The 122,389-nt window shown below is 37.0% G+C and overlaps 3 protein-coding genes, 1 long non-coding RNA gene and 3 pseudogenes across 5 annotated transcripts; 4 read left to right on the forward strand and 3 right to left on the reverse strand.

Annotated features, from left to right (window-relative positions):
• Window positions 1-5,086: 5,086 nt before the first annotated feature.
• LOC148792253 (uncharacterized) lies at window positions 5,087-9,816 on the forward strand. Its single transcript, XM_088904347.1, has 2 exons — window positions 5,087-7,835; window positions 9,371-9,816. The coding sequence occupies exons 1-2, from the start codon at window positions 5,234-5,236 to the stop codon at window positions 9,670-9,672; spliced, it is 2,904 nt and encodes a 967-aa protein (XP_088760473.1). The 5' UTR covers window positions 5,087-5,233; the 3' UTR covers window positions 9,673-9,816.
• A 15,095-nt stretch (window positions 9,817-24,911) lies between these two features.
• On the reverse strand, window positions 24,912-31,416 carry LOC104589411 (putative helicase MAGATAMA 3; annotated as a pseudogene).
• A 24,263-nt stretch (window positions 31,417-55,679) lies between these two features.
• LOC104589407 (P-loop containing nucleoside triphosphate hydrolases superfamily protein) lies at window positions 55,680-86,236 on the forward strand. 2 transcript variants are annotated; one of them, XM_010247725.3, is made up of 13 exons: window positions 55,680-55,821; window positions 57,625-57,746; window positions 66,239-66,326; window positions 70,459-71,013; window positions 74,769-76,082; window positions 76,166-76,487; window positions 76,734-76,989; window positions 77,068-77,284; window positions 79,958-80,322; window positions 80,978-81,124; window positions 81,381-81,470; window positions 81,846-81,995; window positions 85,792-86,236. In XM_010247725.3, exons 2-13 carry the CDS (start codon window positions 57,721-57,723, stop codon window positions 85,895-85,897), a joined length of 3,636 nt encoding a protein of 1,211 aa, XP_010246027.1. In that variant the 5' UTR covers window positions 55,680-55,821; window positions 57,625-57,720; the 3' UTR covers window positions 85,898-86,236. The 2 variants fall into 2 exon arrangements, with proteins under 2 accessions (XP_010246027.1, XP_010246028.1); XM_010247726.3 differs by having other exon boundaries at window positions 74,769-76,070.
• A 2,041-nt stretch (window positions 86,237-88,277) lies between these two features.
• On the reverse strand, window positions 88,278-88,987 carry LOC148792254 (lysM domain-containing GPI-anchored protein 1 pseudogene; annotated as a pseudogene).
• A 9,100-nt stretch (window positions 88,988-98,087) lies between these two features.
• Window positions 98,088-112,061, forward strand: LOC104589410 (helicase sen1-like). The gene is made up of 4 exons (XM_088902758.1): window positions 98,088-98,332; window positions 103,914-104,001; window positions 106,760-107,314; window positions 110,252-112,061. Exons 1-4 carry the CDS (start codon window positions 98,313-98,315, stop codon window positions 111,059-111,061), a joined length of 1,473 nt encoding a protein of 490 aa, XP_088758884.1. The 5' UTR covers window positions 98,088-98,312; the 3' UTR covers window positions 111,062-112,061.
• LOC148792255 (uncharacterized) lies at window positions 107,310-117,869 on the reverse strand. The gene is made up of 3 exons (XR_016085285.1): window positions 117,712-117,869; window positions 117,364-117,551; window positions 107,310-108,666 (listed from the first exon to the last, which is right to left on the reverse strand). It is a non-coding gene; the product is annotated as an uncharacterized LOC148792255 (long non-coding RNA).
• Window positions 113,756-117,365, forward strand: LOC148792256 (lysM domain-containing GPI-anchored protein LYP6 pseudogene; annotated as a pseudogene).
• Window positions 117,870-122,389: the final 4,520 nt, after the last annotated feature.

Raw genomic sequence — 122,389 nt, forward strand, 5'->3', positions numbered from 1 at the left:
TCTGACGGTGACTTGCCTCAGTGGACCATGGGTTTATCGCGATTATTGTTGTGATACGTATTGCGAGTTCATCGCAAGAATGCTGGTGTGCTACGGGTTCATTGCAATGTAGGTTTGATTGTGAGTTGTTTGTGTGTGCTTTTGTGGTGTTAATCTTGATGTTTCGTGTTTCCTAAGGGTCTGAGTGAATGTCACATACCTACATTAGCCCCCCTGTTTATCGGTAAGTGGGAGCTTATCGATAAGCATTTTGCTCTCCCGTCTACGGATTACAGCGTTGAGTCTAGGGTTTTCCTTGTTGTGTAGCTTGTATAGGTCATACGTGCCTTGTGTTTGTAGTGGTGGTTTCTTACAATCTGTGGTTTAGCCCCCTTGTCTTTTGGCAATTTGCCTCCTATTGATGGTCAATGCTAGGCTATATTTGTGTGTTTCAGCCCCCAGACCATTGACAAGAAGGAAATTGGTGAAAGACACTGTAAATTACTTTGGTAGGTGTTGCTTCCTAGCAATATAAGTGTTTGTGTTTATTGCATGGTGCTTGTTGATGACGGATGAATTGTTTGTTGTCATCATTTGTTATTAATCGGCATTTGAATAAGCATTGGATGATGACCATGCTACGGTTATGATCATTATTTTTCTCATTTGTCATAGTGTAATGAATGTCGCGTGAATCATTTGGATGTTTGGTGTCTAGATGGTTGTAATGAATGTGGTGTTATATCGAAATTAATGTGCCGCTATGTCCTATTTTTTGTAAGGTGTGTTTGCAAATTGTTTTCGCTTATTATTGCACAGTTTTTTGTAGTATGCGTCATTGGTTTCCGCCTTACCCACTTACTCTTTTTTGCTCACTGCACGAGCTCTCCTCTGTTCTTGTATAAGTGGGGCCAGTACAAGCTCATTCTTGTATACGTTTGTTGATCTCTCATTTGTTCTTGTTTTCAATAATAGCCTTCGATCAGCAGAGGGCACAAGAGGGAGTTGGGGTCCTCGATGTCCCCCGTATGATGGATGTCACTGAGGCTGTTGGGTCCACAACATCGTCTCGAGTGGAATTGTCACTTAAAAGGTTGTCCAATAATTCGGAGCTCGCCTTGGTCCGTCAGTTGCTCGCGAAGTATTGTGATGAAAATGATGTAGCCCCTTTGGGGTATGAGGCCGTGGACTACATTCTCATCTAGGGCATTCACTCGAATGACAGATTTATGGTGATGAAGTTTGTGGAAAAATTTGCGACGACGATTATTCGAGGTGGCTGGTTGCCTCCCTTTGAACATCCTTCCATCATCATCGGTCCATTGTTAAATACTCTTGTGATGATGATGTGCAATATTATGAATCTTCCTTTCGATCAGCTATCGTGGTCTATCTTTGTGTAGTGGTTGAAGATTTGTGAATGATTTTCTGCTGTTGGTTTTCGTGTGGGGCATATTAAAGAGTGCGTCATCTTGCTGGTGCATGTATTCTAGAAGGCTGGCCCTAGGGAATCATCGTTGGTTTTTGTATGGTCTCTAATGGACGTACACTGTCATATCAAGGTATCCAAAGCGAAGATGGGAGAGTTTAAGGCGTTTGAGGCTCAAAGGCCTTTGCTTGAAAATATAGTGTTAATGAGGGAGCACTGTCGTATCTGCTCTCCCCTCTAGAGGCCATTATGCTTGAGATAACTGCTATGACTCCAGTTGGAGGAGCTCGGCTTGGGGGCCTAGGACATGACTCCACCTTGGGGGGGTTGTCCGCTTTGATTTCGATGAAGCCTGCCAAGTAGCCACACCTGATTAGGTCCTCGAGATGGTGCTTAAGGTTGAGACAGTTGTCAGTCTCATTGTTGTAGTCCCGATGAAAATTACAATACTTGTCTTGGTTTCTTTCATTTCCCTGGGTTTTCATCTTTTCGGGCCATTGGCCATATTTGCAATCTTGGATCTACATCAATATTTCAGATCACAGTGCAATCAATGGCATGAAATTCCTGAAGGTCGGAGGTGGTGTGCACGGCCTCCACTCTGATTGGTGGTCCTATCGTTTGCTTTCTCAGCCTGCCCTCTCTGTCTTCCGCTCCTTAGTATCTCTTCTCCTTTTGTCGGGTCATTCCTCGTCATCTCCTTGTGCCTGGGCTTCCTCCGCATTGATGTATTTCTAGGTGTGGCTTATCAGTGCAGCTATAGTCTAATGAGGGTTCTTGGATATCGAGAAGTTGAAAGGTGAAGGGCATAGTCCGTGCTGTATGACTATGACGGTCACTAACTGGTTCAAGTGCCAAACTTGTAGTGCTTTGGTATTGAACTTTGCTAAATAGTCTCTGAGAGACTCTCCCTTCCACTGCTGCACTTGCACGAGACTAACTAAAGTTTTCTATTGCTTTTGGCTTGTGTAAATTGCACCAAAAACTGGTTCTCCAGTTGTTCCCAAGAGGAAATAGAGCAAGGGGAGAGAAGAATACCACATCAGGTCTACTCCTTTTAGGGTTGCCACAAAAGCTTTGCACATTAGGACGTTGGATGAGTTGTGCAACATCATTTAGGCTTTGAAGGCCGCTACATGGTCACCAGAACCTGCACTTCTGTCATACATTTCGAAGGATGGTGCCAACCATCTGATTGGAGGGAGTTCATCAACTATTTCTTGCATGAAATGAGGCTTGGTGGCAGGCTGAGTTGTCGGTGCTACGGACTGCATCATAGGAGGGGCCACGCTTTCTAGGCTTGGTTGTGCTCCAGCTCGGTCAGACGCTACCGAAGTTCCTAGATCTCAACATCCCTGTCGTCTGGAGTTGCAGTGTGCATGGGCCTCTCCTTCTTGGGTAGTATTGGGCAGTCTTTCACCGAACTAGACTTGGAAATGGAGACCGGTTGATGCAGCATCCTCTTACCAAGCCTTTCTTTGGCTAGGATTCGAGCAGTCTGGTGAGCCCTACTTTGGTTATCGCACTCTTGGTACCGAGCAATGAGCTCAATCTTTTTGAAATGTCTTGTTTGTCCTGTTCAGACTGCGCCCTATCTCTGCCTAACCAATGTGTTTTGGGGTCCTCAAGGGGAGGATTAACCTTTGTATGCATCGAGGCAAGAGGGGGGATAGTATGAGTGGGCAGCACTATGGATCCCAGCGACTGCATCATCGCCAGGATTTGGTCAACCTTTTCTTGCATTGCTTAAAATTGTGTAGTGTTGATTGTTGCTGGTTGTTGGGGTGTCTGGCTTTCCTAACTCGGCGGGCTACGACAAGAACAAGATTCCTGAGGTGGAGATAGAGTTGTCGATCTTTCAAAGTTGTTTCTTGGCATCTTGGTTGATTCTTGATGGCACGATAAGCAATGAGCTCAATCTTTTTGAAATGTCTTGTTTGTCCTGTTCAGACTGCGCCCTATCTCTGCCTAACCAATGTGTTTTGGGGTCCTCAAGGGGAGGATTAACCTTTGTATGCATCGAGGCAAGAGGGGGGATAGTATGAGTGGGCAGCACTATGGATCCCAGCGACTGCATCATCGCCAGGATTTGGTCAACCTTTTCTTGCATTGCTTAAAATTGTGTAGTGTTGATTGTTGCTGGTTGTTGGGGTGTCTGGCTTTCCTAACTCGGCGGGCTACGACAAGAACAAGATTCCCGAGGTGGAGATAGAGTTGTCGATCTTTCAAAGTTGTTTCTCGGCATCTTGGTTGATTCTTGATGGCACGATAAGAAAGAAATAGGGAAGGCTTTTTGTGTGTATCCCACACACGATGCCAATTTGATGCTGCTCAATCCTAGGTAGTGCAAGAACTGAGGTCATAGTCAAGTAGTCCTTGCTAGTTGAGCGGAGCCAAGGTGGAAGGATGGAGCCACACACCAAGATCTACAAACATGAAATCAGTCAAAGGCCTAAGGAATTATCCCCAGGTAGATACTCTGATGATAAAGTCAATAGAAGGATGTGGGCGCACGGGCCGCACAAGGAGTCGTGTGCTCATCGAATGAGGCTTCTGGGGTTGCTGGGATGAGGTTACCTGCTAAGGTCTTCGGGATAAGACCTAATACTGAGTAGAGTTGTTCCAAACGGCTCTCCTGTCTTGGTCGAGCTTATCCCTATGACATGGAATCATCATTGTTGAAGAGGTCGAGTGGGACCATGGAGATGATGCGATGCTGATGTGGCCGAGGAGAAAAGGTGGGTCGTAGACATGACGTGGTGCTGACGTAGCCAAGGAGATAAGGTGACCATGTAGGCGCAACGTGGCATCCAAAGTCAGCTCAGCCATAAACCGAACAACAACAACAACAACAACAACAATAATAATAATAATTGTTGATATTTAAATATATATATATATATAAATAGTTTACAATATTCAATAACGTATGTAGGAAATTATTAAAGTTTATAAATAAATTATTTTTACAATGAAATTATTCAAATTAAAAAACAGTAAATTTAATAAAATTAATTTATAAATTAATAAGTAATATAATAAAATTAATTTCTTACTAAACTTTGTTCCATAAATGGGTATGAATTAAATTACTCCATTTAAGTATGATAAAAAATTAATAATAGTATTAAAAGTTAATACCAACTTATCTAATAATGTAAAAACAAAATATTAATTTTATTTTTTAAATTCCAATTAAAAGTGCAAAAATTAACACAAATTTATTAAAACAAAAATTAATAGAAAATGTTAATTTATACTTTATTTATAATAATTTAAATCCATTCAAAATTCCATATACCCAACAAAGCTATGTTTGATGAAAAATCTGGAGAGACAAAATCGGCTGTCAGGTAATTTCCCTCCATGAACTTTGGAGAGACAAAATTCCATCACTGCTGTCAAAGGGGCCCAGACTAAGAGATTGTATGTCTATGCATGGGCTGCAATTCTGTCTCTATCATGTATCGTCCTACTATTTCAAAGATGCAAAGATGGATTCCAACGTTGACGCATAAAATTAAGTATTATCAAAATAAGATGATATATTTTATTAAGGCAGATCCATTCACCCAACCAACTAAATTAGTTCTTCCCAAACAATACGACATTGAATTGTTCAAAGTATCTTACAAACTAGAAAACTTGAATGCTTTTTTATTTTTTATTTTTTTATCTTTTTGGTAGAAACGAAGAAGGCAGCTTCATTCACCTAACCAGAATTCTTCCCAAACAATACGGCAATGAAGTTTGAACAATTAAACCTTATAAATTACAAAGAAGCAGTTCACAACATACTGAAGTGGGAAAAATAAAAGTTAAGTGATGTGTGAGTTGAATAAACACCCAGCTCATCCTCTGGTTGTTTTACTTTTTTGGGTTCTTTTGGTTCCTTCCAGCAATTCTGAAGCAAGATCACCATCAGAAGCTGAGATTCTCCTCAAGTGGAAAGCTGATCTCCAAAGCCAAGCCATACTCGGGTCATGGTCGATGCCTCCCAACTCATCAACTGGTTCTACTCCAAACCCATGCAACTGGACCGGCATAACTTGCAACTCGGACGGAAGTGTAACCCAATTAAACCTGCCTGAGGCCGGTTTAAGTGGTAAGCTCGACAACTTGGACTTCTCTATGTTGCCCAACCTTGGCCGACTCAATCTGAGTGGCAATAAACTTGAAGGTTCAATCCCCCAACACATAAGCACACTTTCAAAACTCACCCACCTTGATCTCTCTGTGAATCGTCTCTCTGGTTCTCTACCTTTATCCATGTCTAACCTCACTATGCTATACTTGCTCAACATTTCTGATAATCTGATAACTGGTGAACTAGATCCTCATTTGTTAACAAATTGGACAAGACTGACCTACCTCCGACTCATAAACAATAGCCTCACTGGAAGAATCCCTCCCGAGATCGGATTGCTTACAAGTCTCAAAGAGCTAGCCTTGTTAGAAAATCAGTTCAGTGGTTCAATTCCGTCTGAAATTGGAAATTTAAACAAGTTGGAAGCGTTAGGCTTAAGCCATAACCATCTTACCGGAATCATCCCTCCATCTTTGGGTAATCTGAGTGAACTAGAACATTTAATCCTGGGTGACAACCAACTTTCAGGAATCATTCCTCCAAGAATTGCTAATCTGAGAAAATTGATCACTCTTTATCTTTATGGAAACCAACTATCAGGTCCAATACCTCAAGAAATAGGAAATCTCTCGTCCTTGCTGTTTGCACTCCGTCTGAGTGACAACAACCTGTCTGGCCACTTACCCGAGCATGTCTGCCAAGGTAGATCTCTTTTCTATTTCACTGCATCTAGAAACCACTTAACTGGCCGCATCCCAGAAAGCCTGAGAAACTGCACAAACTTGTTTAGAGTTGAATTAGATAATAATCAGCTGACAGGAAGTATAGACCAAGCCCTTGGGATCTATCCAATTCTCGACTATATTGACCTTAGCTACAATAGATTAGAAGGGGAGCTCTCACCCAATTGGGGTGAATGTCGGAATCTGACAGTGCTGAAAATCTCCAGCAATAAGATCTCAGGGAGGATACCACCAGAGTTTGGCAAGTTAACCCATTTGGGGGTGCTTGATCTCTCTTCAAATCAACTTGTCGGAGAGATCCCAAAGCAACTCGGAGGACTACCTTCTCTACTCAACCTACGTTTAGGAGATAACCAACTTTCTGGTCAGATACCACTTGAAATTGGAGGACTTTCCAATCTGGAATTGCTAGACCTCTCGTTCAACAAGTTTACTGGACCAATCCCAAAGCCAATAGGGGACTGCACCAGACTGCGGTCTTTGAGCTTGAACCACAATTATTTGAATGGAACCATCCCTGATGAGATCGGAAATCTGGGTGTCCTCCAACAGCTACTAGATCTTAGTCAAAATTCACTCACCGGAGAGATTTCACCAGAGCTTGGAAAGCTGAATATGCTGGAGAGCTTAAATCTCTCTCACAATGAGCTCAGAGGTTCCATTCCCACTTCACTAAGCAATATGGTTGCACTGACACAAATCGATTTTTCCTACAATGAATTGGAGGGTCGTGTTCCTAATACAAGTATCTTTCGGAGAGCTGCATCACCTGAGGCTTTCAGTAACAACAAAGGTTTATGTGGTGAGGTCGAAGGTTTGCCACCCTGCAATAATCCACATCAATATCCACAAAAGAAAAAAGGCCACAAATTTGGGATTACTATTGTCGCTTCTTTGTTAGCCACGTTTGTCTTAGTGTCCATACTTGTTGGACTCTTTTCCCTTTACTACCGGAAAAGATGGGTGAAATTAGGGAGAGGAAATAGTTCTTCAAGCGGTGATGATGAATATTTTTCAGTACTAAAATTTGATGGGAAGATTGTGTACGACGACATCATCTCAGCCACAAATGAATTTGACAGAAAATACTGCATCGGCAAAGGAGCAACTTCAAGTGTTTACAGAGCAGAGCTACCCAGTGGGGTTGTATTAGCAGTGAAGAAACTTCGTTCCCTTGAAGGAGAAGAAGTAGAGATAATGAAAAGCTTCAGGAATGAGATACAAGTGTTGACAGAAATCCGGCATCGGAACATAGTAAAGTTTCATGGTTTCTGTTGTCACCAGCAGCACAGTTTTCTTGTTTATGAATACCTGGAGAGGGGAAGCTTAGCAAATATGTTGAGTAGCGAGGAAGGAGCAAAAGAATTGGATTGGGGGAAGAGGGTGAAGGTGATTAAAGGCATAGCCCATGCTTTGTCTTACATGCATCATGATTGCAGGCCAACCATAATCCATCGAGACATATCCAGCAAAAACATTTTACTGGATTCAGAGCTTGAGGCTAAAGTAGCTGACTTTGGCACCGCAAGATTTTTAAAGCCTGCTAATTCGTCTTGCTGGACCACACTTGCTGGGACATACGGATATATGGCTCCAGGTAAGTAAATTAATTAAAGTTGAGCTTCTGAAAAGTAGTAATCATGGTGAGAAAGAGATTAAGTAGTCTAGGTTTAGGTGCCGTTTGGCATGGCAAGTATTTTTAAGACAATTTTCCCACAGCCTAGCTAGATGCATCGCGAAAAGATCTAATGATGTCTTTAAAAGATCTAGACCAAATGGTAAGTATTCATTTTAGATATAGAAAGACAGCAGGAAGCTTCAATTCCAGTCTCCCCATTTTGAGTTTTCAAATAGAGAAAGACCAAATTTTGGTGTTCCAAGCTTTGAAAATGCTTCCTTAATTTTTTGGAGGCTAGAGTAATTTTCAAGTTCTTGCATGCCTATACTTTTTGAAACTGGATGAAACTTACTTTGTTTTCCTTAGTCTTGGATATGGGCCTAAACATCCCCTGTCACATACATTTGCCTTGTATGGACGTCAGGTCTTTGAACATGCAGGAAAAAATATTAAAAAATATAAAAAGTTAGTTACTTAAAAAAAACCACTAAAGTGTCAAAACCTACCTAGGTAAGTTTTTCTTGGGAAATACTTACCTAGGTATGTGTATTTATGCATGTTTTTTTATTTTCCAAGTAAAAAAGAAAATGATCATTTCGTTCATAAAAATCTATTATTAAATGGGGTATTTTTTGTCCTATTCAAGTGTTGGAATCTTTTCTCCCATGTGGAAAAGTTATTTACCCGCCTAAGAGATGGGTATACCCGGGAAAATAAACTTTCCCTGATCTCTACATTAATCTGAAAAAAGAACATGGGATTTTTGGTCAATGGGATTTGGTTCCCATTGACCAACTTTCTCCCCTCTCAAAATCCCAAAATAGAACACCCCCTAAGAACTTAAAATGCTTTGCTCAGTATGGAAAGAGTACAAATGCAAATATATATATATATATATATATATATATATATAGTACGTGCAAATAGTAAACATTTGTATTTGTTTTTATATTCTTCCCAAACTGAGCTTTGGAAGCAACTTTATTGATGCAAGCCCCACAACTAAAAAAGCACTAAAGTAATTCTTTATACCCCATACATAAATCATATATGCTATTATTTATTATTTCCTTAATTGTACAAGGAACTATTAAATATTTCAATATTGCATTCTCATTTTGAGTGCAACTATAATTAATTGCAACAAAACCAGTAGATGAAAAAGAAGAGAAGGAACAAAAATGGTTGCTTATAGCCTTATACAATGACGATGGCATCTAGTAAAATGTTCTCTCTCTCTCATACAAATGCATGCATGCATGTAACTAAAAGCTTAAATGGTCCTTTAGCGTAGGTTGAAAGACCAAAATATTTCTCAAGAAATTCACTTTTTAATTACTTGGGTTTAGCAAGGAAAGAGTTCAAATACAAATACGTATGGTGCAAAACCATGAATTTTGTATTACTAAACCTGTATTTGCATTGTACTTATATTTGTATTTGTATTCTTTTAAAATACAAATTCACTTCTTCTTCTTCACCAATTTATGACTTATTTGTATCTTTTATTGCAGAGCTCGCTTACACAATGCATGCGACTGAAAAATGTGATGTTTACAGCTTTGGTGTTTTGGCATTAGAAATAATAATGGGAAGACATCCAGGGGATATCATATCTACCTTGTCCTCATCAATTGATCATGGCTTGCTGCTGCTAAAGAATGCAATGGATCCACGTCTCTCATTTCCCATAACTAAACTAGTTGTAGACCACCTACATTCCATTTTGAATTTATCAATTGCATGCTTACATGCCAATCCACAATTTCGACCAACAATGCAGTATGTCTCCCAGCAGATAATATTGTCCCCTTAATATTTTCTCAGATTTAATTACTTTCTTAGTTAAATATTATTCCTTAGGCTGTGTTTGGTTGCAATTCAAATAAATTTGCACTGATGCAAAATTATTGCAGTACAAATGATTTGAATGTAAATTCTGATCTATTGTTGTTTCAAATTTTAATTTATTTTGTTCGATTACAGTACAAATGAAATAAATCAAGACATGAAGCAAAAAAAAGTAAAACCCAAAATAAAATTAAACGAGAATTTGCATTTTTTTCATTGGCACTCCCATGCCTTTGTACTAGTGCAAATAAAATTGCACTTCAACCAAACACAGCCCTAATGGCAAAACCAAGTCCGTCCTTGAGATCTTTTAGAAATCTTTCACTTGAGACTAATAAGTTAACGAATGGCAGTAGTATGACAGTTAAAGAAATCACTCTCTTATGATACTAGTACGGCAGTAGCATGACGGTTAAAGAAATCACTTTCCGACAATCACGAACTCGTTGCCTATGGGTTGTTCTTTACTATGAGCAACATCCTCATTGGATTCTAATCCTAAAATTTGAAAAAGAGGAGACTTGAGTAACACCACTCTTGTTGTATTCTAATCTAAAAATTGAAATGGAGAGGATTGCAAGGGAGCAAACACTTACCCTTAACTCCTATGTGTTTAATGAAATGTTTAAATGGTCACATTATGCATTTTGTTTGCTTTTTTCTTGTATATTATAGATTAACATGCTAATTCTTTTTATTTTTTGGGGGGTAAAAGTAGAACGACTAACACATTATAGATTTCCAAACTTGCTGATGAGAGGAGAATTTATCATATTTTTATCCCCAATTACTCTGTCTTTTATACTGAATTAGTACCTAATTGGACTCGTATTTCTGTTTAGGGCATGAAAGAAAGCATCGAGAGTAAAGAAAGACAAATCAAATGATTTTTCACAGTTTCGATATCGTTCAGTGATCTGGGCCTAACTCGCGTCTTCGAACTCCGAATGGGCTGATTCAAGACCCACTGAAATGATAAGAGAAAAAGCCACAACTTTCGTATTTTGGGCTTTCGCTGATTTGGCCTGCATCAAAGTCAAATCTGGGTCTGAAGTCGGGGCAAATTCATAGGAAGGCTCAATCCGTAGCTGAAGCCCAACTCGCAGAAAAGCCTGGCTGAAGCCCAATTCGCAGAGGAGGTCTGTTATGAATCCAAGAACAAGAAACTAAGAAGAATCCTTCTAGATTTAAATTCTTGATGTAATCTTAGAGTGATAAAAGGATTAAGTTCAAGAGATAAAGAGATAGAATTAGAATTAGGATAGGACTTTCTATTTCCTATAAAAATCAACTTCAAGAGAAAGTAGGAGACCACCCCCTCCCCTTTAATCTATATAAAGGAGGGGGCAGACCAGGTTGAGGTATCACTGGATCACTGAATCATTTAATCATTCAACTTCTGATTTGAATCAATGAGCAAGGAGAAATCAGTCAAGAATGGTTCAAGAAAGGTTCAAGAATTCAAGAAATTTCAAGAAGAGGAGATCTCAGCACCATGGGCGAATTCAAGAGTTCTTTCTTCCCCTTTGTTTGTTTTAATTATTCCATTATGAACTGATTTGTTTCTTGCTAGGGCTGTGGAAAGCCTAACCATGTTAATGAATATATTTTTATCTTCTTGATTTATCCAAGATTGTGATTTTCATATAGTCTATGAATTATTGTGCTTAATGCAATTAAGAGCTTGGCCACCTCTTAATTGATTTGGTTTATGTGAATGAATTGAGAGAGGAATTCACATAATTGACAGAATAATCCATAGTGTGAATTGAATGGTATATAGAGATATATATACATGATTCATCTGAATTTAATGGTTTTCTTGGACTTAATGCACTTCCATCTTGAGAGCTCTACTCGAGAGATCGAAGGGTTACCTGATGGGCGTAGGTTTAGTATATCTCGAGAGAGAATATTAAATAAATTTATGAAAATCTCAGCTTATGGGAATAACAATTATTCTTGGATAATTGGACCCATCAATATTCATTGCATTGGTTAGGTGGACCAAAAGTCCTAGCGATTCCATCATTTGCATATTCGATTAGTGATTACCCTTGTTTTTATTTTCTTTGTTCCAGTTTTTATTTTCAGTAATTCTTGTTTTTTTAAATCTAAATTTCGGCTGTCCAAATAATTAGGGAAGACTGTGATTCTAATACTTATTTTGTTAAATCCCCGTGGGAACGATATTATTATACTACTTGATAACTAGTGCACTTGCTAGAGTTATATATTTTTAGCTATCACTTGCTAGTTATAGATTTCCATCATCCCAACAATTTGGCCAAATAAACATCACCACTTTGTTTAGAGACCCAAAAAAACCCCTAAGATGTCAAATTTTATGACCTAATTTGCCTATTTGACAGTCAAACTAGGACGATGCCATTTAGACGCACCAGATCGAATCACCACATTATGTGTCCCAACCTACAACATCAAAAGGGTGATGATTGATGTCAAACCCATTCTTGACATGATCAAACACTTGAATCAATTAAATTGAGCCTAATATGCTTAAAAATCTCAAAATGCCAAAGATACCCCCACTTGAAACTAAAAAAAGAGAAAACCTCTTTTAAAAATTCATCAAATTTACATTTTCTACCACTGAGGCTGCCATGACAAGTACACCCCAAGCTCCTATTATTCATACAAAACCCATAAAAACCACCTCCAAATTAAAGACAATTATTCACCAAAGAGGAAAGCTTGACCATCTATCATTTTCTTTATAAAATCTTTATCCATTTTTGAGAAAAAGCTATTTTCATGTCCAAGCCCTCTAATTGAATGAATTTCAAAACTCCTTCCCTTTTTTTTCTCTATAAGTACGGATCCAACTCAAGCTACGGATGGGAGAAGGGGGCTTTCAAAAGGACTTTTGGTGCTAATTGTCGGCACCGATTTTTGCTTGGTCCACCGCTAGAACCTCCAATCTCCCCAAAACACCAAAAAACTCGACTTTTACCTTGAGAACCCTCAAATTCACCATTAAATTAAACATGCTTGATACTTTTCCAATGGCCCTGATCAACCCCTGTCTACAATTTAACCCTCGGATCAGACACAATCATTAAACTCCAAACACATCAAAACACTTACCCATAAAGTTTTAACCCCAAATTCCCTCATTTACCCTTCCATTAAACCAAGATTATGTTCTAGAACATCTCGTTGACTCAAATTCCTATGATGTTGATCCCCCAAGACTAATCAAACATCACTATCAGATCTTGGATACTCTAAATTACCCACTTGTAAAATTGTAACCCAAAATACCTTTGTTTGCCTTTTTATTGCACCAAGATTCTATTTCAAGGTCCTAGATTGACCAAATTCCAAATCTGCCCAATCTGGGCCTACTTGGCTCAATCTAACCATACCAATCACCTCATACTACCCAAAAATCCTACCCTATCAAATTTCACCCAAAATTGCCCTTGTTTGTCCCTTAATCACGTAAAGATTCCATTTTAAGGTTTTAAATTAACCAGATTCCAAGTATGCCTGATCTGGGTCTAGTTGAACCAGTCCAACCCTATCAATCAGCTCAAAATGTCCAAAAACCTTACCCTATGAAATTCCAGTCAAAAATACCCTCATTTATCCTTTCATCTAAAAAGATTCCATTTCGGTTAATCTCACTAGTCTACACATGCACGTCCCCATTCCATGATCAAATCCATCTCAGCCCTCCATTTTTTGGCCCAAAAATCCCCACCATTGATCTAGAAATCTGATTTAACCTCCTTAGATCTGGTTTGACCCAATTTTTTAAAATTACCAAAATACCCCCTTAAAACTTCTAAAATTACAAAATACCCCTAATTCTCAATGTAAATTTAACCAAAACTATGATTCAACCTAATGGGAAGAATCTGAAGAATACACTATTCACTCTTCCTGACATCTCGACACAATGGTCGATCGGCAATGAAATCTTTTCCCCATTCTCCCCCCTCTTATTTTTCTTTATTTCCCTCTTTCTTGGCCACTCCCACGGCTCCCTTTTCTCGTCCTTGAACCAGACCCTAAAGGAATGATTCCTCTTCTTCTCCCATTCGAACCCAGAAGCAAAGAAAGAGGGATTTTCAGACTGTTCATCATTGTTTTTGCTGACCCGAAAATCAAGAGTGATGGCAACCAAACACTGGCTTCACCCCTCACTCTTCTTCTCCTAATCTCATGAAGCAGAGAAAGGAGGGGGTTCTTACTATTCATCATCATTTTCACCCAGACTGTTGGAGGCGTTGACAATTTCATTCCTCTTTGCATCGGACTTCTTCAGCTTTCCATCATCTCTTTTCTTTTTTTTTTCTCTCCTCATTTCCCTTCTTCACTTTCTTCTTCTTTGTTTAGGTTTCTTTATGTGCCTTGTCTATATGCTTTTAGATACTTTGTAAGGGTCTTAACACTGATAGAAAGTTATCCACTATAACACTAGATAATTGTTCTATTAATGATGCAATGGTGAATATTTTATTAGAAAAGCTTTATAGTGATTCATTGTGGTTGGATGGGAATTTATTGCATATGCAGTGTTGTGCTCACATTTTAAATTTAATTGTGAAAGATGGTTTGGAGGTGATTGATGAGGGTATTGAAAGGATATGTGATAGTGTTGCTTTTTGGTTAACAACACCAAAAAGAAAAGAAAAATTTGACAAGACAGGTTATCAATTGAAAATCACACTCACAAAGAAATTAATTCTTGATTATAAGACTTGGTGGATTCCACCTATTTGATGCTTCATGTTGCTATAGGCTATAAGAATGTTTTTTCTCATTTAAAGAAATGATAGCCATTATACAAATGTGTGCAAGTTGTGAGGGATTGGGAAATGGCAAAAGAAATTTGTGAATGGTTGAAGTTGTTTTATAATGTACCGGAGATGTTCTCTAGAACCAAGTATAGTGGCTTAGTTGTGGGCATGATGTCGTAGAAATAATGGCACAAAAAATGATTACTAAGTTAGACAAGTATTGGTGTGAGATTCAGGGTATTATGGTTGTAGCTATTGTCTTAGATCCTAGATACAAGTTGACATTGTTAGAGTATTAATATAAACTTATCTATGGACAAGATGCATATTTGGGCAAATTTAGAAAGGTCTCAGAAATTCATGTTGACTTAGTTTCTCAATATTAATGAAAGTGTACTAATAGTAGCTATGAGTTTGAATTTTCAAAGGCTACAAAATTTTTAATCGCGTATTGCTGGTCTTGATAAGTTGGATCACATGTGTCATTATGACTTGTGCGTAGCTTCGAAGAGTAATGTTGCATATATTAAGTCCGAATTAGATTATTATTTAGAGGAACCTGTTATACCTAGAACAGTTGATTTTAGCATATTGGAGTGGTGGAAGATAACAAAGATTAGGTATCCTACTTTGCAATTGATTGTTAGAGAAGTCTCGGGTGTTCCTATATCCACTATGGTTTCAAAATCTGCTTTAGTAATAGTGGAAGATTTGTTAGCCCACATCGTAATTGATTTCATCCAAATGCATTGGAGGCATGTGCACAAGATTGGTTATGGGTTGAAATACAAGGTATTGAAGTATTTTAATATAATTATTTAGGAAATTACAAAGACCCCCTTGTACTATAGGCTCAGTGACAAAGACCCCCTATACTTTAATTTGTGACAAAGACGCCCCTGAACTTTTATATTGTGATAAATACCCCCTTAGCCATTAAGTCAAATAACGAAAGGTATTAAATTACCAAAATACCCCACTAAACTTTCTCTATCTTCTTTTTCTGACCATTTTCTCTTAAAACCTAAATGGCCTAAAAATACCTTTAATCATCGCAAAAAACCCAAAAAAAAAAAAAAACTTTAATCATCACGGAAAAGGAAACAGTCTATGGCAAATTTATTGGTGACCTAGAAATACTTAAATCAGTAGAAAAAGACATTCTTAAGTTTATGGATGTAAGCATTGTTACAAAAGGCAGAAATTACATAAAATAAGTCCTTTGCAGTGAAAAAGATCACAAGTTTACAGGACTAACTCTGACCCCCAACAAAACCAAAGGTTTGACTGTTAAACTTCTAGCAACACAACATAGCATTGTTATTACCTAATCCACCATTAAGTTGTTTGGATAGTTACGGAAAGGTTTAGAAGTAGTTGATTCATATTATATTCTTGGAGAATATGATTGTAATATTTTTCCTTTGATGCATTTGCTTTCTCTGCATTCAGCCTTATACATAATTTTTTGTCGGCAATGTTTAAATAGAAAATATCAGTAGCTCTCCCTCTCTCTCTTTCTCTCTCTCTCTCTAATAAATGCATACTAATAGGGGAAAACATTCAACATCTAATGGTTCTATAAGGTGAGATTAGATCAAGCTCTAAAAATTTGGAAATATGCTAAATTTCTTCTCTAAAATATAACAAAGAAGATGAGTAGAAGAGCAAAATAAGTAGAGTGTGCAAATGAGCGCATTCAAGAGGAGCAATCTAAAAGTACCAATGAGCATATAGAACTACAACACATTTATATTTACATACATAGTAAAAAGCAAAAACAACTGATAATTGGCACGTAGTGTTTATCTCCTCTGGCTTACAAGACTCAAATGTGAAGCAAGTGCAGCTCTAACCCTTTCTCCACTATCATTTCCCTTCCCATCAAACAGAGGAAACATCTATTCCATCAAATAATCCTCAGTTTCATTTGGTAGCAACTTGCTCTGCTTGGCAAAAAAAGTATGTAGTAGATAACCCTAACAAATAACAAAGGGGAAGAACTCATTGCATTTTTCTTTCCAATTCATAGAAAGAAGTTGTCGATGTTCCCTCACCCTCGCAAGTGCCTTACTAACCAATTCCATTCTGTGATTATGAGCAGAATTAAATGCCACTTTCATAGAATTTGAACCATCATATTGAGGAACCAAATTGCCCTCACTCAACTTAGAGGGTAACAAAAAACAAACTGCCCAACAGAAAATAAAACCGACTTGCTGAAGAAAACTTCATGTATTGACATATGGAAGGAAATGGATATATATAGTGTTAAGGAAAATTCCAGATGTCAAGAAGAATGTCCATGTTGATAAATTGATTCGAACAATCTGGAATTTAGAGACTATAAGTTACTATTACATATTCTTCTAATACTCCCCTCAAGTTGGAGCAAGGGTATGTTGGATACCCAACTTGCTTACTAGTGTAGAAAATGGAAGAGGCCCCAGAGGTTTGGTGAGGAGGTCTACTGGCTGAACTTTGTTGGAAATGTGATGAGTAGCAATTGCATTGTTTGCAATGTGTTGGCGAATGAAGTGACAGTTGATTTCGATGTGCTTGGTTTGTTCATGATATACAAGATTGTTGGCGATGTGTAGAGCCACTCGACTGTCACAATAGAGATGCATCGGACATTTAATGATGATTCCAAGATCATGGAGGAGTATACACTCACCCCAAAAAGTAATTGGAAGATTAGCTTGAAATCTAAAAGCACAGGTTACCTCCAACAAGTGTCGGTGTTTGCATTCCGCAATGCCATTTTGTTGGGGCATGTAAATATAGGATTCAGACCCATTATCTAATATAATATACTTTACAGTAGCATTATGTTATGTCTTAACCATGTGACAAAATGAGACCAAGAAGAACAGAGTATTTGCCTTATGCTTCATCAGGTAAATCCATGTGTTGCGAATACAATCATCCAATACAATAAGAAAGTAATGGACCCCACTATGGGAGGGTGTTTTTTATCCACCCCAAATATCACAATGTAACAATTCAAAAGGTACTGTAGACTGGGTAATATTGATTGGAAATGGAAGTTCAGTAAGTTTTGCCTTATAGCAAATTTCACAGTTCTAGTCTGCATCATTAGGAGAATGACCAGAAATAGTGGTGACTCGTGGAGAAGATACATGTCGTAAGTGTTAACGCCATAGCATGTATGTCGATGGTGGGGTAAAAGCAATGGAGTTATGAGTTGAGGTGGATGGTGGGTGAAGGTAGTATATTCCATTCCACATCTTACCCCTCCCAATCTCTTTCCTCGAGACTAGGTCCTATAAAATACAAAAATCAAGGAAGAAAGTAATGGCGCAATTCAATTGAGAGGTTAATTTGCTGATAAAAAGTAAATGGCAATAAATCAAGAACACAGAACATGATCTATAGGAAGCTGAGGTGTGATCTTGTAGGAACCTTGTCTATAGTTATATATCCAAATCTATAACTACAGATTTTTACAAAACCATAACTATAATTCTTCTATTTATAGTTATGGTTTGTTACATAACCGTAGCTAAATGTACTAACCTATAACCATGGTTTTTTGTTAAAACTAAAGTTAAATACTCAAACCTACAGCTACGGTTATTTGAAAAATCGTGGCTAAAAATGCAATATATGCCCAAAACATAGCTAATTGTTTCAATATATGGAAAAGCCACAGCTATATTCCAAATGAAATAGTAAAATTATGGCAATTAGGAATGCCACCTTAAAGCAAAACCTATTTTATTCAATTATTCATACATCACATGAAAATTATATAATAACTTCTAGCAAATACTTATTTTATTGTAATAATTCAATACATGCCACATAATTTGAATACATCCATTGCTCTACCAGAAAAACACATCCATTGTTTAAAATGTGTACTACAAATGTCAAATTTCCCTCAATACATATTAAAGTCTACATGACTTGTAAAAAAATAGTGACATTTTAAATATAAAAGAATTATCCATTGTTTTCAACTATGCTTTAAGAGTCACTCCTTGCATCTTTAACCTACAAAGAAAAAAAAAATTAGAACATTGATTACTTTGATGATCTAATTAAATATGCAATATACAATGAAAAAATGTGAAGATAGGTAACAAAATCCACTAGTATTCTGTTTAATGCAAGATAAATTTTGAAATTCTAATCAACAAGTAAAAAATGTCTTACAAGTGCCAATTTGTCTTACTACGTATAATAAACCATAATAAAAATGAAAAATATTGATCTCAATCACTTCATCCATGTATGTTGTTGCATATAGAACCACAATAGTCGATCTTTTTATTAATTTTATTAGAGGGCCTAGAGGTAGCTACACAAGAGATGGGATTCCTTCTCACAAGAAAGGGTCCTCACATTGAATTAGACCAGTCCAAATTAGTCCAAAACATTCATTGGATTGGATTGGACCTGGTCCATTTATAATGAACTCACATTGGATTGGATCAGATTGGACCAAATGCAATACAATTGACACCCCTAGTTGCATCCACCATTACAAGATCATCCAATTGCTCTTAATTAGTTAAAGGCAATACCTTGTTTATGTTAAAAATATGGTGAAAGTGAATATTAAATAAAATAGAAAGATGTTAGATTTTCAAGTAGTTTATCGAATTGTGTGTTAGGTCAAGTACGGTTAAATATTTTCAAAATCTCAGTACTACACTTAATTTCAATGAACAAAGACATTACCTGATCAATGATTCTGATTACCATTCTTTGAATATGGCATAATAGGTGTTTGTACACTTGTAGTACTGCAAATAGAAGAGACAATGGGAAATGATGGAGGAGCATTTAACCCTCCAATGACGGCAAAACTACCATATCCAAAGCAGCCAGGGAGGCTGAAGCTCACAAACAGAGCATGTCAACTCCAATATTCTTCGCCATTCATTTCCACACCCACATCCAAGAGGGCAACAAGAAACAAGTTTGCCCACGGGTAAACATCAAAGACCTAATACAAATACAAATTCCCTACAACACCTAATACAAATTCCCTACAACAAGTAGTGATGTAGCACAATCCAGTCACTCCTACCTGGCGCTCGCGTGGCTCCTGAGATGTACCTGAAATGAGAGGAAGGAGGAAGAACTCCCGGGGGGTTTCCTGGTGGGAACGCACTGATGCTTAAGTTAGTACTGTGTGCAAGAAGCTGAAAGAGAATGAACACTAAGAGTGCAGGTTGCGCTAGTCATTCAAGATACCTTGTTCCTTGAGGATAAGTTCCTTATAGCTGAATTCCGTTGCTCCCGGCCCTCTGACTTCTGACAGGGCAGGTATAACCGCCATTGTCAATCTACCACAGCCGTTACAGGCAGGGCTGAGGTGGCACGCGTGGGGCCGTCGTGCCGAGTACGTGTCTGTCAGGTGTGGGACGCCTTTCTAAAGGTGGCAGGCGCGGCGAGGGGACATGCCTGCAATTCGCAGGTTTGTCGGGTACGGCGATCGGGCAGGAAGCCCTCCTATGGTATACCGAGCTGTTCTCCTGCGAATTGCTCTGAGCTGGGTCGTCCCTTGAGTGACGAGCTGCCTGCAGCCGGTTATGCTGAGCTAGCCGACCCGAGGTCTTTGTGCCTCGGGGCGTCCGAAGAAGAATCGGTGCGTTCTTGCTTGGGAGTGGCCCGAGGTCCAATGGGAGGAGCTCGAGCCTCAAAAGGGGTCAGGGTGCCCCGAACTCGGGACCCCCCGGAGTGCCTTAACCCTGGGGAGGAGGTGTGGGCGAGGCGGCTTTTGGCGAGTAGTTTACTTGCCGAGTTGTTGTGTTGAACTCGATGAGACTTCCCCACCGAGTTGTGCTCACGTCCGTTGTGCTGTCATGCTGAGTCACTATTTGAGCTAGGTCACGCCTACGTATACCTGAGCTACGAGGTCGGGCCAAATCACCCTCCATCAATTGCCCCCCACTCCCTGCATTGGCGGCGGTGACCCAGCGCAGGGAGGTCATGATGCGTTGGGTGGATTGGGTGTCGGTGTTTGTGCTGTGTTGTCACGCGTTCAGTCCAGCTGTACCGGTCTAGCGCCTGGCTCGACCAAAAAGAGATTTGAGTCGCGTCCGGGTTACGCGCAGACTTCACGCAACTTGGACTTCGCGGACGTCAAAAACGTACTAAATCGTTTTTGCCTCGAAGAACCTGCGGTTGCGGCTATAAATAGGGGGTCCCTTGGCCATTTTCTTCGCCACAAAGCTTTCATCATTAGCGTTTGAGCTCGCACCAGGGGTTTCTTAGCTCAGGTCCTCCAGTTCGTTCTGTTCTTCCAGTCCAGTTGCATTTCTTTGGTGAGTCCTCCCGAGCTTCCTTTTCCCTTCTAGTTCGCTTCTTTCTGTTAGTCCGGTATGTCGTCTAGTGTAGACAGTCTCATCGATGAGCCCGAGGTAGGTACCTTGGCTCGGGATGTCCCCTCTGCTACCCAGCCATCCGAAGTACGAGTGGCTTCGGGTCATCTGGCATCTACCTCCCACCGAGGTCGGGAACCAAATCAGTTCGAACCTTCCATAATGACCTCGGAGAGGCTTCAGGACCTCATACAGAGGTTCCGCCTCCTTAGCGAGTACTCATATAGTCTTCCCACCGGCAACTTCCCATGGGAGCACGGTCCCAGCGAGATCCTGATCTTTAGGGAGCAACTGATAGGCGGGCTCAGACTTCCACTTCACCCTTTAATTGTTGAGGTGTTGGTACACTTTAACATTACCCTGGACCAACTCCACCCGAACTCCATACAGAATGTGGTGGAGTCCATTTCTCTTTGTTTTGACCATTCCCTTTCCATAGATCTAGATGTTCTTAGTACGATCTTGGCTATAAAGAAGAGCGTTTCGGGCGCTCTCCCATGGCAAAGGCGGTCTTACTACCTGTCCCCCTGCCCGGTTTTTAAACTCATGCACAAGCTCCCGAGCAAAGTCCCAGCTTGGAAGCGGGACTACTTCGTAGTCCGGAGCAGCACGGGGTGGCCCTTCCCCACCGATTGGAGGATAGCCGTTCAAGACCCTGGTGTCATCCTGGACGAGAAGACCAAGAAGGAGCTCCAGTCACTGGCTAAGCTCGGGTTGTAATATAAAGACTTCACTTCTGAGGAGAAGCTCGTCCGAGCGGGCTTGAGTCCGGGTAGGTTTTTCCCACTTCGGCTTTTCCAATCATATATTTGCTTCGGGTTACTGATGTCGTATTTCATCGCAGGTCCCATGGAGGCGGAAAAGATAGACAACCAGAAGCTCTTCCACTAGATGAAGAGGAAGAAGCACGTGGCAAAGAAGGCGTGCGTTGGGTCCCCACAAGCTTCAACCGAACCTCGACTTCCGCAGACTTCTGCTTCGGGGCCCGAGGTGGCAGCCGTGCCCGTCATTGACTTGGAAGAGGGGGCTGTGCCTAAGGGGCCCGAGGTGATGGCGGAACCTGTCGTTAAGCCCATCGAGCCCGTTGTCAAACCCACCCGACTTGCCAGAGAAAGCGTTGCCGAGGCTAACACCGCTGCTGTCGGGGCTCATCCTGTCGACGCTGCCGCCGAGACCTCCGAGAGTTCCACTCACGATGTGGAGATGACGGCTTCTAGCTCGGAGGGTCAGGGGAGCCAAACCGTCCTGAACCCCCAATGCAGCCTGAAGAAGAGTGAGCTGGCTGCATACTCGGGGGAGGTCTGCGAGTGGGTAGAACTCACTCCTGGCCAGCTCGGCGCCCGAGCTGCCACTCATACTATAGTGGTGAGTCCCCCTTATTTCTCTTACCCGGTTCTCCTTTTTGCAGGTGAACTCCGCCATTCGCGCCTTGACCCTCCAATCAGAGCGACATTTGAGGCGGGCTCTGAAGGCTAAGGAATCATCTCACGCAGCCCATACTGAGTTGAGGGCAGCTCGTTGTCTGGTTCACCGCTTGGAGAGCGACGCCTCAGCTCAAAAGAGTTTCATCGAGGTGTTAATGTTAGAGAAGGAAGAGCTGGCTCAAGATAAAGGTAAGTTGAGGGCCGAAGTTAACGGTCTCAAGGTCGGTCAGGAGGCCTTAGGGCTCGAGGTGAGCAGCCTCAAGGCTGAGCGGGATGCTCTAAGGCTCGAGGTACAAGGCCTCAAGGAAGCGAAGGGGAAACTGGAGCACGAAGTGGGGTACCTCCAGGAGGATATAAGGGAGAAGATTTCAATCTTCGAAGGTGCTCTTGAGGAGGCCAAGACCCAGGCCGTCATTGACTATGTCAACTCTTCAAGATTCGACGATGTGATGATGGAGGCCTATCGTAAGGGCTTCAAGCTCAGTCGGTGGCTGATCAGGCACCTCTACCCCGAGCTGGACACGAGTGCCATTACTACTTCGCGGATTACTGACAACATCGTGCGTCAGTCAAAAGATGACCCCGATTCCGAGGATGAAGGTCCCGAAGATGGAGCAGAGGATGCTGGTCCAGACACTGTCTCCGAGGGGGTCCCTGATAAAGGCAGTGAGCCCCCAAAGTAGTTTGCCCTTTATATTTGTAACTTAATCTTTTCCCTTTCTGAACTGTGAATGTACTATCCTGAGCCTTTAAGCTCGGGTAAAAACTCTTGAACTTGAACTCTCTTTTTAATGAAATATAGTTTCTTTCGAGTATCTCTGAGTGCAAAAATACTTCTAAGTGTGAGTGGACTCCAAGCTGGTCAATTTAATGTATAGGTTACCCGAGCTGTCAAGCCACCGAGCTGGCGTTAAGGGTAACTGAGTGAAGTTGTGTTACTTCAGGTCGCGCGGGTTACCCCGGACTATCGGGTTACCGAGCTGAGTAAGAACAGCAAGGGTATAGGCACTGTAGGGTTTATACCCGAGCTGTCTCTCCCTTAAGGGTTAGAGATAACCAGGTTTTTGTCAGTTTGCCATGCCGAAGTGGCAACTGGGGCTTTCTTGTGACCCTTAGGCTTAAGAAGGGACTCGTAGTCTACTCTTGGATTTCACCCAGGCCAAAGTGGCGACTAGGGTCTTCTTGTGGCCCTTAGGCTCTGGGAGTGACTCGTAGTCCACTCTTCTTACCCTTACTTTCGCCCGTACCGAAGAGATGGCTGGGTCTTATGTGCCGAGGTCATGTTAGCTCGGTATTCTGGCCCTTAGGCTTAGGGAGTGGCTCGTGGCCTACTCGATTCTTACAGATAATATTGTCTTAGGTTGACAATATTCCATGCCCAAGGTATTTGTATACCTTCGAGGGTCTCGAGCTTGTATGTTCCTTCCCCGAGCACTCGTTTCACTCGGTAAGGACCTTCCCAGTTGGACCCGAGCTTGCCAGCGCCGGGCTCAGACACCATAACTTTACGAAGGGCCTGGTCGCCAACGCGGAGGTTTCGCCTCTTGACCCTGGCGTTATAGTACCGATCTACTCTCTGCTGGTAGGCTGCGGTCCTAATGTACGCGAGGTCCCTTACTTTGTCGAGTAGGTCGAGGTTGGTACGTAGCTCATCTACGTTTGTTTGATCACTATATGTTTCTAGGCACAACGTAGGTACTTTGATCTCTGCGGGGATCACTGCTTTGGTGCCATAGGTGAGATTGAAGGGTGTTTCTCTAGTGGCGGTCTTCTCCGTGGTCCGGTAGGCCCATAGGACACTGGGTAGTTCATCTGCCCAAAATCCTTTAGCTCGGTCCAGCCATGCCTTTTGTCCGCGGAGGATGGCTCTGTTCGTGACTTCTGCCTGACCGTTTGCTTGAGGGTGTGCGACTGAAGTAAAATTCTATTGGATCCCCATGTCTTCGCACCAGTCTTGAAATTTGATGTCCTCGAACTGCTTGCCGTTGTCGGAGATCAACACCCGAGGTAATCCGAAGTGGCACACGATGTTCTTCCAAAAGAAGTTTTGGACATTTCGGGTTGTGATTGTCACGAGGGGCTCGGCTTCTATCCACTTGGTAAAATAGTCCACTGCCACTACTAAGAACTTTCTTCCACCTGTTGCTGGCGGGAAAGGCCCGAGTAGATCGATGCCCCACTATGCAAAGGGCCACGAGCTGGTGAGATACTTGAGGTTGGCAGCAGGTTGGTGGTGAATATTGGCATGTCTTTGGCATTTGTCACATTTTCTGACGAGCTCAATAGCGTCTGCCTTCATTGTTGGCCAATAATACCCTTGTCGGAGTGCCTTTTGGGCGAGGGCCCTGCCCCCCAAGTGCCCACCGCATAAAGCCTCATGGGTGTCGCGGAGTACGAGCTTGGCTTCGGTAGGTCACAAGCAACGTAAGTAGGGGAGTGTGTAAGATCTCCGGTATAATTGTTCGTCTATCTTGACATGACAGAATATTATTTAAAACTTTTTAATATATCATTAAAATCATCATAATTTTAAAAAGTGTTTTTCCTAAAAGAACCAGCAATTAATTATTGATTGGATAATTGGCTTACTACTTTGATATGACTCAATTACTAACTCACTATAATTCAAAAGATAAAGAAAAACGCTTATAACTACAAAAGAGTATTCTCAATCTAAAAAAAAACATATAGTTAAGAGATTGACATATATAAGGAAGAGAAGATGGTTAAAGACCAAATGCGATACAAAGAGAAACTTACCTATTACAATCACATAATTTTTCCTAGTTGATTTATACAGTTTTTTGTGTGATGGTTTTTGAGCCTTGAATGTGCAATTATATTTGTTCTAATGATCCCTGGAAGGTGTAATTATTAACTAATTTAATGTTTGTAGAAAACCTTCTTAATATCTTTAGGAGTTTTTAGGAATGAAGAAGGAAACATCATTGCACTTTTCTCAGGCCCAGTTGGTGAAGGGGATTCCTTTAGAGCTGAAACTATGGCTGTTATGGAAGGGATCTAGAAGGCTAAAGAGCTGAATATTAGGAAGCTGGGAATAGAAGGCAATTCGAAGCTTGTAATTAGTTGGCTCCAAAAACAGGAGGAAGAGGGATGGTGGTGCAACATTTATGAGAAGAGGAAAGCTGCTAAATTGCAGAAAGGAGTAGAGGTGTCATGTAAATGGGTTAAAAGAGAAGCAAATTCTGCAGACGATACACTTGCTAAACAAGTGATGGGAAGGAATGATTTGTTTTGGGCTATACAGAAATATTTCTCTAGGGTAGTGTTTATCCCTCCCCCTTTCTTGTACTATAATTTTCTTATTTTAATAAAATTGGTTCTGTTATTGATAAAATAAAATACTTCTGGTATTTTAGATTTTCCACATATCTTAGCAAAATTAGCAAAATATCCCTACAATTTCTCCAACTCTCTACATGGCGAACTGTTCGTCTATATCAATATTACAAACCATGGTTTAAGGTCATTGTAGTTGCAATTTAAATAATTGATCATGCATGGTTTAGTGAACAGGTGGGAACACCTACCTTGTTTTACAACATCAACTTCTGTCCTATATAATTAAAAATAATGATGGGATTTTGGGAAGCCAACAGGCAAAAGAAACATACCTTCCACCTTGCATTCCTAAAAAGTAGAGAATCCATATTGAATAAATTTTCAAGCCGACCACACTCAATCAGAACAGATATTATTGCTTCAGCCAGGATCTTGTCCTGGTCAGCATTAAAGAAACACCCACGATTCTTTGCATCAAGTACTACACTTTTCCAAATGGTTCTGCTGTTGATTAATGTTTCTCCATTCCCTAAAATCCAAAGACAGTACCTACAATGGAAATGAAAACCAATTTCTAAATCCAAGACACTTGAGCATGATTGTAATAAGGTAAATCCTTATAACATTCTACCTTGCCCGTGTCAAAGCCACATTGGTTCGTTGAAAATTAGCAAGAAAACCTACTGATCCATTTCCATTAGACCTGACTGTAGATATTATTATAACATCCTCTTCACCACCTTGAAACCCATCTACAGACCGAACACTCACAGAAAAGTCACTCTGTGTTTCATATGTGCTTCCAAGTTTCTCTTGGATTGCAAAAACTTGAGCCTTGTATGGGGATATAACACCAACACTAATCCTCTGTCTTGTGGCAACTGAAGCTGTAAGTATTCAAAAAGTAAAAGTAAGCAAGTAATGAGTCAAAACTTTGATGTTAGTCTTGGGGCTCATGTGATTCATAATCCAATTCCATTTCGATATCATAAAACAATTTTCAGTTCAAACACCGGTACTCTTCTAAAGAAACAACAAATCATACCTTTATACAGATTTTTCACTATCTCAGACACCACAGCAGCCTCTACCATATTTTTCTGGCTGCATTTATGAAATGCCTCCTTACCATAAGAAACATTTATAAATGAATAAGGGCCATACATTTTATCATTAAGAATTGCCTTTCATAGCATCTTTCTTTTACATTCGGAGCATCTGAGATATGTTTTTTGTAGAATTCCAAATTTGGGAATAAGCTTATGGATGGATGCATTCTGTACTGGACATTTAAAAGGTGCGTCTCATGCCCCAAAGCCACCAACCTCTCAAACAAACTCCTTCCAAATTCAGCCTTCTCAGAGATCTGATAAACATAGAAAGTTTTAAAAAATAATGAAATAACTTTACATAAGCAGAAAGGATAAAAATTTGAAAAAACTATCCAACCTTGCTTTTTACCATTGCAGGCAATTGATGTTGATCACCTATAAGAATAGCATGTCGAACACCAGGAAGTTGTAGGGGAATGGTTGATTCACATTCTTTAAGTTGGGCAGCTTCATCAATAACTACAATTTCCATTGGTGTCATCAATTCTTCCTGCAGCTTAGATGAGCTTGAAGCAGTGCAGAAAATCAAATGAGCACTCCTAAAACAGAACTTTCTAATTGAATCTTCATCAGAAAATTCAGGAATAGAGAATGTTTCACAAAGGGATCTGAGATTCTCAAGGCACGTTTTTTTAGTCTTATAAACCAAATATGCTGCAGATCCACTATCATTGTTATTTACATTTTTAGAATGAGGAAAGATTTCCTCCAACTCTTCATTTGTAAGAGAAACATTTTGTAAGAGTGTCCCTAGAGATTGAAGCAGATCAAGAGCTCTTACCATTTTCTGTACAACTCCTTCTGAAATAAAAGATGTAGGAAGGTGGGTACAAAAAATTTTAATAAAAAGCTCTAGGCATTTCTCAATGGAACCAAACCTTGCTCTTATAAACTGTCCAAGTGTCTGAAACTCATTCTTTTTTGGTTTGAATTTTTTCTTGGACTTTATCAAATGCTTCTCAATTCTAATTTTTATAGTATTTCTAAGATTTATACAGTTTTTCCTTAGGACCCATTTATTTCTAGAATTCTGGACCCGGGGGAGGAAAGTCCATCAACGGGATTGTGGTTTCCATTGACCACTTTTTCATGCTCATTTTTTGGATTCATGTGGGACCTGTTGCTTTGTTGGGTAAATGGTACTCATCTCCTAGGTGGGTAAGTAACTTTCCTACCTAGGGGAAAATTGATAAAAAAATGTGTTGGGACAATTTTGGCCATACAATGACTTTTTGTGGATAAAAGAGTCATTGTCTAATTTATTTTGGAATCAAAAGAACATAAGTAAGTGTTTCCTAGGTAATACTCACCCTAGTAAGTTCACCTATTTGATGGTTACCTCTCACAACCTCCTTCCAAATACCCTTCATGATTTTTCCACAATCTTTAATGGGTAGACCAAATATTCTCAATCTAAAATGCCTTTTAATTATTCCTCTAACTAGCTCAAACACCATTCGCTAAATAATCAAAACTACCTTTGATGAATCATGTTATCATCCTTAAAATAAAATCTCCACCAACTGTTACATAGATCCAAATCAAGCCTTTCCTTGACATTGCCCAAGCCATTCCTTCTATTACTACTCTAACAAGGACCATAGCAAGTCACTTCTTCCAAACTAAAAACATTGATCATATCTTTATTTCTAATAAAATCCAACTTACTTGGCCACTTCCACACCCCTTATCCTCCTTGTATGGGATAAAATATTCATGTCCCCAAAGCACTTACCCGTTTACCATTCTGCACCTGGTTTTGCACTTCCAAGTTCCAATGAGAGGCTACCCTGTTTCTATACTTTCTATGGATTGATTAGACATGCATGAAAACCGAGCCATGCGTGCAAAGAGAAGCATAAATATAATGGTTCCAGAGTATTAAGGAAATGCAAGTTACCAATGGAGGTTCTCACCCAAGTTTAGAATTTACCAATGGTGGTTCTCACTCAAGTTTAGAAGTTACCAATGGAGGCTCTCACCCATGTTTAGAAACAACTAAATAGGAAGAAAACCATTTAAGAAATATTATACATAGGTAATTGCCTATTCTCTTCTTGCTTTCCATTATTATTTTATTCTTTTGTGTATATATATATATATATATATATTGTACCCTAAACCCCTTGGTTGATATATACAAGGAATACAAATTTTTACATTGTTTAGAATTGCTCTTGTCCCTTCTTTAACTTGGTATTAGAGCCAAGACTTGAAGGTCCACTATGGCTGCAAACAGTGCTGATTCGTTTGAAGTTGTGAGCTCTAATTTGTTTGACCTTCAGAACATGACCACTATGGTGGCCATGAACTCTATTCCCAATATGTCTCCTTATCTCACCATCAAGTTGAATGGATAAAATTTTATACTATGGAGAGCTCAACTTTTAGCAGTGCTTAGAGCATACAAGTTGATGGGTTTGATTGATCGACCAAGGCACAACTAAAGGAAATCCCAGATTTGAATGATGGCAGTATGAAAATTTTTAACCCAAACTATTCTTCTTGGGTACAGTTGGACCAACTTGTTTTGAGTTGGCTTGTTGCATCTCTGACAGAGGGCATATTAGCCCAAGTTGTTGGATTGTCTATTACAGCCGAAGTCTGGAGTGCCCTAGAGAGATCATTTTCTTCTCATTCATGATCTTGGGTACTATAACTTAAGTGTCAACTTTAAAATATTAATAAAGGCAACTTGTCTATAAGTGATTATATTCAAAAAGAAAGAACTATTGTAGACAATTTGTTTGCTGTTTCTAAACTAGTAGCAAAAGAGGATCTTGTTCTATATGTTTTTTTTTTCGACTAGGAAATGAATATGAATATCTCATCACTGCTATTACTAACAGAACTGATCCTGATCAGTTAGGAATCAATGATATTCTTGATCTACTTCTTAGTCATGAATCTTGGCTTACTCAACATAATGTCTCCACTGAAGCTCCCCATGCTAATATTGTTGCAAACAATAACAATAATAATAGCAAGAGCAACAATAATAACCCTCAGTTTTAGATCTACAGAGGAAACTATGCCTGTGACAAAGGCAGGGGGCATGGCAATCAACCTGGACGAGGATAAGGTCGAGGTAGAGGTAACCCAATTGTTTGCCAATTGTGTAATAAACCCGGACTTGAAGCATTAAAGTGCTATAAATGATATGATCTTTCGTATAAAAGAGAAAACAACAATAGTTCTCCAGGTCCTACTGCTGCATTTCATAGTGGTATTTCTTCCTACAATGGTTCAATAGCTAATTTTGATCCCATCTGGTATCCCAATAGTGGAGCAACCCACCACATGACTCTAGATGTTGATAAATTATAGAACAAGTCTAAATTTTTGGGTATGGATCAAGTGAAAATTGGTAATGAAGAAGGTTTGGCAATTAAGAGTATTGGTTATTCTTCTATAGATTATGATCAACATCAATTTAAATTGAAAAATGTTTATCATGTTCCTACTTTGACAAAGAATTTGATTTCTGTTAGTAAATTTACAAGAGATAATGATTTGGTGTTTGAATTTCACCCAGACTTCCTTTTATTGAAGGATCGTATATATGGGGGGAACTTTAATTAGAGAACCAGAAGAGATGGACTATATCAGTTTCTAGGCACTAATGGCGACACAGAGAATTCATCCTAAGTGTTCGTTGGAGAAAGCGCTTCTCTTTAGGATTGGCATCATCGACTTTGGACATGCTTCTTTAAAAGTTGTTAAATTAGTAATTTCTAAATTTGGTTTGCCCTATTCAGGAAATGTTAGTGACAGTTTTGTTTGTGAGGCTTGCCAATTAGGCAAAGCCCATCGTTTAAATTTGTCTATTTCTTCTAGTAGTATTTCACAACCTTTGGAAATAATTTATTCAGATATATGGGGACCTGCCCTGGTATTATCTACAAAAGGTTATAAATATTATATCTTGTTTATGGATGCATATTCAAATTTTTTTTTGAATTTATCCCCTTGAAAGGAAGTTAAATGTTTTTGATACTTTTCTCAAGTTTAAGAGACATGTTGAAAATTTGTTTTCCACTAAAATTAAAATGTTCCAAAGTGTTTAAGGAGGAGAATTCTATAAATTATCTCATTTCTTGGACAATGAAGGAATTTTGCATCGAGTGAGTTGTCATCATACTCATGAGCAAAACGGAAGTGCTGAATGGAAACACCGGTATATTATTGAGTCCACTCTCTCTCTACTAGTGTCCTCCTCTTTCCCCAAATCCTTATGGGCCAAAGTAGCAGAAATTGCAATTTTTCTCATTAATCGGTTGCCTACACCAGTCATTGGTAATCTCTCTCCATATGAAAAGTTGTTTGGCCATAAACTTGATTATTCTATACTAAGAAGTTTTAGTTGTCTTTCCTATCTTCTCATTCGGCCATATAACAAGCACAAAATGGACTATACGTTTATTTGTTGCATTTTTATCGGATACAGTTCATCTCATAAAGGGTACAAGTGCTATAATCCAGTAACTTCACAACAAATTATTGCCAGACGTATGGTTTTTGATGAGAAATAGTTTCCTGAGATTCACTCCAGATAGTCTTTCCTCTGGACCTCTAGATTCAGCATCAATCACTCTACTTCCTATCCCCTCAGTTGTTGGTGCGTAGGAGAATTCTATTTCTCCCCATGATACTACTTCTACCAAGCAAGGTACAACTTCGGGTTCCTCTTTTATTGTTTCCCCTCTAGCTGCATGAACACACTCTATGACCACTTGTTCCATGTCAGCCCGCCTTGCTCAAACTGCCACAAGGTATTCCCTACCCGAAGGACTTCTAGCAGAGAGTGGGCCGAATGATGTAGAATCATCTTGCTATTCTCAGGCGTTCAAGTCTGCTTACTAGTGTTTTTCTATGGCCTCTGAGTTTCATGCTCTTCTTAGAAATGAGATGTGGCAACTTGTTCCCTATGAACCCACTATGAATGTTTTTGGCTCTAAGTGGATCTACAAGATCAAGAGGAAGCCTGATGGCTTTGTAGAAAGGTATAAAGCCATATTAGTTGCTCAAGATTTCTCTCAGGTTCTTGGTGTTGATTTCACTAATACTTTCAGTCCTGTTGTTAAGCCAGCCACTATCTGTGTAGTCATATCTCTAGCCACATCACAAGGAAGGGGCATCAAATAGTTGGATGTTCACAATGCTTTTTTGAATGGTTTTATTCAAGAAAATACATATGAGACAATCCAAGGGTTTCAAGGATCAGACATGACTGGATTATTTTTGCAAGTTAAAATAAAGCTCTTTATGGTCTTTGTCAAGCTCCTCTTGCTTTGTTTTCCTGGCTCAGTAACCGGTTACATGATCTTGGTTTCAGAGGCTCTCAGTGTGATCTTTCTCTTTTCATCTATAACAAAAATAATATCTCTATATATGTTTTAGTATATGCTGATGATATTATTGTTACTGGGTCATTTGCTTCTCATGTTTCTCAACATATTATGAATTTGTTTTGAAGTTTCTCTCTTAAGGATCTTGGATCTCTACATTATTTTCTTGATGTAGAGGCTCATCAAGACAAGAACGAGTTGTTTCTCTCTCAATGGTGCTACATTCTTGATCTTCAATAGAAGACCAATCTTGCAGCTTACAAACCTTTGACCACACCTATGGCACCTACATCCAGGTTGTCAAAATTCCAGGGCGAGCCTCTACTTGACCCCACTCAATATCTTAACATTGTTGGTGGCATTTGCTGTGAACAAGGATGCCAATTTCTTCAAACTCCCATTGATGATCATTGAACTGCAGTGAAACATATTCTATGTTATCTCAAAGGTACCATTGATTTTGGGCTCTTCTTTGCTGTTAAATCTCATGGATCTTTAGTTGCATTTTCAGATGCTGATTAGGTAGGCTGTCCTGATGACTGCCGGTCTACTGGTGGTTATGGTATTTTTCTTGGTTCTCATTTGATCTTCAAGAGTGCTAAGAAACGAACCACCGTTGCTTGTTTCAATGCTGAAGCTGAGTTCCGTTCCTTAGCTAATACTACAATAGAAGTATTATGGCTTCAGTCTCTTACGGGATTTGGGTGTTCATCAGTCTCTTACGGGATTTCGAGTTTCGAAATCAAAATTTTTTGGAATCGGAATTGAAATGGTCTATTCCCATAGTCTCTATTTAGTTCTGATAGGAATGGAAATGAGAATTAGAATCAGCAGGAATGAGATTTCATTCCCAAAGGAAGGGCAGGGAATGACCATTCCCACAAATGGGGGAATCCATTCCAGCAAGGATGGGAATGGGATTCCAATTCCGCCCAACCGAAAGGTCAGAATTGGAATTATTCCAATTCCGATTCCAGACATCTATTCCTGCGAGCCAAATGGGGCCTTAGAAAGGCTGAATACAGGTATCAATGATCAAGTACTGTTTCTTTCCCTCCTATCTTAGTTTTCTGTTTGTCCCCTTATACTATTTTGTGGTTCTTAACACTGGGTATTAGGATACTGTCCATGGATATGTTCTTTGAAACGGTTTTGGAGGTGCCTACAAAGCAGTGATGTTGTGGAGGGTAGAGAAATCCTTATCCATGAATAGGGTATTTTCAGCTTGCATTTGTTTAGTATTAAGACAAGTCCACCTCCCTCTATAATCTGAACAGATAGCGGGGGGATAATTCTTTGTCTTGTTAATTTGTTGTTCATACTTCATGTTTCTGATTTGTTTAAACAGATGAAAAGAAGAATTGAGAAAATGAAGGGAAGATAGAAAGTTGGGAATGGGTTTGGTTGTTTTCTTGATGGGTTTATTAAAAGGAAGATTGTGAGATGGTTAAGATGAAACAGTGGGATGAGTGGAAATTGAATACATAATTAGAAAGCAATATTGGTTTATAGAAGAGGGAAGTATAACAAACGGGAAATATAGTTAATAAGGTAAGAATTGGAGGAATGTGGGGGTGAGTCCTTCAAAAAGCCCAGGCGGTTAGGTAGTGAGGATGCCAATAGGGCTCTTCAGCGCCAAGACCTTGCTCTTAAGAAGAGAAGTGGTCCATTATTGCTAACTGAGGTCTCTTTTGTGATGCTTGCTTCTCTTCATCCTTTGGAGCATTTAGGATTATAAGTCAAGGACCTATTATTTTTGGACCTCACTCTGTCCTTGGTCGGTTAATTACAACCAAGTGGGGTTGGATAGAATGTAGGAGAATTTCTATAATGTTGGCTGGCTGGTACGTACTTGGGTCTATAGCTTATTCCCCTCTTTTTTTTTTTTATTAAATTCTCCTATTTCTCTTGGTCCACACAATTCTTAACACCGCAGCAGGGATAAATTTCCAAACACATTTCCCTTTTTGGTTCAGCCCTGGAAAGTTCCAACACCATAGCAGTTCTTTAACTGCCCTTGACATGGCCCAATAGATCCCTGCAACTTTGAGGTAGTGCCACCAGATTTGAGAAGACACCAAACAGGTGGAGACATGGGATGTCAACAGATTCAACCATTTGATCACATAACCCACCATACAGATCTTGGATTATTTGAACACCTTTCTAAGCAAGTTTTGAATATTTTTTTTATTAGAAATGTCCTTCAAGTTAGAAATCTTTGGTTTCTCCTAAATATTTAGTGTGGTGGACTTATGTAGCAAACTATGTCTGCTACGCAGTTCAACTAAGATAACAGTCATTTCTAGTGTGATTAGGTAGTAATCTTACAAGAATGTATCTGATTTTCTTTTATCCTAAAGGGTATAGATAAATCCTAACTTAAAGAAAACCAATTAATCACTAATCGTCCATTTGGTTTCTACGAATAAGTGCCTAGAATCGAAATCGGAATCCTACTGTTTGTTTGACAGCAATGAGATTCCGATTCCCATTTTCGGGCCGGGGAATGGGATTCCCTCATATGGGGGAATGGCCATTTCAGACCTTCCCCTAGGGAATGGGATTCCCATTCTAGAGTCTGTCAAGAAGCTAAAGAATTTGTGACAAAAGCCCGCCAAATCCTAAATACTAATAAAATAAAAAAATTATTAAATTAATAATAAGATGATAATAATAATAATAAATAGTAATATATTAATAAACTGTAACAAAATATTAGTACAATAGTACTATAATAAAATATTAATAAATTGATAATAGCAAACAAAGATATTAAATATTAAATATACTAATAATAAAATATTAATATCATATAATTAAATATCAAAAAAAAATATAAAATATTAATATAATATAATTAAAGAAATAATAAAATACTAACATATTAATTATAATTAATATTATAATAATAAACAAAAATAATAGAAATAAATAAACTAATATGAAAACAATAATACAATATAATAGAAAAATAAATTATTAATAAAATAATCATAAATTAATGATAAATACTAAAATATTAATTATTAAATACTAATAAAATAATAATAACAAAGTACTAATAAAATAAAGTTATATATTCCTAAAATATTAATAAAGTAATAATAAAATAATAAATAGACTAATACAAAATTGAAAATTTTTAGTTGATTCTGATTCTAGCTCTTAATCAACCAAATAGGAACAATCAAAATCTGATTCCGATTCTTAATTGAACTTGTTGATGCTCAGATTGGCCGAAGACAACAAGGTAATTTCGCTCCCAAGCTTCGGTGGCGATGGCCGAGGGCTTCGAAGGTTCGAAGGAGGGGAAGCCGAGGCCGAGGACTATGTCCAAGGCGGAAGGTCCTTTTGGATACAGTAGGAGCCGAAGGCTGGTACCCAATGTAATGTGCGAGAGGTCCAAAGGAAGTCTTGTAAGAACAGAGGTGTCAGAGGCCTTAGTACAAGCGTAAAGTGAGTCAGAGGTCTGGAGCCAAAGGGTCCAGACGAGGACTTAAATAGCACTTAAGTTCTCCAAAGGGAAGTGATGCTTAGAGATTACTGTAGCTCCAAATTGAGTATAGAGAGTTTAGCCCCTTAGAGGTGGACCAGGTCAAGTCTTTAGCCAAGAGGTTCCACATACCTTAGTTATACAGACTTAGGGTTGCTAGCATCGGTGAGCGACCGTGGAACCCCACTGAGGGAGAAATCTGCATATACAAGCATTTTTTGGAGTTTGGCCTTAGGTTTTCCCCTTCCTCCTTTAATCTCTGAGTTGCTGGAGTGGTATGACATCACTCCCCTTCCTCCTTTAATCTCATAGTTGGAAGGACAAGTTTTTTTATGTTTCTTGCCTCGAAGGTTGGAGGTTCAGGTCAAGGTGGGGAGAGGCCAGTGTAGTAGTCGACAAGTGTCCCCCTCCGCTCCGGGACGAGGAGGCCGCTGACATAGCCCACCTACACGTGATGGGGACAATCCAAGACAAGACACTGGTGGAGGAGGAGGTTCCATTAGTGTTCACGGGGCTCAGCCCAGCCCCCCTCGGTAGGAGAGGTCCTATAGTTCCTTAACACGTTGCCACTCGTCCTTGTTCTATGATACTGATCTATTTTTCTTTCACTTGTAGAGGTGCCTGTGGACACCAAGAAAATGTTTATAGAGCGTGCTCGTGCCAAGCAGAAGGAGCGAGCAAACCAGAAGGCGGGCTCACAGACACCAAGGGGACAGCTTGTGACAGCTTCACAACAGGTCCCCGCCACGGGGGCAGCTCCAAAGGTCCCTACCAAGGGGACATCTGCCTAGGTCCCTGCCAAAGGGACAACTCCACAGGTCCCAGCCAAAGGGAAGGGGCCGGCCGAGGTCACGAAAAAGCCAATCGAGGCTGCGAAGGAGCCCGCAAGGGGGCCGAGGCGGGTAGGAAGAGGACTTAAGAGAACATCTGCTGAAGAAGGTGGCCCACAATGAGCGTCCTACTGGGGCCGCCACGATGAAGGGTCCTCCTGCCAAGGAGCATTACGTGGGGCTCTCATCTGCCCCCACATCTGCACAAGAGCTCGCTGAAGGGGCCGAGCACTCTTCCAAGGTCTTCCACCCCCGATAGTCAGTTCACGAGGAGGACTCTATTATCGAGTAAGGGGTTAGCCATGCCCTGGTGAGCGGGGTAATTCTCTCAAGAGATCGCTTCTGGATGATGCAAAACTCACCGCGATCAATCTATGACAAGGGGCTGCACCACTTGGCTGAGGTAATCTTTTTGTATTAATCACAACGTTCTTTTGTTTTTCTTTGTTGTAGCTTTTGCTAATGGTTCTCACTGTAGGCCTGTCTCCACTTCGTCGTCTAGGGGACCGGATGAGCCTCAACCTGGCCCACTTGGACAAGCTCGAAAAGGAGAAGGAGAAGCTCCAAAAGGCTGCCACCGCTGCTGATGAGAAGTTCGCCAAGTTCAGGATGGGCCACAAGGACGAGCAGGTGCTTCGACTAAAGGCCGAGGAGAAGCCGAAGGAGGCATAGAAGGACCTCTCCAAGGAGCAAGAGGAGAAGGTTCGCCTTGAGAGCATCATCTTCGAGGCCTAGCGGTGAGTGGCCAACGCCGAGGGGTGCACTGTTGAGTCCGAAAAGTGAGCGGCAGTGGCAGAGAGAAAGGCAACTAAAGCAGCGAAGTGGGCGGCTGAAGCTGAAGGGAAGACTGTTGAGGTGCTGAAGCGGGCAACCAAGGCTGAGAAGAACGTGGCAGAGGCTGAAGGGAAAACTATTGAGGCATTGAAGCAAGCAATCAAAGCAGCGAAGCGAGCCGAGGAGGCAGAGAAGCGAGTAGAGGACCTTGTTGACAAAGCATCTAGGATGTACCTAGACAGGATCGAGGATACCAAGAAAGTCCTCAAGGAGATGTTGGACTTTGATGAGGCTGCTTAGGTTGCCAAGGTTGCCGATGGTGGCGTGGACTCTGCCCTTCTCCCGGCTCGGGGTGAGGCCTAGTGAGGCCTTCTTCCTTTTTCTTTTTTCTTCTTCTTTTTTTTTGTTGCTTGATGTAAATGTGCTTGGCTTAAGAGGCCACAAAACTTTTTTTTGTAAAGGCTCAAAATTTGATGAAGTGTAATGACAAAATCAAGCATTCTTTTTGTACATTGTGCTCCTTTTGTTCTATGCAATGTGTTCTCCCTTTCTTTTTTACTTTTTCTTTTTTTTTACCGAGGGGTCCTTACCCCTCCCAATGGCGAAACCATAACGCACACATGAAAAGTAGCTTGTATTGGCTCGTTACACGCACACCTTAGATTATTAGGAGGGAAGGGACGAGATAGAGTTGCATGACCGTAGTGCGGCTTACCTAGCCTAGTTCTTTCTAAGTGTCCACTTTGGCAAGGCCAAGGTGGCCTATTGAAATGTGGGGAAGAGGCCGAGGTAGAGCCGTAGCTCGCCTACCTCCCTTCCTCCTGTGGTTATTTAGGCAAAGCCGAGATGGCTCATCGAACGGTGGGAGGGGCCGAGGTGGGGCCGAAGCCTGCCTGGTTCCTCTCCGAGTGGTTACTTTGGGATCTTGGGCCGAGGTGAACCACTGTGTTTGTCGGGGTTGCCGCCTTTAGTTAATCACACTAAGTGTATAAGGCCAAGAGGCCATCGGCCACCGGGCGGGCCGTGAGGCGTGTGTGGCCTCGGCCATCCTGGTATACTTTGGCGAGGCGTTTATTTAGGGTGTTCGCTACTAGTTATGTGCCTTAGCGAAGGTCCGACAAGAGGGCGTGGTCCTCGGGAGAGGCCATACACCTTGGTCAGTCATGAAGCCGAGGGGTCTTAGAGACTTGGTGGGAATACATACTAAGCATTGAGCCAAAGAGGAACTTTGCTTCATTCATTCATTACTTCCTAAAAAAATTACACTCATTTGTAGTACATCCAGAGTTTCTCCGAGTTCCACGTCTGAGGGACAGGTCTTCCATATAAATTTTCTAAACAAAAGGTGCTGGGGCCGATGACTTGCTTGGTCCTGTAAGGGCCTTCCTAGTTGGGGTCTATCTTTCCTACTCCAGGTTCGGGGACCATGACCTTCTTGAGGACGAGGCCTCCCTCTTGGTAATGCCTTTCTTTCACTTTGGAGTTGTAGTAGCGGGCCACTCGTTACTAGTAGGTGGCCACCCTAATTTGCACTTGCTCTCAGGCCTCTTCTAACAGGTCTAAGTTTGCTCTAAGTGCTTCACTATTCTCGGCCTCGTTGTACGCTTCGATCTGAAGTGTTGGTTGGCCGATCTCTACTGGAATTACTACTTCTGTACCATAGGTTAGGCCAAACGGGGTCTCTCCCATGGCCATACGAGGTGTGGTTCAGTATGCGCAGAGGACACTGTGGTGGACTTATGTAGCAAACTATGTCTGCTACGCAGCTCAACTAAGATAACAATCATTTCTAATGTGATTAGGTAGCAATCTTACAAGGAATGTATCTGATTTTCTTTATCCTAAAGGGTATAGATAAACCCTAACTTAAAGAAAACCAATTAATCACTAAGTGTCCATTTGGTTTCTAGGAATAAGTGCCTAGAATCGAAACTGGGATCCTATTGTTTGTTTGACAGCAATGAGATTCCGATTCCCATTCTTGGGCCGACGAATGGGATTCCCTTGTATGGGGGAATGGCCATTCCAGACCTTCACCTAGGGAATGGGATTCCCATCCTAGAGTCCGTTAAGAAGCTAAAGAATTTGTGACAAAAAGCCCCCCAAATCCTAAATACTAATAAAACAAAAAATATTATTAAATTAATAATAAGATGATAATAATAATAAATAGTAATATATTAATAAACTGTAACAAAATATTAGTACAATAGTACTATAATAAAATATTAATAAATTGATAATAGCAAACAAAGACATTAATTATTAAATATACTAAGAATAAAATATTATTAAAATATTAATATCATATAATTAAATATAAAAAATATTATAATAAAATATTAATATAATATAATTAAAGAAATAATAAAATACTAACATATTAATTATAATTAATATTATAATAATAAACAAAAATAATAGAAATAAATAAACTAATATGAAAAAAATAATACAATATAATAGAAAAATAAATTATTAATAAAATATTCATAAATTAATGAGAAATACTAAGATATTAATTATTTAATACTAATAACATAATAATAACAAAGTACTAATAAAATAAAGTTATATATTCATAAAATATTAATAATGTAATAATAAAATAATAAATAGACTAATACAAAATTGAAAATTTTTAGTTGATTCTGATTCCAACTCTTAATCAGCCAAATAGGAACAATCAAAATTTGATTTTGATTCTTAATTGAACTTGTTGATGTTCGAACTAGTCGAGGACAACAAGGTAATTTCGCTCCTGAGCTTCGGTGGTGATGGCCGAGGACTTCGAAGGTTCGAAGGAGGGGAAGCCGAGGCCGATGACTATGTCCAAGGCGGAAGGTCTCTTCAGATACAGTCGGAGTCGAAGGCTGGTACCGAGTGTGGTGTGGGAGAGGTCCTGCAAGGACAGAGGTGTCAAAGGCCTCAGGTGGGTACCCGAGGCGAGGATTCCATCGATCAAGTCAGTACGAGCGTAAAGTGAGTCAGAGGTCTGGAGCCAAAGAGTCCAGACGAGGACTTGAATTGCACTTAAGTTCTCCAGAGGGAAGTGATGCTTAGAGATTACTCCAGCTCCAAATTGAGTCCAGAGAGTCTAGTCCCTTACCTTGTGGGGGGTGCTTTGTATTTATAGCAGGCGTCACCTGGGAGTAGTTGGGTCTGGATGTTTCCAGATACGAGCCGTACGAGGGCCTGGCGAGATCCTCTGCTAGAGCCATGCGGTGCTTTTGGATTGGGAACATCCAGTCTGCGCCTGAGCCCCGAGTGTCCCCATGGTACGCTTAGGTTGGCGCCCTCTGGTTCAACACGCGTCAGCCTCGTACAGTCCAGCCAGATGCGCCTACATCACTTGCCCCCCACTCCCGAGGCCAAGGTGGGGGTTAAGAAGGGGGGCCTCGGCTTCGGCTAAAGGGAGTGTCAATTATTAGTAGGTGCCGTTGGACCTTGTTCGGTGGAGCATACCCTATAGTGGAGTCACCTTCGTCTCGCTTTTGCATTTGTCTGATTTTTAATTCGGGAAGGTGAAGTGAAGCTGTGGATGCCTCGGCTTTGGCTAGGTAGCTTGAGGCACAGGGGGCTCGGCGGAACCGACCCCATACTTCCTATTGGTGATGGTCTAGGGCCGTGTGCGGCACAAGATCGTGCTTGATACGAGTTCGGCGTAGGGAGATCCTTCCGTGAGGGGGACGGTTGCCTTCGAGTGAACCAGTTCAATGCTCTGCCTGGTCCGTTCGTGCTAGCCGGTGGGTTGCAGCGAATGGACCCGCTGGATCCCCCGACGTCGTTTCATTTCCTCGAGGCTGGGCATCAGTTGGCAGACGCTGTTTCATCTCCCTGAAGCTAAGCATCAGTCAAGTATCATTTCGTCTCCTGAGGTCAAGCGTCGGGTGTCACGTCCTAGATGGGCAGAGGAGGCGGGAGACTTGCAGCCATTGGATTAGGCATGATCTGAGTTGTCTATTCTCTTATAAATAGAGGACATAGTTGTGGTTGTTTCGTCATTTGTCTCTAGGCGCTCTTGTTATCGAGTGAATTGCTCCTAGACCTTCGACAACAAACTTCATCTTTTCACTTTTTTCCTCCATCTTCTAGGTAATTCCTTGAAAACATGTCTTTCTTCGACTTTGGTACTAAGTGCTATGAACTTCCGAATGGTTCGGAGGGGAGCTCTCCTCGGACCTCTTCTCCTCTCTCTTCCTTGGGTCCTTTGGCTGTTGTTCCCTTTAGGCAGGTGGTGATGGTGCTGAGGGAAAGAGTAGCCTTTGGGGGTGCCGAGGGTAGCCACCGAGGCAATGACTCTCCCCGTGAGAGCACCGCATCAGTATCGCCGAGGGAGCCCGAAGGGTCCCCACAGGCCGAGGGGGAGCTAGACCTAGAGACTATCCTGGGACCCATGGCTGGGAGCGTTGCTCGAAGGGTGGCGCAGCTGACCTCCCACGCTCGGAGTTCGATAGCTCCTTAGAGGTGGACCAGGTCAAGTCTTTAGCCAGGAGGTTCCACATACCTTAGTCATACACACTTAGGGTTGCTAGCATCGGTAAGCGGCCGTGGAGCCCCAATGAGGGGGAAATCTGCATATACAAGCATTTTTTGGAGTCTGGCCTTAGGTTTCCCCTTCCTCCTTTAATCTATGAGTTGCTGGAGTGGTATGACATCACTATTGGCCAGCTCATCCCCAACGTCCTTAGAACCATTATAGCCATGCTAGTTTGGGCTTGGCTTCGGGATGTGGAGTTGAGTCAAAGATGTTTTGTGCCATGTTTGTACCTCGGAAGCATGCTTCCGAGGCCAGTATGTACTACTTCCATCCTCGGAGGGGAAGACCAGTTTACAACCCTTCGTCCACGGTTGGAAGGACAAGTATTTGTATGTTTCTTGCCCCGAAGGTTGGAGGTTCAGGTCAAGGTGGGGAGAGGCCAGAGTAGTAGTTGACAAGTGTCCGCCTCCACTCCGGGACGAGGAGGCCGCTGATGTAAGCCAGTTACTCAGGATGGGGACAATCCAAGCCGAGCCATTGGTGGGGAGGAGGTTCTATTAGTGTTCGTGGGGCTCAACCTAGCCCCCCTCGATAGGAGAGGTCCAATAGTTCCTTAACACATTGATCCTCGTCCTTGTTCTACGACACTGATCTATTTTTCTTTCACTTCCAGAGGTGCCCATGGATGCCAAAAAAATGTCTATAGAGCGTGCTCGTGCCAAGTAGAAGGAGCAAGTGAACCAGAAGCGGGCTCACAGACACCATAGAGGCCCGCCGAGGGCATGCTCGCGAGGAACGAGTGGGCGCCTGCTCCCACCAAGGGGATAGCTTCACAACAGGTCCCCACCACAGGGTCAGCTCCAAAGGTTCCTGCCAAGGGGACATCTGCCTAGGTCCCTGCTAAAGAGAAAACTCCACAGGTCCTAGCTAAAGGGAAGGGGCCAGCCGAGGTCACAAAGAAGCCAATCGAGGTTGCGAAGGAGCATGCCAAGGGGGCCGAGGTGGGTAGGAAGGTGGCCCACAACGAGCATCCTATCGGGGACTTCACGATGAAGGGTCCTCCTGCCAAGGAGCATTATGTGGGGCCCTCATCTGCCCCCATATCTACACAAGAGCTCGCCGAAGGGGCCGAGCACTCTTCCACGGTCTTCCGCCCCCGATAGTCAGTTCGCGAGGGGGACTCTATCACCGAGGAAGGAACTAGCCAGGCCCTGGTGAGCGGGGTGATTCTCTCAAGAGATCGCTTCCGGATGATGCAAAGCTCGTTGCGAGCCATCTATGACAAGGGGCTGCAGAACTTGGCTGAGGTAAGCTTTTTGTATTCATCGCAGTGTTCTTTTGTTTTTCTTTGTTGTAGCTTTTGCTGATGGTTCTCACTGCAGGCCTGTCTCCACTTCGTCGTCTGGGGGACCGGATGAGCCTCAACCTAGCCCACTTGGACAAGCTCGAAAAGGAGAAGGAAAAGCTCTTGAAGGCTGTTGTCGTTGCCGAGGAGAAGTTCACCAAGTTCAGGACGAGCCACTAGGATGAGCAAGTGCTTCAACTAAAGGCCGAGGAGAAGCCGAAGGAGGCATAGAAGGACCTCTCCAAGGAGCAAGAGGAAAAGGTTCGCCTCGAGAGCATTATCTTCAAGGTCCAGTGGCGAGTGGCCAATGCCGAGGGGTGCACTGCTGAGGTCGAGAAGTGATGAACCTACAATTTATCTATAATTTTTGAGGATTTTAGCCTGGATTTTTTTGCCGGTTTTATTAAATTTTGCCTTAATTTAGCTTAATGCTAAGAATAAGATTTAGGGGTAATTAATCCAAGAAAAGGAAGGAAAAAGGCAAGGAAAGAAGGTTCAAAAAGACCAAATTCAGCCCAGCCTAGTTGTGGGAGCAAGAGAGAGCATTTCTGCCCAAGAAGAGCAAGTGGATTCCTTGAGAAAACCCAAGAAAAGAAAGCCTAGGTAAGAGTAGAATTCAACCCAGCAAAGAAGGCCCATTCTCAGCCCAAAAGAGCAGCTCAAAGTATAGCTATCATGTGTTAAGAGAGAGCCTAAGTGCAGCCTAAATAGCAGCCCTTAGGATGCTTTAAGAGAGCTCTAGAAAGTTCAAGAAAGGGTTGTAATACACCCCATTATAGAGGCTTCAAGAATGTGCAAGAGCCCCCTTGAAAAACTATATAAGGAGGCCTCTAGGAGGGGGGAGATGTGTTCAATTGCTTGAGAGGAAGCTCTCCCACTCTTAGAGGTTCAGTCACTTTGAGAGAAGAGAAGAGAAGAAGGTTAGGCGCAAGGAAGAAGAAGAAGAAGGGATGAAGGAGTTCAAGTCAAGCAAGCAAGAAGAGAAGGTGAGTTCGAAATTGAGGGTTTGTGATTCAGAGATCTTTTGTAATAAATCAATTGTAGTTTCATTCTCCTTTAATTTGGATTCAGTTTCTTTATTATATCTTCTTTCTTGTTTCTCCTTCTTCCATTCTTCTTTGATGTATTTCAGATTGTAAAATTTCAGTTCAGCAATCTATATCTTTTTTATTCATTCGAATGGTTATGAATTGTACTTGAAGTTTCTTGAATAAGGGTGTTATTGTAGATTAATTCGGCCAATTAACCTTCAAAACTCAGATCTAAATTCACAGATCTGAGATTGCAAGATCTGAATTGTTTGAAAGAGAATTCAGATCTACAATTTTCAGATTGGCCGAATGGATCTAAAGCTTGGAATTCATAAAGTGCTTGAGAGAGACTCTAGGAATTCAGATCTATTATTCAAGAACTGAATTGGATGCAAGGTTAGAGATAATTTGCACAATTCTGTTGGTGATCAATTCAAATTTGAATTGATACCTTAGAAGTGTTTGAAGAAATGCATGCATGGGGAGATCTTTGATAGAGATATGGGGATCATCACTCATGCATAGATTGAACATGCGCTCGGGAGAGGTTGTTCATGACCTTGGGGTTTCACCAAACCAAGGCTCAATCATGATTATTCGAATGATCCAAATTGATAAATTGCTGAATTCTGAGATTGATATTTACTGCTTATTATTCTAATTTGAATTGAAGGCAATTGGGCCAATAATTTAGATAGATTTTAGTTTTGAATTTTTAGCTTTTTGAATAAAGTTTTGATTTATTGTTGATTAGATATGAAGTGCCCAGTTTAGTATTGGTAATTGTTTCCTAAATCCTCATGGGAGCGATACTTCACTCACTACTTTATTACTTGAATGGCTAGTGCACTTGCTAGTGTCACAATGAGCCACACCCCAAGTTTTTGGCACCGCTGTCGGGGATTTAGGGAAACGATATTAGGAAACAATGGGCAATCTTAATCTGATCTCATTCAGTACTGCATTCATAGTTGGTTTAATTTTCTAAATTTTTCATTTCAGCTTGGACTGCAACTGTTGTACTACTGTAATTGTGTTTTAGTAGATTACTTTCTCTTTCTTGTTTCAGTTTAATTTTAATAAAGGGAGACCTGCTTTCCTTTCTATCTTGAAGTTATTGTCTTCTAAAATAAAAGAAAAAAATTTTGAAAACAAGAGTGTTGCAGATCTGAGTTGCATTCGGCACTCAGATCTGCTATAGCAGAACTGCAACACTCATGTTGAAAAAAATCTGTTCATATTTCAGCCCTTTGTTATTCTTTTCTTTCATTAAAATATATATATATATATATATATATATATAATATGAAAAAAAAGAGAGAGAACCATATAACCAAAAGAATGGAAGCCAAGGATTCGGATTAGAACTTAGATCTGAGTTCTGTTTTCTGACCCTAGGCTGAATCATCCTTCTCCCTACATTTTAATGCTTTTATGAAGAAATATATTGTACTTAATTATAATTTCATTAAAACATGCATTGGCACAAATTATAAGTGAAAATATAATCAATAATCACTTATTATTTGTTTCCAAAAATTATAAAAAATAAATATACATTCTATAATATATTCAAAAAATAGTTATCAAAGAAGAAATTTCAATTGCTTTGTTGATATGATAGATCATCCATAGAATTATAATATATTCAACCATTGTGATCAAATGATAAAATATAATTAATTAATTATTTTTTTAATTCTAAAAATATAAAAGTAAAAAATAATTATTAAATAAGAAATTTCAATTGGTCTGTGGATATGATAGATAATCCATAGAATTATAAATATTCAATTGTTGTGATAAAATGATAAAATATAATTAATTATTATTTATTTTTTTAATTCTAAAAATATAAAAAATCAAAAAATACTAAAGAAGAAATTTCAATTGCTCTATGGATATGATAGATAAATCCATAGATCTAAAACATATTTAGTCTTTATAGGCAGAGAAAAATTACATTTTCAAATTTTTATTAATTTATATTTTCTCCAAATATCTTCCTGAAATTTCCATAAATTTATTAATAACACAAAAAATTATGATTTTTAATGTAAGAAAGGTAGATCAACATAAATTTAAACATTCAAGAAAAAAAAGAAATCACAAGATATTATAAAAAATTGAAAAAACTTACTTATTTTTGCCATATTTTTTCAAAATTTGAAAAATTTTCAAAAAATTAACAATTCACACTCGTTTCTTACAAATTTTTGCAAATCTAACACTAGGAATGAGGTCTGGAGTTTTAGAGTCATTTGGGGGTGAAAGAAGGCTTATTTTTGGGAAAAGAAGCTTGCTTTTCCCCTTTATTATTTTTTTTTCAGTTTTTGGTCGTATCTTTTTCGTCGATATGCTATTGATACACCCCCAAAACGCCCTTGATACGCCCCTAATATGCCCTGATACGGGTCCGGTACATATGAAAAAAAGACGAGACATCTGATTTCCATGCGTATCCCGTATATGTTTTTCAAAGATACGATACGATACGGTTGGGCGTATCGTATTGAAATTTTAAACCTTGCATCTTGGTGATCTCAGATTTGAGATCATTCTCATCTTAGTCTCTCCCCATCTCTTCTTAATAGGGGTGTAAACGGATCAAAGTCGAAGTGGATCAAGCAATATCCGAATTCAAATCCAATTAGAAATTTCAATATCCGAATTTGGTTTGATATTCGATACACAATTATTGAAAATATATTGATAATAAAAACACAATAAATATAATAAGTACAATAAATTAAATTTAAAGAGTTAAAGAACAATAGTTTAATCTCCAATATTTATTGAAAATTTTCTGTTAAATAACAAAATAAAATATATTTGTACATAATTATTAAAAATATATTTATCACAAAAAACAATAAATAATTACTGAAAATTCAATAAATATCAATTTTTTTAGAAAATTATATTTTTTTAGAATTAACAGTTTATATAATTAGAATTAGTTATTTACAATATAATTTAGTTATTTAAATAATATCATTATTTAAATTTTAAAATATTAATTATTTATTGAATTTAATAATCGATAAAATTATAATGTATACTATTATTACATAATTTCATTATTAATTTTGTAAAATATTAGATTGTTATTAATTTGAATATTGTGTTATAATTATTTTTCTAATTTCATAACTTTTTAAATTTATTACATAATTTCGTTATTTTAATTGTTTAAAATCTTGTTATGTTAAATATTTCATTATTTAAAATATTTAGTTGCTTAAATATTTAAATAATATATAAAATATTTCAAAATTTTTGTTATTTGAGTTTTATAATTATTTATCAATTTTTAATCTTTTTTATTTAAGATACTTAGTTATTTGAAATATTTAAATAAGATTTGTCTGGTCAAAAATTTGTTCATTCGCCTCTTCAACATCAGATCCTTGGATGATTTTTGGAGACTTTAATGCTCTCACCGGGGCTTTGGAGAAACAAGGAGGTAGACCACCCAATAATTCTATGGCATCCCAATTCAAACAAATGGTTAATTCTATTGGTCTCATAGATTTGGGATTCTCGGGTCCAGCTTACACTTGGTCGAATAAACTTTCCATATTGGTCAGTCTGGACTATCATCGTAGGAGGATTTCTAATTGCCAAAGATTTGAGGCCTTCTAGACCAGGTGTCATGGCAAGCTTTGTATGAACTTAAGCTTTGTTGGAAGTTGGAACAACCTTTCTCATCACTCCACTCTGCCTGATAAGCATGATTTTTAAAACCGACCCGGAGACCGAATCGGTCAGGGGTCCGGTTACCGGGTTGGACAGTCGGACCGTTCGAACTGAATTATCGGCCTATTCTGACAAAAAAATGATCAAACCGTTCGAATGGTTAATCACTCGGGCCAGCGGTTTGCTGATTAAAATCAACGGTTTTTGAAGAAATTCTAATTTTGGGAAAGCCAAAACCGGTAACCTAACCGGTTTTCGGTTTTTCCAGTCCAACCATCTGGTCCCATCCGGTTTTGAAAACCATGCTGATAAGTGTAAGCATTTGATTTCTCATCTTCAAAGCTGGAGTGTTTACACAGTGATAGCCAAGATACTTGCAAATAGGCTGAGGCCTTTGCTCCAAAAAATCATCTCTCCTTCTCAGAATGCCTTCCTTCCTGGTAGACGTATTCTTTCAGCTGGGGTTTGTTGGATCAAAAGAGATGGGTCAAAGGTTCAAATGTTCCATGACCCCTGGGTTCCCTCTATTCAAGGATTTCGACCTTCACATCATCTTGATGACCCAGATTCTTCTACAGTGAACTCCTTGTTTGCCAATGAAGGTTGAGATTGGGACCGCACCAAAGTTATGGAGCTTTTTGACAATTTAAGCACTGATCACATTTGCAAGCTTCCTTGTAGGTGAACATTCTCATTCACTAAAAACAATGGAGCGAAGTTTCTATGATGGTCTCCTTAGCCGCCCCATCTGTCCAACATGCAACAATATGTTGAATTATATTGATGATTAATGGAAATTAAGAAGCTTGAGGAAAAAACATTAACAATGTCGGTGCAATAATCTTCTCCCTTGATTTTTCTTTCTGATGTAGTATGACATATTATATTAATTATTTTTTTATAAAACAATATATATTACATTAGATACTGTTTGGCAAGTTCTTTTAAAGGTCCATTTGGTTCATAATCGGAATCGAAATTTGAAACTTTTGGAATTGGAATTGGAATGGAAATGGAAATGAGATTTCATTCCCAAGGAGGGGCAGGGAATGGCCATTCCCTCAAATGGGGGAATGCCATCCCAGCAGGAATGGGAATGGTATTTCGATTCTATCCAACCAAACAGTTGGAATTAAAATAACCCTTTCGATTTCGATTCTAGATCCCTATTCCCATGAACCAAACGGGGCATAAAAAAAAATCTTCTAATATCCTAGATGGTTAAGGAGCCTTGGGGGTCTTGTCTTTAGAGACAAAGACCATTTGATAAGTAGTTTAGTTTACCAAGTTTTTAAAACCTCATTCGGAGATTATTTATCATGCAAAAAAGACCAAAAAAACTTCGTTGGATGCTTCCTAAAATTTGGCATTTTTTTTTTATCTTTTTAAGATCTTTCTGCACACTTCTGCTGTCTAGAAGGCCAATTTTCGGTCTTCTGATTGACAAACGCCACCTTTAACTTCTTTAATTATTAGTTCCTATGATCCAGGGTTAAACTGGTTGATTACCATGTTGTTATAGAGTCAATAGTTTTTTGGTAGATGAATAGATTTAACTGGACAGGTCATCCGTTGAATGATCCGACTGACCATTCCACCATGGGTTGAAAAAGATAGTTTGCAGCATTGATCAACAAACAATACACATCAAGCACTATTCATTCCAACATGATGCAATTGTGGCCCATTTTATGGGAAATGGGAGTTCACATTCAGGGGCGCCCCACCGTGGTTTTTAAAACCGGACTGGACCGGATGGTTGGATTGGAAAAATCAGGAACTAGTCACCGGATCGGTTCCGTTTTCCCTAAAAACCGGATTTTTCTCTAAAACCGTTGATTTTGGTCAGCAAACTGCTGAATTGGACAGTTAATCGTTCGAACGGTTTTGACCATTTTTTATTTTTTTGTCAGAATGACCGAACATTCGGATTGAACGGTCAGACTGTTCGAACTGATAACGGACCCCAGACTAGATCCTGTCCACGTTTATCGCAGTCACACATGGAGAACATCTCATCCTCTTCATAGTATTATGCAGGGGGAGATGTTCCCAATTCACGGGGGATGATGTATTGTGGGTAAATTTGGGCAGGGTTCTCGTGGGCAGGAGATCTGGGGTCGTTTGATGTGAACTCAGCTTAAATCTGGGGTCGTTTGATCTCAACCACTTGCATAGTATTCGGCTTTAGATGTTAAAACCTGCATTGATAGGCTCCGTTTGGGAAGAGCATAAATACTAATATATATGTATAGTGAAAAACTTTGTAAATTATATTTTTAAAGCATGTATTTGCATTGTATATATTTGAAATCGAGTAGGATTATATCTAATATGATAATAGAATAATGCATATGTATTATATGTGATATTGTATAGTTATATACGTTTTCTGATATATGTATAAATTAAAAAATAATTATTTTTTGTTTATTTTAGTGGTAATACAGTGATATTGGATTAAATCCAAGTTTGCTCCAAGTCTTACATTTTGGGTTTTGATTGGATTCTTTTGATTTTCAATTTCAATAATGTGATCGGTTTGGATATAGATGAATATGGCTTGTTTAGACCCCTATATGTTTGGGGTGAGCAAATGTGTAGGTTCTACTCAAAATTAAATGGAACCAACCTCAAATCAGCCTTGAATCGATCCTACCAATTTGTTACCAAGTAGGGGTTACTCTATTCACCTAAGGGGGTTCTAGGATCTAGGGGTTTACTCTACGTAAAATGATGTAACCGTTCCTGGTCACGTATCATTTTTTTGTGATGTATCACTTTCTTTGGCTAAGTATCTCGTCATTTGACCTGCTCATAGGTGACTTGTGACTCAGAGGATGGTGGAGCTCCCTGGTGGCGAACTTCCTGGGGGAGAGCTACTTGGTGGCGAGCTCCCTGGTGGTGAGCTACCTTGGTGAGCTCGTCATTTGACCTATTCCCAGGTGGCCTGTGACTCAGAGGATGGTGGAGCTCCCTGGTGTAGCGCAACCTGACTGCCCTCTGCATGAGGTGATCTTCTCCTCTTCGTAGACGGTGGGAGCTAAGGAACCTGCGAGAACTGAATCAGAGGACCCGGGGGTGTTTACCCGGCGGGGACTCTCCGATGCTTAAATTAGCAATCTGATTGTAGAGAGCTTGAAGATGATATTAGAGAAATGAGAGAGCTAGAGAGTAGGGATTACCTCCATTTTTCCATCCCCCTTTTCCCTAGGGGGGTGAGGTCTTTATTTACCAGGGCTGAGCTGGTGGGCGCAGGTAACCGTTGCAGGGTACGGTCCTGTCAGGTAGTAAGCAACCACCAGAGCTGGCAGGTACGGGTGCCGTTAGGTGAGAGGCGTAGGTACAGTCTTCTGGTACGGATGTCAGACGGAATGCTTCTCGTGAGGCCTCGGATGAGCTCCTTGGTGATGAGCTCCAAGCTACTTGGTGGTGAGCTCCTTGGTGATGAGCTCCGAGCTGCCTAGTGGCGAGCTCCTTGGTGATGAGCTCCGAGCTGCCTGGTGGTGAGCTCCTTGGTGATGAGCTCCGGGCTGCCTGGTGGCGAGCTCCTTGGTGATGAGCTCCGAGCTACCTGGTGGCGAGCTCCTTGGAGAGCTGCCTAGCTCCTTGGTGGTGAGCTCCTTGGAGAGCTGCCTAGCTCCTTGGTGGTGAGCTCCTTGGTGAGTTGTCGAGCTCTTTGGCGAGTTCCTTGGTGAGCTGCCTAGCTCCTTGGTGGCGAGCTCCTTGGTGGTGAGCTGCTTGGTGAGTTCCTTGGTGAGCTGCCGTGCTCCTTGGCGAGCTCCTTAGAGAGCTGCCTAGCTCCTTGGTGGTGAGCTCCTTGGTGAGCTGCCGAGCTCCTTGGCGGGTTCCTTGGTGAGCTGCCGAGCTCCTTGACGAGCTCCTTGGAGAGCTGCCTAGCTCTTTGGTGGCGAGCTCCTTAGCGAGCTCCTTGGCTGTTATGAGATACCAGGTGTCATAATTTCATTGGAGGGCCAAATCCGCCCTCATCATTTGCCCCCCACTCCCGAGTTTAGAGTAACTCGGCGAAGGGAGTAGATTTCTCCTTTTGGCCCGTAAGTTAACGAGCTAGTAAGTGCTGATCTAATTTCTTAGGCTCTGGGCTGCCTGTAAGTGGCAAGCTGCCTGTAAGTGGTGAGCTGCCTATAAGGTGAGGAGGTCTCCGTCAGTTCAGTACTATGTAGCCCTTAGGCTCTGGGGGACAACTTATAGTCCACTTTTGCCAATTTTGCCCATGCTGAAGAAGCGACTGGGTCTTAAGCAATAATGTGGCCTGTAGGCTTTCGGAGCGACTCATAGTCCACTCTTCTTGACTTTGCCCATGCCGGAGAGGCAACTAGGTCTTAAGCGGTTGTGTTGCCCATGCCGTAGAGGCGACTGGGTTTTTCAGCAGTAATGTGGCCTGTAGGCTTTGGGAGCGACTCGTAGTCCACTCTTCTTGACTTTGCCCATGCCGAAGAGGCAACTGGGTCTTAAGTAGTTGTGTCGAGGTCTCTGCCTATGAGGTGCCAAGCTGACCAGGTGTCGAGCTACCTGTGAGTGTCGGGCTGACCGGGTGTCGAGCTACCTATAAGGTGCCGAGCTGACCAGGTGTCGAGCTACCTATGAGGTGTCGGGCTGACTGGGTGTCGAGCTGCTTGTGAGGTGCCGAGCTACCTGTGAGGTGTTAGGCTTACCGGCTGCCGAGCTACCTGTGAGGTGCCGAGCTACATATGAGGTGTCGGGCTGACCGGGTGCCAAGCTGAACAGGTGGCTGAGCTGCCTGTGAGGTGCCGAGCTACCTGTGAGGTGTCAGGCTGACCGGGTGCCGAGCTACCTTTGATTGCGTTGCATCAGCCTCGTAATGCCAGCCATCCATTCGGCCATTCCCACAAGAAGCTACTAGGAGCTCGACCTTCGGGGGCAGCACTACTAACTTTAGGTCACCAGTTCACACGGGAGCCTTGGAAGGCTCGACCAGCAAGGGCGCCTATGCAGCCTATTGGCCGCCAACTCCCGCGGAAGCCACGAAGAGCTCATCTTTGTAGAGGGGACCTTGCGAAGAGGACTGATGAAGTTTTATCTGAATTGAAGGTAAAGTTGGTAGAGCTGCTTAATCTGTTAGCTCCCTACATAGTCTTTGAGTTCATAAAAAATGGAAACTAAAAAGTTTGAGCTTCGGTTTCTAAAGAGTGAGGACTTAGCTTTCTGGGAGAAGAGGACTTAGCTTTTTGTAGGATGAGAACTTAGCTTTTTGTAGCGTTTTCCCCCAGACGACGCCAATTGATGTAACCGTTCCTAGTCAAGTACTAATTTTTTTGTGATGTATCACTTTTTTTGGCTAAGTATCTCGTCATTTGACCTGCTCCCAGGTGACCTGTGACTCAGAGGATGGTGGAGCTCCTTGGTGGTGAACTGCCTGGGGGAGAGCTACTTGGTGGCGAGCTCCCTAGTGGTGAGCTACCTTGGTGAGCTCGTCATTTGACCTGCTCCCAGGTGGCCTGTGACTCAGAGGATGGTGGAGCTCCCTAGTGTAGTGCAACCCGACTGCCCTCTGCATGAGGTGATCTTCTCCTCTTCGTAGACGGTGGGAGCTGAGGAACCTGCGAGAACTGAATCAGAGGACCCAGGGGTGTTTATCCATCGGGGACTCTCCGATGCTTAAGTTAGCATTCTGATTGTAGAGAGTTTGAAGATGATATTAGAGAAATGAGAGAGCTAGAGAGTAGGGATTACCTCCATTTTTCCATCCCCCTTTTCCTTGGGGGGTGAGGTCTTTATATACTGGTGATCTGACATGTAACTGCCTCTGATTCTCTACCACAGCCGTTATTTTCCAGGGCTGAGCTAGTGGGCGCAGGTAACCGTTGCAGTGTATGGTCCTGTCAGGCAGTAAGCAACCACCAGAGCTGGTAGGTACGGTGCCATCAGGCGAGAGGCGTGGGTACAGTCTTCTGGTACGGCTGTCAGACGGAATGCTTCTCGTGAGGCCCCGGACGAACTCCTTGGTGATGAGCTCCGAGTTGTCTGGTGGCGAGCTCCTTGGTGAAGAGCTCCGAGCTGCCTGGTGGCGAGCATCTTCCATTGGTATGTTGCAGCCTCTGTAATGGTATGTTGCAGCATAAAAAAGGTAATTGTATGAGAGTTCTGAGCAGAGATGTCTCCACTCTAGACAGCCTTTGTAATGGCACGCTACCTAATACATCATCATAGACGGCCTCTGTAATGGTATGTTGCAGCCGACAACCTCTGTAACCTCTGCTCGTTCTCTCATGATCAGGTGCATCTTCCATTGGTTAAACACTACACCAATCCAGACAAATTCATCTGCAATGCAGTTAAGTTCCACCGATATCCAGCTAATCTGAATTAGAATGTATGAAAGAATATCTTATATCGATGAGATACAGATAATGAAAAATTGAAAGTCTCCATGAACCCTTCCATTTTCTGTCTAATAACAATGGCTGAAAGATTGAATCCCCTTCAACTACCAAAATGATAATTCACAACCCCTTAGCAAACAGTAATTACTCTGTCCTTGTAGAAATAGAATCCTTGTCACTCACAGGGCAACTGAAACGCCCTCTCTGTCATTGAACACCTTCTATCCCCTCCCCCCTCCCACCCAAAAGAGAGAGAAATAAAAGTCAGCTGACTCCAGGCCTCCTATATGTTTCAGGTTTCAATTCACATCATAATTTAAACAAGTATGTTGCCTTTAAATTTATTTGTATGTTATATAGTTATTGTAGAGCCTTTTAGCTGTTGTAGATCCATTACCGAAAAGGAGAAAAACAACTATTCTCGATCCTTATCATAGAGTCAAGGTAGTTCCTTTAAATTTTCTACGTGGTTAGCAGGTTGGATTGATTGCTAGATGGTCTTGACCATTTTAACAACACAATTGAATTGCTGTGGCCATGGGTCCACCCTTGGTGCTTGAGGGTATTGTGTTCTCCTTTGCAAATCCAACTCTGGTGCCTACATGCTGAAGCCTAGAGCATCACATAGATTGGGTTCTCCTTGTTCATCAGATTGCTGTAACCACAGGTCCACTTTTAATGTTTATGGGCCAGGATCCAGAGTCATTGGATATGATGCCATTATTCATGCTGATGTTGTTGATCTATTTCAACAGTATTTTCAGCCATTGGATTTAAACTTTTAGGCCAAATATTATAAAACAATCATCTAATTAATCTGAACCATTTAATAAGCATCGTTATATAATTTGGTATGATATTCGCATGCATCATCTTACGGGATAATGTATGCACATACATGAAAAACAGTGATGAAAAATCACCTTACCAAATAACATAGTATTGTTCACTGCCTACATGACAGAAACACTCCCAAATAAAATCAATGTGCTTTTTAGTGAAAAACGGGTCTTGAAAGTATGGACGTTTTTTCTTGAAAATCAGACCCAAAAACGTCCACACTTCCAAACACCATGTATGTTAGAAAGTTAAAGAGATACGATTGTAATTACCAAGCTTCAAGAGATATTTAAATAAATTATTATTATTATTATTATTATTGAAAACCAAGTTTCCAAAGAACATATTTATTTATTTTTGTATGATGAAAAAGAATAAATTCCACAAATAGACATTGGACTCAACTTTAGAATCGTCAGAAACAGAACCTATTCTGAAATTAACCTTCACAAAATAGGTTCTGATTCGAAACACTTGAACTGAGGATGGGGTTGGTTCCAAGTTTTACCGAACCGAATCGAACTGATCCTTATTCACCACTGTATATGCAACCCAATTATAAAAGATTATTTTCAAAAAAAATCGTACGGATCCTTATTAATAAAAGTTGATTTAAGTTATTATATTGTAAAAAGAAAAAAAAAAGAAAAAAGTTATTCTGTTCTGTACTACCTACCGACTTGTTAATGTTATTACTTTTTCTTTTGAAAAGAAGAGTAATGCAAGGTATCTTCGTGGAAAGGATTTCTTCTTCTTTTTCTTTCTTAGAATGAAAGTAATCTCTCTCTCTCTCAACTGGGTTTAGAAGATAAAATTGAAATTATGCTCTAGATATTTGGCTCAGAGAAAGAAGATTAGTTGTGGCTTAATCGTTTGGGTGTTTCTCTCTCAAGTTTTCAACTATCATCTCTACGATCGAAAGAACACAAAGGCCACCAGGTTTTTCATTTTCACCTCTTTTTCTTCTTTCTGTAGCCTGTATGTTTCTGACTTTAGATTAGTTTCAATTTGCTTTAATATTTTAGTTTGAGAAGATTTGTATGAGATGCTCAGGAGAATTGTCGAGCCCATGCTGCTCTGAACAAGTTGGGATCGATTGTGAAATACTAATTGTCCATTCTTTAATGAACTACTATTTTGTTATATTTATTAACTTTGATCTTTGATGGTACGAAAGTGGCAGAGTGAATTTGAAGGAACAATAGATATAAGTCATATTAGTTAATAAAATTGATTAGATAAAATGGAATATTAAGGCTATGTTTTCTGGTTTGATGGAAAATGAGAAGAAGGAAAGTTCTCAGGGAATTTCACAGAATGTGTTAAAATTCTCTCATATTTTCACTCAAACCAAACATAGCTTAAAAGCTCTACGGTAAGTAGTTGGAATTTCCTGGCACCTTCTCAAGTTGACTTGGTTGACTTGATGAGTTATAATAGAGCGAGTTTAATTATTGAGTCGGCTCAAAATCAATATACCATGGGATAGAGTTTTGTCTATTTTTTGTTTTTGTTTGTTTCATGAATTTTAAACTGTCCCAGAAAAATGAATTTTAAATTATATTGTTCCAGCGCTAAATATTTTCAAATTAATTGGTTTCCAAAAATTAAGAGAAGAATTAAAAAAAAAAAGAAAAAATGTAATTTTCCATGTGGCACTTTAATTGGAGTCGGAAAAGGCTCATGACTCCACCATTGTAGCATGAAAGGCTTGGTTGTAGTCATCGTTTTTGAACCGCCGTTGATCTGGACGGTCAGACCATTTAGCCTGGGAACCGTTCAGGCAGTCAGTTCCGTTTTATCTCAAATTCAGTCCCTGGCCAAAAACCGTTGAATCGGTCAATAATCCATTGACCCAGGTCGTCAAACCGTCGATCCATTGATCCATTCAATGGTTTTTGGTCGTTTTTTATTATTTATATTTTATTGTCAGAACAGGCTATTTGGTCGAACCATCAACCCAGAAACTGATGACCAAAATGGTTCTGTTTTCAGATCGGTTTTTAAAACCATGATTTTAGTGCTTCCTATACATGACATGTTATCATGGATATGGGTAGAAGAATAATTTTAATTAGGGTAAATGACTTAAATCTCCCTTCAATTTTCATATAAATACTGAAACCTCCCATCTCTTTATAAAATGGACTAATAGTTACTTCCCTATTAAGATTTGATTACACGAGCATTAATATTGAAAATTTAATGATATAACAAATATAAAAGAGACCTTTTTAATGATTCTGTTGGATATAAGTAAGACAGGGGAGGTAAGTTTCAGCATAAGTCTCATTTTGACCCAGTTCTTTTTTACTGAGATTAATTATCCATTTTCTTTTATTTTTCAGATAAATAAGATAATGACCATTTTAGTCATAAAAAGTCATTATTAAAAGGGGTAATTTTGTCCTATCTAAGTGTTGGCAATTTGTTTTCAGATAGGAAAGTTTCTTATCCATGCCCAGGGAAAGCAAATTTTCCGTAAATCCTACAAAAATCTGAAAAAAAGAACATAAATATCTTGATCAATGAGAACCAAAATCCCATTAACCAACTCTATCGAATTCAAAAAAAAAAACCCTAAAAAAAAGAAATCACCAGGGGGTATTATGTCTTTCTTACGATTTAGTCTTTTTTTTTCCCTACTTTTGAATTAGAAATGAACTGCCAATTTTGATATCTATATACCATATACCAATATCATAGTTTTATACTCCCATTATGTGTATTTTGATATTTCAGTCACATTGCCCCGGAGAATCGGACTATTTAAAGAACATCTTACTGATTTGGTGCTTCTAATAGCTTAATTGATTTTTCAAGTTGGGAATCTCAACGATGAGCTCTACAAAGGCAAATACAAGGTTTTTTTTTTCTATACTTACCTCTCTTTCTTCATGCTTGTAATTGGTTAAATCTGAATTAGCTTTTTCTAAGTCGATTTATGAAACAACCTCATAAGTTTGTATGTTTTTAATAGAAAGGCCACATTACTTGAATATACCCTGTGGGTTAAATATTTAAGTGTTAAGATTGAGTGAAAAATTAAGTGGCAAATAAAAAATGCCATTGATTGTTAAGGTGGTAATAATGCTCAAACACTGTTTAGGATGTGAATCAATAATGAAGAAGAAGGAGAAGAAGATAACAGGAGGGGCAATTGGAGGTGAGATGGGGTTTGGGTTTTACTGTTTAAAAAGGGTATTTTCAGTCATTGAGGAACATACAACCCTAAATAACCCTAAATGTAGGGGTGTAAACGGATCAAATTCGAATCAGATCAGGTAATATCCGAATTCGAATCCGCTTAGAAATTTTGATATCCAAATTCGATTCAATACCAGATGGATATTAAAAATTAATATCCAAATTCAGATCTGATTAAATATTCGAATTTGATTAATTAATTATTTTAGATAATTAATAAATATATAAAATAAATATTTTATTGATATAAAACATATAAATATCTAAATTGTTTATGTAACTTAATTATTATATATAAAATATTTTATATATTATATATAAGAATTAAATAATCGGTTGAATTCGGATATTTATCGAATCGAATCAGGTCATATTCGAATTTGAATGATTAGATATTTGAATTCGATTTGATTACATCGAATATCGAATTCAAAATTGGATTTTCAAATACCGTTGACACCCCTACCTAAATGTTTTACTAATAGAGGGCCTATTTGTGTCAAATGGACCACCTAACAAGATACATTTAAGTAGTTTTGGAAACCACAATTTGCGTCCGTTCTACCCAAAGCCCAAGCCCGTATCAAAACTTCTCTTTGTCTATTTTCTTTCAATTAAAAAAAAAATTCAATTACATATTAGATGAAACCAATGGCTTCAAAATGCACGTTAGCACACAAGAAGTGAATGATTTGAGATGTAAAACTTAGCACACAAGAAGTGAAGGTTCAAATGAGACTTTTACATACAATCCTAGATGATGATGGTTGTCATCACAAGAGACGTAGATACACTTGCAAAAAATTGACCCAATCTGCAAACCCAACATGTTGATCAAATATGAAAAAACAATGTTAGGGTCTCAAATCTAGATAATATAAAATTGAGAATGACCCCACCCGATCTGACCCCTTTTTAAAGGTTGGATCCGGTTCGGTCATGAATCAACCTGGTGACCTGATTGGTAAGTCTAATTGGGACTATTTATATATTATTAAAAGTTTTCACTCTTTAATCTCTATTATTTAGTCTTTATTCTTTATTTTTTATGTTTGAAATTTTAAGGTTAATTCCTTTAATTTTTTACATTTTTATATATTTTTTTTTTATTTTTTTTGAAATCTCAGTTACTTTTAAATTGACCCAAATTGACTAATGGATCAACCCTAACACAAACATTTAGGGTCGGGTCTAGATTTTTCCAACCCAACCCGAAGATCGGCCCGGCACAAATTCAACGTGAAAGTGTCATGACCGTTACACCCAATCCGATTGGCAGGTCTAACCTAGATGATGCTTCCGTATCCTAATTCCCAGTTTTTAACGTATGGGTGATTCAAAAACTGATACATGTGTACAATATGCACCAACACGTATGATATGAACCATGGATTGGAGCAACGCAAATTGAGCGTTTGACAAAATAGAAGTTCCCTTATGGGTGGTTCCGAATTCGATCCAAATCAGATGCAAAGATCGGATCTTACGAATATTGATTTGAATTCGAATATGATGAGAAAGTCAGATATTTGGATCTGATTTTATTCGATTTAATTTAAAAAATTAATAAATTATTAAAAAATAAAATATAATAATTTAAATATAAAAAAACAAAAAAAATACAAGTATGGCTTTAACTATTTTTGTTATATATACATATTTTTATAAAAAATAAATAATAAACAAATTTACACAAATGGAATATAAATAACAAATTTATAAATAAATAATATATATATATATATATATGTGTGTGTGTGTTATATAAATAAATAAATAACATTGAAAACATGGCAAGGACGTATATCTGCTACACTTAACATTGAGATGAGTCTCGAATCCAATTAACCTCTTCCATCCAAGGCCCAACTATCTTGGGCCTTAAACCGACTTCTTTGAACCAATTTGAAAAAAAAAAAAAAAGTAACAAAATAGAATAAAATGCAGCATGATAGAAGCCGATATACTAGAATAAATCTTGGATCTAGCACTATCTGCTATATTCTTCTAGTATAATAATGGTAAAAAGAAAAAAAAAAATTAAAAAGATTATGACTTTTACTAGCAGACTACCTTAGTTGCAGAATACACACTATTTAATTAGAGTCGTAAATTAGCTGATAATAAAATAGCCAATCTTGAGTTAGTAGCCCTAGAGGCTATAAAACCATGGCGAAGAATATTTTGCCTAAACCCTCCACACCACCACTTGTGTTTCTTGCTTCCAACAAGATTCCCAGCCCTGAACAGTAGAAACCACCCCATTATTGTCCGCCAACCACCTCACCTGATCTTCTCCATGACCTGGAACCCTCTAAAGTTGATCCAAACCCTGCCATGTTTCCATCAAATGGGATGGACATGTTCTCACCTTGCATCCACTGTTCTCTCTTGCGATGGAATTCACAGAAATAGATCTATGGAGGCTAAAGCCATACCTAACTCTTTTCCAAATATTTTCAACAAAATGCCCAAGAGATGCCACTTATCCAACCATAATTTAGTCCTCTGCCTATTGTCAATATAATGCTTTATACATTTTTTTATGCCAATATAATGCTTTATACATGATTCAACAGGCCTTTATACTTCAATATATCTTCCTCCAAACCCATGAACAGTCCTTTCGGTAGGATTAGTATAAATGGAATCTTCTTTTAGACAAGGTTCAAAATATGGATACATTCGATGTGTCGGTCGGTAGAGGCGTATCGGAGTGTATTGATCACTATTTAGTTTTTTTTTTTTTTAATTCCGGTTCAGAGGGGTCGGTTTAAGGTTTATCCACCCTTGAACCGGTCGAGACCCCGAAACACCTCATGTAGGAGCGTATCGAGAAGCCCTTGATATGATATGTATTGGCCGGTATGGCCCAATATATATCAATACAATGAGCTAGTTTTGACCCTAGTCAAGCTTAGCACCTATGAGGTTATAGCCCAAGTCCGAGCCTAACCTAGCCCAAACCTCAAGCCACCTCAAGCCTAAAATGTAAGCCTAGGCTTAGTAGGCTCTATTGTGGGCTTAAGCCAAGGCCAGTCCCTAGAGATTAGTTTATTTATTTATTTTTAATATATTAAACATTTAATATTATATTAAATATTGTGTTTTTAATATTATTTTTTAAATTAGTTCGACCATGATGCCAAAAAGACATTATACCGGAAAAACTTAAATCAAACGGCATCATAGAAGTGGTAATCAATTGGGTGGGTTTCTATAAAAATTCATAGTAGGTATTGATTGGTGAAGCCTTTTTAGTATCATACTTTTTTTCCTTTCAAAATATAAAATCTATATAAGCATAACAACTTATATAGTTAAATTACTTTTATCATTGACAAATTAAGCTTTCATGTAGGGGTGAGTATTCGGTTTATTCGGTTAAAAACTAAACTGAATAAACCGAATTTTTAAAAACCAAACCAAAACCGAATTATTAAAATACCAAAAAACTGAAACCGAATTTTTCGGTTCGATTTTCAGTTAAAACCGAATTTTATTAATATTATACTAATACATATTATATATTATATATATTAATATATTTATGTATATTATAATATGTGTATATGTTAATGTATTTTATATATTTTAATATTATATATAATATATATTATATTAAGTATATAATAAATTTTGATTAATTCAGTTTTTTCGGTTAACCGAATTTCCAATTCTGAAAACCAAAAAAAAAACGAACCAAACAAATCAAAACCGAAAAATTCAGTTTGATTTTTCGGTTTTAACCAAACAATGCTCATCCCTACTTCTATCTTTTGTCACATGACCATACTACTTGTTTCTCATTGTTTTCCTGATTTCAATTGAAATTAAAAAGATTCAATATACAATGGATCATAAATCCAACATATGTATTTTGAAGTTGAGTCCAACATGTATTTGGAAGAGTTGGACAAGAATTGGCATTAAGTCCCCTACAAAAGATGGGGGCTTCAATGCAACACTGGTAGCAACGCATCAAAAAGATACAATCTTTCTCATATTTTATTTCAACCATAAGCAATCAAAGACTAGTTGCAAATTGGCAGTAAACTTCAGCCTTTGCTCATGGAGTTGTTTTTATTTCTAATGCATTTCCAAATTAGATACAAATTTTGCACCTAGTTTAATTTTCAATCACTTTGTTTGTAACTATGATTTCCACTCCTATTTGATATAAAATTTGTATTTTAATATGCATGTCAGAAATAGGCATACAATCAACACAGAAAAAAAGGCTTTCGAATGTGGCTTTTGGCATTGCATGAGCCATGAGACCTGGAAAGCCATGAAAGCCTGTTTGGTAAAAATCCGGAAAGCCTTAGTGCCCATTTAGGACATTCAAAGAGTGGTTTAATTTCTAGCATTGTATGAGCCATGAGACTCAAAAAGTCATGAAACCTTATTTGGTAAAATGCTGGAAAGCTGAAAATGGACTTAAATGAATCCAAAATAAAAGACTTTTTGATGAAACTATAGTAGATATGAGGCAACAAAACTCAATCATCGCATAAACCCTCCAAATTGGCAAGGTTCCAATTGGTTGATTGGTAGGGTCTCTTGCTGGTTGTATTTGACTTGGGTTAGTGGAGTTTATGGGTTTGGAGATGGGCTACCCCCCTTGTTGTGTAGCCTGGCCCTTAGAGAAAAAACCCTCCAAATGGGCATAAGATGAACATCTACCATTTCAATTTTCAAGACATTTTGTAATCCAACAACAATAAAAATAAGGGTAAAAGACTTAAATATAATATACCTTGAGTTTTCATAAATTGACTTAAGCATACCTTAAGTTTTGAAATTAAACTTTAATATACCTTTCACTGTTATATATATATATATTGATAAATGAGCAAAATTTTATTAAACCAGCAAATAAGAGTTACATGTAACCCATGGAAAGACACAAGATGTGATCTTTCCTTTAAAACTAGTTATAGAATTATAAGTACAAAAGAAATTACACAGAAGCTCAAAATAAAGTATCCCGAAGAACCCCTTGTTTCGCAAGTGAATTAGCCATTGATTTTACTGATCTGCCTATCCACTAAACTTTGATTGTCATATTCCTTGTTAACCATTTAACCTTTTTGAGAAGATCTCTAAAACCCCAAATCACAGTGTCCAGATCCTTCAACTAGCCCACTATCACCTGGGAATCCCCTTCAATAATCAGACTTACTATGCCTAGCTGATTTGCAAGCTGGATTCATTGTACAGTAGCAAGTAATTCGGCCCTTAAAGAGTCTCCCACACCAACAGGACCTGAGTACAAAGATATAATGCTACTATCTTTGTTTCTCATCACTCCTATGCCTGAAGATCTTGGATTTCCTCGCCTACTTCCATCAAAGTTCATCTTGATAAACTCCTCCCCTGGTGGCATCCATTCAACTCCATGTCTGTCCTTCCTGGTAGAAGTATTAGCCACTGCTAACCAACTTCTTCATAAATCATCAAAAGAGTATGCATCAAAGAGCTTTAGAGTTTTCAGCCTTTGAATTGCCCTTGTCAGAATACATTTTTTAACTTCCAAGAAGCTCATTTCTTTTTCACAAAAGATCCCGGTGTTCCTTTCTTCCCAAACTGTCCACAACAAAGCTACTCTTATGCACTTCCACATAATTTCACTGTTATATTAAAGACAGTTTTATCCTTCATTAAGACATGAAAGTTGAAACAATCATCTTCTACCTTGAATTCCAAGCTCTGTAAACAAACCCTATCGCCCCTTCTCCAATCCTGCAATGCTTAGGAAGATGCATCTCAATCAGATATTTAAGATTTCCAACGAAAACAGGGAACCCACTACCCAAGCTTCACCAAATCGATAATTGAAGAAATAAAATAAAAATTGTGCCCAAAAGTCAGACCTATCTAAAGTTCTCTATCATTTCCTTCATGGTTTATCCATTTACTCTCCATGCCTCCCACCCATTTAGGGTTTAGAATTAACTGCATCTGTTGACATACAAAGGGTAATGGAATGAATGGAACGTCCCATACCTCAGACTCTCTTCTCACCAAATAAGGTATAAGGAATGGGATAGGATGTTATTTGAAATTCTCAGTCTCTATTTATTCCTCCTATATTTTCCTTTAATAAAAAAAAAGATTTGTGTAAATTCTATATCTATACTTTTTTCTGACCTACATTGTAAAATTTCAGGTTAATTAAATTTTTTGTGCTCTGAAAATTTGAGGGTGGATATACTACCTATTGAAGAAAATGGGATTTTTACGGGTTTCTGTTTGTCAATTTTGTTTTGTTTCATTTATTTTCATATATAAATGCTCTCCATGGAATTAATGTTGAATATATCTTATCTTCCTAGACCTTTTTTCAACTGTTCTACATCTTTCACCTTTTTCCTAGAAAAATAAACATTTCATCTATTGTTGGAGTAGCACTGCCATGATTTATCTTTTAACCCATATTGCAAGACATAAAAGGTCAAAATAAGATTTTTGAAAGTTTAAATAGATAATGTGATGTTAATAAGATAAATGTTCGGTCAGCCCACAAGGCATATTTATATCTATTAGTAACTATGCATGTTCTTTGCACGTGGTAATTCTATATATGATGTTAATGATAGTAATAATGTATCCAAAATTTTCTATAAACTTTATATATTTTTATTATTTACCGGATGCAGATTGAAAATTCAAATCTAATTACATAAACACCTCATCCAAATATGTGATAATTGAATCGAGTTGTGAAGTTTCAAGTATCACTGATAGGCCTACTTTCTTGGCTAGATTCTTCTTTTTGTAATATTTAATATTTTTTGTGTATCGTTTTTTTTTTTGTTCATTTATCAAAAAAATGTAAGATTTAAATAGAGGGAATTGAATGTGGTGAAAAGTACCAGTTCAATTTACAATTTAAACCCTATAAAATAGAGACTAAATTAAAAAATGAGTATTTTAGTTAAAAGAAAGTTCCATAATCTTATTCATATTTTTAATAGTAGTTAAATATAGAATGATAGATGGCTTCAATTTTTCCTATAACTTTTTTGTATTTTTGTGTGTAAAAATAATTATAATATATCACACCTACTTTTTGTTTAATATAATAAATATATGATATTATACATGTACCTAATTTTTTTTCAAAATTTTTGTATTTTAATATTTTATTAACTTTTATTATTTATTTATGACACTAAAGGTTTAACATGTTTGACCCAATATTTTAACTATTGATCTTTACCAAAAGTAAAACAATTTCATTTTTGATCAATTCTAAATTATGTATTTCATTTTCATTACCAATAAAAATAATTATTGTTTATTACACTTATTTTTTAATTTGATTAATAAAAATATCATAAATGTGTCTAATTTTTTCTACATTTTTTGTAAGTTTCTATATTTATTTCTAGTTTAGAAATTTTATTACCTAACTATGACTTTGTAGGTTGACTAATTTGATTCGGGTGGTTGAATTGCTTAGTCACTACTTGGATAAAAAATGATTTTGTTTTTGAGTCAGTTTTAAAATATATGGGTTTAAATTGTTAAAAATATTGACATAGATTTAATTTAATAAAAGAAAATGAGAGTTAATAATTCAAGTATAAGACTTAATGAAAGGGGATTAAATGAGGTGGGAAGTAATAATTAAAGTTACGTTTTCAACCTTATCATTAGAGATGGACTAAATGCATAATTATAGGCATTTTAGTAGCCATTAAATCTGGCATTAAAGTTGTAATAAAATGAATTTTCTACCCTTTTTCAAACAAAGTTGTAATAAAATTTTTAGTCTAATAAAAATTTCACATTACATTCACACTTTTATATATAGTATAGATTTTAAAAACTGAGGATATATTTAAGTCAAAATTCAGCTATTTTAATTATTTTATCCAAAATAAAATATATTCAACAAAAATGGGGCTCCAAATGATGGCATCCCAAGCTTTGGAAATTTGATGGAACTGATAGCTTTTTAATTAAGGGAAAAGTAATTATCAATCTTTTTCTCCCAGACACTGATAGGTATCATTTGCATGGAATATGAACCGCATAAACAAAATATGAGAGAGAGAGCTTCAGTTTTCACTACTTCATATATAGTTAAGAAGTGAAAGGCTTGGTTGCTAACGTTGTTTCTGTTGTTGTTATAATGCAGTAAAAACAAGATGAAGGAAACTTTCGTGGACTTGGTATTTTCTTGGTCTCTCAAAGATGTACTTAATGGCCAACTGTTCAAAGAAAAGGTACATTACATAGACACACACCGTAACTCATTCATAGAGAGAGAGAGAGAAAGGGAGAGAGTTTTGATTGCTTTTTTTGCTTGCACTTCAGGGCCATTAGCGTTATACACATGATGTGTATGTAGGGATGTCAATCGTATTCGAAAATCCAATTTTGAATTCAATATTCAGCATAATCAAATCAAATTCGGATAATTCGAATATCTAATCAGTCAAATTTGAATATTCTATTCATATCAAATAGTTAACCAGATTCGAATTTGGATATGACCTGATTCAATTCGAAAAATATCCGAATGTGATCAATTATTTAATTTTTATATATAATATATAAAATATTAAAACAATATATAAATTATATAAATAATTTATATATTTATATACTTCATATAAATAAAATATTTATTAATTACTTAAAATAATTAATTGGTCGAATTCGAATTCAAATAAAATATTCAAATATTTAATCGAATTCAAATATTAATTTTCAATATCCGTCGAATATCGAATCGAATTTGGATATCAAAATTTATTAATCGAATTTGAATTTGGATATTGCCTGATTCGATTCAAATTCGGTCCATTTACACCCCTGTATATGCTTATTGATCTAGAGAGGGAGACCCATTTCTTGTATCCTTGGTATTTGATCATGGTGGATCATTGTCTTGCATTCTAGCCTATCAGTTGGAAGTTGATAGTCAGGAATGGGAGTTTGTGCGTTTAGTATGTAGGAACCATTTGTGGTTGGGTTTCTAAGGCCTGTTCGATTCAGGTAATAGAGGTCTAGAATCGGAATTGAAATTGGAATGGACTATTCTGATTCCAATTATTTGTTTGGGCAGAATTGAAATCCTATTCCCATTCTGGTGAAATGGGAATTCTCCCATCTGCTCTAGAAGTATACATCCAAAGTGTTGCTGCAGATTTATTACTGTGGTTTTGTTGCTTTTGTGCTGCTGGTACATGTGAGTTGTACAGGGTATCAACAGTGACCAATATAAATTTATTTATTTTGAAGAAGACAGTGACTAATAAAGATTGAAGGTTGATTATATGGTAGACTTTCAGTTTTTTGCTCTATAAAGGACCCTATTATTTCTTGGTAATGCTATGTTATGTTATTGTCTTGTTGTCTGAAATTTTTTTTTGAAGTCATGTTATTATCTGAAACTCGTTCTCACTTTTAGATTGTCACTGTTGATAATAAGCAGGGGCGGAGCCAAGTATATTGGTGGGAGGTCCTTGACCCCCAAACTTTTTGTTAAAAACCATTATTTATATGGTTCTTTAGTGGTTGTAAAGGATCATTCTTTAAGGCTCCTTGGACTCCCAAAAATTTATAAAAAAAAAAAAGTATTTATTTTTCTTTTAAAAAAACCCACATCTTTTCAGACCATTTTTCCCCAAACACTACTTCTTTTCCTCCCTGTTTCATTTTCTTATCTAACTTACCCCCAAAAGAAAATTTCTGGCTCCGCCACTGATCTGACAGACTTTTTAATTGGTATCTCTGGAGGTGGATGGAAACTCGTATTAGACACTTTTATAATAGCATAATATATTAGTTGGGACCCGTGGGCTTTGTTAAAGTTAGAAGAAGCCTTATAACATTCCTAATTGGGCTGCCGAGCCGAGTCCAATCCAAATATTAGTTTTGGGTTATGTACGTTTAGATAAATTCGCATTAGATTTTCTAATTTTTATTGATTTTTGGTTAATTATTATGGTGATTTTCAATTTTTTTGTTCAATAAATTTGTATTAAATAGAACTTAAATGGGTTTCAATTTTTATTTATAATCTTATTTTCATTAATTATTGTTAGATAAATTTGTTATAATTTTTACTAATTTTATTTGGTTTTATTAATTTTTATTATTTTTAAATGGAAATTAAATAGATTTTAATTTAACAAAAATTATTGTTAATAAATGAAAAAATATTAATTTCTATTAAGTCATTAATATAATTAATTCATTATCTAATTAAGTTTAATCGAGGGCTTAACTTAATTAAATAATTAAGTTATCAATTAAGAAATTATAGGTTAATTTAACTAAGTTGATTAATTAAGACTGTGTTTGGTACCATTGCCACTTCTACTTGCAACGTTTTGTGTTGGCCAATATAGATAGAAAAGTATGGGAGATATCCCCAATGCATATGGGGTGTATGGATTAGATATTGACATTTATGCCATTCTTAAAGAAGCGGCAATGTTATCCAATGTTGTATTGATAACTCAAATAATTTGTGGTAGAAAAAAATGCCTTTTCATAAAATTTGTATTGGCGTTACAAGTAGAAGTTTGCAATGATATCAAACACAACCTAAGTTAGAGTATTATTATTCTTGTGTGCATATTCCTGCTGCCATCCTATGTTCATATCCCTTATCAACCATTTGATTTTCTTAAACATATCTCTATGATACCATATTACATGCCAACCATCACATTATAATCTCCTTCAGTGATTAATCTATCAAAATTCAAGTTTTTTTTTTTTCAGAAATTCCTAACCGAATAAGACCCGTAAACAAATTAAGCTTTATTCCTGAAGACCCCTTCACTCCAGAAAGACTTAGATTACTACCATCAAACTTTAATTTGGTGAAGCCATCCTCAGGTGGTTCCCATTCCTTTTGAATTATCTTCTTTTTGTATGAAGATGCAGAAATTTATAGTAAGTTATTTACAAGAAGATCATGATGAACAAGAGGCACAAATAATTTGATAAATAAAAGTAGAAGTCTCATAAAGAACCATTCAATCCAAAAGCTTAAGCTGTTAAGTGAGGTCCTTGAATAGGTTTTTATTCTTAACATACATGCCCCTTCACACGAAAGCCCATTGGGCTTAAAACGTGGACGGCACAGGCCCACCCATACCTTGTACTGAAACTTAATTAATTATAATGGGGGTGACGAGAATCAAACACTAAACCACTTAGTCAAAGTGACTGATACCATCTCAAAAAACCGTTCAACCTAAAAGTTTAAGTTGTTTAGTAAGTGAGGTCCTTGAATAAGTTTTTATTCTCTAACAAGGTCCAACTTGGAAGGGCTAGGGTTGAGCATTTGCCATCAAAATTTGATGGCAAGGCCCCACCTGCACCTCTAAATAAAATCATTCAAACATTTAGCATTTTTGTTTTATTTCATATCATAGGAGTGCATTATTTTCTGGCCAGAAATCATTGGCTCTCATATTACCAGATGTGCCATTTTAGTCATAAATTCAAATTGACAAGAAATAAGGATTTACAGTATTATTGCTATGTGTGCCTATAGATGCTTGGAGACAGTGGACCAGATCCAATGGCCTGTAATTTTCCATGTGTCACATGTTTAGGATTGGGAAAGATGATAAAGACTGATGAATCAATAAGCACCTTCTTTCCACAAATGATGAAGCAAACTACTGTTCATCACTCGTTGGATTGGACTGTAAACGTCTTTCTAGTTTCAATCAAATTAATGTTTAACAGATAGGAGGTGCTTAGTAAGAGTATGCTCATTAGATCACCACCCGTAGCTACACATGGGGTTGAGGTTGGCTAATATATTGTAGATTACTGCTTAACTGTTGTACTTATAATAGGGGAAAACCCAGAAAAAGACTGGAGTTGAAAGTTGGGCCATTTGGCCATTGCGACAAACATGATATATATAATTAGGGCCTGATATACTTGAAACACAGTTGCAACTCTTTATCTTATTTTAAATACCTGAATATCATAAAAAAAAATGATAATTCAGATAACTAAAACTCCCTGGGTGATGCTGACTTTTGGTGTAGAAAACCCTCTTGAGACATATTCACTGGTAGGCAATGAAGTTGGCAATACCTCATAAAAGCACATTCCAGAAGCTGTATTGATGATACTTTTTGGGTCTCTTTGCTTTGGTGTCCCTGTTCCATGTGTATGGCATGGTCATCCAATTCATTGGTTGTTGTAATCAAGTAATTAAGGGAATTTGGTTTCATTGTCGACCAAGCAAGTTTTCAACATATAATAGATATGTATGTATGTAGTAATTAGTATGATCAGAACCACATGACTTGTTAAATAAGTTTTTGCAAACTTTTTCTCTTTGGAACCAATTCTTCCTTTCTCTTTATTATACAGGTGGAGAAGATCCCCAAGACGTTCTTGTCAATAGAGCATTACTTAAGGTCATATAGGTTCCCTCTTATTGAGGAGACACATGCTGATTTAAATTCAAGCTTTTTGGGTATAGCTCAAGCACCTGTATGTGAAATATTGTATGTTCAGAGAATTACAAAAAACAAGCCACCCAATGATTTGTGTTATAACATTGTACTTAAAAAAAGAAATATGGATGGTAAGCAAGACAAAAGAATGTATGAACCTGGGAATGGAGATCTTATTGTGTTGTCAGATGTAAAACCTCAATCCGCTGCTGATCTTAGTGGAACCCAAAAATCCTATATTCTTGCATTAGTCACAGGTGGGGGAAATGGAGACAATCCTCTTAGAGTCAAAGTCCGAGCATCAAAGGAAATTGTGATTGAGCAAAAAAGGCAGAACAAGAGGCCGACTCTTTTTGCTGTCTATTTGATAAACATGACAACAAATATTCGTATATGGGAAGCATTGAACTCTGACATCCACAAGGGAAACATGAGTATCATCAAGGAAGTGTTGTGCACTGATTCAATTGTAAGCCTTACAAACTTTTTTTTTATTATTTTATGCACTTGTAAAGCTATATATTTTGCAGAACTGCATTCTATCAATTGGTTTCCTCCTTTGTTATGCAATAGTAACATTTTCATTTATGAGCAAGTATAAGCTGTTTCACTGATTCATTGGTTCTTAAATGGTGTCATTAGGATTTCTGTTCTGTTTCTTTTGGTTCTGGAGTAAATCTTACCTACATATTTCTGCCCTCTTATTTCAATTTTATCTGGTTGGTAAATCATTTATGAAACAATCACTAGTTAAGAATCAGCCATTTAGAAATTTTAACAAATAGTGATAAAAGGGTTTTGGTTTCTTTACTTATTTCTAATAGTATTACTTTTGGTGGGTTTTGTTTCCTACTGGGCTAGAAAAAAAACAAGATTCATCTAATGGATCCCAAATAGTTGGAATTAAGACTTTGTTGAGTTCATACTCTTTAGTTACTTGGAAATAAATCCTATTCATAGTTACTATACAAAAATCCCTCCCCACCCCTGCTTTGGCCAAAACCATCAGCTCTGCAATTCAGCTCTCTAGGAATCCATCCAAAATGGTAAGTCATAATAGACTTGGTTTCCAAGATCTCATTAAAAATGTAGTTGAATCTCCAAGGACCCTCCTTAGAGCTTTTCTTGGAGTCACCTTCCACCACCACCTTGCTGAGATTAAGATCCAACACAGATCTCAATCCCACCACCAAGGCATGGATGATTTTTTGCTTCAGTAGGATCTTCAACACCAATTGGCGCATTAAATGCCAGATAAGATGCCAATTAGATTTAGGTGTTGTTTGGCACCATTGCCATATCTAGATGTAATATGATAGCAGGTAGAAATGGCAATGATACCAAACAACACCTTGATAATTTGATCCCCAATACTAGTTAATCTTTTATCGTTCACAAGTATAAATCAGAAAACATTAGGTTCTACCTCTTTCACAAATACATGATGATCTGTCCCATAGCCCTTAGTCCCTTTATGTGGAATTATACCATATGACATATTGTGGGCCCAAAATTAAGGAATAGATAGAAGATTACAAAAGAAAGGAAAGATTGAATATTCATCATGGAAATTCGAAACATAAATTTTCTTTAAATGATTAGCTAGAAAAATGATGCTTAATAAAAGGGTACTTTCAATTAAAAATTAATAATGTGCCAAAACATGTTGAGCTTTATAAAGGCAAGCATTTCAGTGATCACATAGTGGGGGAAACAACCAACTGTTTATGGTAAAGAAATGAAGGTATAACAAGAAAAACTTTAGCAAGACTTCAGCTCATTATCAAGTTCTACAAGTTCAAATTGAGAAGAGAAAAAGTTTCTTTACATAATCTAATTTTCATCAGGATTATTCTTGTAATAGAGTTTTTTTTTTTCCTGGGGAATGGGAAGATGATGGGTTAAGGATTATTTTAATGGTGGTGGGCATCTGTCTGGTTTGTGCTTAAGGATTTTTTTTTTTTTTTTTGAAGTAATAAGTTGTCCTATTTTGAGGCAATAATTGATTTATAGAGAGATGTAGTGTATCAACCTATTCTTTTTCCTGTGAGTTCTACAACAATTTTATTATTATGAGGCAAATGAAGACATCCTGAGTTTGAGGTATTTGGGCGAAATCAATCCCTTGAAGAGGGTGTTTTGGTTGTGTAACCATACATCATTAACTATTGACCATCTCAAGCTAATAGGGGGGAATTGGTCCCTCTAATGATTTTCTGAATGCCATTTTTCCATCCTGTGCAAGGTTTCTTGTGGTATCTAGAAGGAAAATAAGTAAAGGTATTGTTTTCATGGCAAGGAGACATTTCAGATTGTTACATGCAAACTTGGTATATTCCATACCGTTGATTTTATTTGATTCTTCCCCAGTTTCAAGTGATGGATATGACTCCATATGAGAGAATCTTTTGCTATGTGTTGTATGTATGCATGCAGTCATATATAATATATACACACCGATACGCTTGGCTCTTCAGTGAGGAGATATATTTTTGTACATAGGATATTACAGTAGCAAGATATCAAAAGCATTTTCTGTCTGTCAAATTATCAGTCCTTTTGACTTAGGAATTTCGGCTGTATAACTGATGACAGATACACATGTTAGGATGATTCCTGGCCCTTATTCATCTCTTGAAAATCTTCTCAAGCCCTGGTTATTTACCAAGTTGTGAGGCTTGTAAGAGTTACATTGGTATGTTAAAATAAAAGAAAAATATTTGAATGTGGAAAGAAATAAGAAGTTAAATTTGTAGAAGAATGAGATAGATGGAATTAATAAAGAATTTGTTTTACTAACAAGGTCGAAACAATTAAAAGAGATGTGAAATTTGAATATGTAAATATATTTGTTTGTAAGGATCTTTGCTTGCAAGTTTCCTGCATTATCCACTTCTATTTATATTCAGTATAATTTTTTATCCAAATCAGAAAGATAGCATGCCAAAATGTGGAAAAATAGAAAGAAAATCAGATACCCTAATAGGAACTAAGTAGAAAATAGAAAGAAAATCACATATGTGTAGCCTTGTGCTAGTATGTGACTTATCTTACACTAAGATGGTACAACATACCAACCTTAAGCTGTGTTTTCTTCACATCCATCAAACTGGTTTTGTCACCACATAAGATTGTCAATGAGAAAATCATGATGAGAGTGAACCATTGTCTTATTAAAAGTATTTGCTATTTGGAAATCTGATTCTATATGGAGAAAATAATCCTGGCAAAGTATCATTCACACACAAAGTCATAATCCAATTCAATGTATTTGGTGTGCTGATGAAAAAATAGGTTGAAAGCATTCTTGATATAATTCATGTTGTTATCATATAAGAGAGTTGGGGGAACAAATGTGATATCTAATTTGGCAAACAATCCCCTAAGCCAAGTTTCACTACAGGTCAAAAACATAGCTCTGTACTGAGATTTTGAGGAAGATTAGGAAATTGTAGGTTTCTTCTTACACATCCAAGAAATAAGCAAGTAACCAAGAAATACAAATCAGCTTGTAATAGGACACTATGCCCAATTTGTGTTGGCATTGGCTCAAAACTACTTAAACATAATAGATGCCTAGACGAGTCATGGTAAGATTGATGAAACTCCCAACAATCTGAAAATAGAGTTTATGATCTGCTAGCGGCTCACCAACAATGTATTAAGATGTTTCTCATCAATCAGATTAGACAATTTAGTCAATCCATTGCATATTTTCTTTTAGTTTATCAAATATACACGAGTAGTGTGTCTCCAACCCAAAAACAAGTCAATGGTCACAAATTCTTCATTTTGAGAGAGTGGGATAGTAATGACTACAAGGATTGAGTTCCCTTTGCATCATCTCCTATAACTGAGATATCATAACTCAAACTTATAGGAAAAGTTCACCCCTCCGAAGATAGCAGATGATTGGAACCTCGATTGCATAATGGCCCTTAGAAGAGCATTTCTGTGGTAAAATATTTAAGATGAAGCAATAAAAAATTAGTACAAGTTGTTCTGGAGCTAATGAGAACATCCTTTTCTATAACCAATCATCTTAACCTTGTTTTTGGATAGGCAGCTTGTTTCCTTTTTCTGCTTTTCAGTGTTCTTTTTCTACCTAAAATTTTTTAGGATCTTGATAAAGCGGAAACCAAAATTTGAAAAAGGAAAAAAAAAAAAAAAAACTGCTTTGGACGGTTTATTAATTCTGGCTATGCTTGCTTACTTTATTTGCAGGTTGGAGTGAATTGTGATCACTGCTTTGCTCAAGATGAAAACTTGCATGAGAAAAAGTTGCTTGCAGATTTACACTCAATCAGTCTCAATGGATCTCAAAGTAAGGCTGTGGCAAGATCTATTATGACAAGGAATTGCAAACATAAGAGCTCAGTTAAACTTATCTGGGGTCCCCCTGGTACTGGGAAAACAAAGACAGTTAGTGTATTGCTTTTGGAATTCCTAAGGTTGAAATGCAGAACGCTTACATGTGCCCCTACTAATATTGCAGTAATGGAAGTCATTTCACGTCTCTTGAGATTGGTTAGGCAGCATTTTAGACATCACAATTTTGGCTTGGGAGATATAGTATTATTTGGAAATGGGGAAAGGATGAAGATTGATGACCATGATGACCTTCTTGATGTATTTCTTGATTATCGCTTAGATCGTCTTAAAGAGTGTTTTTCCCCTCATAATGGATGGAAGCATTGGCTAAATTCCATGATATTGTTGCTTGAAGACCCTGCTCAGCAGTATCTTTTGTACTTGAAAAGCATAAAGAAGAAAGAAGAGAAGCAGGATTCTGCTCAAATAGAGAAACAAGATATCAAAAAATGGAAGGGCAAGGAGGAGAGTGTTTGTGTGGAAGAAAGGAAAGGTGAGGACAAACCTGCACAAAACCTAAAGGAAGGGAAAATGGAGAAAGATATTGTGCAAACTAGGATAAATAAAGTAGAGGAAGATGGGAAAGTTAATGAGTTTCAGACACTTGGACAGTTTATAAGAGCAAGGTTTGGTTCCATTGAGAAATGCCTAGAGCTTTTTATTAAAATTTTTTGTACCCACCTTCCTACATCTTTTATTTCAGAAGGAGTTGTACAGAAAATGGTAAGAGCTCTTGATCTGCTTCAATCTCTAGGGACACTCTTACAAAATGTTTCTCTTACAAATGAAGAGTTGGAGGAAATCTTTCCTCATTCTAAAAATGTAAATAACAATGATAGTGGATCTGCAGCATATTTGGTTTATAAGACTAAAAAAATGTGCCTTGAGAATCTCAGATCCCTTTGTGAAACATTCTCTGTTCCTGAATTTTCTGATGAAGATTCAATTAGAAAGTTCTGTTTTAGGAGTGCTCATTTGATTTTCTGCACTGCTTCAAGCTCATCTAAGCTGCAGGAAGAATGGATGACACCAATGGAAATTGTAGTTATTGATGAAGCTGCCCAACTTAAAGAATGTGAATCAACCATTCCCCTACAACTTCCTGGTGTTCAACATGCTATTCTTATAGGTGATCAACATCAATTGCCTGCAATGGTAAAAAGCAAGGTTGGATACTTTTTTCAAATTTGTATCCTTTCTGCTTATGTAAAGTTATTTCATTATTTTTTAAAACTTTCTATGTTTATCAGATCTCTGAGAAGGCTGAATTTGGAAGGAGTTTGTTTGAGAGGTTGGTGGCTTTGGGGCATGATACGCACCTTTTAAATGTCCAGTACAGAATGCATCCATCCATAAGCTTATTCCCAAATTTGGAATTCTACAAAAAACAGATCTCAGATGCTCCGAATGTAAAAGAAAGATGCTATGAAAGGCAATTTCTTAATGATAAAATGTATGGCCCTTATTCATTTATAAATATTTCTAATGGTAAGGAAGAATTTCATGGGTGCAGCCAAAAAAATATGGTAGAGGTAGCTGTGGCGTCAGAGATAGTGAAACATCTCTATAAAGGTATGGTTTGGTGTTTCTTTCAGGATTTTAGAAGAGTACTGGCGTTTGAACTGAAAATTGTTTTCTGACATCAAAGTGGAATTGGACTTTGAATCTTGAGCCCCAAGACTAACAGCAAAGTTTTGACTCATTACTCAAAACTTTCTAATGTAGCCACTATAATTATCATCCATAAGAGTATATTAGTAGATCCACATGAAGGAACATGCACATAAATGCTTACTTTTACTTTTTGAATACTTGTAGCTTCAGTTGCCACAAGACAGAGGATTAGTGTTGGTGTTATATCCCCATACAAGGCTCAAGTTTTTGCAATCCAAGAGAAACTTGGAAGTACATATGAGACACAAAGTGACTTTTCTGTGAGTGTTCGGTCTGTTGATGGGTTTCAAGGTGGTGAAGAGGATGTGATAATAATATCTACAGTCAGGTCTAATGGGAATGGATCAGTAGGTTTCCTTGCAAATCTTCAACGAACCAATGTGGCTTTGACAAGGGCAAGGTATAATGATATAAGGATGTACCTGATTACAATCATGCTCAAGTGTCTTGGAATTATTGGTTGTCATTTCCATTGCAGGTACTGTCTTTGGATTTTAGGGAATGGAGAAACATTAATCAAAAGCAGAACCATTTGGAAAAAAGTAGTACTTGATGCAAAGAATCGTGGGTGTTTCTTTAATGCTGACAAGGATAAGATCCTGTCTGAAGCAATAATATCTGTTCTGATTGAGAGTGGCCAGCTTGAAAGTTTATTCAATATGGATTCTCTACTTTTCAGGAAAGCAAGGTGGAAGGTATGTTTTTTATGCCTGTTAGCTTCCCATAATTATTTTTAATTATATAGGATGAAACTTGTTGATTTAGAACAAGACGGGTTCCTACAAATTTCAGATCTAGTAGTGGGATTTGTGGGCTTTGGTTGATTAAGGAATAAGGATAAATAATAGGGATGGAGAAGCAAGTAGTTCACCAAAGAAAAAGCAAGAGAAGAAATCTTGTTGCTAGGTTACAAGAAGAAACAGATGATAGAGAGAGAGAGAGAGAGAGAGGAAAAAGAGAAAAGAAAAATTCTTGGCAGCATCCAAAATTCACTAAACCATACTTGACTTATCTTCAAATCAATTATTTAAACTATAACTATAGTAACCCTAAACCATGGTTCATAATATCGATGTCCATGAACAATTCACCATCATGTAGATTTGGAGAAATTTTAGAGATATTTCACTAATTTTGCTAAGATATTTGGAAAATCTAAAAGATTAGGAAAGTTGTCTACAAACATTAAATTAATGCATAAACCTTCAAGAGATAATTAGAATAAATATAATTGCACAGTTAAGGCTAAAAAAACCATAACAAAGAACTATATAAATCAAATAGGAAAATAAATGAAGCGATTGTAATAGGTATCTTTCTCTGTCTCCATTCTGGTCTTTAGCCATCTTCTCTTCTTTATGTATGTCAATTGCTATGCATTTTAACTTTTGTCTTTATTGTTATAATATGTTTTTAATTAGATTGAGAATACTCTTCTTTAGTTATATGCATTTTTTTCTTTTTTGTTTGAATTATAGTGACTTAAGTAAGTGAATCATATCAAAGTACTAAGCCAATTGTCCAGTCAAAAATTCCTTGATGGTTCTTTTAGGAAAATATTTAAAAAATAAAAAACTATTATGATTTTAATGAAACATTGGAAAGTTTTAAATAATATTATAAAATTTTAAACTTTAAATATATATTCTATCTATGAAATATGAAATATTGCCGACATATTGGCAAAATATCAAGGATATTTGAAAAAAAAATATCCCCGGAAGATTTTTCATCACCACCTAGATATTGGGGATATTTCACTAAATATTGTCAACATTGCGAACCATGCCCTAAACAACATCTAAGCAGTGTTTTAAAACTCTGTCTGGAGGTTGAACCACTATCTTCTCCAGATCAATGGTCAGTGGTTTAACCACTCAGGTCAAAGAGTCACCGTTGTGATGATATTACAAAATTTTCAAAAAAAAAGAAAAATACAAAAAACCATGAAGTCAGAAACCCAATGAAGAGGCCAAACAAATCAAAGGTTCAACTGTTTGGACTGACAGGACTTCAATTGAATCAATGTTCTTTTTTTCTTTTGTAAAGAGCGGGATAGAGGTTGATCCAACCAAGATTGTGGTTGGGTCACCAAATTATTGATTTGAGCAACTAGGTCAATGATGGATTGAAAGTAGTTCTTCTAAACAGTTTTAAAACTAAGACAAACCCATAGGTAAACCATAGGATGCTCAAATAAGAACTCCAACTCTTAAGATAACTATGATAACAATTTTCTAATCCTATAAAGATGACTTAAAGTAAAATACACTGGAAATTACTAAAAACAGTAATCCATGATTGTGATATAAATCTTAATTACAGGAAATTCTAAAAATAGTACGTCTAAAATTACCATATATGGTAATTTTGAATTTCTAATAACAGTAAATTTATAAAAGACTTAAAACTCTATTTTTAAGACATAAAACAAATTTAAACAAATAAAAAAACCAATACTCTTATCAACCAAAAATTCTGAAATTCATTTAAAAATCGAAAAAACTATTTGTTTCTCCATGGATTCTTTCTTTGCTTCCATATCTGTTTGACTTGTGCTTTGAGTAAAGCATATCTAAATTTTATGGTCGCAACAAACAAAATTCTGTATTATCAATTATAATTGTAAGCCATATTTTCCTAGAGGTTATCTAAATTCCATGGTGTCAAGCAGGCTTCCATTATATTGGAAGTGAAGCCATATTTGCTAAACAGGGTTCAATTTAATAAGATGTAGTTTATATTATTGTGTTCCTAGCTTATTAACCAAAGGTACAAAGAAAAGAATAATGGGAGGCTTTTCTGATCTCCTTCCCTAGAAATTGTGGAAAACCTGTTTGTATGTTTATCTCATTGCAAGATGAAAACTCATAATAGGACCAGATTTAGAAGTTTCAAAATATTAGGCTCTTGTTTTTCTGTTTTTTTTTTATGGACCAGCTGAAACTAAGTCAATTATCAAGTTTGCATCTTGTTTTGTACTTCACAAGTATCATTCGCCTGTACACACATTGATCTTGTCTAATTGATTTTATTTAACTGTTGGTTAAGACAATCAATGGAACATTGTATCTCTTTTAGACTTGTGTTCTTACAACTTCTCTTCCACTGTAATGCATCTAAATAAAAAGTCCATTATTCCAAGGCCTAATGAGGATTTCATTACTAAGAAATATACAGTCTCTGGCCCGAGTTTAATGGGATATAGAATTTTCTATTTTCGTAAATTGGGGTCTTGACCAATGTTTCTTTGGTTACTAAACAAGGATTTTTAGTGCTTTCCATTCCCCCATTAATCTTTAGTAGGAAAATTGCTGTTCTGTGTTTTTATCACAGCTAATAAGTTACATTTATTTAATTCATAATAGGTTCTCTTCAATGATGATTTTTTGAAATCCATGAGAAGAATAAAGAAAGTTGAGACTCAAAAGGAAGTTATTTCTATTTTGATGAAGCTGTCCGGTGGTTTGCATCATTGTCAAAAGCCAAAAGACCTCCATTTCATTGATAGCACTTCTAGTCAGCTGTTGCAACTATGCAAAGTTGATGCATTGCTCAACCTTGTCTGGACTGTAGATCTTCTCAAGCAAAATGCAATGTACATTCAAGTTTTAAAGATTTGGGATGTTATACCGTTGACAGAGATTCCTAATCTAGTAGAGAATCTTGACAAAATCTTCAGCAATTATACACTAGACATTATGGATCGTTGCAAATTAAAATGTGTTAAAAGGTATGCAAATGATCTATTTCCTTTCAGTAGCATATCCTCTTCAAACAGATTAAATTAAAAGAAAATATATCCTAGTAGCTTAAGCTTATTTCACTCTCAGACCTTACTTCCATACTTGTAGACTTGCAGAGCTGATATGTCGATTTACTTATAGTAAGTGGAGTTAAACTTTCAGTATTTTTATTAAATGAGTGTTCCTAATATCATAATATTATACCTCTGGTTGAGTATATCTGAACAGGTTGATTTTTGTCCAAGGATCAAGGATATTTTGTGAATCTGAAATCGTCTGACATCTCTTCTATCTAGTGGAATATATTGGATTGTTTTGATTGCTAACCATTGAGGTCTATGTAGTCTAGTGGTAGATTGTACTGCTAACTTTCTCTGAAAGAAATAATAGAATAGAAACAATGAAATTATGACAAATGAACTGAAAGGGAATGAAAGAAAAAAGAATGTTGGTTAATCTGTTAGTCTGCATTTACATCGTGTTTTTCTTTTTTTTTTTTTTTTTTGCAATGAAACATGTTGGAGAAAACAATGACTTATTTGATATACATTATAGCAGTTAAAAAATCTGAAAGTCCATCTATACAATATACATTCAAAAAATGAAGAAAAAGATTATTTATTACTTTTCTGATTGCTACAGAAATTTGGTAGTACCACTGAGTTGGAAAATCCATCCAAATACTACTAGGCTCATGGATGCCCAAAAGGTTGAACCTGTTCAGAATGTATCGAATACTTTAGCTTCACTTAGACTTGAGGAGCAACCAAATATTCCACCTTCATCTAGGTAAGTTATTTCTGGATTTTGAGGTATGATTTCTTGTTGTAGAATTTTGGAAAACGAATTCATGAAAGTAAATCTTTTACCCTTGCTGAATTTAAAATTCCCGGAAATATTGATTATGTTGTACATTGATGCCAAGGTTGAGGAGCAGTAACCGAAAACACTCCAACCTTTCTAATACAGTGATTCTTTTGGAAATTTGCAAATCTTAAGTATTGTTCTATGTTGATATTATTGATTACTTTTCTGGTATCTACAGAAACCCGAAAGTACCAGTTCAGAATTTGTCAAGTCATATAACTTCACTCACTCATTTGGAGAAGTTGAATGTGGTGCCATCAGTGTCCAAGTAAGTTCTCTCTGAAAAAATACTTGGAGGTGTCATGTCTCATTTGCACAATTTTGGAAAACAAATGATTGAAAAAATAGGAACTTTACCCTATTCTTGAATTTGAAATATGAATGCCTTGAAATGCTGGTTATATGAAAATCAAACCAACAGTTAAAATCAGTAATAGCAACAATCCAGTTTTTTTAATATCATAATAGTTTTGGAAATGTTCAAATCTTATCTGATTGTCTGTATTCAGATAATAGTGTTTTATTTAGTAATCAAAACATAAATTTCTTATTGTTCTAAACTAATAATTATATGAAACATAAATTGTTAAAATGCAGCGAGGAAAAAGAGAAAAAAGACAATTGATTACTTTCTTTTCTATAGAAATTTGGCAGTTCCCATGGATGGAGAAATTCATTCAAATTCTACTAGGCCCGTGGATGTAAAGAAGACTGTACCTGTCCAGAGTCTGTCAAGTCATTTAGCTGCATCGTCTCTTGGGGATAAACTGAATTCATCACGACTAGAATCTGAGTAAGTTCTCTTTGAAGCCCTTAAATTTGAAGGTATTATTTTTTATTTTGAAAATTTTGGAAAATGCACACATAAACAACTTTTAATCATATTGCATCAAATATTTATGCATTTCAACTGTTGACTCTTTATGAGAGGTGATCTAATTTGGAAACTAAAAGAACACACACTTGATATAGGATTGACCACTATGATACAAATCGGTGATGTATGATTGATAGTTCCAATACCAATTAAGGATTGCCTACTCTGCTACAAATTTATGTAGTATAACTTCCTCTTATATATAGGACTTGAACAACCAAGGGATGAGTTTAGGAGGGTTAGAGGTGGTTTTATGACTAAAAATAGAGATTGGTTATGTTGGGAAAAGGTTTCAAGGTTTTAATCACAAGAATTGTAGATTTGTCCCAACATTGTGAAAAGTTTCAAATTGGAAAAAGTAGGTCTACTGTTGGAACTTTTTAATGGAATTTCATAGGTAGTATTAAAATGGAGCCACTGTAATTTTGAAAATGAACATTTAAATGCCCTTCAAAGGTAAGTAAATATATCCGAAACATATAAAATGTAGTTAATCCTGCTGTGGAACAAGCTATTATCGCGAAAATCTGTGAATACAACCAACTATCATTAAGAATTTCATCTTTTGACCAAAAACAAGCAAGAGGTGGAATACCACAAAGAGAAAGTGTACCTAATAAAAAAGCAGATTTTGTAATTGGCATATATTTTGTTAAACCACCCATAAAAACCATGTTGAGGGAAACCTAATTTATTTGGGGTTGGAGTATGTGTGGAATAAAAGGACAAAAATTTTAGAACAAGGAGAAGACTTGGAAAGTAAGGAATATAATGCGTAGACTTTTGGGATGAAATTAAATATGGGGAAATATGAGAGGACAAGAGATGGTTTTTCACAAAAAGACAAAAATGGCTAAAATGCAAAAATTCTGTGTTCTAATGAAAATTAAAGGAAAAATCACCTAGATCTGTCCTTATAGAGATTGTTTAAGGTACATTTTTTGATAAGAACTTAGGACTTTCACAAAAAGACAAAAATGGCTAAAATGCAAAAAATCTGTGTTCTAATGAAAATTAAAAGAAAAATCACCTAGATCTGTCCTTATAGAGATTGTTTAAGGTACATTTTTTGATAACAACTTAGGACTGTTGATGTCTGTACTAACCTTCTTGAAAGACTTAGAAAGAAATTTGAGGGAGAAAGAAGAGAAAAAAAAAAAAACATGGAATCACCCAATGAAGTACCTAGAATCACTCTGGGGCATGGAATCACACTCACTATAAATTATTTAATCTGTAAGATATCAAATAAACTTTATCCATTCATCATATCAAGTTAATTACTCCTCATACTTTTTTGAAATTCATACCAAGTTGATTGCTCATACTTTTTTTGCTTCTCATATTCTTCTGCTTTTTCTTCTTTTTCCACTTTTGCTTCTTCTCTTCTCTATTTTATACTACTATAATTTTAAACTAAAAATATTACAAAATCAATCTATTTGGTATTAAAGCTACAACATCTGTGTATGAAAAAATAAATAAATAAAAAAAGCTACAAGATCTAGGTGTACTCAACATCTTAGGTGAAAAATCCATGTAGTCTTAGGATGATAATGGTTCATGGAATATGATGAAACAACTGATCATTGGGCTGTCAATTGACTGGTTAGGAGACTTTTGGAGGTCTAATTGATGATCAAGAAGCTTAGATGATAATCAAGTACGATGCTGAAATTTTGCCAAAAGCCTTTAAAAAAAGTAGAAAAATTGTTTGTGGCAATCTGGAGGAGTAGCATCACAAGATGATCAAGAAGGTTAGCTGATAATCAAGTAGGATCCTTGAAATTTTCCCAAAAAACATAAAGAAAACTAGGACAAATTTTTGCGGCAATCTAGAGGAGGATTAGCTTTGGCTCGCAAGGTTTCTGGATTGATATTCATGTTCCAGAATGGATGGCAACCTTTGGAAGAAGAAGATCTAGGGCCTCTGGAGTGAGAACCCACTTGTTCTCCAATTTTACTGGTCCTAAGGAGGATCATCTCTTACATCTGTTGGAGTTACTTTGTGAAAAATTCTCTCAGGATTGCCTTATCTAATTTTATACCTTTAATCCTAAAAAAAGGATTGTGCATTCATTTTGGAGCTGATCCCAAGCAGGGTGTAGATCCCTGGGTAGTTCTGGAGGTCTTGGCAATACCTTTAGTAATCAGGTGACCACTGTAAAGTTGGAATGCTTTTCCATCGGTCCAAATGTGTACTGGAGGGCATGAAGGATGGGTACCTTACAGGTTTTGAGGTAGAGAAAAATTCTGAAGATCCCAAATATGGTAGATGGATGCAGGAAAACCTAACAGTGATGTCCTGGTTGGTTAATTCCAAGGAACCTCATCTTATTCAAAATTTCTTATCAATGAGAACTACAAAGGAGATTTGGGACAATTTAGCAAAGACATAATCTAAGACACTAAGTGTTATTTGTGCCTATCAGTTGAAGTCAGAGATTAGCAGTTCAAAACAGGGGAGAGTTCTATGCTTATGTGCTCTTCTAACCTAAAGTCTTTATTGAAACTGTTCGATCTTTTGGAGACTATAGTTTGGGAGAGTCTCATGGGTGCAACTAGGGCTGCAAGTTGGGCCGGATTAGGTCGGGTTGAGGCCAACCCTAGCCCAACCCTAAGTTCCAAACCCCAACCCGACCTACCCAACCCTAACCCTAACCCTAACTAAATTCCTTCAACCCTAAGCCAACCGAACCTAACCTGAAGTCAACTTCGGGTTGGGCCCAACCCAACCTTCTTCCCATCTCTTAAAATCTCGTAGAACTTCTTAATCTTAGATCTTAACTCAACTTTCACTAAATATATTAATCCTATGTTTTATTAGTATTTATTTGTTGATGTTTTTATTGGTTCTTTAAGTACAAAATTCAAAAAATAGTGTTTGAAATGATTATAGTTTATTATGAGTTATAGCTTATAAAAGATCTTTTATGGGCAATAAGCTATGGGTGGCAAACAACAAAGAGGAGATAAAGAATAAAATATTCAAAAAACATAAAAAATTTTATTGAGGTTTTGGTATTTCTAATTAGGATTAAGTGAATTGATTATCTTAAAAGAAATAAATAACAGTATGTAGTAGGGACTATATAACTATCATGCATATAAACAAATCAATGTATGATATGATATATATAACATATATTATTTATATACAATATGTACTATAGAGTCGGATTCGGGTTGGGTCGGGTTGTCTGAGGGGTCAACTCTAACCCAACCCTAAAGTCGGGTTCATAAATTTCAACCCTAACCCTAATCCGAGCATCAACCCGACCCAACCCAAGTTGCAGCCTTAGGTGCAACTTGTTACGGGAAACTTGTATCAATTGTTTGAATTCCAAGAAATGATTAATTGAAAGCATCACACTAGGTGCCAACATATTTTGATTAGAGATGATATAACTTTCTCAAACCTACGGCTCTTTTACTCATAGTAAAGGGAGTAGGAGACAACTAAAGTAAAAGTAGAATCCGTGATTGGAAAGAAGAACTAAAACATGAAGAATAAATAAAGAAAAAACAACAAACAGAAAACAAAGACATAACAGACACCAATCGACAAGTTGGTCCTCCAACACAAACACAATGTAGTGAGTATCAACATCACCAACTTTTAACCTAGTAAGTACATAAGGATAGGACAAGTCATGCCTTACCAGGAATATTCTTTTAACTGTTGTATTGTTTGAACAAACCACCTGTGCAGGTCTGTAGACCAATCAACCTCCACCCAGTTCAATGAAACAAGTTCATCAGGAGTGCACGATGGTAGCAATGAAAGTTCCTCTTTTCTTCGCTGTTGTATTATGTGAGAGATCGAGAGAAGGGGGTACCAGAAGTTGTGTCGTCAAAACTCAAAACCACCATCAGACATTTGTGTGCAGAATTTTGCAGCAGTAGCATTGTGGTTCGGCATCACTCTGGAATGGTGGCGTATGGGGGAACATAGCAGGAGTTCAAATCTGCGCCCCACAGTGTCCCACAGCACATTTCACATGCACCCCATGTCCAGTGGAGTTAGTGGAACCAGCCTATTTTGGGCCTTTATTGTACAACCAGGGGTATTTTGGTCATTTTAGTTTCTTTTACAGATTCATATATAAGTTAAAGAAACTAGATGAATCAACTAATTTAACTTGAAAATTTGGCAATTGTATAGCACCTAAACATTATGGTTTCTTGAGCCCATGTACTGGTCCACATGCTGCTAATTGTGTAAGACGAAATTGAGTTATAGAGATCGTTACAGAGGTTTTTAAAATCGAACCGGACAACGAACAGTTCAGGGTCCGGTTATCATTCAATCAAATAGATGGTTCATTCTGACAAAAAAATAAAAAAATAAAAAAAAGAAATAGTTAAAATTTGCTAAACAGTTCAAACGGTTCAATCACTTGAATTAGCGGTTTGTTGACCAAATCAATGGTTTTTGGCCAAAAGACGATTATAGAATAAAACGAAACCAGTCAAGCATATTGAATCTCCAAAGATTTCAAGTTTCCAACATTATAGATCAATCACTCTTAAATTTCAGGGAAGGGACAGAGATGGGACTAAAGAGCCAAAATCGTTACAATGCATCAATGGACAAAGAGCATTAAACCTTTGTATTTTCTTTAGACGTAATGGTAAAAGCCATGCATTTTCTTATCCATCTAGGCTCTCAAGTGGGTACTAAGGCCAAGATTTGGAGTGCTTATTTAGACCGGGACCACATCATTAAGCATTTATTGGTGTTTGGGAAATAAGCTCGAAATAAGTGCTTATTTTAAAAATAAGAGCTTATTTTTTAAGCCCAAATTTCCAGTTTTCTAAGTATAGCACTTATTCAGTTTTTTTTCCAAAGTTATCCCTAGTTGAATTTTAAAATACCACTTATAAAATTATCCCTAGTTGAATTTTATAAAAGTACTTTCGTAAAAGTATTTTTATACTTCCATAAAAGTGCTTTCATAAAAGTATTTCCAAAAAGTTTTTTCATAAAAGTACTTTCATAAAAGTGCTTTCGTAAAAGTACTTTTATAAAAGTGCTTCCCTAAAAGTACATTTATTAAAGTGCTTTTATAAAAATACTTCGATAAAAGTGCTTTTATAAGTGCTTTCATAAAAGTATTTCCAAAAAGTGTTTTCATAAAATACTTTCATAAAAGTGCTTTCGTAAAAGTACTTTTATAAAAGTGCTTCCCTAAAAGTACATTTATTAAAGTGCTTTTATAAAAATACTTCGATAAAAGTGCTTTTATTAAAATGCTTTCACAAAAGTGCTTTCATAAAATTTGAAAAAAAAATGATGGAATGCTTATTTAAGTGCTTATTGAAAAAAAAAAACTACTAAACGCTCAATATGAAATAAGTACTTATTTTTTAGGATAAATTACAAAGACCCCCCCGTAATATGGGGTTTGTGACAAAGACCCCCCTGTACTATGACCATGAGACAAAAACCCCCTTGACCGTTAAGTCGATGATGGAATGCGTTAAATTACCAAAATACCTCACTAAACTTTTTCTATTTTCTTTTTTTGCCCTTTTTCTCTTAAAATCTATTTAACCTATTGTTTTCTCTTTCTTCTCCTTCTTTTCCCCTCCCTCAATGTTCTCTCTCATTCTTTCTCTCTCCGAAATGAAAGGATAGAGGAAATCCATTTCTCATATTCCCTTTCTTCTCTTCTCTTCTCCGTCTTCTTTGTCTTCCATCTTTTCCTCATAATCATCATCGACTTCTTCTACTTCCATAGCAACCAGCAGAGAGAGAAAAAAAGGACGGAAGGACTTGTAGTTAACAGAGCTGGAGACTCTCCTCCTGCAGCACTTGCGGACCTAGAGTCACAGCCGCCTCCCCTGCAACACTTGCGGAGTCGGAGCCGGAATCACGTCCCTACCTGAAGACCTCGTCGCCGCTGCTAATCCTTCCTTTGCCATCCACGAGTCCTACAACAATAGTAGCCACCAACATTCTAGTTGGAAATCTAGAATTTCTAGGCATCTAGCCAACTACCAGTTAGGTTTCTAGTTGGAAATCTAGGTGGAATGACCATCCGAAGTTCCGAAGAGCTACAACTCAATAACTCAACACATTGTTTTGGGTTAGATGGAAAAACAAATTCCTCAAACAATTTACAAGGCTTAATGATGCGAAAACTCAAACAATGAACAATACTACCAATTGTGAGATGTAGAGGAGAAGTAGGATGAAAAATTCAAGTGGTTAATTAAACTAACCTCGAATCGGAACTGCTACAATGTGTCTTGGATCAACTGTCGCTTGTGACAGGCCATTAATGGCCACCAACTCTACTACAGTCGTACCATACATCGCTCTGATCCTGCTTAAGCTCTCCCCTGCGTGCACTAAACACGACAAGTAAACTGCATAATGCCATTACTAGTGTTATTGAAGCATGTGCACGACAATGGAATTACAAGGCTCTGACCACTCCAGTCGTCCCTGGCCATCAACCCCATTAATGCTCCTGATCTGCTCTGCACTGGCCAGCCCACCATAACCAATCGATATAGACTCGATTGTGTCTGCAGCTCGAACCGTATAAGATGTCAATACGAAATGACGGATGCCATCCACACAGGAGCACGAAATGGGTATTCTGATGAGAGAGTTTTTGGAGAGGATTCGATTCTCAAGGAATGACATTGCTGGGTCAAGCGAGTTTGAGCCTAAGATGTCGAGTACATTTACTTGGAACCTAGATGTAATCTCTGAGAGCTTGAAGTCCCAAGGGAGGAGATAGGAGAGTAGAGAGGTACAGGAGTCAGAGGACTTACATGGTTCAATCACAAATTTTGCACAAGTTTTGGGAGGGAAGACAAGGAAGAGGGAGATGAGTAGAATAGCAAGTGGTTGCACTAGAATTCCCATCATATGATCTCGTATCAGTGAGTGTCTCTCCTCTCTATAACTGTAATTCTGTAAATGGTTTCACAGAAAAGAAGCAATGAAGAGATGTATTGTGTTCATTGGTTTCCAGAGGCTCCACAAGGCATCGAAACGTTGTCCTCAGCTCAACCCAATCTGGCTTAATCTCAAAGTCATCGGGCAGTTCATACATCTTTAGCATCTCAATAATGTCATCCCACATCCCTGCTAACTTGAGCCTGGTCACATTGGCCAAGAAATCTTTCTCGCCTTCTTGGCGTTTGAAGGAATCGTAGTAGGCTACCTTATCTACCTAACAATTGAAACGATAATTGTTTAGCTTCCTGAGAGCTATTTTGATTTTGCCACAGTTAGCCTCGATCTTTTGCATTTTTGGACGGAACGAAAGGTAGTATCGGGAGGTTGGGGAAGATGAACAGTGTTTTTTCTCATCTAGTTATTATAAGGGTAGTTGGGGATTAAAAATATTGTAATGGCATTTTTGGACGGAAGGCTAACGGAAGAGGGTCTTTGTCTCATGGTCATAGTATAGGGGGTCTTTGTCATAGACCCCATAGTACAAGGGGGTCTTTGTAACTTTCCCTATCTTTTAAAATAAGCACTTTTAAGTTGGGTGCTGAAAGTAAATAAGTGATTATTCGAATAAGCACTTATGTTAACATAAGCACTCCCAAACATTAAGAGCTCTTATGATTACTCTGGAATAAAGCTTGACACCTACCTTGCATGTAAAACTTGAGTCGAGATTTGGTGTGATACAAGTATACAAACCTGGCTAAGTAACTAATTGACTCGTGAGTGAATAGGAGTGTAAGTTGGGCAGGTTTAAGTCAACCCATGCCCAAACCTAAATATTGGGTCTAAGGCTTGTAACTAAATCAGACCTGAGGTCAAGCCCGACCTTTCCGGTCCAGGCCCACTTGAACTAAAAATTGACATACTCTGGTCAGGCATAGGCTTGGGCTGGTCATTTGGTTTTCTATTTCAAAACAACAACAAAGAGCAAAGGGCTCAAGTGGTCTATTAAGCCCAATGTATTAAAAAAGTTGATAAAGTTATTTAGTTGTTTGGCATCGATGCTGTAGATACAACACCGTTTTCTGATGGTTCTGCTGATGTGTGGGTTGGAAGTACCATTTTCTGAGAAAATGATGTCTTTTTTTTTTTTTTTTGGAAACGTTGCTACCAGATAGGACATTTCCTGGAGCAACTGCAACATTTTTTGTTTGGTACGAATACTCTAGGAAACGTTTTGAGCACTAGTACCTATTACCCAATGCCACATCATGTCCCTGTTGGCAGCAACGAGCTGCAGCTCTAGGAAACACCAAATTCAGCGTTGCTTCAAGCCACGCCTTCCCGATTTCCAAGGTGTGGCTTGGAGCATCATTTTTTATGGAAAAACGGTTCCAAACAAGCAGGTATTTCCCGGAGCACCGTTTTTCCGATGTAGCACTGATGTGTCACCGTTTTCTAGAGCAACGACATTAATGCCAAACAGACCCTTAATATCACTAATGTAAACCTTTAAATAGGAATTTTGTATATTCTGCATATAAGCATTTATGCATGTGTATATAATTTAGTATATATGCATATATATAAATTAATAAGTATATGTATTTGTACAAAAAAAAAATGTATATGTATGTGTGTATGTAATTGATTCAGCTTGAGGACTGAAAGTCCAAGGCCAATCAGTGCAAAAGTGTGGGTTGGGTTGGTTTTGGCTTGAGTTAGGCCTGCCTAATTAATTGCACCCCATGAGTGAACATGCCGGTGTTTTGTATACATGGGGCAGACACCACACCCACATGCGAGCCCAATGTATACGGAATCCTAGTGTGTTTACACTTATGATTAGTTAGACAGCTTCTCACATTTGTATTCATAGTTGACCCCGGATGCAATCAAACCGAAGCAAGCTGAATTTGAATTTTTGTATGTCTTGACTCGGTTCAACTAAAATATTATTAAGCTTAAATTTGAGTCAAACTCTACTTTCTGGTTTGAGTTCCGTTTGATCAAATATTCAATGAGTTTGAATTTGACTTGAAAGCTAGAAAATGAATACATTTCATATTTTATAAATAAATTTTTAAATATATAATATATTCTTATATTATATATAGAATATAAAAATATATTTTATATATTATGAAACAATAAAATGTTATTAAAATATAGAATATTAATGAACTAATAAGAAAATAACAATAGATTATAATAAAACAATAAAAGTATATTAATAAAATAATATTGATAAATACTAAGATATTAATTATTAAATAGTTAAATACTTATAAAATAATAATAATAATAATAAAATAGTAATAAAAGAATAATTATTTTCATTATATATTGATAAATTACTAATAAAAAAATAAATAGACTAATAAAAAATTAAAAATTTTTAGTTGATTTCAATTCCAACTCCAAATGAACCAAACAACAGCAACCGAAATTCAATTCCAAGATTTATCATCTTATCCCAAAAGCTAATATTAGCCCAAAATGTTGATAAACAACTCAGTTTACCAAGATTTTAAAAACCCATTTAGAGATTATTTATCATGCGAAAAGACCAAGAAGCTTCATTTGACACTTGTCAAAATTTGACATTTTTTATGTTTTCCAGGGTCTTTGTGCACACATCTTTTGGTCTAAAAGACCAATTTTCAGTCTTCTTATTGCCATACACCACCTTAACTTTTTTAATTATAAGTTTCTATAATTCCTTTCTCTAGGGTTAAACTGGTTGATTACTTGGTTGTTATGGAGTCAGTAATTTTTTGTAGAGGAGTTATACAACAAATTCATAAAATTTTCGCCCAATTTTTTTGGGGTTATTCAGATTTTGGCCCTAGTCACCATTAGAGAAGTTGGGATTTGAATCATCTGATATGTAAGCCATGCAACGAAGGGGGTTTAGGGATTCGATCATGGGACAATTCTGAACTGGTCTAAATTTATTTGGGAAGCGGGCATCCCTACGAAAACCCCTATTTTCATGTGGCAGTTCATGTTCAAAGCAAAGCCCTTGCTACTCGTCATCTTATCATAAAGAAAGTGTAGATGTTGTGGCAACCCAAATCAAGAGTCTTTGGACCACTTTGCTGATATTTTTGAGATTTCAATTCATAGGACGCAAGATGTGAGAAGTTGGGTCAAGGACTGGTGGAGCCTTTGCACCAAAGACTCCCAATGGAACCAAGTTCTAAGAATCTTGCCTTCAGTCCGATTGTTGGAAATCTGGGTTGAAAGATGTCGGCACTGTTTTGAAGGGAAGTACCTAGCGGCAAGCCATGCTGGTTGTGTGTGGCCCACGCAAAGTATGAGTTGGGCCGTGCCTCCCTCCCTTATGATATTTTGGGGGTCAGCCCGGCATGGATCATGGCCCGAGCCTGTGCAGGCTCGTGCTGTACCATGGATTGGGTTGGTTTGTGAGCCGAGTCTTAGGTCCAATTGGGCCATGGACTGGGCCAAAACTAGTTATTTAAAAATAAATTGAAAAAAATCTTAAAATTTTTATTTTATATGAATTTTGATGTATACAATTGTTTATTTTAGTAATATATTATATACTATATACTATATATTATTATATAATTATAATTTATATAATATATTATATATAATATATCAAATATATATAAATATATGGGCTGTGTTGGGCCGTGCCGCGGGCCAAGCCGTGCTAGCTCGTGGGCCACGGGTGGTATGGCCCGCACTATCAAACCATGCCAGTCAAGCCCGCAAACCTGAAACCCCAAGTTTGACATAACCCATACAATCCTGTCGAGTTGTAGCATGGCTCGTGACCATCAGGTAGGGCTGGGTCAAGTTGTGTCAGGCCGTGGGTGGCACGACCTGATTTACACCTCTAGGTTTCGGGATTGGTTTTGTATCAGCGCTGAAACAAACTAGATAACACACCAACAAGCTAGTAAATCAAGGAAATGAGATATGGCTGATATCAATAGAGTGGAATTTGAGTTTTCTAATTTGGTTCAACCAAGGATTTTACACAGGTTGGGCTTGAGTTTTTGAACTTCAAGCTAACTTGGGTTAAAAAGCTCAGGCTTAACCTAAACTTAGGTTAGGTTTGAATTGAGACCTCGGGTAGCCCGATCTAGACATGATCCCATTTGAGGTCACTCAACATTTTGTGATATACATATCTACATATTATCAATCTATTCTATCTGAAAATTGGGCTACAGAGTTGAATACACCCAAGCCCAAGCCTAAACCAAGATGTTGGGTTAAATTTGAGTTGGGCTTGGGTTAGTAAAATTGAGCTTGGTCTTGAGTTGGGCCAAACCTGAGCTTGAAATTTGAGACTTAGGGTTAACCTTCAACTCGACCCAACCCACCCATGTTGCACCCATATAAGGAGCATTGTGACATTTTTAATTCTATTAGTTTTTATTTTTATTAGGTTGTTTTAATTTTACAAAATTTTTATTTAGTATTGATTTTTGTTAAACTTAAATGGATTAGTGGATTTTAAATTTATAGTAATTAAGTTTTTCAAACTAATAATTTTTTAAGTTTATGAACAAATATGTAGTATAATTTATTTTTTAATGTAATTGAATATCAAAATAAAATATTTACTTTTTGAAACCAAAGTTTTCTTACTTTTTGGTTGTTTTATTAATAAACAGGTAGAAATTTATATTATTTTATCTAACATTACACTTGTGTATTTTCTTTGATTTTTATAATAATATTATAGACCAATGCAATGCATAAACTTTGTAAAGCAAAATTGAAGTAAAAGGATCTGTATGACATTCCCAATTAGGCTAAAAGAAATCCGACTCCAATCCAACAAATTAACTTTAAAATTTCTTGATTGACTTTATAGGCTTATTAATGTAATTATTTTTAAATGGATTTTAAATTAATAAACATTGTAATTTTATTTATTGTAATTTTTGAAATTCCAATTTATTTTTTTAATTGTTTATTTGAAACCATAACTAAATCTATTTTCATCTTTTTAATGAAATTTTTAATGATTATCTTATTATTAATAATTCATCACAAATGAAATTTAAAATATATTTTTTTGTGTTAATACTTTTATTAATTTACAATCCAAGCTAAATCGGGTTCATAACTGCTTCTAACATGTTTGTTGGTCAGACAACTATGAACAAATTGATCTAGCCATAAATTGTATCCAACATGGTATATTGGTATTTTTTAATATTGGACAGGCAAGGAATAACCATCCCAAAGATGGATCATATACTGGGAATAAATTACCCGCAACTGTGAAGAGCACAGTGGCCATGCTCAATGTGGATAGGTTGAAATGGGCCAATCTTGACCCAATATTGGTTGCCTTCTTCACCTAACTAGTAAAATGGATTAAGCATACTTGAAAAATAATATTGTTAAGTAAATAGGATTGTTAATGGGTTGAGTTTTACCTAATAAAATTGATCCAGCCAAACCAGTTATGTTGCTTTGGTTATGTACTTTTGTCCCAATTAATAATAGGTTGAAACTGGCTTTTGCTATTTTGAATTGATTAAGACCCGACCAATTATTTTGCATAACCCATGTCATCGTCTATTCAATTTTTTTTTTTTTTAATGTTTCTAGCAATATGTCAAAACTTGTTTAAAACTAGTTTAGTAGATAGGGCTGTTAATAGGTTGATTTTACCCAAAAAAATTGAACCGGCCATTGGTTTGGTTATGTGGTTTTGTCCCAATTAATAATGGGTTTAAATTGGTTCTTGGATTTTGGTGTTTTGGATTGATTAAGACTCGAACCAATTATATAGTTAATAATATAAAGATCCCTGTTTTGTAATTTATTGTTTTATTTTAATCTAAAATTTCACTTTTCTTAAGGTTAGATTATCAAAATGAAATTTCTAAATTGCTTTATCATTGGTAGTTATAGGAGTCAAGTATAATTGGGTCAGGTCAGACCCGATTGTCACAATTAATAATTAATTTGGGTTAGGGTCGTTCTTATTGTCCTGATTAATGATGGGAATGGGAGAGCAATTAGAAGAAAAGAGAGAGAGAGAGAAGGAAACATGAGAGTTAATTGAATGGAGTAATTTAGGAGAGGCTTTAGGAGTGCGAGATATTTTAGGTGAGGTTTTAGGAGTAGGAGATATTGTTTTAGGCAAGTTTCCCTTAAATATCATGATTTGTGTGGAGAGAGATAGATAGATAGATAGATAGAGAGAGAGAGACTTTAGAAAAACTTTTAGTTGGGGGTGAGAAAGTCTGACAGGTGAGTGGTTGAACGTGGGTATTACATGAAATAAAAAATTCAAAAATTAAAAAAAAAAATCTAAAGGGGATTTTGGAGTGAGTTTTGAAGGAGAGAAAGAAGTCCACGTGGATATTGTGATATTTTATATTTATATAAGTTTTCTATATATGTATAAATTAAAAAATAATTAATTTTTTTATTTATTTTAGTGGTAATAGTAATAGAGTGGAATTGGATTAAATCCAAGTTTGCTTCGAGTCTAACATTTTGGGTTTTGATTTCCAAATTCAATAATATGCTTGGTTTTAGATATAGCTGAAATTGACCTGTTTAGAGCCCTATATATTAGGGGTGAGCAAATGTGTAGGTTTTATATAGAACTGAATGGAGTTTACCTCAAATTGGCCTTGAATTGATCCTACTCAATTTGTTACTGTGTAGGGTCTAGTTCCGAATTCTTGGAACTGATCCCCACCTAGGTGGGTTCCAGGGCCAAGGGGTTTACTCTACCCGAACAGGCCTAGGGAACTAACCTTGGTTGGCTTAGGTGGGACAAACTTTGGTTGCCCTTAGTAAAAATATCCTTTGAACCAAACTTTCTTTGAAATAAATCTCAAAATACTTTTAGGATGTGAAGATTTGAGCCCAACACTCATGATTACAAAAGGTCATGGTCTCACTAACCGTTAGGTCACTTAATTGGTTTGGTCATTTTTTTTATTTTAATATTTGAATTAATGTGTATAATAAGTAATAAAAAAGGTAACATTTACAAAATTTAATTTATAATTATAAAATTTAATCAATAAAGATAATATAAAATTTCAACTATATTATTATTATTATTATTATTATTAGGATAAATTGTTAAAATCACTCTTAAACTTTTTAACACAGTTGCGAATCCTCTAACAAGAGGCACGGAAATGTCCAAAATACCCTTGTATTACTATTGAATATCGTTTCTATGCAAAAACAATACAAACTTTATAAAGAAGAACCTGCTAGGCAAAGGTTAAACCGAGAAGTTTCTTAAAAAAAATAGTCATCACTGTTTTGGTACCTATGGAAAAATAGAAATGAAAAAATCTTTAAGGCCTTAAGGGTATCGATCGCTTCAAGCCCGATCCTATATATCTAGTAGAATACTTAGAAACTAACAGAGATCATGATAGTGTAACCAACCCATACAAACTGGCTCTAACCATCATCCTATCCCAAAACCCATTCTCTTCCATCCGGTTTGAAGGAGATCCGGCCCACTACTTATCATCAGGTGCCTTCGAGACTCCGTGGGCGTGTGAGTCGATGCTGGACGTACGAGTGCAAGAGGATGGTTAACTGCATGCCTAATTAAAGGAAATAGAGCAGCGGACTGGCTAGCGAGCAGAGGAGTGGAGCATGAAGAAGACATCATCTCTGAAAGGTGAAAGCCTGTGGGATCTTAGTTTCTTTATCCTCTTGAATGCTGCTGGTGGGGCCCTCTCCCGGTGGTGCTAATAAAAAAAGGTCGTAGCTTTACCTTAGGGCAAATTTAGAAAATAAATCAATTTTAGAAAAAGATATTGGGAGGGTTTTGGCTAGAGATTCATAGGAATAAAAAATTTGGAAACAAAACAAACATTTTGGCCAAAAATAACTATATGGGTATTTTGGATATTTTCATGCCTTTTTTTAGAGGATTCTAACTAGGGATGCAAATGGATCGGATCGGATTCTATATATTTGAATCCAATATGACACTGTTCATGTCATATCCAATCGGATCTGATAGGACTTAATTTGAATTCGAAGCTTATTGGTAAGTTGGATTTTCAGATCTGATCCGATCCAACTTTTTTTTTTAAGTTAAAAAATTATTACAAAAAAATATAATAATTTAAATAAAGTAAAAACAAAAGATATAAGTATTTGTTAATTATTTTCATCATATATGCATTTTTATAAAAAATAAATAATATAGCAAATTTATAAAAATATATTTATAAATAAATAAAATAACATATAAATATTTATATTTATAAATATATAATATATCGGATTGGATAGGGGGTGATCCGAATCCGATATGATTTTTGGTCAGATCCTATTATCCGATTCAATTCGATCCGAATATACGAAATGGGGTGATCTGAATTCAACCAAATAGGAGCGAATCATGATCCAATCCATTTGCACCCCTAATTCTAACAAAGGAGGTCTACTTACCAAAAGCAAAGGAGGTCTAGTTGCAACTATGTATTGCAATTACCAAACTTTAGGGGGAAGTTTCAGCAATTATTATTATTATTATTATTATTATTGAAAATCAAGTTTACAAATAACATGTTCTATTTTTCTTGGGTGGGTAAAAAGAATAGGGTTTTATAGATATACCTTGGATTTAATCTTAGAACTGCCAAAGTCAAAACCAACCATAAAATTAACTTTCACAGGATAAATTCTAGTTCCAAAAACCTAAAACCGAGATGAGGTCAATTCCGAATTTCACCTTAGGCTCAGTTTGGAAGGAGTACAAATACAAATATGTACAATTCAAATACATACAAAATAATATAAAATACAAGGTTTTGCACTATACAAATTTGCATTTATACTTCTTCGAAACTGAGCCTTAGAATCGAAACGAATTATACACGAAACCATTCATAGAAGATTATGTTCAAAGAATGTCGCATGGATCCGTATTACTAAAAATTGATTTTAGTTATTATTATATTATAAAAAGAAAATTAAAAAACAACAAAAAAAAAAGTTATTTCTGTACTATCTACCGACTTTGTCAACATTTTCTTTTCAAAAGAAGAGTAATGCAAACCATCTTCGAGAAAAAGAAATGCCTTAGGAATTAGGAAAAGCTTCCAGAGTTCCTGTATATATATTTGTCCCTGAAGAAATGGAGATCCTAATCTTTCTCCTTTTTACTTTCCTTAAGATGAAAGCTATCTCTCTCTCAACTGGGTTTAGAAGCTGAAATTGGAATTGTGCTTTAAATATTTGTCTCAGGGAAAAAAATAAAAGTGGAAGAAGAAGATTAATTGTCGGCTTAGTCGTTTGGGTGCTTCTCTCTCAAGTTTTCAACTATGAGCTCTAATACAATCAGGTTTTTCATTTTCACCTCTTTTTCTTCTTGCTGCTGTAGCTAGCCTGTATGTTTCTCATTTTATATTAGTTTCATTTTGCTTTAATATTTTAGTTTGATCGAGAAGATTTGCTTGCATGAGATAATCAAGAGTCAAGTAGTCCATGCTGCTCTGACTAACTTGGGGTCGATTATGAATTATTAATTGTCCATTCTTTAATGAACTACTATTTGCTTTGTTATATTAGCTTTGATTGGACGAAAATGGCAAACAAAGTGAATTTGAAGGGACATATACATATAAATTAGTTAATAAAATGGGTAAAATGTTTAAACCACCCTCCAAATTTCTGGATGTTGCTGAAATTTCCTCTAAAATTTGATAGTTATAATTATCTCTCTTGAACTTTCTGATATAGTTGCAAGTAGAACCTCCTATGTTAGAATCTTCTAAAAAAATGTATGAAATATCTAGAATACCCATGTAGTTTTTTTTGACTAAAATGTTTATTTTCTAATTTTCTCTTCATATGAATCGCTAGTCCAAATCCTTCTAATATCTTTGCTGAAATAGATTTATTTTCCAAAATCACCCTTCATATCAATCCCCCAAATGTATAGCTGCAGCCTTATATTCTCTATTTCTTATTGTTTATAAAGTTTGTATTGTTTTTCTGTATAAACCAACCTTAGTAGTAACTGTATGGATATTTTAGACATTTTTGTTTCTCTTTTTAAAAGATTCCAACAAAAGGGGTCTACTTGCAAGTGTTTGAAAAAAGTTTAGGGGAGGTTTTAGCAACAGTCAGAGACTTCAGGGGAGGTTTCAGAAATTTACCCTAATAAAATTGGTTAAAATGAGATAAGTTTACACCATCAAGTGAGTACCGAGTACAGTCAATGAATCCTTGATCGTTTAGGCTCGATTATTAAGGTTATGTTTGGTTTGATGGAAAATGAGAAAGAAGTTAAGTTATAGGGAATTTGACAAAATGTGTTAAAATTCTCTTATTTTCTCTCAAACCAAACATAGCTTAAAGAAAGATAAAGCGATAAACTGCTCTATGGAAAGTAGTTCCTGGCACTTTCTCAAGTTGACTTGGTTGACTTGATGAGTAATAATAGAGTGATTTCAATTACGTACTGAGTCTACTCATCAGAATCAAAATACGATCGGATAGAGTTTTGTCTGTTTTTGGTTTTGATTGTTTCAATGAATTTTAAACTATGCCCAAAAAATGAATTTTAAACTATATTGTTCCCGTGCAAAATATTTTTCAAGGGTTGTTTATTAAAACACCCCTTATAGTTTTATGAATTTAATAAAGCCCATCTTCTAGTTTGTGTTTTACTAAAAATATGCCCTATAGTTTGCAATCAGTTTACTTAATCGACCTTCCATTAGATGATAGTAGAAAATAATAGTTTTGACCTTAATATATATTTGAATAAATTTAATCAAAAGAAAATAAAATGAAAATGCCATTTTTGCCCTTAATAATATATAAGCAATGTTGACCTGTCTATTAGCCACTCTATTTGGTTCTATTTGGTCAATTTTGTTTTCTGTATGAAGAAGTGTTAGGGGATTTGGATCACCCCTCCTCCCCCCATCCAATCCGATATATATATGTTATATATTTATTTATATAAATATATATAATACATATATATTTTATTTATTTATAAATATATTATTTATATTGTATTTTTTAAATTTGTTATATTATTTATTTTTTATAAAAAAACATGTATATATATGTTGAAAATAATTAAAAAATACTTGTATTTTTTGTTTTTCTTTATTTAAATTGACATATTTCATATTTCATTTAATAATTTATTAACTTTTAAAGAAAACAAATCGGATTAGATTAGATCTGAATATTTGACTTTCCTATTGGATTCGAATTCAGATCCATCTCTATCAAACCTAATCAGATCTTCAGAGTGTCAGATCAGATTCAGATATACCTTGATTTGAATCTGATCCGATTTATTTACATCCCTAGTTAGGGGTACTTTTGAAATAAACAACCATGGGATCATGCCCTTGAACATTTTCCACTCAGTTTAAGTGATAATACCATGGTTTTCAAAACCGGACAAGACTAGACAATCGCATCGTTGATTTGGTTAGCAAATCACTAGCTTGAGCGCTTGAATCGTCGACCCAAACAATGGTTTTTTCTGTTTTTTATTATTATTTTTATTTTTTAAGTCAGAATGGGTTGTCTGTTTGAAGAACTAGACAGTCAAATTGTTCAACCCAGGAACCAGTCTCGATAATGGCTCCATGTTCGGTCTGATTTTAAAAACCTCGTATAATACTACTATTTTCAAATGGTGAAACAAACAACTCTTAGTCAAAGGTTGATTAAATAAATAGCTTGCAAACTATAGAGGGTGCTTTAGTGAAATGAAACTATAGGATAAGTTTAAGTTTAAGTAAATCAGTCAAACTATAGGAGTATTCTAGCAAATGACCCTATTTTCAGATTATTTTGTTTCAAAAAAGTAAGAGAAAATTAAAAAAATTAACCAGACTCCGAAAAGGCTCATGACTCCTCCATTGTAGCTTGAAAGGCTTGGTTGTTTGAGTGCTTTCTATACATGACATGTTATCATGGATATGGGGTAAAAGAATAATTTTAATCATTGTTATTTTAGTGAGAAAAACAAACATGGATATGGGGTAAATAAGACAATGGCCATTTTTAGCCATAAAAAAAAACCATTATTAAAAGTGCAATTTTCTCCCTTCTAAGTGTTGGCAATTCTCCCCCTACCCTCATGGGAAGTTACTTACTAAAAAGCCTTTTATTTAGTCCAATGGTACCGAAATGGTATGGTATGGTACCCATACAAAACTGAAAAAGAAAAGAAAAAATAACCGGCATCATTCGATTAATAACCAATCAACTGTTATTCATTCAAATTCATGTAGGTTTCTGATTGATTAAGATTTTTCAGATACATATATTTCCAGTACCATAGAAACTGCACTTTCTTTGGATATTTTTGGATTTCCTACCCATGATTGCAGTCACACATGGGGAACATATCATATTGTAAATGATGATGTAATCATTGGGAAATGTTCCCAATACAAGGCAGAGATATAGTGTGGGACATTGTGGGGGGCTGATTTGTATTTCCTACTATGCATATTTTGGTATTTCAGTCATAGTTTTATACCAACATGTATCAATATGAACCATGGATTGGAGCAACACAAATTGAACGTTTGACAATATAGTAGGTGTTTGGCATTAATATCGTTTTCTCAGACAACGGTGTAACATCAGCACCACATCAGAAATCTGTTTTTCGGAAAAAAAATGTCTACTATTTGGTTAACTGTTTTTCCAAAATACGTTTTCTCATACCATGGATTGGAAATTGTGAAAGGAATGTCTTTTTTCTTGTGTGTGTGTGTTTTCCTATTTTCCTATTTTTTCTACTGTTGCTAGCACCAGCATGCTGACATGATATTGAAAAATGCCTATATGACAACAATAACAATGATATCAAATAAAAAAAACTTGAAAAAACGTTTTCTAAGAAAACAACAATGCTTATACAACGCCATTTTCTGAGAAAACGCCTCTCATAAAACAACATAAACCCTAAACACCACCACAAAAGTTCCCTTATTTGATGGATGGCTCAAATTGACCATGCCATTTTCCTTACTTAGCATGATAAGCTTAGATGAAGTAGGTTCTATCCAATTTGAATAAGGCTTCCAAGCCTGTCATGAATACCATGGATCTGATACACCGTGTTGGGGTCATAGTATTCATAACTCATTGTTCCAATATGGATCTAGTCCTATTCAATTGCCTGTTCAACACTATTTAGGAGTTGCAATTTGGGCCTAAGGATGCTAGGCCCAAAATTTATTGTAGTAGTTTAAGATTCAGACACCCAACCACATTCCAAACACCAAAACCACAATCAAGAATGCAAACATAAAACAAATTAAGAGATTGGCTGAAAACACCCCACACCAAAGGCAAACCCCAAACACCCCACAACCAAGATCTTATAACATAACCAGAAAGAGCCTGGTTATGCTTTGCTACTTGAAAGGCCTGACCCTTCAGATAAATCTCTTGAACTATTTCAACAGCTACAAAAAATCTACTGCAACCTGTGTACCACAAATAGTGCTGCAGAAAACCTGGCAAGGAAGAATATCTGCTAGAAACTTATCATTGAAATGTGCCTTAATCCAATTAACCTCTTCCATCCAAGGCCCATATCGGCGGCCCTCCGATATACCCATATTAGGCTATTACAAGCAGGTGTTTTGGGGTTTGACCTGATTCAGGGGGTAGACGGGCCTTAAGCTAACCGATACCCCTGAAAATCCCTTGAATCAATTTGAAAAAAAAAACCCTAAAAGAATATAAATTACAGCACGATACAGGCCGATACAATATAACTTTGGCTCTAGCACTATCTGCTATATTCTTCTAGTTTAATCATGGTAAAAAAACAAAAAAAAAAGATTAAGGGTTTTACCAGCTTGGTTGCAGAATACACACCATTTAGAGTCCTAAATTAGCTGATAGTAAAACATCCAATATTGAGTTAATTGGAAGAGATCCTTTATAGAAGTCAATTATATCCTTCTAACTCCATTGGGAGGATCTACTAAAAATTAAGTGCACCTTGTCATGGATTCCAATCTCACGATGATCACATAATGATGAGGTTTACTTGATTTTCCTGTTCCTTCTTTCTGTCCCCTATCAACATTTTGTTGAATACCTTTTGCAAATTCCATCTCAAATTGTTACGGGACTTGCACATGTGTGTCTTGTTTTTGATTATTGTCAATACATCTTTGTTGAAATAGTGTCTTGTTTTGGGTTATATGGTGTTGCATGTTAGTAGTTAGGGGTGCCAACGATATTTGAAAATCCGATTTCGAATTCAAGATTCGACATGAATAAATCAAATTTAGATATAACTTGGTTCCATTTAATAAATATCTGAAATTGACCATTACTTAATTATTATATATAATATATAAAATATTTAAATATTTTTATGTACTATATAAATAAGTAAATTATATAAATAATTTATATATTTATATAAATAAAATATTTATTTTATCTATTTACTAATACCTAAAATAATTAATAGATAATTGAATTTAAATTCAAATATTAAAATTTTTAATTAATGGGATTCAAATTTGAATACGTGTGCAATGCATGTTAATGGTTATAAACGTTTTAGTGACATGTAAAAGTGACGAATTGAAGCTAGGATGGTTCAATTGATGCATTGAATGAATTGTCCTTCAAATCCCGCTATTATCATCTTTTTCTAAGAAAAGTATGAATCAATATTTTCTCTTAAACGTTCTGACTTCCGCCACACTGATAGGTATCATTTGCATGGAATATGAAACGCATAATCAAAATTTAAGAGAGAGAGAGAGAGAGAGAGAGAGCTTCGATTTTGTGTTTTTCACTACTTCATATACATACAGTAGTTAGGAAAGAGGTGAGACTGTTCGTGAATGAAAGACTTGGGGCCAAGCTCTTTTGCTAACGTTGTTGTTGTTGTTGTTATAATGCAGTAAAAACAAGATGAAGGAAACTTTGGTGGACTTGGTGCTTTCTTGGTCTCTCAGAGATGTACTTAATGGCCAACTGTTGAAAGGAAAGGTACATTACACAGACACACACTGAGTTAATTCTGGAGTTCTAGAGTTCTTAGAGTTCTTAGAGTTCCAGACTGTCCAAATGGATGGGAGACCCATTTAGTTTCTTGTAGCCCAGCCATTTGATCAGGATGGATCATAGTCCTGCATTCTGTCATATCAGTTGGAAGTTGATAGTCTGGAATGAGACTGTAGTTTTCTTGCTTTTGTGCTGTGGTAAGTGATGACCAATATTGAAAACTACTTCACTGACAGGCTTTTTGGTAGATCCGGAGGTGGACGGAAACTCCCATCAGACGCTTTTCTTTATAATAAAATATCATATAGTAGTTGGGTTGGGACTTGGGACCCGTGGGCTTTGTTCACAGTAAAAGAAGCCTTATAACATTTCCTAATTGGGCTGCCGAACTGAGTCCACAACTCAAATATGAGTTTTGGGTTATGTATTTTTAGATAAATTTGTATTTGTTTTTCTAATTTTCTTGATTTTTGGTTAATTATTATGATGGTTATCGATTTAATTTTATTATTGTTCAATATATTTGTATTAATTTTTTTATTTTATTAAATAGAACTTATATGGGTTAAAATTTGTGTTTACAATTTTATTTCATTAATTTATTAAAAGGTTTTGTTAATTTGTATTAAGTCATTAATTTATTTAAGTTTAATCAAGGGCTTAACTTAATTAAATAATTAAGTTGTTAATTCATAAATTATCAAGTTATTTTAGCTAAGTTAATTAATTAAGTTAGAGTAATCGGATGCAGGTTAGTATTCTTGTGTCCATTTTCCTTTTTAACCATTTGATCTTCTTAAGCATAAATCTGTGAGACCGTATTGCTTCCTCTTCATTCTTTAACCAGCCAACCTGCACCACCTTATAGACTCCTTCAATGATTAACCTATTAAAATTTGTGTTTGTTTTTTTTTTTTTTCCAGAATTTCCTAGCCCAATAAGACCAGTAAACAAAGCTGCACAATTTAACCTTTATTCATGAAGACCCCTCCCACTCCACACTGACTTAGACTACTTTCATTAAATTTTAATTTGATGAAGCCATCCTGGGTGGTTCCCATTCCTTTTGAATTGATGCAGAAATTTATAGCAAGTTATTTATAAAAAGATCATGAACAAGAGGCACAAATAATATGTCAAATAAAAATAGAGGTCCAACTTGGAAGGGGCTAAGGTTGAGCATTTTTGAAAATTTGATGGGAGAGGCCCACCTGCATATCTCTAAATAAAATCATTCAAACTTTTGCCATTTTGTTTTATATCATATCATAGGAGTGCATTATTTTCGGGCCAGAAATCATTGGCTCTCATATTACCAGGTGTGCTATTTTACTCAAAAAATTCAAGTTGATAAGACTCAAGGATTTACAGTAAATTGCTGCATGGATCCCTATTAAGGCCCTGTTCATTTTTTGGTAACTTACTTACCCGGGTGCTTTAAAAAAAATCCTTAACCGGGTAAGTATTTTCTTGGTAAATTCACTTACCCATGTTCTTCTATTTCCTAGGTACATAAGGCAATGCCTGTTTTAGATATAAAAAACCATTACTAAAATGGGTATTTTTTCCCACCTGGGAGATGGGTACGTATAACTTGCTCGGGTAAGTGATGCCCAGGAAAATAAATTTTCCTTGGTCCCCACATAAATTTGAAAAAAGGAAAATGGGTTTCTTGGTCAATGAGAACCAAAATCCCATTGACCAATTCCTCCTCTGAAAGTCCAAAGAATGAACAGACCCTAAAAGGTTGGGTATCACCTAACTATATAATTTTAGCCCGATATGTGTGCCTATAGATGCTTGGGGACAGAAGACTAGATCTAATGGAGTGTAATTTTCCATGTGCCACATGTTCAGGATTGGGAGAGATGATAGAGAATGATGATTCAATAAGCACTTTCCTTAAATCATGGAGCAAGCTACTGTTGTTCATCACTCATTGGATTGGACAGTAAATTTCTTTCTATTGTCAATCAAATGAATGTTTAATTAACAGATAGGAGGTGCTTAGTAAGAGTGCTCATTAGGTGGTGAGTGCTCATTAGATCACCACCCGTAGCTACACAAGGGATTGAGATTGGCTAATGTATTGTAGATGAAAATTCTTTAAATCAGGATTAATGCTTGCTTGTTGTAGTCATAATAGGGGGAAAACCTAGAAGACTGGAGTTGCAAGTTGGGGCATTGGGCCATTGTGACAAACATGATATAATTAGTGCCTGACCGTAACTTGAACTTGATTGAGCCTAGCTAGGCCAATACTTTGAAACACAGTTGCAATTCTTTATGTTATTTTTTATAACTGAATATCAGAAAAAATATGACAATTTAGATAACTCCTCATTAACTCCTTGGATGATGCTGGATTTTAGTGTAGAAAATCCTCTTACTTGACACACATCCACTGGTAGGTAATGAAGTTGGCAATACCTCATGAAAACATATTCCACCTGCTGTATTGTTGCTAATGCATTTTGGGTCTCTTTTCTTTGGATTCACTGCTGCATGTGTTTGACATGAATCACATTTCTATTGGTCATCCAATTCATTGGTTGTTGTAATCATATGAATTGTTAATTGGTGGTATGATCAGAACCAAGTAAGTTCTCATAGATATGTATGCATGTATGAGTTAGTGTTTTGTAAATTGGTGGTATGATCAGAATTATATGACTTGTTAAATCAATTTTTGCAAACTTTTTATCTCTTTGGAACCAATTCTTCCTTTCTCTTTATTATACAGGTGGAGAAGATCCCCAAGACATTCTTGTCAATAGAGCATTACTTAAGGTCATATAGGTTCCCTCTTATTGAGGAGACACATGCTGATTTAAATTCAAGCTTTCTGGGTATAGCTCAAGCACCTGTATGTGAAATATTGTCTGTTCAGAGAATTACAAAAGACAAGCCACCCAATGATTTGTGTTATAACATTGTACTTAAAAATAGAAATATGGATGGTAAGCATGACAAAAGAATGTATGAACCTGGGAATGGAGATCTTATTGTGTTGTCAGATGTAAAACCTCAATCCATTGCTGATCTTAGTGGAACCAAAAAATCCTATATTCTTGCATTAGTCACTGGTGGGGGAAATGGAGACAATCCTCTTAGAATCGACGTCCGAGCGTCAAAGGAAATTGTGATTGAGCAAAAAAGGCAGAACAATAGTCCGACTCTTTTTGCTGTCTATTTGATAAACATGACAACAAATATACGAATATGGGAAGCATTGAACTCTGACATCCACAAGGGAAACATGAATATCATCAAGGAAGAGTTGTGCACTGATTCAATTGTAAGCCTTACAAACTCTTTTTTATTATTTTATATACTTGTAAAGCTATTTTGCAGAACTGCATTCTATCAATTGGTTTCCTCCTTTGTTATGCAATAGTAATATTCTCATTTATGACCAAGTATAAGCTATTTCACTAATTCATTGGTTCTTAAATGGTGTCATTAGGATTTATGTCCTGTTTCTTTTGGTTCTGGAGTAAATTTTACCTTACCTACTTATTTCAATTTTATCTGGTTGGTAAATCTTTTATGAAACAATCTCTACTTAATAATCAACCATTTAGAAATTTTAATAAATAATGATAAAAGGGTTTTGATTTATTGACTTATTTCTAATGGTCTTACTTTTGGTGGGTTTTGTTTTTTACTGGGATAGAAAAAAACAAGATTCATCTAATTGATCCCAAACAGTTGGAATCAAGGCGTTGTTGAGTTCAGATGTTTTTTTTTTTTTTTTTCTTTCTAGCTAGAATTTGTTAATTTGAGGGTTGTGGTGCAGAACTTATTTTTTAGTCCTTTCTTTTTGAAGCCCAACTTATTATTTAGTGTTTAGATACTTATGCTATAGGTTTATTTATCTATTTATGAATAGGATTTATTTCCAAGTATTTTTTACTCTTTAGTTACTTGGAAATAAATCCTACTCAAAGATAAATAAATAAATCTATTGCACAAGTAACAAAGAACATACTTAATTGTATCAACCGAAGAGAAAAACAAAGAAGTGATAAAGAAGAAAAGAAAACTGAAGGGTTGGGACATGAAGAAATAATTTTTCTTATGGACTTTTTCACTTAATTTGTTCATAAGGTCCAAATGACATAGATACCATTGCAAGGCACATTAATACTTCCCGAGGCTTAGATATTGATCATGGATATCTTCTAAAGGATAACATATGAAGTTTTCTTTTGAACAACTTTGGTTGTTACAAAAGGAGGGAAATGGATGTACATGAGATGTACAGAAATTGCAAACATGACCAAAACCAAAAAAGACCTCCCTGGAATTTACAAGGCATTGGGGATTTGCTATAAAATCGCTCCCAACCCCTGATTTGGGCAAACCATTAGCTCCACAATTCAGCTCTCTAGGAATCCATCCAAAATGATAAGATCACAATAGACTTGGGTTTCAAGAACTCATTAAAAAATACAGTTCTCCAAGAATCCCCCTTAGAACTTCTCGTTCATTTGATTACATTCTTGTAGTCACCATCCACCACCACCTTGGTGAGGTTACGATCCACCACAGATCTCAGTCCTATTGACCAAGGAATTTTGGCTATTTCCCAAGGAAAATGAGGATGACTCCTGACACTTATTTTTCTCTTGAAAATCTTCTCCAACCCTGGTTATTTGCCAAGTTGTGAGGCTTGTAAGAGTTAGAATGTTAATATAAAAGAAAAATATCTGAATGTGGAAAGAAGTGAGAAGTCAAATTTATAGAAGAATAAGATAGATTGAATTAATACTGAATTTGTTTTACTAACATGATTGAAACATTTAAAATAGATGTGAAATGTGAATATGTATATATATTTATTTGTAAGGATCTTCGCTTGCAAGTTTCCTGCATTATCCACTATAATTTTTTTTATCCAAATCAAAAAGATAGCATGCCAAAATGTGGAAAAATAAATCAAGAAACTATAATAATGATCAGGTATTCAACTTAGAAATAACCATTGCTTAATTTGGTTTATATACACATTGAGGTTTATTTCAAGTTTCTTAGATACATTAATAAGAACTATTAGAAAATAGAAAGAAAATCAGATGTATGTACCCTTGTGCTAGTATGCAACTTATCTTACACTAAAATGGTACAACATACCAACCTTAAGCTGTGTTTTCTTCACATCTCATTAAAAGTAGTATTTGCAATTTGGATATCTGATTCTATATGGAGAAAATAATCCTGGCCAAGTATCATTCACACACAAATTCGTAATCCAATTCAATGTATTTGGTATGTTGATGAAAAACTTAGTTGAAAGCATTTTTATTATTCATGTTTCTATCATATCAAGGAGTTGGGGGAACAAACGTCATATCTAATTTAGCAAACAATCCTGTAAGCCAAATAGTTTTACTACAGGTGGAAAAATGGCTCTGTTTGATGAAAATTAGGAAATTGTAGGTTTCATATTACAAATCCAAGAAATAATCAGGCAACCAAGTAATATAAACCGGCTTGTAATAGGACACTATGCCCATTTTGTGTTGGCATCTCAAAGTTGAAGGGGAGAAGGAAAAATATAACCTTCTGGATGTAGTGTCTTAGGTAACAGATGATCTTACAAACAACTGTTGAGGTAATATCAGCATTGAGCAAACACAACTTGACCTACAACTTAAACATAGTAGATGTCTGGATGAGTCATGGTAAGATGGATGAACTCCCAAGAAGCTAACAACGGAGTTTATGATCTGCAACAAGCTCACCAATGATATGAAATCCATTGCATATTTTCTTTTAGCTTATCAAATATCCATGAGTGGAGTAGTGTGCCCCAACCCAAGAAAACAAGTCAATAGTAAGAAATCCTTCACTTTGAGAGAGTGGTGTAGTAATGACCACAAGGATTGAGTTCCCTCTACATCATCTCCTATAATGAAGATATCATAATTCATAAACTTATAGGAGAAGTTCACCCCTCTGAAGACAGCAGATAGTTGGAACTTTGATTGCATAATGGTCCTTAGAAGAGCATTTATGTGGTAAAATATTTAATATGAAGCATTAAAAAATTAGTACAAGTTGACCTTGTTTTTGGATAGGCAGCTTGTTTCCTTTTTCTGCTTTTCAGTGTTCTTTTTCTACCTAAAATTTATTAGGATCTTGATAAAACGGAAACCAAAATTTGAAAAAGGAAAAAAACTGCTTTGGATGGTTTATAGATTCTGGCTATGCTTGCTTACTTTATTTTCAGGTTGGAGCAAATTGTGATCACTGCTTCACACAAGATGACAACTTGCATGAGAAAAAGTTGCTTGCAGATTTACACTCATTCAGTCTCAATGGATCTCAAAGTAAGGCTGTGGCAAGATCTATTATGACAAGGAATTACAAACATAAGAGCTCAGTTAAACTTATATGGGGTCCCCCTGGTACTGGGAAAACAAAGACAGTTAGTGTATTGCTTTGGGAATTCCTAAGGTTGAAATGCAGAACACTTACATGTGCCCCTACTAATATTGCAGTAATGGAAGTCATTTCACGTCTCTTGAGATTGGTTAGGCAGCATTTTAGACATCACAATTTTGGCTTGGGAGATATACTATTATTTGGAAATGGGAAGAGGATGAAGGTTGATGACCATGATGACCTTCTTGATGTATTTCTTGATTATCGCATTGATCGTCTTAAAAAGTGTTTTTCCCCTCATAATGGATGGAAGCATTGGCTAAATTCCATGATATTGTTGCTTGAAGACCCTGCTCAGCAGTATCTTTTGTACTTGAAAAGCTCAGAAAGGAAAGAAGAGGAGAAGGGTCCTGCTCAAATAGAGAAACAAGATATCAAAAAATGGAAGGGCAAGGAGGAGAGTGTTTGTGTGGAAGAAAGGAAAGGTGAGGACAAACCTGCACAAAACCTAAAGGAAGGGAAAATGGAGAAAGATATTGTGCAAACTAGGATAAATAAAGTAGAGGAAGATGGGAAAGTAAACATGCCTTGCAAAGAAGAACTTGGAACCTACCGTATAAGGGTCAGTTATAGGTTTTTGGAACCTACTGTATAGGAGGGTTAGTTCTAGCCTTGATGGTTCTAGGGTCAATTCCAGGGTCTATCCATTGAATCTTTTTTTGAATAATTATTCCATAACATTAAGAATCAAATTAAATAAGGGAAAATCTCTTAAACTGCCCCTAAGTTTTAGTAAATTGACTTACTCACTTATGTTTATAAATTGCCTTGAAGTACCCCAAAATTTTCTGACAATTGACTAAATATTCCCTGTTGTTAGCATCTATTAATGAAAAGATGGAAAAGACTATTTTACCCTTCATTCTTCTTTAAATTTTCAAAATGAAACATTTAAATAAACTTGCAACATTTGAAAAACACCTTGATGGTCTTGATTTAACAATAACACCTTGTCAGTCTTCTCCTCATCGTAAACTTTCTCCATTGGCAAAGCTGTCCAATGGATAGAGATGTTCAACAAACCATCTACAACCCAAAAACTAGATGGGATCATCTCCATTTATTGCTACGAGTACCTCTGAACAGTTGAACAAGGGGGGATCATCTCCCACCCAAAAAATACATTTTGAGGATGCCATCCTAGCTCTTACTAGCTCCATGTCCATCTACTTCAATATCACAAGAAACGATGGGGAAATTCCATTTTATTTTCTTAACCTTCAAGTGAGTAAAGGTTTAAGGTTGTATTCTTGTCTACAAGGTGGATGTTAGTTTTATTTTGAAATTTGAAAAATAATGGGGGACAAAATCAACTACAAGAGGGTAATATTGGGTTTTAAAAAGATTCTATATGTCACATGGCATCACATGTGAACGGCAAGGAAGGATTTAGTCAATTGTCAATAAAGTTAGGAGTACTTTAAGGCAATTCTTAAACCATAGCAATAGAGTTAATCAATTTCCTAAGACTTAGGAGTTATTTTAATAGATGTGCCCATTAAATAAGTATATATGTTGTTGAGTTTAATATAGTCCTAGTTATGTTTTAAATTTTAAGAATTATAAATTATGAATGTGGTATAATTACATAATCACAAATTATATCATTGAATATTTGTTTTCTAGATTTCAAGCTCATTGAATATTTGATCGAACCGATCTCAAACTAGGAAGTAGAGTTTGACTCAAACTTAAGCTTAATAGTATTTTAGTTGAACCGAGTCAAGACATACAAAAATTCAAATTCAGCTTGGCTCGGTTTGACTGCAAAAATGCTTATATGCAGAATATACAAAATTCCTAGTTAAAGGTATACATTAGTGATACTAAGGGTTTGTTTGGCATCAATGTTGTTGCTCCAGAAAACGGTGACACATCAGTGCCACATCGGAAAAAATGGTGCTCCAAGAAACACCTTCTTGTTTGGAACCGTTTTTCCATAAAAAGCGGTGCTCCAAGCCACACCTTGGAAATCGGGAAGGCGTGGCTTGGAGCAACACCAAATTTGGCATTTCTTGGAGCTACAGCTCATTGCTGCCAACAAGGACATGAGGTGGAAGTGACAGGGACATGACGTGGCATTGGGTAATAGGTACCAGTGCTGAAAACATTTCCTAGAGCATTCGTACCAAACAAAAAATGTTGCAATTGCTCCAGAAAATGTCCTACCTGGCAGCAACGTTTCCAAACAAAAAAAAAGACATCATTTTCTCAGAAAACGGTGCTTCCAACCCACACATCAGCATCACCATCAAAAAACGGTGCTATATCTGCAACTTCGATTCCAAACAACTAAATAACTTTATCAACTTTTTAATACACTGGGCTTAATAGGCCACTTGAGCCCTTTGCTCTTTGTTGTTGTTTTGAAATAGAAAACCAAATGACCAACCCAAGCCTAGGCCTGACCAGAGTATGCCAATTTTCAGTTCAAGTGGGCCTGGACTGGAAAGATCGGGCTTGACCTCAGGTCTGATTTAGGCACAAGCCTTAGACCCAATATTTAGGTTTGGGCCTGGGTTGACTTAAACCAGCCTGACTTACACCCCTATTCACTCATTAGTCATGATTAGTTACTTAGCCAGGTTTGCATACTTGTATCACACCAAATCTCGACTCAAGTTTTATATGCAAGGTAGGTGTCAAGCTTTATTCCAGAGTAATCATAAGAGCTCTTAATGTTTGGAATGCTTATGTTAAAATAAGTGCTTATTCTTCAGCATCCAACTTTTTTAAATGCTTATTTTAAAAGATAGGGTAAATTACAAAGACCCCCTGTACTATGGGGTCTGTGACAAAGACCCCCCTATACTTTACTTTATTTTGTGACGAAGACCCCCCTATACTATGACCGTGAGATAAAAACCCCCTTCCATTAGCCTTCCGTCCAAAAATTCCATTATGATATTTTTAATCCCCATACTACCTTTATAATAACTAGATGAGAAAAACACTGTTCATCTTCCCCGACCTTTGGATACTACCTTCCGTTCCGTCCAAAAATGCAAAAGATTGAGGCTAACTGTGGCAAAATCAAAATAGCTCTCAGGAAGCTAAACAATCATCGATTCAAATGTTAGTAAGGATGTGGGATGAAATTATGAGATGCTAAAGACGTATGAACTGCCCGATGACTTTGAGATTAAGCCGGATTGGGTTGAGCTGTGGACAACGTTCCGATGCCTTGTGGAGCCTTTGGAAACCAATGAACACAATAATCTATTCATTGCTTCTCTTAGATCTGTGAAACCATTAACAGAATTACAGTTATAGAGAGGAGAGACACTCACTGATACGAGATCATACGATGGGAATTCTAGTGCAACCACTTGCTATTCTACTCACCTCCCTCTTCCTTGTCTTCCCTCCCAAAACTTGTGCAAAATTTGTGATTGAACCATGTAAGTCCTCTGACTCCTGTACCTCTCTACTCTCCTATCTCCTTCCTTGGGACTCCAAGCTCTCAGATTGCATCTTGGTTCCAAGTAAATGTACTCGACATCTTAGGCTCAAACTCGCTTGACCCAACAATGTCATTCCCTAAGAATTGAATCCTCCCCAAAATTTCTGTCATCAGAATACCCATTTCGTGCTCCTGTGTAGATGACATCCGTCATTTCATATTGACATCTTATACGGTTCGAGCTGCAGACACAATCGAGTCAATATTGATTGGTTATGGTGGGCTAGCCAATGCATAGCAGATCAGGAGCATTAATGGGTTGATGGCCAGGGACGACGACTGGTGGTCAAAGCCTTGTAATTCCATTGTCGTGCACATGCTTCAATAAAACTAGTAATGGCATTACACAGTTTACTTGTCATATTTAGTGCATGCAGGGGAGAGTTTAAGCAGCATCGGAGCGATGTATGGTACGACTGTAGCAAAGTTGGTAGGCCATTAATGGCCTGCCACAAGCGGCAGTTGATCCAAGAGACATTGTATCAGTTCCGATTCAAGGTTAGTTTAATTAACCATTTAAATTCTTCATCCTACTTCTCTACAACTCACAATTGGTAGTATTGTTCATTGTTTGGGCTTTCACATCATTAAGCCTTGTAAATTGTCTGAGGAATTTGTTTTTCCATCTAACCCAAAACAATGAGTTGAGTTATTGAGTTGTAGCACTTCGGAACTTCAGATGGTCATTCCACCTAGATTTCTAACTAGAAACCTAACTGGTAGTTGGCTAGATGCCTAGAAATTCTAGATTTCCAACTAGAACGTCGGTAGCTACCATTGTTGCAGGACTTGTTGATGGCAAAGGAAGGATTAGCAGCGGCGACGGGGTATTTAGGTAGGGATGTGATGCCGACTCCAACTCCGCAAGTGTTGCAGGGGAGGCGGCTCCGGCTCTGGCTCTACAAGTGCTGTACGAGGAGAGTCTTCGGCTCGGTCAACTACAAGTCCTTCCGTCCTTTTTTTCTTCCTCTCCTGGTTGCCATGGAAGCAGACGAAGTCGATGATGAGGATGAGGAAAAGATCGAAGACAGAGAAGACGGAGAAGAGAAGAAAGGGAAGATGAGAAATGGATTTCCTCCATCCTTTCATTTCGAAGAGTTGGGAGAGAGAAAGAATGAGAGAGAACAGTGAGGGAGGGAAAAGAAGAGAAGAAAGGGAAAACAATAGGTTAAATAGATTTTAAGAGAAAAAGGGCAAAAAAAGAAAATAGAAAAATTTTAGTAAGGTATTTTGGTAATTTAAGGCATTCTATCATCTGACTTAACGGTCAAGGAGGGTCTTTGTCTCATGGTCATAGTACAGGGGGGTCTTTGTCGCAAAACAAAGTATAGGGGGTCATTGTCACAGACCCCGTAGTACAGGGGGGTCTTTGTAATATACCCTAAAAAATAAGTACTTATTTCATATTGGGTGTTTAGTAGTTTTTTTTTTCAATAAGCACTTAAATAAGCATTCCATCATTTTTTTTTCAAATTTTATGAAAGCACTTTTACAAAAATATTTTTATGAAAGCACTTTATAAAAGTACTTTTACTAAAGCACTTTTATGAAAGTACTTTCGTGAAAGTATTTTAATAAAAGCACTTTATGAAAGTACTTTTATAAAAGCACTTTTATAAATGTACTTTTAGGGAAGTACTTTTATAAAAGTACTTTTACGAAAGCACTTTTATGAAAGTACTTTTATGACTTTTTTATGGAAATACTTTAATGAAAACACTTTTATGAAAGCACTTTTGCAAACTGAATCAGTACCATCAGTTTTTCCATTTCTCCAAACCAAAACTGAACCGGTACCATCGGTTAACCGGTCAGTCGGTTTCATTTTTTGACCAATTCAGCTCTTCGGTTTTTTATATTTATAATATATGTTATATAAATATATGTATAATATTATATTATAAATAATAAATGATATATAATATATTATAAATATTATAAAAATATATAATATACTTATAAATAGATTATTGTAAATATAATATATGAATATATTTATACATAATATATAGAAAATATGTGACATATATTAAAAATACATAAAATATACATATTGGTTTTCTTGTAGGTTAACCAAAAACTTAATCAGTCCTTCGATTTTTCAAAAACACCAAACCGAAACTGAACTGATCGGTTCGGTTAATCACATCTTCTGGTTTGGTTTTCTCGATTCGGTTCGATTTTTCGATTTTTCATTGACACCCCTATTTGCAATTGTATATTGAAAATATCTCCTCATGAATAAAAACAAAACATATAATTATGGAGACGTTTCCAATGAGGCTGTGAAGGACCAAATCCGATCTTATGACGAAGGGTGATCATAGCCGGGCTTAGCACCTATCATAGGGGTTATAGTCCAGGCCTGGTCCAGCTTGAACCCCAGGCCTAGAATTTAAGCTTCGGTTCAAGTATGTACAAGTCTGGGCCAGGTTTGAAGTATTGGGCTTAGGTCTGGCCCTAAAATTTTGGGCTTGACAGGAAATTATTTAGCTTAAGCTGGTTGGCCCTAGACACAAAACCTAGCAAGGCCTATGCTTGAAATTTCCAAGCCGGACCCAGAATGATCACCCCCGGTTCTGATGGAAAACATATGTCCATCCTATGTTATAATATACCAGTGAGATAAGATTAGCTGAACATGATAGCTGTTCAACAGGCTGTAACTGTAAATACAAGAAACTACAACTATTCATTGGTTTCACAGCCATCTCGTTCAGATAATCCAAATTATATACAAGTGTGGTAATGATGCTGAACATCTCCTACAATTTTTTTTTTCTTGTATAGTTGTATGTACCTCCCAGATATCCCATTTCTTATGATGCACAAAGTGTCAACTTTTTGTGGACCCCATCTGGGCCGACTTCCGGCCCATGAAGCACTCAACTGTGTCCTAGAAGAAAAGAGGTGCCACCATTTTTACTACAGCTTTTTAGAGAAACCATTGTAAGGTTAGCATAACCCCCATTGAAATTGAGGTATAGCTCTCTCTTGATCCATGAGACAGAAAATTAGGCTGTGTTTGGTTTGAAGGAAAAGGTAGGAACTTTTTCCTTCAAACCAAAAAAAAAAAAAAATGTCCAGAGTCCTGAAATCTTACTTTCAGCGCAAGATGACGAGGAGTGGGAATGGGATGGAGTAATTAACCATCATCAGTCTACAATCTATTATTTTTACAAGGCCACAAGACTCACAACTTGAGTTCTCTTCCTCGATCCCCTTCTTCTCTTAGATATAAAAGAGAAGACAACTGCAGGGCAGCCTTGTTTAGTTTGAAATATAATGGCAATGGCTGCTTTCAGGCCTCACCTTTCCTCCAGAAATGTTTAATATTTAAAGATATATCTTCTAATTGACAGTTACAGATGCCAAGAAGCAAAAAACAAAAACAAAAGGGTTTAATTTGTCAGCTGAATGAATCCACTACGTACCTTCCATCTGAAAAGATCCTTATTGAAAACATCTCTGATAGACCATGAGAAAACCACGTCCACCAAGTCTTCCTGCATAAGATTATTCTGACGACCACGCAACAGTGGTCCCTTTCCACCACGACTTCTCTTCATTTCTTACTTTCTTTCTTTTTCCTCTCTGGGTTGTTCTTCTCGATCCCTATATTCTGTTACATTTTCGGATCATAAAACTTCAGTATTACTTTTACATAGAAACCGGCTCCAAATGTATATATATTAACAGAGAAAACTAAAACCAAAGACAGCTTTGCTCTGATTGATAATGAAATATAATTGAAGCTAAAGAAATCAACTGAGCAAACATACAGGCAATATTGAAGTTCAATACGATGAGTTTGGGATGAAGTTCAATTTTTCCACCAAGGAAAGCAGTGATTAGTGAATCAGCAGCTATCAACAGAGAAGGGAGAAACACCCTGCAAGAGAGAGTTGGAAGACAGCAAGTTGTGCTTGTCTTAAGCCGTTACCCCTCAGAGAAATGAAATGACTCTCCCAAGTAGTTAATTAGACCGCCATTTGGCTTATATAGAACAACTCATGATGTTATAATCAAATACCAAAATTTTGAAAACCAGATAAGAATTTTAGAAAAAAGGGTAAAATACATTGACAATCATAAAAACCTCCCCTATAGTTTCATTTTAACAAATTTGTCCCCTAAACTTTTGAGAAACTCAACAAAAACTTCTCTTGTGTCACTGTCTTAGACGGAAAACGTTATTTTGATGCACCAGTTTTTCCTAAATATCCATTCTACCCTTTCATAAATTATTTTACATACAAAATTACTGAAATATCTCATTTTAAAAGAGGTTTTTGTTTAGTTAAAATGGGGTTATTTCAGTAATTTTGTATGTAAAATAATTTATAAAAGGGTAGAATGGATATTTAGAAAAGAACTGATGCATGAATCTAACATTTTCTGTTGGGGCAGTGATGAAAGGGAGGTTTTTGTTGAATTTCTCAAAAGTTTAGGGGAGGTATTTATTAAAATAAAACTATAAGGGAGGTTTTATGATTGCTAGAAACTTCAGGGGAGGTTTTTGTATTCTACCCAAAAAAACAATAGAAATTTTTTGGCATATCTCCAATATTATGTATGATCACATTAATTAAAGTAAGTATGATAAATAAGAAGTATTTTCATTAATGATAGAAGTGGCTTGGCCATATTGAGTTTTGTAGCTCAATTTTTGGATAGATATATAGGTTGATAATATATCATAAAATGTTGGACAAACTTAAATTGCATCAGATCAGTACCCGAGGCCTCAACCTAAGCCCAACTTGCACCCTTGGCTCTATTGCTTGAAATTATTTTAACAAAGCCTGTGCATCACAAAGGTCCCCACTAGTATATATTAACTAAAGTAAGTATGATAAATAAGAAGTATTTTCATTAATGATAGAAATGAAATGCTAAATTTAATACAAACCCGAAAATAAAACCATTATCTTGTTTAAGTGTCAGGTCAATGGTTCAACCACTCAAGCCAAATAAATCAACCCATAATGTCATAGTTAATAAAATTTTTAAAATTAAAAGTTAAAAAGTATTATAAAAAATACAAAAAAAAATGAGTATTTGAAATAGTGGGGATTTTTAGGCCATGGCTCCCCTGGGTCCCCCTGGCTCCGCCCCTGATCGTATGGGAGATGATCCCCCACTCATTTCAAATCTCTCTGTATACCGAGGCGTGAATTGTCTTAGATTAACAAAAGTTATGAAACAGAGGTTAATTGCTGAGACTTGAGAGAAAGAGGTTTCTTAAACGCGAAGGAAATAAAGAATAAAAAAAGGAATGTCAAGCTAGCTAGTACTGCTGATACTATTTTGTTAAAGAGATGTCGCCCATTTTCTCTAGAGTCACGACCACATGCCAACAAAAGACGCACGTTCCAATATCTTTTCAACATTATCTGACACCACATGTTTAGGGATGCAAATGGATTACATGAAATTCGAATTTGGATATATCTGAATTCGATCCCATAATACATATCCAAAATCTAATCCGATCAAATCTCACAAATGGTGATTTGAATCTGAATCCATTAAGGATGTTGGATATCTGAATCTGATTGATCTTATTCAAAATCTAAAAAGATCAATAAATTATTAAAAGAAAAATATAATAATTTTTATAAAGAAGAAAATATAAGTATTTTTCTCAACTATTTTCATCATCTATATTGATGTATACATGTCTTTATAAAAAAATAGAAAAATGTAATATAAAAATATTTATAAATAATATATATATATGTCGGATCAGATAGGGGGCGATTTGAATTTGATTCGATTTTCAATCGATCCTATTATTTGATCTGATATGATCCAAAAATTCAACAAAAAGTTATCTGAATCCAACAACAATAGGATTAGATTTGAACCGAATCGGATCATGATCCAATCCATTGCATCCCTACGTGCATCTCATACATGGCGGGTCCCACTTTTATAGTAGGTTTCGTTCTCATGTTGAGATGTGTAATATCAAATCATATTGGGAAGGTGTTAGAAGATCTTTTGTTGGAGGGTGATCCCAACTCCTTTCTTTATGCTAGCTTTCATTGGACTGAAAACCTTTGAATGGGAAAAATAATATAAACAGATCATGGGACTTGGGAGAAAGGCAAAAGGAAACCATGGAAACACTCGCATTTTTATTATTTTATTTATTTATGGATAAAATATAAAAACCTCCCCTAGATTTTCCGACAATAATACTAACCTCCCTTATTTTTAATTATAATAAAAACCACCCCTCTAGTACAATCACCTCCCCTATGTTCCACTGATGTATCACAAAATCCATTTTGCAACTCCAAGATTATGCTTGTTTGGACTATGCATGAACCTAGAAATAATGCTTACTACAAGCATTATATCTGGTCTTCAATGACTAAGGAATAACAGATCTTCAACCATGCTTCTAAAATACTTCTCATCACATTTCTCCACACCATTAGTCAAGGAAAGCTTCTCATTCACATTCATACGAGTCTTAATAAGTTTATAGTTTGACATGCCAAACATTCTCAAGATATTTACAGTATATTTTCTTTGATAAATAAAAATTTCAATACCATCTTGAACAACCTGACTGCAATAATCCCAAATCTATCATTTCAAAATTATGCATTGATGAGGGGTAATTTCGCACGATCTAGTAAGTAGAGGTCACGTGAACGCGATCTGCCAGAAGAATGACAACTCGACAAGAGAAGCCTAGTCAGCAGTTTTGGGAGCTTGGGTTTCCAGGCACCCCGGTACAAAGCCACCTCGGTATAGAGGCACCTTGGCACCTAAGCCAGTTCGAGACCCAGGAACCGAAGTGACACGTAAGCGACTTCAGAAGCTTCTCAGCGGACTCTGAACCCCTCGGGATCACGCCGCATAACGGCAAGCCTTATCCTCTCCCCGCTCGGATCAGGCAGTAACGATAGACTTCATTGACTGATACATTACTCCCCGTCTAAAGCAGAAACGGATCTCATCTACTTAGGGCAAGGATTCTGGAATCGTTTCGTGAGAACCACGGAAGCTCAACCATATAAGGGCATCAACCCCCTCCATGGCCCAGGTACGCGCGATTATTTACATCCAAGCTCTCTAGCTTTCAAGCCTTTAGCTCGCAACCACAACAAGAATACTAATTTAAGCATCAGAGTGACTTCACCGGGTCATCCACCCCAGTCTCTCTGATCTTTGTTTTGTAGTTTGATCCAGCTCACCACGTGAACAGTGTCCAGGCATCCATCCAGCTAGGATCTTTCAGATCACGCATCATCAATTGGCGCCGTCTGTGGAAAATGATCGAAAGGTCATCCCAGTCCTAGTCACAATCTCAACCTCAATGGCATCTTCCAACCACAACAGAAAAAGCGACATGAACGTCACTGAGGGGCAAAAGCAACAAACAGTCACTCCCTAGGGTCCCTCGGTGACCATCGGCCAGTTCACCATCCCCTTGACTGTCTCTGGGGTTCTGTCACTATCCGTGTCGCACACTACCCAACAGGTGAGTGTCTCGCTCCCCCAAGTGAACGCCACATTCTCGAAGCCTTCTGTGATTCCCCCTTGGGTCGAGCACTCCCAGTTTAACAACCCTGTCCAAAGCGTCCATACGATGTATATTCAAATGCAGTAGATCTACCAATTCCAACAGTTTCAGTAGTACTATTTCTATCAACAGTACCAACAGCAGTTCCCACCACTACAACCGAACCAGCCGACAAATCAACATCAAGGGCAGGCTCATAACCAAAATCAGCACCGAGCTCATCAGAACGTCCATCTGTCTCCTCCCCGCGGAGAGAGAACTTCGCAAGTACCGGTCCCCCCCCCCCCCGGGATGGACTCCGCCACGGGTATAATAGGCGACCTGCATACTCCTCCTGCTTCTCGAAGAGAGAACTCGAAGGATAGGCCCGAACCTAGCTAGCCCGAGAGGCATAGTCAGCAACTTCCACGTCAAGACAATGTAGATCACCAGCTCGGGGCCCGAGGTGCGAGCTCGAGAGGAGACCCCTCGGTACCCCGCAACAGCCAGCGCCAGACACATGACGAAGAAGAAGCGGCGAGAAGAACCCTTGAACCACCTCGCCTCATCATTTAGAGCAAGATTGAGATACCCGACAACATTGAGGCTGGCAGTACAAATGCCGCACCACCAAAGAAGCAACAGTGGCGACATCGCAAGACTCGCCGTTCCTCAGCAAGGAACAGCCCACCGGCGAAACCCAGCCCTCCAATAGATCAAAGCCGAGAAAGAGAAGAGGCAAGCTCGGTGGCCACGAGAACGGCACTTGCACTTTTGAGCCAGCCATCCCCCTTGTCACCCAAGCTCCTGGTGGCTCCAATGCCAAAAGATTTCAAGGTACCACCACTAGACAAGTATGATGGGTCTTTTGACCCCAACGATCATGTAGACGCGTTCTAGTCCCAAATGCATCTTGATGGGGCCAATGAGGCTTGCAT

The sequence above is a fragment of the Nelumbo nucifera genome, chromosome 4 (assembly GCF_055504915.1).
Source record: "Nelumbo nucifera cultivar China Antique chromosome 4, China Antique-T2T, whole genome shotgun sequence".
Taxonomy (NCBI): domain Eukaryota; kingdom Viridiplantae; phylum Streptophyta; class Magnoliopsida; order Proteales; family Nelumbonaceae; genus Nelumbo; species Nelumbo nucifera.

Excerpts from the sequence above, each read along its gene's own strand:
- LOC148792253 (XM_088904347.1), top strand. The coding sequence starts at position 5,234 with ATGTGTGAGTTGAATAAACACCCAGCTCATCCTCTGGTTGTTTTACTT. Across the intron at positions 7,836-9,370 it reads ATACGGATATATGGCTCCAG|AGCTCGCTTACACAATGCAT; the intron begins GTAAGTAAATTA and ends CTTTTATTGCAG.
- LOC104589407 (XM_010247725.3), top strand. The coding sequence starts at position 57,721 with ATGAGCTCTACAAAGGCAAATACAAG. Across the intron at positions 57,747-66,238 it reads TCTACAAAGGCAAATACAAG|TAAAAACAAGATGAAGGAAA; the intron begins GTTTTTTTTTTC and ends GTTATAATGCAG. Across the intron at positions 66,327-70,458 it reads GCCAACTGTTCAAAGAAAAG|GTGGAGAAGATCCCCAAGAC; the intron begins GTACATTACATA and ends TTTATTATACAG.
- LOC104589410 (XM_088902758.1), top strand. The coding sequence starts at position 98,313 with ATGAGCTCTAATACAATCAG. Across the intron at positions 104,002-106,759 it reads GCCAACTGTTGAAAGGAAAG|GTGGAGAAGATCCCCAAGAC; the intron begins GTACATTACACA and ends TTTATTATACAG. Across the intron at positions 107,315-110,251 it reads AGTTGTGCACTGATTCAATT|GTTGGAGCAAATTGTGATCA; the intron begins GTAAGCCTTACA and ends CTTTATTTTCAG.